Here is a 123227-nt window from a genome sequence, read left to right on the forward strand (position 1 = left end):
GTCCCTGACACAGTCCCTGGCACAGACCCTGGGACAGTCCCTGACACAGTCCCTGGCACACAGTCCCTGGCACACAGTCCCTGGCACAGACCCTGGGACAGTCCCTGGCACACAGTCCCTGGCACAGACCCTGGGACAGTCCCTGACACAGTCCCTGGCACACAGTCCCTGGCACACAGTCCCTGGCACAGACCCTGGGACAGTCCCTGACACAGTCCCTGGCACAGACCCTGGGACAGTCCCTGACACAGTCCCTGGCACACAGTCCCTGGCACACAGTCCCTGGCACAGACCCTGGGACAGTCCCTGGCACACAGTCCCTGGCACAGACCCTGGGACAGTCCCTGGCACACAGTCCCTGGCACAGACCCTGGGACAGTCCCTGACACAGTCCCTGGCACAGACCCTGGGACAGTCCCTGACACAGTCCCTGGCACACAGTCCCTGGCACACAGTCCCTGGCACAGACCCTGGGACAGTCCCTGACACAGTCCTTGGCACAGACCCTGGCACAGACCCTGGTGGAGGAGCGCACTCTGCTCCAGCTGTGGCCACAGGAGAAACTGCGTCTCTTTTTGACAATTGTAGAAGCTGCTTCGCTTTCGTCTCAGGGACTTGTAGTTTTTGGAGCTCACTGCTGTGCCGCTTGGCAGAGGCCTTTGAGAGAGGAAAACTACAGTTCCCTCGCAGCTCCTCAGAGGTATAAGTTGTCAATATGGCTGTTGTCAGACAGACAAAGCAGAGAGGCAAATAATTCGCCTCTGATCAGAAATCCTTGGAAGGGGTCGGACGGGGCACAGAGAGCATTGTTCCGCTGCAGTGGCACCGCGCGCATCGTAGCTCAGACTCTCCTCTTAAATGGTTCTGTGACTGGAAAGAGAGGTAAGTCATGTACTTTTCTCTGTGCAACACGGAAAGTGATGTTATTCATATCAAACGTTTGCTAGCCCCGACGGCTAACGTGAGCTAGTCTCAGCCATGGTCTCAGCGCTGGCACGGCTAGCCTGTTATGCTAATCAGTCTGTAAAGTGTGCTGCCTCGGACTGTGTAAGTTTGTCCCTGTGGACATAATAACTGTCTAAAGTCTAAATGTCACTTTGGACTGCAGCAGCATGAGCAACTTCTCTGTTAACATCACCGCTGCCTTCAAATGCCAAAGTGTAGGCTCCTGCATAAATGTATACATGCGCTAGCAACGTTAGCCTTTGGGCAAAGGGCGTAAAGCTGGCATCATCTGACGAGCACCCATGAGGAGCACCCATAAGGAGCACCCATGAGGCGCACCCATGAGGAGCAGCTCTTAAAGCGATGTGCAACCAAGCAAACCGATGTAACCTCACCAAATGGTCAGTGCAGTTTGTGTCATCCTCAGAAGTTAGTTTCACTGGGGTCATGGATCTAGAGCAGGAGGGTCTTGACCAGGTTCTGTGTTTTGAACATGATGTTTGTTGTCATCCGTGACACACACGTGTCTTTAGAGACAGTCAACTTGCCTGTCCAGTCCGAGTCTGGAGCACATTCTGTTCTTTCAGCTGATCCCCCTGAACTTTGGAGAACGTGTTTCTGACCCAGGTGACCTCTGAGATTTAACTTGTAAGATTTTGTATTTGAATGGATTACAATCTCATAATAATTCACTTATTTGCAATGGGAACTTACTAGTTTGCCAGTTAGTTAATGTTCAGCAGCTTTAAGATGCACAATGTAAAATAAAGGCTTTGAGTGGTGGCCTTAAATGACAAGTATTGATTTGTGTTGTCATGTCTCAGTATGTTTTCTGTCTCTGTGACATATAATACTCAAATATCCTGTCATCAATGTTCTAATTCTTGCATGAAGAGCCGTACGTTAAGTTTTCATTTGTGCATATATTGATTAGATATCTGGTATAAACGAGTTAAACAAAAATGCAATGAAATGCTTGGGGAGGTCCAATCCTCAGTAAAAGCATGTGCTTTTAAGCAGACATGAAAGGGGGAAAAACACACCTTATTTTTGTTTTAAATATCAGTAAAAGCACATATTGTTTATGTTCAAGGAGTGAACAATGAAAGATATTTTAATTTGTTTTTAATAAGACAAAATAAACTAGAATCAAACACATTGTGATCGATCACTATGAGGAGAAAATGGTGATAAATGGTTTTCTCATATTGCCCAGCCCCACTTTAAGCTGTAAATGTTAGAGCTTTCAGTTGTTTGGATGCAGAATGTCAGAACGCTCCTAAATTGCCTTCATGCTGAACAAAAGTATAGATGTCAGAGCTGAGTGTCTCTTGCACAGCCTGATTTCACTTATGTTCCCTCTGTAATCGGAGGGATTTGGACTATCACAGATGTAGAAAAATGCCAGTGACCCCTTTTAAAGCATTTATCATATCTCCATAGGTCGGGCTGGCACACAAGATGGAAAATCTGCCGCAGTCTGATTTCAGTTGCATTGATTGTGAGCACAGTAAATTGCTTATGAAAAACATAGAGCGTGGGTGGTGTGCCGAGACGGGGATGTATTGTAGCTCTTAAAGAACGGCAGTCAGAATGTTAAGATAGCATCAGCTGTCAAGGTGACTCCAGCACTCTGCGTGCGTTGCCTGCTGCTTCCCAAAAATAGCAGATTTTATGCCCTGCCCCTCCCTCCTTTTCTTTCACACTTGTGTCTCTTGCACGTCTTCTTTTCTTATCTGCTGCCTCTTTCTTTTACCCCTCCTGCAGTTTTTCCCGTTTCATTCCTAACTCGCCCCCATTGCTTTTCTCTTTTCTTTTCTATCTGCAACTCTAGCACATGTTCTTTTCCCACTTAATCCTCTCATTCCGCTGCCTCCTCCAGTCTGTAAACTGTCTCATCTCTCCCCCCTCTTCCCCGCTCTTTGCTCTTGATTGCACTTTTTCTGCCTCTCCTTGGGTTTGACTTTCCTCCACTTCTCCCTAACTTCCTCCTGTGTTTCCTGTTTCCTTCCTGCCTCTGACAGCGAGTTGTGTCTTATGCCCTGCAGCAGGATGACTGAGTTGAGTGAGGAGCCACGCTTCACTATTGAACAGATAGATTTGCTGCAGCGCCTGCGTCGCTCGGGGATGACCAAGCAGGAGATCCTTCACGCACTGGACACTCTGGACCGGCTGGACCGGGAGCACGGGGACAAGTTTGGCCGACGCACCTCTTCCTCCTCTTCTTCCTCTTCCTTGTACGGTGTAGTGGGCGGCGCCAACAACTGCACCAACAACTCTGCCTCCAACAACGCCACAGCGTTCAACAACAACACTGCCTCGTCATCTGTGTGCAACGGCAACAGCACCAGTGAAGTCAATGCCACCGACCTCTCCACCTCCGCCAAAATCTCCACCTCTACCCAAACTCAGTACGCCAACAGTGGGGCGCATTCTCCATCGCCCAGCAACAGCTATGACACGTCCCCTCCTCCGGGCCCGCCCCCGCCGTCGGCCATCTTGCCTTCGCCCGTGTCACTGGTGGCGCTGGCACAGAACGGGCGGGACAGTCTGGCAGCCACACCCAACGGTAAGCTGTCCCCGCCTCGTTACCCGGTGAACAGTGCAGCTGCGGCCCGCGCCTTTGGGTTCGAGCCAACGGAAGAGGACCTGGACATCGACGACAAGGTGGAGGAGCTCGTGAGGTCAGTGCTGGGAGGGCTTTTATTAGAATAACAGCCACACTTACTGTTGTTTGTGGTTGGCAGAGTGGTTGGCGTTCCTGCCTCACAGAGTTGTCCAAAGCCATGTGGCCTCTGTCCAACACTACCTTCCTTTCAGCGTGTGACAAGCTGTCTGTCAGTGTCAGTGCACATCTGAGTTGGCCCTTTTTCTAGTGAAGAGGTCTCAAGCCGTTTCAGACCTTGTTGACAATGCTCTCTTGACCTCTGAATCAGAAAATGCCACTGAATAGAGTGTGTCATAATGTGTAGTGCAGGTCTGTTTGTAGAGACATTCACTCCACTAACCCAAAGCTGCAGGCAAAGCATTGTGGTCCTTTGACCCCACCTGCCTTGCCTCCAGTGTTTTTGCACACTGGTGTATGATCTTAATGTAGAGTGATGTGAGGGCCCAGCAGCCATAGTAAATACTTATATTAAATGCTGCTGTGGCATTTTGGTGCAAAGTGCATACAAAGAACATTATCAAAAAACACATTTCACACACTGCAGACTGCAGAGTATAACAATGCACAAATGTATTGCATAGACATTGTTCTTTTGTGAGGCGTTATTGACAGCTGCTTTACTGAGGAGTTTACTATCAGACACTTTCACACGTTAGTCATACACAGTGGTTGAATGTTAAACACAAAGGGATAATGTTTACCTACAGAATGTGCTAGACTTAAGTTTTAGTTAGTGATACAGTTTCTCTTTCTAGTGTTTTCTTTTTACATAGTGGGCCAGTTTTTTTAATTAATTTAATTAATTTATTTCAAACCTGCATTTGACATGGTTTACAACACATATTTCCAGTAATTATACTGCAGAGAAACAGCCTGGTTTGAAAAGGGGGATGCTCCAAGCCCCCCACAAATCCATTTAGATATGATTACTGCAATACCTACAACATACAACAACACACAACAACACACAACGACACAAGAAAAGGACATGCCTGAACACTCACTGTGGTTGCATGGGTTTTGGTTATGATTTGCATATTGTGGGGCACTGGTCTAATGATATTCAGTTGTTTCCTAATCAAAGCAGCGCGTTTAGTCCTGGCATTAGACTTTTTTTGTCCATCATAGACATCTTTAGCTTTGGCTTACTGTTGTTATCTCTTTGAATTGGATTTTAAGCTTCAATTGACCTTGATTATGAATTATACTTGTATATGTAACTGATTTCCCTGGTAACTAATCCTCACAAACGTATGTCATTAAGCTTCATATTCGTCAAGACTGCCATTGAGTGGAACTTTGAAATGCAGACTGTAGAAGAAAGTGAGGCAGACCTAACAATAATGTAATTGTTTGAGAACAAAGTTTATTCCGCTCCTTTAATTAATGCAGCAACTGTGCCTTGTTCATATTTTTTTGTTTTCCTAATGCAGCAAAAAGTGGGCAGACTCCAAAAGATTAAATTATTGTTTCAAAGTTGCCGTAGCCCGCAGCTAACCAAGAAGTGGGGGCTTTGTTTCCATAGTAACATATAGGAGCACCTTCAAACCGGTGTCAGCGACGGCGCGAGGAAATGTAAATGGTAATTTGTGGTTTGCTGATTATATTGTGGAGCCAGCAGCAGCACAGACGAAGAACGAGAGCACGCCACATCCGAGCGTGTCAAAATGGCTCTGCTGCTGTTGAGAGACGTGATGTTAAATATGCCGCAATCGACAACGGGTTTCACCCTTTGTCCGGCGCTCGAAATGGTACACGTCTGCATGTATAGTGCGTTACAGCTCACAAGTATCTCAGTCAGTGTGTGATGTCATCTTGGGATCTTGGCATCATTATTGTAAAGGGGATAAAGGTAGTTGACCCCAGTCGCACATAATGGCACAAGTGAAGTGAAGGGCTCTTGTCGTAGTCGTGGATGATGCACAAAGGTGGAGGCTGTCATTGTGTGCAGCTGTGGTGGGAATGTGATGTGAAAAGGTCAAAGTTCACAGCCTTGTTTACTCATTCAATTCAAGTGTATGTTTACTCTATATACTGTATACTTGTGAGCGAGGTTGTCTTTGAAATGGACTTTGTTACACATTGGCACACTTGTAGCTTAGGCTTTTATGACTGAATCCGTCTCAAATATACCAAACAATAGAAGCGTATGTATGTAAACAAAAAAATGGATTTGAAGGTGCACTAGACAGTCTCTATGGTGATATTATTGCCTTGTCTAGAACGTTCCACAGTATGACCTCAAACCTCTCTGTCTTGCATATTCAATTACAGGTGTTTTATTGCTGAAAATGTGTCTGGAAAACATGCATTTTTACTGTGAGAGGAGTCGCCTCTCCACAGGCCTGACCTGTAACTCGGGCTGGTGGGCGTAACCCACTTGTTGGTTTAATGCCGCACTAGAGGTGTCATGATTATCGGTTAATCGATGATCGTGATTATTCAGGTCAGAATATAATCGTAAGAACTAAAAAATAATAATCGGGACAATTTTAGAAGCCAAAAATATACTTTTTTAAAAATACTTTATTTTAGTTTAATTTTGTAAAGCTGCTAACAAACTTGAGGAAGAGTAACATGTTAGACAATGGGAATGATTTTTTTTTTAAGATTCCTTTGTTGTTTAGTCAGTCTCAATAATCGTTAAAATCGTGATGTTTAAAAAAAAAAAAAAAAAAAATCCTCATAATAATCTAATCTAATTGTAACTAAAACTTGATATCGTGACATCCCTATGTCACACTGGAACAATAACCACTTCAACCAATAAAGTTACATAGTACACAATTTTTTTTTTTATTTCAAATGATCGTTAATAGAAAAAGTTGGTTAACACTATAATTTCAAACTTGATTTTGATATTAAGAAATTGGCCTCAATGATAATAATAAAAAAAAACACTTATTTTATTGTTTGGACAAAATAATAGTACTTTCTTTATGTTATGTGGTCTTATACTAGTTTTGATACATTGTTAATTAAGTTGATTTAAATATGCGATGCATTATTATCAACTGTGTTCCGTTCCAGTTAAACCAGAGTTCACTATAAATAGCTGAAAATGGCACAGAAACTGATTATTTTGGAGCACATGACACTTGTGATGAATGCGTTTCACAGTGAGCGCCATAAGGAGATGTACGTCCTGTGACTTGGCTGCAGAATGACCAACATGAAGGCTCTATTGTTCGTTAACGTTTGGCTAATTACATTTTAAGTGTTCCATCAAAAATGATATAATGACGTATTTGTGGATGAACATGGACAGAAGGCATTTGGTAGAGATCATCCAATATGTTTTTTTACTTTACAAATTAATGTTTTTTTATCATTTGGAATCTTTTTTTTTTAAATCCAAAGCAGCTCTACATATATCAGTATGTAGTTTGGCTGTTAACATTTGAATTAAATGTTACACACATTTCTTTGCATAAATTATAAAAAGGAAAAGTGATATAGCAGTGACTTTTTTCACAGCCATGCATGGGTTTCAGAATGATGGCATAGCTGTTGCCATAGAAATGAACAATTTAAATCAAACAAAATATTTTCTCTTTTAAAATGGGAAAAATCCTCAAAATGCTGCATATTTAACAGGAAGCTAAAACACACGAATAAGAGACAACAAACAGTACAAAGTAAACACTATGTTGGGCAAACAGATTTACGAATGAGTCTAGTTCATAACATAATTAGACAATCTTGAAATCTACTGTTCACTACTTTGTTTTTTGTGATGAAAATTGTTTTATCCATATCTAGCTATAATGTGTCCACCACATCTACTACAGTTAAAAGTACAAATCATCAAAGACCTTATTTTAGAACTTTTTTCTAGATCTACTGGACAAAGTATTTTTTTTTCTGTACTGATCTTTCACTTCTCCTCAGATTTAAAAGATACTGTATTTTCCGCACTATAGGGCGCACTGTCAATGAATGGTCTATTTTCAATCATTTTTCAAGGCGCACCGGACTTTAAGGCGCATTAGGAGAAACAAACCACACAAAATCACCTTGGGGGACAGTAAGCACAACCAGAATTAATCCATATAAGACGCACTTGTTTTTTGAGAAAATGTAAGGCTTTTAAGTGCGCCTTATAGTGCGGAAAATACGGTACTCTAAAATGTGTGGTAAATGGGTCTGAATCTGCTGAATCCCAGTGTCCTTCCAGATTCACGCAGTCTCCTCTCCAATGACATGCTAAGCGAGCGTGTGCGGCTGCAGCGTTTATGTCGAGCCGTACATCCGCAGTGAAGCCGTGTTAGCGACCATGATGTGATTTAGCTAAGAGCCTTTAGCGCTGTGCGAGCTGGCAAAATGACAATCTGTAGCTCTCAGAAAAGGCTAGTATTCTATATGAAGTAACACATTTACTCGGAATGATTTAAAAAAAAACTACACAAAACCGTGAATGAAACGACAGGAAGTATCCGTGAATGGGGGACCGGTCGCTGAATTGGTCTTTTCGTGCTTTGTTCAAGGATTTACAACGACAATATCAGTGACATTAAATTGCAATAGCTGGCAGTGGTTTTTCATAGATTCACAGCTTTTCCCCGCGATAAGTAGGTGGTGTAAACTGCACAAGAAAAGTTACATTGTGCACCTTTTTAATCAAGAAGTATCCCATAATACTTAGTGATATCCAGTGTTTGCCCTGATGCAGTGACCAACAGTGTGAGGTTTTATAGTGAGACGTTTCCTTGGATTTACTACATTCGCTCCACAATAATTTGATTTTTCTTTATCAGCACAAATTCCCTCAGGAGAAATAGCTGTTTAAAAAAAGAATTGATTGATAAAACCTTATTTACAAAGCGGTGTTTAGTGACAGTTCATTCATTCATTCGTGATTGTAGAATAGAAGGTACATTTGGTCTGAGGTTTTGGGGTTCTTAATGGGTGGATTGTTCTTTGTTTGTTTGTTTGTCTGACGAATGATTAAGTCTCGCCAATGTTTTTATTCTATTTTGGAAAAAGCATACAAAAGTACACAATTAGAAATAAGAGAAACGATCTTTAAAAGAGAACGATGAATAATTATGGCACAGGAAACCCCAAAAAACGTTCAATTTAGTCTAAAGTTTGTCAAATGTATCTTTTTTTATTTACATTTTTATAATTTTATTTATTGAAAAAAACACAGACCAATCAAGACTTGTGTGTAAATAAAGATACAGTACAGTAACTTTATCAACAACAGCAACGGCAGGGAGAAGAAAAAGAAAAAATAGAAGAAAGAAAAAGAAAGAAAAAGAGTGCAGAGAGGGCGGTACCAGAAAAAATACTAAATGTATCTATTTTCAATCAAAAACAATATTTCATGGTTTCCCTCTTAGATTTACTTGTAACTTGTGTAGTTTTTAGAATTTACAACACAATTATAACTACACATATTCACATATTACTTTCGTTGTGTTGCCATGTTAGAGACTGTTCAGGAAAGGACTCATTTTATCTTCTTTATGTGATTTAAACACAAAAAACCATTGACCCTTGTTCAAAGTATCTATTTTTGATACTTGTTTCGATTAGTATCTGATTTTGGATACTTTCGACAACCTTACTTGCAACAAATACAATAGATGAATGAACTCATTTTGGTGAATCATTAAGATGCTTGGAATGTATTAGGAAAGTGAGAAATAAGTTTGGACCGCTGTGAATAATTAACTAATAAGAATCAGTGGAACAACTAGATGTAAAGTTCATTATTTGCAAAATATTGACGAATTTAAACTATTTTGCAGTTTAATCGATTAATCAGCCAATGAAGTTTTAGTGGACTAATCCTTTTATCTATAGGGATTTAAATAGAAAAATGAGAAGGTATAGAATGAGTTTGTTTTATTTTTGTGGGTATTTATACGTGAAAAGGCAGATTAAACTCGCGAGTCAAATTATTCGTTATACATACAGTAAATACATAGTTTCCCAGTACTTTTTTCTGCATTAGTAGCTGTTGTTTTGCATGAATCCCGATGCAGTTGTAGTGTTTTGATTGCATTTTGGGCCATATAGACAAAGCCACACCCCCCTTTAGTCACCTGATCGATCGGCTGGACACGCCTTTCACCTCAAAGTGACATTGCACTTCCTGACAAACGTCACATCGAAGCATCATCATCACTTTGTTTCCCGTTGTTGTGTTTGAAGTTCTCTTGATGGCACATTCTCTGATACAGTGCGGCGCTGCTCTTTATAGCACTTGTCCTGGATTTTGATGGAGCACAAAGTTAAGTAGCACTCAGCCGCCCCGCTCGCCTCGCTCGCCCCGCTCGCCTGTCCCCCCCCCCCCCGCTCCTCCCCCTCTGGAGCTGGCGGGGGCGTGACGCGGCGCTCCGGCTCGTCCAACGATCCCACGGGGCCCTTGACACGTCTTGTTCTCAGTGAAAGTGCCTGTTTCCTCGTGGTCTTTGTCGACGGGAGCTTTCTGTGACGGCAGCTCCTCCTTCTTCCTCTCTCTCTCTCACTCCTTTTCTTTCTGCCGCTGCTTTTCCTCCTCCCGCTCTCTCGTTTTGTTCACTCCCTTTCTAATGCGTCCCTCTTTTCTCTCCTCCTTTCCCCTCCCTCCTCTCTAGTCTCTCGCTCCCCCCGCTTTCCTATCTCTTTCCATTCTCTTTATCCTTCCTCCCTCACCCTCTCCCTTTCTCCTCTTCCTCTCATCTCCTTCCTTTTCTCTCCTGCCTCTCTTTTATTCTCTATTCTCCCCTTATCCTCTCTACCTTTACCGTTCTCCCCCTTTCCTCTTGCCTCCTTCATACCTACCTTCTTTCCTCCTCTTTCTACCCTCCCTTTCTCCTCTTTCCTTTTCCCCTCTTTCCCTCCCTCTCTCTCCTGCCTCTCTTTTCTCCTGGTCCCTCCCCCTTTTTCCTCTTTTAACCCCCCTCAACTTCTCCCGCCCTCTTTTTCTCCCACTCTTTCTCCTCCTCACTCCCTAACTCTCCTCCTCTCACCCCTCCTTTGAACCCATCTGTCCTCTCTCCCCTCTCCCCCTCCCCTCAACTCTTTCTCCCATCTCTCTCTCTCTTTCTCTCTCTCTCACGCTCTCATTCTCACTCTCTTCCCCTCTTTGACTTCCACTCTCCCTCTCTTCTCCTCGTCATCTCTCTCTTCCCCCCCACTCTCTTCCCCACTTAGTCTCCCTCTCTCTCTCCCTCTCTCTCTCCCTCTCCCTCTCCCTCTCCCTCTCCCTCTCCCCTCCCTCTCCCCCCTGCTGCCAGTCCTTGTTCTGCTTGTGCTACATTGATTCACCAGTGTCGATACAAGCAGCACTTTTGAGTCTCTAATTTTAGCCGTGCCGCATGAGACCGCTGAGGAGGATATTGATGCTGGATGTCAAAAAACGCTGTGACGCATTTGTTATTTTAGGCATAATGTTGGTACTGATGCTCCACAGTATTATTATATTAACAGCTCGCATAATGTATATGTGCTCACAAAAATCAAGTTTTTTCTTTTGAGGTTGGCCTTATAAAAGTATAAAACCTGTTGAAAAGCAGTAATGTTTAGACCGAGGCCTGCAGCGATTAATCGAAATAGTCGTTTCACAATCACAATTGTTATCTGGATGATACAGACTCTAAAACACATGCAAAAAGACTTTTTATGACAAAGACAAAAGAATAAACAATTCGTACTATTACAAATTTATATGTAAATAAAGTAGGAGCCTTCGTCATCACATTCCATTCTTTATTTGGTTAAATCTGTATATATGTGTAACCATTCCTGACTAGTCGACTACGTAAATAATCGTCAACAGTTTGGTACAATTATTGTCATTTCTTTACTAGTTTCTCGTCATGTTCTTTTCTATACCTTCACCATCATCACAGCGTCTTTGTTTTATCAGTCTTTCTTTTTGCAGAAACGCCCCACAGATACAAATGTCCTTCTTTCTGCTCTGACACAGCGCGACTGTCAGGATTGTATTGTTCACAGTTGTAGAAATGCCGCGTACTTCAGTCCGCACGGTAGAACCAGACTGTAATAAGCGTGTTTGTGTTTGTCCTGCTGGTGTTATTATAGATGTATAGGGGGGGAGCGAGGCGGGCGCGGTGCCAGGAGGCAGGGTGGGTACACTGTGTAACTGTGTGCGTTTTTTCTGCAAGTCTCTGCATGTTCTGGGCTTTTTTTAATTCACCCGCCCAGACAGGAGCGCGCGCCGACGCTACGTTTTACTCCAGGAACATAACAAACGCGTGATTACCACTGATTTGAGAGACCTCGCCTTTTGTGTCGCTCTGATTACGCCACGGCAACAAACAAAAAAAACGAGGCACAAGGCTGGAAAACAGCGAATTTGGAGGCAAAAGACAATGAAGCGTTTATGAAAAGTTTACTACATCTTACAAATATTTTTATATTATCTGAGTATTTTAGGGCTGTAGTCTACTTAAGATTCTTGACATCGCATAGCCCAAAGTCTTAAACCTTATTATAGAAAACTACCGGTAAACGGTCAATAAAAATACAGATTTAGTTATTTTTTATATTAATTTTGTTCATTTAATCTAGCAGCTTTTTTTTAATGTTGAATTGATGAGTTTGCAAAAGGCACGTGAACATTTTTATCCAAACAACGTTGAATTGAAGCCGCTCAGTGGGATATATTCATGTTTTGTGCACATTTCTCGTCATTTGCATTTAATCGCTGCTTTGTCTGAGTCATAAATCTTCTTCTCTCTTTGCACACGGCACGTTCTGGAGCCTGTGTACGGACTTAATAACGATTGTACACATGACAAAATGATTTAAAGATTGCTACCGTCTTTCAACTGTCTTGAAACTAACTCTGTCCGAAGTCAGAAATCGTGTTTAGATAATCATTACAATATTTGTCATAGAAGTGGCGTTCATTCCTCTCTTATCTTCACGCGTCTGCACTGAAGCCCAAACACTGTAAGACCTCGGTTTGTCTGAAACGGTCTTGCCTTCATTCTATTTTTATTAATGATGGTGTGGATTTTAGGGTAAGTGAGTTTGATTAGTAATAATTGCACTAGGGCTGCAGGCCATGGAGTCTTAAGTTGATAAAATCTTTAATAGTCGGCTTATTTTATTGTGTTTTAATTTTAAAAGGAATGATTTGGCTTGAAATGAGTTGGTTTCAGATAAATGCACGATTTACTAGTAGTAGTAATAATAATACATTTTATTTGTAATGCACTTTACATTCCAATGGAACCTCAAAGTGCTAACAGAGGCTAAAAACAACAAGCAAGTTACAGTTAAAACAAGTTAAAACAATAAAGCATACACACACAGATAAACCATGAGAATTTTAAAAGGATTTAAAAAAAAAAAAATGTCTTTAGGCCTTTTTTAAATGCCTACACACTATGTGGGGCCCTCAGGGTCTCTGGAAGGGCGTTCCAGAGCCGTGGGGCGACTGCCTGGAAGGCCCTGTCTCCCATGGTGGAGAGCTTGGCTCTGGGCTGGTGCAGGCGGTGGGTGGACATGGTGGAGCGGAGGGTTCTTGGGGCTGTGTGTGGTGTGAGGAGCTCACTGAGGAGCAGGGGCAGTTCCATGTGTGAGGTGAGGAGACAGAGTTTATATTGGATTCTTTGTTAAATGGACAGCCAATGAAGGGATCTGAGGACTGGAGTTATGTGGTCATATTTAGTAGTTTTCCTCATAAATATTTCTAATTGTGTGAGCGGCTGTGATCTTGGTGTCGGTGCAGTTTAAGTACAAACACTAGGGATGTCACAATATCAAATTTTAGTGTCATGATTATTGTGAGGAAAAAACATCACGATTTAACAATTTTTCACTATTACTGAGGCCAAACAACAGGGAAATCTTTATGACAAATTTTATGAAATTTAACTGAACGACAAAATGAATTTAATGTGACAAAAACAGCCCGATAAAAAGTTTTTTAAACTGCATTTTTTCAATCACAATTATTATTATTTAGTTGTTATGATTATATTATGACGTGAATGTGATTAACCCAGGGGTGTCAAAATCCTTTTCACAGAGGGCCGCGTGTTGAAACTTAAGCAGAGCAGAGGGCCACAAACAACCTGGCATTGTCGAATTTGTAGATTGGGGGAATGAAGGGAATCTTTTGAAATGTTGCATTTGTCATTGCTTTGAAGAGCCTCCACACCTTTAAGAAGACTTGGAACACTAATATTATGTTGGTATAACATCAAAATGCTTGAATTATTCTAAATTGATAGTAAAAAGTATTACTTTTTGTTGTTTGGACCAACTTAGCAGGAAGCCTGAGGGACAACAAAAATTGGTCTTTGGCCCTCGGGCTGTAGTTTGGACGTACCTGGATTAACCAAATCATATTTACAGTTAGTGCTGGATAGTCTGGTCCCGAGGGACGGTAGTGATCTGGTTGCCATGGTAATTTTTAACTTCTGTTGTTTTGCTTTGCTTTTGCGTTTTGCTTAAGTTTTGCATGAACCTAGCGTTGTTCCTTACCTTCCTAACGTTGTTCCTAATCTTCCTAGCGTTGTTCCTAATCTTCCTAGCGTTGTTCCTAATCTTCCTAGCGTTGTTCCTAATCTTCCTAGCGTTGTTCCTAATCTTCCTAGCGTTGTTCCTTACCTTCCTAGCGTTGTTCCTTACCTTCCTAACGTTGTTCCTTACCTCCCTAACCTTCCTAACGTTGTTCCTAATCTTCCTAGCGTTGTTCCTAATCTTCCTAGCGTTGTTCCTAATCTTCCTAGCGTTGTTCCTAATCTTCCTAGCGTTTTTCCTAATCTTCCTAGCGTTGTTCCTAATCTTCCTAGCGTTGTTCCTAATCTTCCTAGCGTTGTTCCTTACCTTCCTAACGTTGTTCCTTACCTCCCTAATCTTCCTAGCGTTGTTCCTTACCTTCCTAACGTTGTTCCTAATCTTCCTAGCGTTGTTCCTAATCTTCCTAGCGTTGTTCCTAATCTTCCTAGCGTTGTTCCTAATCTTCCTAGCGTTGTTCCTATTCTTCCTAGCGTTGTTCCTATTCTTCCTAGCGTTGTTCCTATTCTTCCTAGTGTTGTTCCTAATCTTCCTAGCGTTGTTCCTAATCTTCCTAGCGTTGTTCCTATTCTTCCTAGCGTTGTTCCTAGTATTGTTCCTAATGTTGTTCCTAACGCCTAACCTTCACCCTTAACCCTGACGTTGTTCCTAACTTACACCCTTTACCCTAATGTTCTTCCTAATCGTACTCTTAGTAGCGTGCACTGAACCCAGACAGGCAGAACATGCAAACACCAAATGGTCCAGGAAATGAACTCCCTCTGAGTCAATAGTGCAGCTAACCACTATGTCACTACGTCAAACATGTCCTACACAACTGCAAGATGTGTCACTTTAAAGAGCAGCAACAGTTTTGCACACTTCTGTTATGTGTGAAGTGCGCTCTACATGACGTGTGTATGTCTGTGTGTGTATGTCTGTGTGTGTATGTCTGTGTGTGTGTGTCTGTGTGTATGTCTGTGTGTGTATGTCTGTGTGTGTATGTCTGTGTGTGTGTGTCTGTCTGTGTGTGTCTGTGTGTGTGTGTGTGTGTGCAGGCGGGAGAGCAGTCTGGTGAAGGAGGAGATCAAGGCCTTCCTGGGGAACAGGAGAATCTCTCAGGCCGTGGTAGCACAGGTCACGGGTGAGTCCAACTTCTCACACTGGCTCATGTTCACACACCTAACATCGGATCAGTGTCGGAGTTCTGAAATGTCATTTTTGATTTATTTTTGATTGTTTTGACATGCAAAGGATGCCAAAAAAAGGACAAACTAATGTTGCAAAGACCGAAGAACTTAGAAAATGTTAGATATTTATTTAAAATTCTTTGTACAGATTGTAAAAATCCACTTCATGTTGCCAGGTGTTTTTGATTTTCAGATTTTTCTTGTGCACGTGAACACACACCAAAAATCTGATCTAATTTTTGGGTTACCTGATTATTCTAGTATCAGATTTTTACTGGTCGTGGAAATGTATCTAGTGTTAATCCAGGAAATGGACTAAAAAGGACTAAAATCATGGCAAAAAAACAACAATATCAAAGTGTCACTGTTTTACGAGTATTGTGAAAAGAAGCAATCGATTATTCACAATCACATGCACAAAACAACAGTGTAGTCCTTTGTTTACTTTCATTCACATTGTAGAATAGACCTCTGTTCCTCTAGGGTGTGACCAGCTTTATGAAATGGATAAAGTAAAGTTAATGTGACATAACTTTTTTGGAGGATTTTATAGGACTTGAAATTAAATATTTAACATTTTCACTATTGTATTTTACATTTACATGAAATTACATGATGATACATATATTATAATTGTATATAATCTTGACATCCCTATTTAAAAATAAGAATAAATATACTGCACTTTAACACATACTGCACAGAGCACGGACTAGACATTATTGTTACATGTGTTAATTTCCTGTTGACGCCAGTTGAACAAACCAATCATAAATAATTGTAATTGTAAAATCAGTTAATCCCGTCATCCCTTGTACAACCGTGTCGTTTTTGATGATAACTTCTCCCGAGCCGAGATGCCGAACAATTGCTAATTAATTACACAATCTGTGCTTTTAGAGGCACAAAGACTCACAAAAGAGTGAGCTGTGAGTGAAAGTGTTACGCCATCTTCTCTTTTGTACAGCTTCAATGTGACTTTTAGGTTTAAATGCAGCTTTGTGGATAAAACAGTCAAAATAGTCACAGGATTTGACAATTACCAACAAAATGATAATAAAAGAGCGATTGGTCTTTCTTTATTGACGCGGTGTATACGAAAAAACAACGGCTCATAACCTACATTTGCAAACTGCCCAATTTAAAGACATTCACTGTTGGATTTGACGTTTTGCTTTTGTAAAATTAGATTATGAAAAATACTTGAAGGCAAAATCCAAATGTATAGGTTTTACTGAACAAATACTTACAGAAACGTTGAACCCACTATAGTTTGTCATTTCTTTTACAGATTTATTACATATCTTACCTCAACATATACTTTTTTGTGACGCTCAAATAGGTTTTTTAGGCTAGACATTTATATTTTTGTATTTCTTGGACTAGAAGAGTAAACTAAATGACATTTCCACGATTGAAATTCTAAAGTGTGACCACACAGCATTTTTACGGGTCTTTTTCCTGGGAACATGTTTTCAAATTGTGACAGTGTTGATTCCCTGCGGCGTAGAAGAGTCGTATAACCGTTGAAAATAGACGAGCTTAACTTTATTGGGTGTGTGTTTGCGGCGCAGGCATCAGCCAGAGCCGGATCTCTCATTGGCTGCTGCAGCACGGCTCAGACCTGAGTGAGCAGAAGAAGAGGGCCTTCTATCGCTGGTACATCCTGGAGAAGACCACGCCAGGTACTTCACTCACGACACTGTCTGCTCAGGGCAAGAGAAACATACTTTATTACGAGACATAACAGTCTCTGAATAATCTTAGCATAGCGTAAGTACGTTACTAGCAGGGCTGCAGTGATTAACCGCGACTAACCGTGTCTAACCGTGTCTAACTGTGACTTATCGTGACTTATCGTGACTTATCGTGACCTATCGTGACCTATCGTGACTAAACGTGACGAACCGTGACTAAACGTGACTAAACGTGACTAAACGTGACGAACCGTGACGAATCGTGACGAACCGTGACGAACCGTGACTAACCGTGACTAATCGTGACTAACCGTGACTAACCGTGTCTAACCGTGTCTAACCGTGTCTAACCGTGTCTAACCGTGTCTAACCGTGACTAATCGTGACTAACCGTGACTAATCGTGACTAACCGTAACTAACCGTAACTAACCGTGTCTAACCGTGTCTAACTGTGACTTATCGTGACTTATCGTGACTTATCGTGACCTATCGTGACTAAACGTGACGAACCGTGACTAAACGTGACTAAACGTGACTAAACGTGACTAAACGTGACTAATCGTGACTAATCGTGACTAATCGTGACGAACCGTGACGAACCGTGACGAACCGTGACGAACCGTGACGAACCGTGACGAACCGTGACGAACCGTGACGAACCGTGACGAACCGTGACGAACCGTGACGAACCGTGACGAACCGTGACGAACCGTGACGAACCGTGACGAACCGTGACGAACCGTGACTAACCGCGAATCGACTATAAACAGTAAGCGTTGTCCTGTGATAATCATTCATTTAATCGTTTAATCGTTATCTGGACTGTTGCAGACTAAAACACACAACAGAATTCCTGAACAATATACACGGTGTTTGTAAATATTGTATATAATATAATATCTAGAAGCTTTAAAATGTTTCAATGTACAATAGAGATAATGGTTTGACTTACCGACTACTAAAATCATCATTAGCAGCCCTAGTTATTAGTATAAGTATTTGTGCCATCAAGTGATACAAGTTGGCGTTTACAAAACTCAAGAATCTTTCACAACGACCTGTATGAAATACTTATTTATTTGATTGTACAGGTGGTTCCTGTTGCTGTGAGGCGCTGAACCTGATTTTTACTGTCTTGAAAACATAAAAAACAGAGCTAGTTCATTTTGTTGTTGTCATTCACGGTTTGCAACGGCCCAAACCTATTCCACACTTTATTTACTCATTCATATCATCCTAATCTATTTCCACTGTGAGTTTATAAGTGCGTTACTTTCTGAAGCCAGAGCGCACCAGCGTTATTCCCTGGTTTAAACACAACACACAGCGGTCTCATTTTGACCATCGGAACTGCTTTTACATTATACCATGAAGAAAATGGGGAACAACGCATACATACAAATATTACAAAAAACGTGTAATATAGGGCTGAAAAATGTAATCGATTAATCACAACTAATCAGTTATTGAAAGAATGATCAATGTAATTGTATAATGTTTAACTGATCCACAGACGCCATGTGCAGAGAGAAGACAAAGCAATAGCTCAACTACACCATATTTTTATTTAACCTTTATTTCCACTGAGATTAAAAACATCTTTTCTAAGGGAGTCCTGGCCAAAAGGCAGCAACGTTTAACACGGCTCCAACAAACACATGAACAACATAATAATAACACAGATTATGAGAAACAAGTGCACCTTATTGAGGAAGTCTCTGATGTTTTAAGCCTGGATGTAGAGGCATTTAAGGACAAGACCTTAGTCAATTTCCTGAAAGTATAATCGATCAAGATGTCCTCAAGTGACATCGCTTTAGCTCGGTCTTTAATAAAATAACGTAGTTCACAGGCCTTTTGCAATCTCAATGAATCGATTAATCAAAAGTATAATCGCTAGAATAATATCAAGTAGTCGTTAGTTGTAGTGCAAATATCATAGTTACAGTACAGTTATATATCGTTTTTACACTTAATACACAATCTGGCCTGCAGTGTCGTGAGTTTGTATATCGACTACCGTATTTTCTGGACTATAAGTCGCACTGGAGTATAAGTCGCACCAGTCAAAAAATGCATAATCGAGAAGAAAAAAACATAAGTTGCACTGGAGTATGAAATGCTGTAAGTGTGAAAATAACAAATAATATCACACATAAGTCGCTCCGGTGTATAAGTATAGAAGTATAAATATAAGTATAAGTCGCACCCCGGCCAAAACTATGAAAAAAGGTGCAACTTATAGTCCTGAAAATACGGTATGTTCTACAGAGAGGGAACTGCACATGGCAACACTTGGAGAAATGCATGGCGTTAACTTTGTTCTTTTTCTTGCGTTAATAATAAAAACAAGCCGAAAATGTAATGGAGACATTTTATAAAGTAACAGCTCTTTCAAAACAACCGTGTGAGCGTCTTGTCTTCCATTTCCGCGCTGGCTTTTAGTGGGACGCCTTTAACACACTGTTATCGTGTTAACTTTGACAGCCATACTTTGAAAGCTTTAAGAGCGGCAGCTGCACCTGGATGCAAAAATAGTTGTTTAGATCCCTTTAAAAATAGACTAGCCCCCAGTCGTCTACCTGCCGCCTCTTGACAGACTCTTAATTAGATGTGATAAAAGTCATATACAAGTGTGAGATGTACAACTGTGTAAGCTGGAGTCTGTGTACCAGCTCCAGTGCAGCGCGCCTCTGCCGGAGCACTCACCCGCTAATGACAGGCTTATTAAGCAGCTAATTAGCCCTCAGCTATTTGTCACGGAGGATGTTCGTCTAACGTGCAGGTTCAGTTTCCCTAATCGCGAGTGAGAAGGAATTCAAAAAGACGCAGGCATCAACGGTGACTTGTGTTTGAGCGATATTCACTTGCTGAGTCCAAATGTTTGAAGTTGGAGCTTGGAAAATCATCTTTCTGTGACATTCCTGACGATGATGACGATGGTTTAAAGTTCTGATTCTGTGCTGGTGTTCAGGATTCTGTTCAAAGTTCACTTTTTAATCACGTCCAGGAGCGTTGACACTGGAGAGAAGACGCTGAAAGCTGAACTGATGAACTAATTCAAGAATCCAATGCGCCCAACTAAAACTAAACATCTAAACTATAGCCTTTTCACATAATAAGACGGGATCATTTGTTGTTTCGCAGACATAATTTCCTTTGCAAACAATTGCCGCCCTTGTGATTTTCTAACGGCAATTATTCTAATTGATTGACCAATAAAATCTAAGAATACTGTGTGTCACAACAATAAGTCTGACTGCTGCTGTTAATAATGTAATTTATTACTTTATTATGGCAACTATTATTCATTCATTTTCCCGTTGGGGGTCGCGAGTGACTTTGGGCCTTAGGCGGGGCGCACCCTGGACATTCATTCACTAGGGCCAATTTAAAGCTGCCTATTTTGCCTAATGCATGTTTGTGGGAGGAGCCACGGTGCAACTATTATAACTTAACTATTATTTGGCCACGATTTAAATCACAATTTCAAACTGTTACTTCTATACAGTCAAAATGAACCTATAGAGAAGGTATAAACTTGAAGGCCTTTATTACAGGAAAGGACGGTGTGAAATGGGGATGAGAGAGAAGGGAGGACATACAGTAAATTGTCCGAATCGGGATTCAAACTCACGACAACAAACGTCTACAAAACGTTTCAACTGCTGTCACGTTGCACGGAGGAAGCTGTAGTTCTGCTGGTGCTGCCCTCTTGTGGCCGCAGATGTTTAACCATATCATAATGCTTTGATTTAGAGATTTTCTACACTTTACTCCTGATCGTGATCTTAATTCATCTCCATTTTAATTTCTCAGATAGGAGAATGACCTGATTTGGAAAAAAAACCACATTTATTATTATATTTGTTTTTATCATAGTTTCATGATAACTGTGCATGACATATTTAATTACTTGGTTAATTGGTTTCCTTTGTTTGCTGGCAAAATAAACCTGAAACGTGTCATAATTTGCTGAGTTACACGTCTTGAGAAGCTGTAGTTCCAAACAGCAGCGCTACAATGACAGCAAAAGCATAACATAAATGAAATAGATAAAAATAATAGAAATAGATTAAGATTAAATATCACGAGGACAAAATTGTGAACAAAATCGCACAGTTTATTTCCGATCAATCATGTCAAATTGTCTCGTCCCTATTATTCTCACACACATACTCTCTTATTTTCAAATACGATTAAAAGAGAGTGTATTTTTTGCCACAATAAGACATTAACATCATGTCCATCTTGTGGCTGTGTCTCCTCTGTGGCTGTCACACGCTGTAGATCGTGTTGTTTGTGCGAGTGCGGCGGGAACAAAGAAGCGCCGCGCCCCATTGGTATTCATAATCTAAACCTTTTTGTGAAGATACATTTTCTGGTCTTAAAAACACATTGCCCTTTTATTGTTGCCATGACAACGGATGTAAAATTACTACAAGGCTCAGGCGCCATTAAAACGAGCAGCTTTAATTCTACAGGACGGCAAACACTTCAAAATGGAGAATGCACAGTCCCTTTATCTGTTTGTTTGCATCAAAGATTCAGGCATAATTCATTGATCTTTCGAGAGTTTGTGAACATGTGGTTTGTTTCCTTAATCTTTTATAAACTCTTTTGACTGAGACATACAAAGGAGCTGCTGTGTTGCACTGTTTTCAACATAAACGATGGAGAAAGTGCTGTTTACGTTCTTAATATTGTAATTGTAAATGGAAACACTTTTTTAAATACAGTCATATTGGCAAAGTAAGCTTGTTTATATACTATGGATACAAAAAAAAACATTAAAAGGACAAAATTTGACAACAGTTTTAGAACGATCTTGAGCTTTATCAGAAGAACACATGGAAACATAAAGAAAGTATCATGCTTTTGTTTTGAAATTGTTTATCATCATTGCAGTATTGAAATCAGTATTGAGCATCATCTTCTAAGTATCAAAATTGAGTTTGATATGTCAGTATTGTGACAAAGATGTCCTTTTGATTTGTTATATTTGTCAGAGGCTGAAGAAGACAGATTTACTCAGACATCGATAAACAAAGCACTAGTTTTATCATCTGATTTTCCATACATTTGACATCCCTAATTTCAATTTGTAGTGTACATTTAATTGTTTTTTGTCGTTGAATTGGTTCTCAATCTACCTCGCTGGATAAATTAAGGTTATATACTGTATTTTCCAGAATATAAATCGCAAAGTTTTTCATAGTTTTGGCGGGGTGCGACTTATACTTATATTTATACTTATACTCTGGAGCGACTTGTACGTGATACTATTTATTATTTTCACACTTGCAACAGCATTCCATACTCCAGTGCAACTAATATATGTTTTTATCTTCTCTATTATGCATTTTTTGGCTGGTGCGACTTATAGTCCGGAAAATACGGTAAACAAAAATACATTTCAGAACATGGTCTGAATTTCTAGTTAAACAGATTTCATACACAATAAGACAGAATATTTTGTTGTTAGCGCGGGACAGTATTTTCATCTCAATAGTTACAACCGCAATCTGTAGCAACCCAACAATCATGTTTTTTTCAATTAGATACTTACAAGTCATAAGTTGTGTTTAAATTCAGAGGTACTTTGCTGGCTTAGGCGTACAATACTTTTTCATCATTACATAGCATAAAATAGTGGTAGAACTGAAGCATAATGTATTTCTCATGACATTTTCACATATTGTTTGTGTGACGAGACCACAGACGCAGGTGTAGTTTCTTCTGCTGCGCTCATGATTTAAGAAGAGCAGCCTTGTCAGCAGGAAGTTTATAATCAGGATATATTGTGAGATCTGCAAGAAGTGATACGCATTTCTGGCATAAATTCCTCCTGCGGGGACGAGCTTCTGCACAGTCAGTACGTTTGTTAATTTCATCTTTTTGTGTGTGTTCGGAGTGGGGAAAATGTACACATGGAAAGCCTTTTCAATGAAGCGGCCGTCTGCAGCCGTTTGTGCGTCAGCGACTTCTCTGCGCCACGGCATTTGGGGCGTCGCTCTCTGTTCTTTTAACACCGTTTTACTTTTGTGATTCCTGCACTTTCTGGGTCTGCAGTTTTGCACGTCGTCGCTATTGTCAAAAGAAGCACTTATGTACAACGTATGGGAACGAGCTCCGCACTCCTTAGTGTTGCTGTGTCCTTGGGCGTCCTTTATTTTATTTATTTATTGTAGTAAATCCCATTGCGATCGAAACCTCAAAAGGGGAAATTTGCTGCACATATTTACACATTTAAACAAGAGACATTATCAGAAACTACATTTAAAAGTGCAGACAATTTTGTGGGATTCTCGCTTTTTTGAGGTATATTTGACTAAATGGCTTATTTAGAAAGAAGAAAATACATACATTTGACATGGTTTCGACGGGTAAAATGGGTGTAGTTCATAATAAGTTTGTGCAGGTAGTGGTTTAATGAGCAATACTGTTGTTAAAATGTATTTCTGATTTAAAAAAGTGATTATATTGCAGAATGTCTGTGCAATGTATTGATTATTGCAATCTTATGGTCTCATGTATTGGTGCTTCTAATTAAATTTTAACGACAGCTTATATAACTTCAGTCATGTCCAGGAGCCACACCCTTTTGACCAAAGCATAACTTAAGAAAATGTAAAGTTATGATCTATGTTTGTTCAATACCAAGAACCAGAAAAAAGCACAATATGTATGAATATGAAAATGTAAATCTGCACAGCGTCTTATCTCCACACTGCACCCCCTGCAGGTGCCACTCTGAACATGCGTCCTGCCCCTCTGGCCCTGGAGGACATGGAGTGGAGACAGACCCCGCCCCCTCTCGCCACGGGCCCCGGCACCTTTCGCCTGCGTCGGGGGAGTCGCTTCACCTGGAGGAAGGAGTGCCTGGCCGTCATGGAGAGGTGAGCGACCGGAGGGCTTCACCGCCGGCTGCAAGGGGCAACTCTTATAGTTCAAGAGTTGGGCCAATCTGGGTTTAGTCCCGGTTGTGTTGTGATGTACAGTAGTTTTAGTTCGATTCTGATTCTGTCTGAATTTTTGTCCAGGCTTAATCCAGGTTTAGTGCTGGTTAAGTGCTAGTTTAGTCCAGGTTTAGAGCAGGTTAAGTGCTAGTTTAGTCCAGGTTTAGAGCAGGTTAAGTGCTAGTTTAGTCCAGGTTTAGAGCAGGTTAAGTGCTAGTTTAGTCCAGGTTTAGAGCAGGTTAAGTGCTAGTTTAGTCCAGGTTTAGAGCAGGTTAAGTGCTAGTTTAGTCCAGGTTTAGAGCAGGTTAAGTGCTAGTTTAGTCCAGGTTTAGAGCAGGTTAAGTGCTAGTTTAGTCCAGGTTTAGAGCAGGTTAAGTGCTAGTTTAGTCCAGGTTTAGAGCAGGTTAAGTGCTAGTTTAGTCCAGGTTTAGAGCAGGTTAAGTGCTAGTTTAGTCCAGGTTTAGAGCAGGTTAAGTGCTAGTTTAGTCCAGGTTTAGAGCAGGTTAAGTGCTAGTTTAGTCCAGGTTTAGAGCTGGTTAAGTGCTAGTTTAGTCCAGGTTTAGAGCAGGTTAAGTGCTAGTTTAGTCCAGGTTTAGAGCAGGTTAAGTGCTAGTTTAGTCCAGGTTTAGAGCTGGTTAAGTGCTAGTTTAGTCCAGGTTTAGAGCAGGTTAAGTGCTAGTTTAGTCCAGGTTTAGAGCAGGTTAAGTGCTAGTTTAGTCCAGGTTTAGAGCAGGTTAAGTGCTAGTTTAGTCCAGGTTTAGAGCTGGTTAAGTGCTAGTTTAGTCCAGGTTTAGAGCAGGTTAAGTGCTAGTTTAGTCCAGGTTTAGAGCAGGTTAAGTGCTAGTTTAGTCCAGGTTTAGAGCTGGTTAAGTGCTAGTTTAGTCCAGGTTTAGAGCGGGTTAAGTGCTAGTTTAGTCTAGGTTTAGAGCAGGTTAAGTGCTAGTTTAGTCTAGGTTTAGAGCAGGTTAAGTGCTAGTTTAGTCCAGGTTTAGAGCAGGTTAAGTGCTAGTTTAGGCCAGGTTTAGAGCAGGTTAAGTGCTAGTTTAGGCCAGGTTTAGAGCGGGTTAAGTGCTAGTTTAGTCCAGGTTTAGAACGAGTTAAGTGCTAGTTTAGTCTAGGTTTAGAGCAGGTTAAGTGCTAGTTTAGTCCAGGTTTAGAACAGGTTAAGTGCTAGTTTAGTCCAGGTTTAGAACAGGTTAAGTGCTAGTTATGTGCTAGTTTAGTCCAGGTTTAGAGCAGGTTAAGTGCTAGTTTAGTCCAGGTTTAGAACAGGTTAAGTGCTAGTTTAGTCCAAGTTTAGAACAGGTTAAGTGCTAGTTTAGTCCAGGTTTAGAACAGGTTAAGTGCTAGTTAAGTGCTAGTTTAGTCCAGGTTTAGAGCAGGTTAAGTGCTAGTTTAGTCCAGGTTTAGAACAGGTTAAGTGCTAGTTTAGTCCAGGTTTAGAGCAGGTTAAGTGCTAGTTTAGTCCAGGTTTAGAACAGGTTAAGTGCTAGTTAAGTGCTAGTTTAGTCCAGGTTTAGAGCAGGTTAAGTGCTAGTTTAGTCCAGGTTTAGAACAGGTTAAGTGCTAGTTTAGTCCAGGTTTAGAACAGGTTAAGTGCTAGTTTAGTCTAGGTTTATAGCAGGTTAAGTGCTAGTTTAGTCCAGGTTTAGAACAGGTTAAGTGCTAGTTTAGTCCAGGTTTAGAGCAGGTTAAGTGCTAGTTTAGTCCAGGTTTAGAACAGGTTAAGTGCTAGTTTAGTCCAGGTTTAGAGCAGGTTAAGTGCTAGTTTAGTCCAGGTTTAGAACAGGTTAAGTGCTAGTTTAGTCCAGGTTAAGTGCTAGTTTAGTCCAGGTTTAGAACAGGTTAAGTGCTAGTTTAGTCCAGGTTTAGAACAGGTTAAGTGCTAGTTTAGTCCAGGTTTAGAGCAGGTTAAGTGCTAGTTTAGTCCAGGTTTAGAGCAGGTTAAGTGCTAGTTTAGTCCAGGTTAAGTGCTAGTTTAGTCCAGGTTTAGAACAGGTTAAGTGCTAGTTTAGTCCAGGTTTAGAGCAGGTTAAGTGCTAGTTTAGTCCAGGTTTAGTGCTGGTTAAGTGCTAGTTTAGTCCAGGTTTAGAGCAGGTTAAGTGCTAGTTTAGTCCAGGTTTAGAGCAGGTTAAGTGCTAGTTTAGTCCAGGTTTAGAGCGGGTTAAGTGCTAGTTTAGTCCAGGTTTAGAGCGGGTTAAGTGCTAGTTTAGTCCAGGTTTAGAGCGGATTAAGTGCTAGTTTAGTCCAGGTTTAGAGTGGGTTAAGTGCTAGTTTAGTCTAGGTTTAGAGCAGGTTAAGTGCTAGTTTAGTCCAGGTTTAGAGCAGGTTAAGTGCTAGTATAGTCCAGGTTTAGAGCAGGTTAAGTGCTAGTTTAGGCCAGGTTTAGAGCAGGTTAAGTGCTAGTTTAGTCCAGGTTTAGAGCAGGTTAAGTGCTAGTTTAGTCCAGGTTTAGAGCAGGTTAAGTGCTAGTTTAGTCCAGGTTTAGAGCGGGTTAAGTGCTAGTTTAGTCCAGGTTTAGAGCGGGTTAAGTGCTAGTTTAGTCCAGGTTTAGAACGGGTTAAGTGCTAGTTTAGTCCAGGTTTAGAACGGGTTAAGTGCTAGTTTAGTCTAGGTTTAGAGCAGGTTAAGTGCTAGTTTAGTCTAGGTTTAGAGCAGGTTAAGTGCTAGTTTAGTCCAGGTTTAGAGCAGGTTAAGTGCTAGTTTAGTCCAGGTTTAGAACAGGTTAAGTGCTAGTTAAGTGCTAGTTTAGTCCAGGTTAAGTGCTAGTTAAGTGCTAGTTTAGTCCAGGTTTAGAGCAGGTTAAGTGCTAGTTTATTTCAGGTTTAGAGCAGGTTAAGTGCTAGTTTATTTCAGGTTTAGCGCCGGTTAAGTGCTAGTTTAGTGGAGATTTAGTCTTGGTTTAGTCTTGGTTTAGTCTTGGTTTAGTCTTGGTTTAGTCTTGGTTTGTGGTTGTGTAGATTTGATTTGGACTTGGCTTAGTCCTAATTCAAAACTGGATTTGTCCTGGTTAAATGCTGGTTTAGTCCTGTTTTATGCTCATTTTAGTCCTAGTAAAACCCTGTATTTGTCCTTGTTTATTGCTGGTTAAATCATAATTCAATAAACCAGGGCTGAGTCCTAGATTAGACCTGGTTATGACCTGGTCATAGTTTGTTTTCATATATTTATTTAGACTAATTAAATCCTGGTTATGTCCTGTATTAGTCCTGGTTTACACTTGGTTTATTCCTAGTTAGGATCTCGACAGGTTTCACTTAATCCTTCGAAAAACATATTTGTTCTGAGTTCTGAGATGGAACTTGATGTTTAAGACTTAAAAAGAGGAGAGCAACTTTACGCTCCTCCGGCCGCTCTGTTGAGGACACTGTGGCATTTAATTAAAACCGTTGTTGATATTTATAGCTACTTCAATGACAACCAGTATCCAGACGAGGCCAAGAGGGAGGAGATCGCCAACGCCTGCAACGCCGTCATCCAGAAACCAGGTGGAACTCACAACTGTGTGTTCTTATTAAGACCATCGTGTTATTCTCTGGATTCACAAGACATGTATTTGACTATAAACGATGATATTGAATCAATTCCACTGACAGTTACTCTATGCCAGTAAATCATTTTCTAGAAATGTGCAATATTGTTAAAAACGTGATTGCAATAAATAAGTAGCAGAATAAAACAAATCTATAATGAGTCAGAGATGTGTCAATCTTTCGACTCAACGTCTTAAATCTTATTTCACACAAAATGAAGAAATAAATCAAAATGCAAACGAGATAAATATTGAGCCCTAAAAAATATGATTCCATTGATCATTTATTTATATCTTTATTTAAGTGCAATAATAACAATTTGTTCCCTAAAGATTAATTATGTGCAATACTATTTCCTCTAGTAATTTTAATATATATATTTGTAAAGCCTAAGTTAAGTTAAAATGTAAATTCATTCAGTTTTTTACCTTGGTTTAGCTGCTAAAAGTCTGATTCAGATGAAGCACTTTGAGAAACTCTAGTTCATCCACAGTAACATCTACGCTTTGACTTCAAACTTAGACAAACTTTATGGATCCACAGGGGAACCTCGTGGATATGTTTGAAATGACTCAGACTCAGCTCCATGTAGCGACTTAATGAGGCTCGTCTTTGTTTCAGGGAAGAAACTGTCTGATCTGGAGCGCGTCACTTCCCTAAAGGTTTACAACTGGTTTGCCAACCGCCGCAAAGAGATCAAGAGGCGCGCCAACATTGGTAATGCTACTTTGAGTCAAACCAGTTGAGTCAGAAAGACCTTGATGAACTGGATGTTGGGAGGCTAAATTTGAAGATGAAATATATTATTCATGGATGATTCCTTCTTACTTTTAAGGATTTTGATCTTTTCCTATTCCAAAGATCTAATTTAAAGTTTCCAAACAATGGTAAAAAGTAACATTTCTAACTTTTGTGATTCCTTTTAAAAGCATTTCAGATTTTTGCAGTACTTGAACCTAAAAGACATTTACAGACACATTTTTGCACATTTCCGATGAATAACAATAATACAATCTGTAAGAATTGATACTATTGAGCTATACCTCCCTAAGCCTGATAGAAACCCCCAAAACCTTAAACAGACACTTGCTGTCCTATAATTGTGTCTTTTGGTGTGGGCACTCACAAGATCTAATAATCCATTCTGTTCCTCCAAGAAGCCACAATCCTGGAGAGCCATGGGATCGATGTCCAGAGTCCAGGAGGCCACTCCAACAGCGACGACATCGACGGGAACGACTTCTCCGAACACGTGAGTGCAGCTCTGTGTTTGAGTATTCATAGGGAACTGTCCACATCTGTGTCGCTCTTCATTTGATATATTTCCGCAGTGGGAGCAGAAGTAATGCTGTTAATTGAATGTGTTTAGGCCTGTGACCTGCCATACTTTGACAAGAGACCTCTGAGCCGGCCGTTTGGCATTTACCGCCTGGAGCCCACTTCACCCACACAGGTCCAGCACTCGTCCTTCTGCACGGCTGTTCTGTCCACACGCTACATAATTGTGTCTGTTTTATCCTAACACTTATTTTATACATGCCTTTTATTATTTAGTCGTGTTTTTGTACCAAAGCGAGGTCTTAGTTTGTGAATTTTGCCCTGACAATCTTTTCTAACAATAATTTAAACACGTTACGGTCACATTTAATCGTTGATAGAACCTTTTACGACCTCAGTATTTATTTTGCTACTTCAGTCCTTTAAATATAGTATCAATTGTGGAGGTAAAGCACTTTGAGAAACTCTTAAAGTGCAACTTTACTCGCCTTAAACAAACGTAATTGATCCACATGAATAGTTAATATGACATAAATAAGTTAAAGTATTTGTCTCTGTTTTGTGGCGTAAATAAAGCTGCACAACAATGTAAAAGTTGAAGGGCTCAGCAGATTCAGGCGTCTTCACAGATAAAAAGTATAAATGTCAAGCTTTTACGTTTGACATTTCCTTTTATTGTGAGTGACAAAGCGCCTTGTGAACATCCAACTGCGGCCAACGAGAAAATGTATAAAAATACAGTTTGTGAGACAAACTTTAGGATTAGAGTTAGTTGTGTTTCTAAAAGAATAATAACTAAAGCTCAAAGTCTGTCTGAAACAATCTCTGCTTTTGTTTAGAGGATATAGTATTTGAATAAGACGTGCACAGAAATACATAATGACTGCGAGGTCCGGATACTTCCATTAGAGAAAGTTCCTCTTTGTGCACGTAAAAGTATTGACTTAAAAAAAACATTTTCCTGATCTTTGTACTTTTATTCTACCACAATTAAACAGACTACACACGGGCAGTATATATAAATGTATATAATATCGTGAATGATGTTTTGAAGATATCAAGTGTATCGTTTATTGTACCCTGTGCTCTGTAGTAGCTGTAAAAAGTATTGAAATAGTGAGAGATTACACAAACTTGTCAGAATTATTCTATATTCATTAGATTTGTTCAGCTTTCTCACTTTCACTGTGTTTTTTTCATGGTACTTTTAGTGTTTTGTTACTCCTGTCTATTGTTTGTTTCTGTGGTTGTTTTTGCGTTGGGCTTTTCAGTGTGATTTTTAAACTGCCTCTGACGACTCATTAAAGTAAAATGCAGATAAGATAAATATATTTTGAAATTTGCTAAAAAATATAAAAATGTTTTTCACTTCCTGTTGGTAATTTATGACATCACACTAGTAAATTACCCAGCAAACACTGGGCCAAACTCATCTAATGTAACAATTTGTTTTATTGGACAAATACAAATATATGAGAGCAAATTTATTTTGTTAAATTCATGTTTAGAGAGTCGAAAAAGTTGTTTCTTTGTGTAAATGATGCATAAACTTTCACTGGAATAAGTATCCCTAGTGTGATGTCACTTCCTCTCATTGTATATAAATTACTCTCCACAAATACTCACTGGATTGATATGTACAACAGGTATAAATACACCAAATAAAGTCAACATTAGAAACGCGTAAAAGCCTGTCATACTAAACTAAACATAATCTTAATAATCTTGTAATATTTGACCAGTGATGCATCTGCTTTCCAGGAGGAGAACACAGCGCACACGGAGCACCAGGACCCCATCTCTCTGGCCGTGGAGATGGCGGCGGTGAACCACACCATCCTGGCCCTGTCCCGGACCGGCGGTGTGCCCGGCGACATCAAGACCGAAGCGCTGGAGGACGAATGAGCACCTCAGGGGAACGATGGGGCGTTAAAAAAACAAAAAAGACTTCTCCTCTTAGTAAATAAACACTTATAGCGCGCGCCCCGCCTCCAGCCTCCACGTAAACATCTCCCGTCATGAACTCACCGCACGGGGCAGCAAAACGGGTCTGTCCTAATCAACTCTACTCCTCACCCACTCGATACCTCTGTCTGCACACACGCTCACGGAACGATCCAACGGAAACTCAACTCTGGATCAGTCCAAAGTTACGTCCACGCTAATGCCATTTCAGCACCACACTTTCATTCTAAACCGTTAATAAGGTATAGAAGAGTGTTTCCCATTGATCTTAACCAGACAACGGTGGCTCAATGATTTCATATTAATATACGTATTTTCTTTTTGTTATTTGAGGCGTTTAAGTGTCACTTTATACCAATATCATGCAGTTTATCGTTGACTGTTTCTGTTTAGGGCAGTACAATGAGCAAAATGTGGTTTAGTTACACTATAGTACAGCTTGTTTCTTGACTATGGAGGGCACTAAACGGTAAGACACGTTTGGACTAGTTTGTTTTTGGAGAGGATTTGTACGGCCCCAAAGTCTCCACTGTTGAGCGAGATGATTGGACAAGAGAGAACGCAGATGAAACCAAAATGGCAAAAAGCTCAAAGGCGCAATGGACGATTTTTCGGCGATTTGAGAACTCAGGCGGAAGTGATTTTGTAGATTTCCGTCTTCTTATGAGTCAGCTCGAACAGTCTTTCTCATTCTTCATTTTGTCCCGTACACTGAGGGAACTATATTATGATAGATCAATGCGCTTAGACACGCGGAAACGTGGGGAAAGTGCGGAAAGTGCGTAAAGACACATTAAAAGGCAGAAAAGTGAATTAGATGCAGAAAAAGCCGACTGTAAACCAGAAGCTGTGTCTTGTTCACTCTCGTTTTAGCCACAAACGTTGAATTACTGATCTTTTTTTATGTGAAGATCGGCCGTATGATTTAAAAAAAAAGGAGTGTCTGCAGTGCCGCGGCGCGCGGCCGAAACTGCTCTGTTATGTTTGTGCCGGCCGCGCGCCGCACCTCCTGAAACTGCGCCGCTATTTGACCGCGTTTTAGCGCCGTTTTAGACCGCGCCGGGTTAGGGTTAAGGTTAGGGTTAAGGTTAGGGTTAGCCATGAGGCTATAAGGGAAATGCCGCGGTCCCTGAAACTGCGTGGCTATTAGCCAAGTAATTCAGTCACAATTTAGATTTTATTCATGGCCGATTGCCTCTGGAGCCGTCCAAAAGCGCTCTAAACTGAACCGGTCTAAACGTGGCTCTAGTCTCATCCGTTAGTGAGAAACTGTGGAACATAAGTTACATCCAAACCTGTGATTAAACACATCTGTCATATCGATTACACGGTTGTGCAGTTGTCACCAGTCAGTATTATTTCTTCAACGTGGTTCTGTGGATCAGACCAACTTCTCTAGCGTTTCTTTTTAATCATTTAATATTTTTTTAATCCACCCCTTGTCTTAAGTTTGCCCTGTTTTTCACTTGTTTCTTGGCCAGCCACACTAATCTGGTTAAAAACACGAGACTTATCGGCTGTTGTCTGGAATAACTGACACATTTTGTACAATTTACTCTCAATAATACATGAACATACTTGCCAAACCTTAGAGGATGTGTCTATAAAGCCTTCAGAATCACTTAAGATATCTGAGAGACAATCAACAACCAAAACGTTCAAGGCAAACCTCCCAAAGTCGTAGATATCGCTGTAATAATGAAGTTCCTCGACTAGTTTGAAATGAAATCGCATTAAAGTGGACGTAACTGTAAAAAAAGAAAGAAAGAAAAAAGCCACGGAGCGAAGCATGCTTGTCCTCTCCTGCTCACTGGATACCTCTTCTCCCTCAGCCTGAGCCAATCCTCAGAGAACACCTCAGTAGACCTCAGAAATAGCTGTACTGTAAATATGACCTATAATACAGTTCTCAGTCTCACAACGACCTACCTACTCAAACCCGCTCCGTCACCTCCTCATCGCCGCGGCGCTGACTGCGGCTCGGACACGGACCTGCCCTCCTCATCCCTCCACACTGGAAGAGCTGCTCGGGTTCAGCGGTGAAACTGCAGCTGACTGCCAATCCCAACCACAGAACCACTATGAAAATAAGAGTATTTACTGTAAAGACTCCAGAGAAAACATGGCCGTGGTTTTGCAGCAGCAGCAGAGGCTTTCACTGAAGACGAGTCCACACGGGGAGTGGACGTACAATCATTTTGCCTTGGTATTTAGCTTCCCAGTTATACTATTGTAAAGTACTTTGAAACTCAATTTTAGGGTCAATGTGATATAGTTGTGTAAGGATGGGATTTGTGCTTTGCTTTGCGCTGTTCATGCCAAAGGAAAGACTGTAGCGACAGAGTCTTAAGAGCCGAGCTCCTTTGGTGTGTTGTGCAGCCGGCCTGTGTCGCACACTTAGACGTTTAGCAGCCACAAATATCATACCGAACCCTCTTTAATACTGTTGTGTGACGCTGCCTCTTTATATTCGCCTCAGAGCTTCAGATTTAGACTGGGAACAGAGCTCTGCCTCAAAGGGACCAGTCTGAGGGCCCTAATCAAACTCTGAGGGGCCCCTAGTCCTACAGGGGGGCTTGTGTTAGCGATGAGGCTGTTTTGTTTCACTTGTAAAGTGTGAGCACTTTCAGTCCCAGACTGAGACTAGGTCCGGCCTAAGGTCTATTGTATGTTTTAAATGTGTCTGAAAGACTCCAGGTCTGTAAAGATGAGCTCCAGAGCGTTGGCAGAGCCTGGTATGACAGGTGGCACCAGCTGAGAGCTGTTTGCCCTGCTGTCAGACGCTAAGCTACGTTAGCATTTCCCACTTTTTATTTACACAAGTGGAAAGCTAACAGAGCTGTCAAAATATAGTGCCAAGCTACAGTCTCTGTTTCCTCATCTTTGACATAAATGTAACTTTTCAGGATCTGCAGGATAGTATGTTATAAAGTATGTGAAAGTATCTAAGTATTCCACAAATCCCTGACTTTACCAAACGGGTTACTTGAACCAGCTGCAGCAGCTCACAAGGGGGACCTGTGTCTAAAGGAAAGGGTGAAATGATAAAACATGTGTATTTATACTCATTTTATTGTGATGTACAAAAAGAATGACATGTTTTGAAATTAGCCATGCTTTAATGTTAAATTAATCACTTGTTGTTTTCCTTTTCACATTTTCCAATGATTTTGTATTCTTTTTTACACTTCCCCGTCTGGTATTGGTAAGCTATTTATGAAAAGTGAATGACGATGATGCACCTTATGAGAACTAAAGCTTGAATGAACCCTGAAGCTTTTAAAGTAAAGAAACTGTAATCCAAGTGTTCACGCCGCTCCAAACTCTTTAAAAGCTGACATCCGATTGGCTCCTGACAGGCCAATGAAATGACACCGTTCTACCTGTAACCCATAGCAACCTTAGTCTCCCCACCTAAACCCTATTTATTTATGATCGTAAAGGCTTTAAACAAAAACAGTTCTCCCTAAATGTATGAAAAGGTCATTTTAAAATATTTGATCAGTATTTGTACCAAAGTAATTCATTATTTAACACGTCTTAGCTTTACGATGACCTTTTTATGTGTGCGCTCAAATTCGCTGAATGACAAAACAGAAACATGAACTTTTATGGAGTTTGGCGTGACGAGCGATGATACAGTGAGGGACAAATGGTGTAATTAGCCGTGTGAAAACGTGCATTTAGAGATTACAAAACGAGAGACACTTTAAATTGCCTTCGTTGTCTTGACTATTTAGCAAGTCTACGGTAGAATCCAGCAGTGTTGTACGTAGTGTGAACGGACTCGTGTCGGGGACGTCTTCTCACGGTGTGTTCAGGGTCAACATGTCCACACACACGTCGTGCCCCTCTGCATCCCGCCCGCCCACCGACCGCAGACGACTGGACGCAGACTGTCGTAGCTCGATCTCTTTAAGTTCTCGATTTACTGTAATTGCCCATTTCAGAATTTAGTGCCTTTTTTGGACAGTAGACTGTTCTGTAATTAAGATGTAGTATATATACATTATTTGTACAGTTTCTTTGTTCATTTTAACTTGTGTTTATTTTAGTATATTATGAAATGTACAAGAGAATAAAGCTATATCAACGAGACGTGAGGCGCCTGGTGTGGATTTGTATTCTCAAAGTCACTTCCTTGAATGAGAAGACAAGCTTTTGCAAAACTCTTAACTACATTTTTAATTGCATTTTATCATCCAAGAAAACAACACATACAGGAGAATGAAGAGAAAACTGGACTAACCTTTAAGAGAAATTGTACTTTTTGTAGTAGTTTTGGACTGCATACTCTTAGAGTAGAAGTAAATATTAGTCAAGTAGGAGTACTGTTCAAAATGTTTACTCTTCCCACTGCAATGTGACAAAAGTGGTATGTTGATTACATTAAATGATTTAAACATGTTTCTTGCGCTGCCTTTTCAAATAAGATTCAGTTTTCACTCATTTGTCCATTTTCAAAATGCCGGAGTTTGTGAATTATCTAAAGTTCTGTCCTTAAATGACATGAACTTGAACTTACAAAATAAGATATTACATTCCGACAGTTACTATTAGTGGTTTCCCCAAATACTTTGAGTAATTTCTTGGGATCTCTACTTTTTACTTTGAGTAATATTATTTTGAAGTAGTGTTACATCTTTAGCTGCTCTACCCTTTTGACACACCTTTCTTTTCACTTACACTTAACTGAACTTCCCAGTGGCTTTGAAAAGTGGGTCAAATGCAGACAGTAACCTCCTTTTAACAACATCCACCACAAACCTTCAATAATGACTCATCATTTGGTCCCCCAGACGAGCCATCGATTCATCGTTTTATTAGGAACAATTTCATCAAATAAATAAAACAACTCTACATTCAAAAAGACCAACGTATTATAAAATATTTTCCATACAAACATAATATTAAATGCATCATTTTAACCTCGACTCTCTCCCCAAAAAACGCAGGCAACTTTCCCCCAAACTATAAAAAACAGTCGACTTGTATCACAGGTCGATCTGAGTGAAAGTGCTGAGTTTAAAAAGTAGATTGGCACATTCAAACGCAACAGTAAAGCCCTTAGACATTAGGAAGTTAAAGGTGCACGGTGTAACTTTTCTGTTGAAGCGCACGCCACCCGCTCGTCATTTATTCACTTACAGGTGTTTCCATTGATTTTAAACAACTCAATTTGACCCGCGAGTTGACGTGGCTGCGTAACCCGCTTTTCTCTAGATACAGAACGTTTAATGCTGTACTGTGGAACATTCCAGGCACAGCAAAAACATCATAAAAGAGACGAGCAACAAAAAAGCTACAACATTTGCCTTTAACACAATAACTCCTCACATACTTTATACTTTACTTTATCACTTAAAAAGGCACAGAACGTCAAAAACAAAAAAAATACCTTTGCCATTTTGCCATTCTTTGACAAACTAAAACAAAAAAGAAAAATCACATGAAGTGCAGTGTTTGAATTTAGATGTGAATCGACGATACTACGATCTGTTCAGAGTTTTGCGCTTTTAAAAAATGTGTTCAAACTGTGGCAGACGGATCAAATCGTTCACAGCGTCGTTAAAAACAGGGTTAGTCTCGTTTTAAATGTGCCGAACAGTTGCGCTGCTTTCAAGTGCATTTCTCTGGTGAAACTAGATGCGATCACCAGAAAATACGAGCAGTTTCCTTAAGTAGTGATATGTTTGGGTTTTGTGAGTTAATTAGGGCCACAAATTGTTCCATATATTTGTCAATTTTAACCAAAAATCTGCAAACTTTACTGTGGATTTTCTCATTTGATCCGACAAACCGTGTGCGTCTACGTGTCCCACGACTTGCGGTTCTCTGCGCCTTTCCCTCCTCGCCCCGTGGCCCCGCCCCCTGGCCCCTCCCCTTTGGCCAGGGCGGTGAGGGCGGCCAGGTTGGGGCTGGAGCCGGAGAGGTTGGCACTGTGGCGCTTCTGCTGTCGCCGCCGCTTGCTGCTGGTCCCGGAGGCGCGGCTCACTCTGCCGGGGCGCACCAGGACCCCGTATCCAGGGTTACAGTGGAAGTAGTGCCTCCCTCCCACGGAGCCGTCGTTCTTACCTGAGACCACAAACGCAATCGCACAAAAACCACTGTCAGCAAGCCGGGAAAATGCAGTTCCCGCTACTTTAATCACAGAGAAAACGTACGGCTTTGTTAACAAGGTCGATGTTGTGACCTTGGGCTGTAGTGCAAACAAAAAAACAGCTTTTCTGGTCTGTTCTTTTGTATCCGGGGAGTGTCGTGGCAATATTATCAGTAGATTTAGATTTGAGTCATCAATTTGTTTCGTCTTAAGTTAAAAATGTGGAAAAAAGCAACAATAGAAATGCTGCAACATATTTACCAAATGCTAAGATTAAACCAGTAAAAAGAAGTAAAATGTAACAAAGTTTTACTACTACAGTGGTTTGGCTTCTATACATAATACAGTTCTGGACAAGCTCCTGAATAGCCTTTGTTGCACTGGTTGCCCATTGTTTTAGGATTGATTTGAAATTGTTGCTCGTTTTTAAATCTATTGATGAACCGATGCCAATTTATTCATCACAAATTATCTTTGTCTGGCCAGTGTCTGTTTAACGGTCAGAGGAAACAGAGCGTTTTCCAAAATAAATCCCAAACAGTGGAATTCTCTCCCTCTTAATTAATCTCCATATGGCTTTGACTCAGCATGAGCTAAACATTTTTTATGATTATGCCCATTGAATGATTGTTGTGCCATAACTTGTAATTGTGTTTTATAAATGAACTTGATCCATGACATATTGCCTTCTCACCTGCCGGCACCTCCAGCTCCACGCCGACCCAGGTCCCTTGAGCGAAGTCCGTAGGGCCCACGTAGCGCACCGTCCCGTACTTATTGGTCCCAACGGTCACAAACTCTCCCTCCTTTAGCCATTCGGGCAGGACGGCGTTGGGGTCTCCTTCCTCCGAGTCTGAAATGATCTCCGGCGCCTCCACCGGGACAGACAGGTGCGTGCCGAGACCACCTGACCCCTCTGCCACCGCCGCCGCCACCGCTTCATCGTCGCCCAAGATTGGCTGGAAGGACTTGAGGTCTGAGGACTTGACTTTTTTGGTTATCTTGAAGGGACTCGCGGCTAGAGGTTTGGACGAGGCAACGCTTGAAGGAGGTGGAAGCGGATCCGTAGACTTTCCGGTGACGATTTCAATTGTTTGACTTGACTTTAAACTGGAAGACTGTCCATCGCCTTCTGCTGAATGGACTTTCTCTGAACTACTCGACAGATCATCGGTTGATCTGGCTTCACCTAAAGACGGAGGATTTTCAAGTGTCAGTGTTTCTCCTTCCGCTATCGTTTCATCTACATTTGATTCTATAGCGTCTTCTTGCACCAATGGTTGCAGTTGCTCCACAGACTCTTTAACATTTGCAGACTGGACTTTCTCCTCTGTATCGTCTTTGTTCGACTTCTTTGACTCATCATTTTGGGTTGAAACGAGAGCTGAAGGTTCAGATTCTTCAGGTAACGAGCAAGAAGACTGTCCGTTGACTAAAGTGGTTTCAGCTTGACCCGACAGTTCTTTAGCTGCTGTTGAAATGTGGTCATTTGCACTTTGGATTTCAGAGTCTTTGTCCTCTGATATTTCAAGTGTTGATGGTGGAAGTGGCTGATCAGCTTTTTGTTCATTTATACTTTCTTGAACTGTCGATTCTCCATTTTGTACCAGATTTGTGGCTTCCTCCTTGTTTGTAGTGTCCATGTCAGAAGCTTGGTGTGGATGTGTCTCATCTTCCACAATCAAATCTATTGGCTTCGCATCGTCTTCACAATCAGAGGCGAGAATATCTCGGTTTTGCTCATTTTTGCTCAGAGTATCGCATTGTTTTAGCGCCTTTTCCAATACAGCGCAGTCCATTTGTTCTTGAGCAGCTTGACGTTTACGCAAATCCTTTTCCAATTCCTCTGTCAGCGATTTGTCATCCAGGAGATATTCACGATCGTTTTGAGCATCCTCTTCCTCCTCCAGATCCGCCTCTTCCTCCTCCAGATCCTCCAGATCCGCCTCTTCCTCCTCCAGAACCTCCAGATCCGCCTCTTCCTCCTCCAGATCCGCCTCTTCCTCCTCCAGATCCGCCTCTTCCTCCTCCAGATCCACCTCCTCCAGAGCAGACTCTTCCTCGGTCCTGCAGCTGGACAGGGGCGGCAGGTCCCAGCTCAGGGTGTAGACGTCGTTCAGCGTTGCCGTGGAGATGCTGGTGGACATGTAGCCGCTGGACGATTCACTGACGGGACTCAGGATGGCGTCCTCTGTCTCCATGACAACGGGAGGCGGAGCGGGGACCGGTCCAGGGCTCTCCGGTGAGATATCAGTGGGAATGATTTTCTCAATGGGAACCTTCAAAAAACAAACAATGATGAAGCATTATTTGTGTTGTACCTATTGAGTAACTTTACTTTGTTCTAAAACACGAGGTGCCAAAGAGAAACAACAACAAGACATCTGTCCCTCTGCTGATTCCCCCTGGACTTACTGAGATTTGGCACCATCTACGGGCTGCACAGGGAATTAAAACAGGCTCATATAAAACAACTGGAAAGTTCTCATGGAAATGCAAGGAAGCACACAGTTGTACAGATCATGATTAGACGGGAGAAATTCACAGAATGAGTCTGGAGATAATTTATGGACAGCAGAGAAGATTCTCTCATCGCAGATTGAGAATGTCATCGTTATCGAGGAGATTCAGATCAGCGGTAAGAGGACTTTCTAACCAGGATTCATCAAACTAGGGTGAATGAAGCTAAATGCTACTCCAGGTATATTTTGATGAGTGAACAATGTTAGAAGCTCTCAGGTTGTAAGCTTAAACAGTTAACTTTGCATAATATGTGTTACTAACGTAGTAACATAACAAGTAGATCATCGTTTTACGTTTAGTTCATTGTAAACCACAATACTGAGCTAAAACTGCTTGTTACTAGAATTGGGTTAGTTTACTTTCTGTTCAAAACTGCAGAACTGATAAGCAGCAGATCATCATATGTGTTTGTATTTTTGAAAAGTGTCCACGGGACATTTTAGAACTCTACAGACTCTAAGTATGGGGATACAGGCGGGGATAGGAGGTAGGTGAAAAAAGGAATTACTCCAACATGCATAAATTTATGAGGATTGAAAATCACTGAGTGAACTAAATATTTTATCATATTTTAGTGTAATTCATAAAATAAGATTGCAAAACTAGTAAATGCAAGACGAGTGATGATAGAGGAGGTGTTAGCATCAGTGAATATCAAAATGTATTTGAATATTTGGAAGCATCATAATGCAAAAAATACTCTTGTTTAAAACTAACCATTTTACCTTGAATAGATCTTTTGTTTGAAAAAAAAAACACATTTGTATCATTTTTTTAAAATCTTGAATAGACTGGTCTTACTGGTTGCTGAAGTCGACTCATGCCTTCTTCGATGCTGGCCGACTGCACCATGATCCGAGGAAGACTGGGCTGAAGAAAACATCACAATTTTGTCATAATTTATCTGCTTGCATTATATTTACACACACTTACACACACACAATGCATTTAATCATAGATTATCCAATTAAATGAAACTAAACAAAGACTCCAGAGCTTCTCAATTACGCCTCAAATACACTAAATACACGCCTCAGTGCTCTCAGGTCAGTGTCACGGCACGCTTTGATTTGAACCACTTTTTAATTCTTGCAGAGGAAGTCTCTACTCAGAAGTATTTCTAAAAACAGTGACTAGATGACTACAACTGAATCTTTTTCTACTATATTTTTCATACATTTTATAACGACAGTAGCTCTGACTCTGCTCGGTTACGTTGCTTTCACGAGTGTCATCAGAAACAAGGATTTCTTACCTTTCAAATAGTTTAATTTGGACAAAATACTACTTTTAATAGCTGTTATAATTTTAATTTAATATTACAGTTTAGGGAGAACTAAGTAACATTTTGCCTTATTAAATATATTTGAAGGTCCCCGTGATGGCTAAATATGTTTTTTTTCGGGTGTGTCTGTCTCCCTTTTTGCAGACATCAACCTGAAGACAACTCTCCTGAGAAACCCTGGCCTGTTTTCTGACAGTGTATTTTCACACGAGAGCTGCAGGGGGAGCTCTATCCTCAAAGTCACTTAGTTCTGCTTTAAAAGACACCAGGTGAGTATGGGTGAAAATAGGTGGTGAAGCTATACTCTTGTAGCAACAGCTGTCCTGGGACAGACTGACCAGTACTTGGCTGCCTTGGTCCACCTGTGATCTCCTGCCACCTTCACTCCAAATATTAGTTCATAGATCCAGATTAAACACCACATAATTATCCCCCAGAATCAGCGCTTCATGGTTCATTGGTCATGATGACTGTGTGAGAACTGTGGAGCAGACGTGTGATTGGGGGTCACAGCTCGACTGACACTAACCACAGGGTCAGAGTTCAGGAGGTCAAACACAACGATTCTGTTCATCTCTGCATCCTACACTTCACAAAAACTCACTATTCAGCATAAAAGAAACCAAAAAACAAGTATTATTTTAACTTTGCATGTCCAGTTCAGTTCATATTGTTTCAAATAAAATATTCTAATATTTTCCCCTTGTTTTCCCCTTTTTGTCGCCTTAAAATTATTTTCTCTGTGATTTGAAGGCTCTACCAACTCCCATGATGAAAATTAAACTAACCATTTCTCATGCATTACATTAGTATCATTTACTATTTTTTTTTAAATATTCATTAGTATTTATTATTTAAAAGCAGCTCCAAGTGGATTTTAAATTGACAAGTGTCCAAAAATATGGATTGACTTAAAAAATAATAGCATTTGTAAAGTTTTGAACTTGTCGAAATTGCTTTAATTTAAAGTATAATTCATTTTCATTAAAGTACAGCTTGATCATTTCCCCCGCCTTCCCTCACACTCACATTTCGCTCACTTCACGGCGGCGCTATTATCCGCGCACGTAATCTTTGTTTTGTGTTGACCTACAGCAGGAGCTCACGGCGAGAAGACAAGTGCTCATTAGGGCCTGAATCTAAAACAATTCCACAACAGGAGCTGTAGGTCTCCACTTCACGCTGACAAACGCGCTCTGATTGTGTGAACTGCTAATCAGAAGAAACGCCGCTGTAATCTAGTCTTTCTCGGTGCGTTTGAGGTCTTCAATTCTGACGTGATTGAAGACAAAATAATTCAGCTCTTCCTCATTCACTCACATGTCATCCAAATAAAATCCAAGACATTTACTCCACACAGCAAGAGGAGGACAATAAATCAAAATGTAGATATTGTGCATGTTATTTTGAATAAATAAATAAATCTGAGTATTGAGTACGGTATATAGAGAAAAAGAAATGCTGTAAACTTTCAAATCAGAATCAGAAAAACATTTATAGCCATCGTCAGTGAACAAAATTCACAAACTAGGTACTAGGTCCAACATACATGATGAATAATAATAACACAATACATACAATAAGGCATGCATGAAATTATACTTTAGTTGGTCAGGAAATAGTGCAAATATTAGCAGTGCAATGGACAGATGTTGATTTTATGATGATCAAAGTGGCAGGTGTTATAAAGTGACAATTAAGAAGAGAGATGAGCCGCACAACTCCATTAGCTCCAAAGAGATATTTATTTAATTCTCATTTGGTGAAGATGATTGTGCAGGATCACAAAGGCGTAGTCACAATTAAGGACAACTATGTGTGTCTCTCCTCTCTAGTGTTCATCAGTCCAACACACACATTTATCTGATAATTAAACCGCAACTAACTAATTACAAATCATGTTTTAACACAATTCTGTTGGATTGACATACTATCGTTATCAAGAGACTTTTTTGTCAGTATCACCCAGCCCTCTCAACATATCTGTACATCTAGAGCACCATGAACACAGCAGGGATCATGTGTATTGTAGAAATGTCCATCTTGTGCATACAGGACACCTCCATTCCTGTATTTGTATGTGTGTATTTGTATGTGTGTATTTGTATGTGTGTATTATTTGTATCGGTCTATGAGGGGCGTCATCCCACTGTTACAGAATGTGTCCTTGGTCAGCTCGTCTCACAGAAGTGGTTTGTGCTCCTCATTGTATCTCAGCCTGGCTTTCTTAACTACTATTTAAACCTGTGCGAGTGGAATCAGAGTCAGGCTTGAATAACTAATACGAGCTCAATGTGTTGAGTATTCAAGTCGCCGGGTCCTGCACTGATGGTCACTGAAGAAGCAACAAAAATACTTCACGTTAAATAATCTATACCTATATCTAGACGTACTCAAGTCAAATGTATGTTGAGAAAGGATTGTGTTGTTTTTCTGTCAACAGAGGCGACTGAATCAATAGCTTATCTTCAATGGGTGTTTTTATTATTTATATATTTTTATTTGCAGCACTTGAATTCAAAACCTTCAGGCAAAATGTCATCATAAATGTTCTTAAGAACATACGAAAGGTATTTTAACTGGACTGAAAAGTATAGAGATTGTAGTGAAAGAACAGGTAGCTGCTCTCAAATGTAGTGAAGTAAATCACAAAGTATCCAATGCTAAAACTACTTAAGTACATATACCTATACTTTTTACTTAAGTACAGTACTTTTACATTTGTAATGAGTTACTTTCCACCACTGACAATATACACAGGTCAGCAGTCGATCCTCTGCCTTCAAACTGAACACACAAAACAATAACTAATAATACATTTGTATTTCCTCTCATTAGTGGAATCCAGTCTCTGCCCTGTCACGAGCCGTTGTATTAGTTACATGCAACATCCCGATGAAACAAGCGCTCACATTTTCTCCCTTTATCCTTCCATTGTTTGCTTTCTGCCTCTGTTCCCATGGCAACGGGAGATAGAAAAGATGGCAAAAGTGTGAATGTTTCTGCTGTGAATTGTGCGAGAGGCATGCAAATGTGTAGGAGCGGGTGGAGCGGGTGGAGCGTACCTGAGGCGGAGGAGAGAGGGCCGGGTCCGGTTTCTCCTCTTTGGCTCCGGGAAGCAGAGACATGAGCATCCGCGGCATGGCCTTCACTGAGGGCAGAAGAGACGCAGCGAAACGTGGATGAGCTTTAAAACAAACGGACCAACAGAGGAAGAAGAGAAAGGAAGGAACAATTTCAGAAGAAACAAATGAGTCTAGTTTAAATGAAAATTATTGTGCATAATTTGTATTGTTAGTGGCCTTTAAATGTACTCTTGAGCAACTTTACTTTAGCACCTCATGTTTTAGAACTAGGAACTAGGAACTGACCTTTGGGCTCCATCTACTGGCAGCAGAGGGAATTACATAGAGATAAACCAATGCTAGCTTTCCTCTGACATGCTAATGCAGCCACACAGTTGTGATGATTGTAGTTTGAGGCAGAAATGCTCAGAACGAGTCTAGCGATGATTTATGAACTTAAAAACAGCACTAAAGATCTCTGAGCCACGTCACGGAGGAAATTCAGAATGTTTTTGACTCTGAGGAAGAGGACTTAAAATTCACCAAACTAGCGTGAATGAAGCTAAATGTAACTCCAAGTATGTTAGTGATGAGGGAACAATATTAGAATAAACTAAAAAATAATAAGCTCAAAAACTTAACTATCTTTAAGGTGAATAAGAAAATGAAGAATTTCATAGAGATCGGTGTTACAAATCATAAAATAAAAGCTAAGGACAAAATCAGCAATGTTTAAGTCAAGCAGGAAAAACACAGAACAAATAAAATACTTAAATACAGAAAAAGATGTGGATAATGCTGCAGAAAATTTCATGTAACTATAGCTTTAATGAATAAAATTATCCTGTAAAGAGAAATCAGAGCAAATTGTCACGTTAGAGAGTCACACAGTGTTGCCATGTATCACATAATCAGAATGTCCAGGTTGTCTCACACTTGTGGACCTTAGGCTGCACTGCATGGGACAAATGTTTAGACTGATTGGAAACTGATTGCCTCTTGGAAACTGAAATGACATACTTACTGACCAAATAATATTACTTAAAAAGAAGAAACAGAAATGTTTAATGTTGAAATTGTCATTGTAATGCCACATTATTAGTTCAGAAGTTATTCAGACGTAACTTAAACAGAACTGATTACAGGACGTTATTTCTGAGTTACATAAACCAGGTAAACGTAGTAGACGATTGGATTGTTCATTTGTACAATCTAAAATAAATCTTACCCGTGTCTGTGTGGAGGCTCCGGGTCAGCGAGGCAGAGCTGGAGCTGAAGCTGAAGCTGGAGCGAGCAGGAGGAGCAGCAGGAGGAGCAGGAGCAGGTTTGGCTGGAGAAGGCGTCAGCGACAGATCCTGGTGACTCTCCCAACCCTACAGTGTTCCAGAACAACAGTGAGACAATATTATGCCAGTCCAACAGAAATGTGTTAAATCATGACTTTAAATATATTAATTAACTAGTTTATCGGTTCATATTTCTGTCTCTTAAAGGTCCCATATCATACTAAATCAACTTTTCAGAGCTTTTAACCTTCTTACAGTGCTATTGGTACCTCATATATTTGATTGATTCCATAGTCTTTAGCTAGAGAACAGTCTCTATCCTTCTCCTCGGATCAGCAGACAAATGGGGGCTACCCTCACCCCCGGGTGAGTTGCGCAGCACGAAGCTCGCTTCTCTGTTTCAGCCCATCCTCCAGTAAGCACTCTGTACCTGTAACACGCCCCCCGCGCTCGAGAGGAACCACGGCTATTTAGGCACAGTTAGCTTCAAACGCTACTTCTTTTGTTCCAGCGCTGCTGCCGCTGACATGTGCCGCTGTGTCATGCTCTGCGTGGCGGCGCACGCCTCTGTTTACACCGCGGATCTATTATATTATCGGTTTACACCCCCAGCGGGTCCAAGATATGGGTGATATTTCATAACTATTACACTTCACACACATCAAATATACCCTTAGGGTAGACTACGAAACGGGAAAAATAGCATGATATGGGATCTTTAAATGTTTATGTTCCTGGATTTGTTTACCGTGTTCACTCTGAACAGAATCCTACTTTTCAAACATTCATTCAACTCTTCATCTCTCGTTAAGTGCAGTGTTTTTTTTTACATCGTGGAGCAAAATTATGGAATGAATATGGTGACTATAAAGTAGAAAATTAAATTAAATCAGAATATTAATCAAAATACTAATATGTACATATACTTCTGATCTGATCAGCAATAGACTTTGGAAAAAATGAATTAAATATGTAAAACATTTTTCTCTTTACTGTAAAAACAGTGCTTTTCTGTCAATTTGAGCTTGATAAATAAATGATTAATTGCAGGTGTTTCTGTCCCGCTGCATCACATTAGTTTATATAAACTTTTGCTTTTATTAAATACAAATGCACTGATGGAAAAGGTTAAGGCCTTCTACTGCTTTCAGAGAGTTAGTCTCACCTTGAGGCCGTTAAGTTTGTGAGTGGATGAGTACAGGTCCAAGGAACTGGAGGAAAGCTGCACAGCCAAAGGTTAGTGAGGTAAAACTGGTTAGTAAATCGTTAGTAGTGTCGTTAATAGGCATTAGGTTGCATTCAAGTCATGTATTATTACTTGCTGAAAATGAGATTGAGAGCAGGAACATAGACACAAGCTGAAGCAAAATGTAAACTTGTTTAAATTTAGATATGAGTTTATGACCGATTCACAGTTATTTTTCATCCCATTGGTATAATTGTTGGGATTAGATGGCACAACAGAAAATCCATCTTAAATATGCTTTCAAAACTAACATTTATCAGTCTCTAAATTCAGGTAATTCTAATTATTCATTTAGACAGACTCCTGCCCTCCATATTTAAAAAAATATATGTATGCAACCTACTCCCAGAATAGACGACACGCGTTAAAGAGCTTAGGTTCGGTATTAGTTGCCACACACATATTTAAACACTCTTAAATAAATCTAAAGATGTCTGACCTGGTTGACACTTGGGGAGCTCAGGCTGTGTCTCTGCACTTTTCCTCTGACGGCCAGCTGCTCCCTCACAGCAACTTCCTGCGCACAAAACAAATGTTTAAAGCTAAAGACAACCAGGAGAGCAGGAGAGTATAGCCCACACACATCATCACAAAATATGTCCTTTATTCACCTCACACCCACTAAATATGGTAATCATATTTTGTTTTAAAGAAACGTCCCAACATAAATCTGTGTCAACATCCTCTTAACCATTATCACTGATCAGCAGAAAACATTCAAAGGCTTACTCTTTGTCAAGCAGTGTTTTTCAAAATTAAAATGCCTTTTAGTACAGTAAAAGTATAATTCTATCCATATAAATCAAAAAGATTTAGGCACAAAAGAAAGAGACAAAAGTCATAAATCTAATCAAGATTGATTTACTTAAATCTAGAAAAAAAACATCTGAATAATCTTTTTTAAAGACATTTCTACTAAGTAAATGCTAAAATAAGTGAGATAGTTTAACTTGTTTTAGGCAAAAATGTCCTTGAAATAAGTGTATTTTTCTAGTTTTAAGAAGGTGCAATGTTTGCTATTGGTTGTTTGTGAATTTGCTGTTTGGATGAATCTTTCTAAAATAGTGTCACATATCAGACTGTAGATCCGCGTCCTCTTTTCCCCCTGAGAGTCTCGGACCTGTCGGAGCCGGTCCAGAGTGAGGATGTTCTCCACGGCCAGGACACTGCGCAGATACTTCTCTATGGCCGCCTCGCTGTCCGCCGCGTCGTCCTCCTCGGCACTGGCGGCGAGTCGGGCCAGCATCTCCCTGTCCTCCGGCCCGTGGATGTCCTGAACACGACAAGAGGAACGTTAGAGACGCAGTCGACTCGATGCCGGGATGTGAGAATTAAAGCAAGAGGAAACGTTAATTGTTGTTGTGATATGCAGAAAAATTGGAATGCTGTTCAGTCAAATCTATCAAAATGTATGAACAGAGCAGATTAAAAACAGACAAAGCTTAACAAAGTTCAGAACTGCATTTAAATTAAAAAAAAAAAAAAAGACAAAACAATGTCTGTCCAGAGTTACCAATTTCAAACACGTCCAGGAGCATTAACATTGGAGAAAAGAGTAGAATATGAACTGCTAAACTAATTCAAGAATTCTATGCATTTTAGAATAATTTATAGGTCTAAAATCTAAAAGCTTGAACATTTTCTTACATTTTTGGGGGGGATATTTTGTCATTTACAGAAGACATTCAAAATAAGTGCAGCTTTTGTGACTTGATAATTGCACTCCTCAAATACTGCAGCTCTAGAGAGAATAAACTTATTTCTGAAACGGAAATCACAATTACAAATGTTAAATGTAATGTGTAATAAATACAATTAAAGGCACAATGGATGATTTTTCGGCAATTTGAGAACGCAGGTGGAAGTGCACATGCCACTCCCCCGTGCGGACTGATACAACACACACGAGCGTTTTATTATTAGAGTAACGGAGAGCATCGCATCTCTCGTCTCCCGTAGATTTCTGTCCACTTCTGAGTCAGCTCGAACAGTCTTTCTCCGTCTTCATTTTGCCCCGTTCACTGAGGGAACTATATTATGATAGATCAATGCGCTTAGACACGCGGAAATGTGGGACGAGCCACACGCGGCTGCAGGTGAGCGGTAGGTGCGTTTTATGATTGATACGTGGCAGGACTAATCGGCCGTCAACACCAAGAGGAAATAAGACTCAGATTTATGCAAAAAAATCGTCCATTCAACCTTTAAGTTTCTGTCTATTCTTTAGTCCAGAATCCACTCTTAATCATCTCTTCAAAGAACAAATATTACGCATTATTTGTATTGTTATTATACTTTAAATTAACTCTTTAGCACATCTGCTTTGGCATCTCATGTTTTAGAACCTAAAATAATGCATTTAATATGAAGTAATGAGGGCTAATAGTAGTCAGGCTTTTTCCATGTCAGTTATTGAGTTAGCACAATCTACTGGCTGCAGAGGGAATTACAAAGAGGATTTAAACAAATGCTAGCTTTCCGCCAACAAATTTCACTAGCCTCAGAAAACACCAAAAACACAAGAGTGTTTTCTGAGGCTCAGAAAAGGGAGAGGATGAAACAAGATTCATCAAACAAACCTGAATGAAGCTAAATACAACGCCATTTGTAATTGATTGATTGAACAATGTTCAAAAACGCTCAAAAACGTGAACTTGTGCTTCATTTTGTGGTGTAAATTGTGAAAATGTAAAAAATGTAATTGTGTTTGAGCCGAGTGCTTCTCACCCCGGGGATGTTGGAGACGATCTCAAATGTGACTCCACAGCCGGGGATGGTGCTGCGCTGGGACATCCTCTTCAGGAGGCTCTGAGCAAAACCCTGTCACACACACACAAGCAAAACAGTGCTATGAATATTATTTACATATTTAAAAAAGCTCGCTGCTCATTTAGAGAAAGGAATTCACTTTTACATTTCATACAATTATTGTGTAATGTTTGAGGAAGGAAGATGTATTGTACGTATGATTGAATGATTGTAATTGTATGTATGATTATTGCATCAAATCACAAGAAACCTTGTGATTCTTTTTCTTTTTTTAAATCAATACCATGGCACCATCTGATATTAAAAACTGATATTAAAATTAGTATAAAAATAGATACTATTGGTCATTTAAAAAAAATGTATACAATAAATGGATGAATAAACTACAATTATTTTATATTACTTTAGTGGCAGGAGAAAAGATACAAACCTCACCAACAATCAAGAACTGAACCGACAGTAACAGACAAATGGAAAAACTATAACCGGATTTAATTTGAAAATGGAAACATTTTCAAGTGAGACTCTTATTTTCATTTAGATGCCGTGACTCTGTTTCTTTTAGTTTTGCTTGTGTTCTTTTTATTTAGGTTTTTGCGCTCTGGTTGCATTCTATATCGTTCTGTGTTTTATATCCTCTGTCGTCTCTACAGTCAAATACAGGCGTGCGTCTCGTCTCTGACCTGTCGCCCGGCGACGCTGACACAGATGCGTTTGCGCAGCACCAGCCTCATGTGGGCCGGGTGAGACAGCTGCACCACGGCCCTCACGGTCAGAAACACGCGCAGGTCTGGAGAACCCGCTCGGCTCAGCTCAGGGCAATCGTGAACCGTGGAGTCCCAGGACGCCTCCACCTTCACCTGCAACGCACAACACCACACGCACTTTTAAGTAACACATACGCTCTCTTATGATTATACTATCCACTTGTTCACAGTTAAACGCGTCCAGGAGAATTGACAAAAACACTGAAGTATAAATGGACAAACTAATGCATGAATCACACATATTTAACATGTTTGTACAGATGTAAAGCACAGGGTTTAAAGAATGTATGTGGAAAAAAATCTGCATATTCCATTGTTTGTGGAGGAAATTACAGTATTTCAAAAAGTGCAGCCTTTGAGGTTTGCTAATTGCATCCATTATAATTGCATTTTCTATTCAACTGCGATGAATCTTGCAGCCCTGACAGAGAGCACATGGAAATATAGAAAAGGTCCATAGCTGGGGTCATGATCCAATAGTGTCTTTAAGATTATACATAACACAGCACAAGACATATTGGATTAAACTTTAGAGAACTAGAATGACATGAGACAAACTAACTTGCACCGTTTATTTGACTGATATTACAGCGACAGTGACACTACCTGGTATCAGAAGGTTACCGCTACGGGATCTACTGGTGTTAAGTTATAAGAAAGACTCAATAAAACTTTGCACAGTTACCTGATTACACTTGAGAGTTGGCTAGAGAGAGGAAACATTAAAAACATTAAGGGCGTTGCTGTGCATTGACAATAATTTCCGGTGAGGTTATGTTGAAATTTGGCGTTTTGGTTCTCGAGATGAACTGAACGGTCACCAAAGCCTTCATCGTGACACAAAGCAGGTCAGTTGTGATTGTAGTACTTTTTTAAAACCGTAACAAGGCAGGCCATATTCAGCTCCTTTAAAGCTAGTTCTAAAAGTCAAGCTAGATGGATAATTCGACCCATCGACCCAGTTTTGCCCGGACAAAGATCAATTACTGGCAAGTGTACTGTCGAGGTTAATTGTGCTGCTTTATGAGGACAGCTCATTACCTTTGGTTCATAATGTTTGACGATGTGCAGGTCAAAGAACTCATCCTCGTCTTCTTCACTGAGCAAAGCGTCCAGACCCCCAGAGAGAGTAGCAGAGAGTCTGGACTGGAAATCATCCGCTGGCAGGAAACACAAAAACATACATGTAACGAGAGGATTCCACTATAATATGTGCCATTCACTTTGTGTTTGTAGCAGTCTGTACAGCAGTGTTTAGTCAGCGTGGGCTGATTTTTTTTTTTCCACCCACACCTTCAAATATTAGTATCAGTATCAGAAAAAAGTATTATTTTTTCTAAATTTGAATGAAATAGAAGAGCAATGAAGCTGAAGAAGATGCTCTATGTTCACAGAATCATCAAAAACGTACAAATATTTTTACTACAGCTGAAGTGAAACTGTAGTTAAGTTCACAAATGAATTAAAAAAAAATAAAAAAAACCTATGGAAGGTCCACAAATCAATTTGTGGACCTTCCATAGGTTTAAAAATCTTGACCTCACCTGAAAAAAATCTGCTTAAATAATAATCAAATCAACAGAATCCATATCGTACCATGTGTTTACAGTAGAAATTACATAACTTACCACTGAGATCCAGGAAGAGCACCGGGACGTGTGTTTCCATTCCCGGGACTGGAACCCTGAGGGAGACACTTTGTCAGACAGCAACTTTACGCCTTTAACACATCATTAACACGACACTCCAGCTGCTCGCGCACGGGGACAGGACTGAGCATCTCTCACTAAACAGCTCTGAACAGGCCAAACCTACAGATTATCACAGGTTTAATGTGGAAAATGTCACTTCTGTCTAAGGAATAAAGTCTGGCGGTAATGCAACACTCGGATGTCAACCGCCATAAAACAACAACAACAACAACAACTTCTGTCTGATGTACGTGTCATAAAACCAAACAATATAAAGCCTTGACCAGGGCCGGCCCAAGCCTTCAGGGGGCCCTAAGCGAAAACATTTTTGGGGGCCCCTCACCACGTCATCAGAATCAGTTTTATTGCCATTGTCAGTGAACAATTCACATATGGGAACTTTCTTCAACGCAAACAAAGCGCACCAAAACTCCAGGGCATCTGTTTGCCAGTTAGTTTATTCTCAGCACCTCACAAGCTCAAATATTGATAACTTAAATCCCACAATGCAACTTGGTATTCCCAGATATGTTTTTGGGCGTATTTGTGGGCGTTAAAGGTCGACAGCCACATTAGCACATTAGTTTAAATTAATGAACAGGGGGGGTCTGGGGGCCCTCCCCCAGAAATTTTCAGACCTTTTTGGGTCTTCTGCTGCATTTTAATGTGGTCCAGCCGGCTAAAGTAAGAGTAAAATGTTGAGGTTGTAATGCTATAAAATGATGATGTGATGAAACTGTGCCAGGAGAAAATGACTAAAGCCAGTTATTAATACATTAGTGTACTTAATTACTCAATACAATATTGGCTATGAAAAATAATTATGGTCAAATTGATTAATTTTAACTGAAAATGTAAAAGTTATCCTTACTAATTTATCTTTTACTGCTCCCAACCTTTTTGCCAAAGTGACAAAACAAGTCATATTAAATTAAACAAATGGCATAAGCATTGCTTGATAACACTCATAAAGCTACACAGTGCAAAAATGTTAATTCCCAGAGAATGAACAGAACGAGAAGTGAAGATCCAAACCTAGCTATAGTGAAGAGACTGCGTTTCTGCAACTTTAGTATTATTCTATAACAGATGTAATTTTAATATGTCTGGTTATTTTTCACTATCAATTTATTATAATTTATAACAAATAGTCTAATGATGCTTTTTAAATAAATTGAAATGTTTTATTGCTCTATTAAAAGTTAATTACAATATAAATGTTTGTTTTGATCTGAACATCACACACTGGACTCCTGCATGAAACAATGCTGCGATGTGATTGGCTGATGGACCTTACGTGCATAAACCTTTACGTTCCTCTCATTCCACTTTAAGAAGTCAAAGTAAAACAGACATCACGAGTCACGATTGATCTCACACATGGTGATGTGAGAGAGAGGGGACGCAAACTTAAACCCGCTCATCTCTGACTGAGGCTGCACAGGGGCCCGGGACAGGGGCCGCACACTGTTCACTCCAAAGTCTCACGTCAGAGGTTCTGGACGAGACGGCGCTCGTCTGGACCGGATCTCCGCCTCTTAGTGACCCGGGGCATAGACGCCACCTCACCGGCCTCACCTGCAGCTCACACCACCGGGCTGGTGTAAATGTGAAGCTTATTATCTTTCATTCAGACAGATTATTATGCGCGGGGCAGAGCTCTCGTCGCCTCCAGCCTGAGCGAACTAACGTGACAGAATCGTGTTGTTTCAAACAGCAGCATTAACCGTCTCTTTGTAAGAGAAGTTCACTACCTGGAGAGTGTTGTTGAGTTTGCAGTTTCTTTACATCGTCAAGAAGTTTCTTCTTTCGTTTTTCGGCATCGGGGGGATATATTCCTCTGAACATGAGGACCACGCAGGGACCACGTTCTGTTGTGTTTATGTTTTGCTCTCGAGCTCCTCGCGCACAATGAAGTTGACCAATCAGCGCAGGTTTGGTGTCTTGGTTGCCAGATTGTCATTACAAATAAATGCGGTTTGTGCGTTATGTTACCGCTGTGTGCGCTGCCGCGCCAGCAGCGCTACTACACTAGTGGCGCACGCTGCGCTTGCACTTCGCATAAAACGGGTTGCCAGATTGGGGGCCCTATTAACGCCTCGGGGCTGCTTAGTTCGCTTATAGGCTGGGCCGGCCCTGGCCTTGACAACAACAGGGGTGGGTGATCTTGACAAATAAATAAAAATAAATAAAAATAAATAAAAATAAATAAAATAAATAAAATAAATAAAATAAATAAAATAAATAAAATAAATAAAATAAATAAAATAAATAAAATAAATAAAATAAATAAAATAAATAAAATAAAATAAAAGTCAGCATGTTCCTCCAAAGTCTGAAGTCCAGACGCACTACCATAGATAGAACTCTGCAAGTCTTTTTCTTTTTTACCATTTTGTGTCCAATTATCAAACACTAGATTTGTCAAACTTTGCATACTTTCAAAAACAACAATTAACAAAAGTGACACTTAAGGACATATTTGTCCTTCCAGTTATCACTAACTAACTGCTATACTAAACAAGGATTAACACAAAAAGGACAAACATTTAGCAGCTATTGGAGCTACAGACAGAGGACTGCTTTCAGAGATAGTGCCACTTTAAGTACATGGGTTGTTTTCTCTTAAAACAGGATGAACCGTGTCACTGACCTCTCGACTGGGGCTCCCGGGATGCCGCTCCCCGCAGACGGGACCAGCACGGCGTTCCTCTCCTCAGTGAGGGTCAGACGACACTCCAGCAGCTGAGACTCTCTCTCCACATCGTCCTCTGATTTATCTGAACACAGCAGATCACACCATCACTTCCTCTGTAGCAGGAAAAAGACTGGCGAGGTTTTCATGTGGAAACAAAAATAGTTTAAATCTGCTCCTAAAGATGTTTTATTATGTCATAGATTTCTCTCTACATTTTGACTGAACATACTGAAGGATTTGTTGATCTCTTATTCTAAGTTTTAAATCTAAAAAATGAGGCGAAATAAGAATTTTTAGGCCAATTTTCAGTCAAATCTATTCTACTCAAAAACAACAGTAAATAAGATATCAAAATCCCCTCAGTGCATTCTTTTGTAACTAATATATAAACAATATGAAACAAGAAATTTAAATCTGACTGTCCATTTTTCAGATTTATATGTGCCAAATATAAATATGAAATATCAAAGATAACATTGCATGATTAAATTAAATTGTTTCTTACAATTTAGGAGAAATTTCAAATGACATCTTTAAATATTTTTTCCCCCCTATTCACCTGCAGTGTCTGGCCTTAAAACAAGTGTCTGTAATCTTTCTCAAAGGGGACTAAAGTCTAGGGCCCTGACAGTCCTGAGTTTACCTGGTTTGGAGACGATCTTCTGCAGCTGCTGGTCCAGGTATTCTTGTCTTTGAGTCAAAATGAAGAGCCACTGCTGCCTCATGCGCTCCAGATCCACCTCCTGAACAACAGCGAGAGAATCACCAATCAAATCTGTGAGCGATTCACCCGTACGGCTCTGTCCATGGCCGACACTGATACTGAGTGTTTGAAATCCAGAGAAACCATTGGCTGATCAGCTGCAGGGCAAATGTTATCATTCTTTACAAATGTCATTAAAATAGAGTACAAACACAGCTCTGTTTTATCACACACCTTTAAGAGAGAAGTGTCGTCACCCTTGATTCTTACTAGAATGTAAAAACATTTATTTGTATTCTTTAGTAAACAAGTCGTCCAAAGCAAATTATCCACCTCTGCAAACATGGATTGAAACCAGACATTACATTATTTTTTGTTTCCCTTTAATGCATGTTTTATGATGCACTAATACACGTTTTATTAGGCACACTATTTCATACTGCCTTTGTTTGGAATGTTTATATACTGGTGAGTCACAGATGTATTTCTACCTTTGATTAGCTCTATATTGTGATAGAATGAGGAAACACCATTTTTAGGTTCATCCATAATCATTACTCACGTAAAACTAAAAAACTAACTAAAAAAATATTATTGAGACCATTTTAGAAGCTAAATTTGGTCTTCTTTTAGTATTTAACATCTAGTCCTAGTTGTTGTAACAATATAAAAAAAAGATTGTCATTCAGAAAGTTTGATTTCATAAAGTTGATCAAAAACTTGAGGAACAGTGATGTGAAAATGAAAGATTTCACTGTTGCTTGGTCTCAGTAATCATGAAACAAAAATCATAACAATACATTTGATCTTGTGACATCCTTATTTCAACATGGTAGTAAGTCACAAAATATAGCTTCATCTATTCATGTTCCAGGAGTTAGATGATACTTACTTGGTAGCTGTCCATATCTTCATTTTCACCCTGAAATAAACCAGTATCTTCGATTAGCATCACTTCAAATCGCCCTGCTCGTCGTTATATTCCCTCAAAGTGAATGTTCCGGAGATCTTACCCAGTGGGCCTCTGCAGCTCTGGACGGAGGAGCCTGACGGACTTTGACGTCGCCGATGGAAACGCAGACGACGGAGGCGGTGATCAGAGGCATGGTCCCAGAGTCCGGGACGGAGCGCACCTCCACCTGCACGCGACGGGACTGGCCCTGCAGTTTACACAACAGAGAAAACAAGGATGAACCACACGGATTTCAAAACAGGATTTCAGCGCAAGAAATAGGACTTTAAATCAGGAGAAAGTACTTTAAGTGGGACTACACAACAGGAAAAGACTAAAAAAGGAAGGAACAACTGCAAAAATCTTAAAATAAATGTTGAAGCAAGACTAAGTTAAGTAAATGTGATCCTGAATAAGAGCAAATATGTTGGACAAATATGTAGAGGGTACATTAATATACAGTGTGTAATATGTGTACTTAAAACTGCTGGTTTGCTGGGTGCAGTGCCTTTATCACGCTTCTTATTTGTCTTGCATATTCTTATTTTTACTACAACCGTTTCAACACATTTCCCCCGCTGTGGCACAAAACACGTTTAAAAAAAGGAGAGATTATGTGTGAAATGAACTTTTAAAAGGCTGGTAATGGTCAATAACACGCTCATAATTGTGTTTGAGTGATTCATATACGTCTGGTGAATCATTATTGTCCTGCAGTATGATACACAACACCACAGCTTTGTTTTATTTATTCTTTTATATTTTCAAAAAAATGTGATACATGTAGGGTTCAGCAGTAGACATTTAAGTTATCTTTGTTGTGATAACTTTTACCGTTTTGAACAGGAAGTCAATGAATGCGCCTTAACGATTAAGTGGTTTGTGTTTTAAAACGAACTACGTACTGCTAGGTCTGGTTACCAAGTCGTACCTGTCTGAGCTGGAACACGCCCCCGGTGCGCACGTCTTTAGCTGGCGTGACCTCGACGGGCGTGAAGTCTCCGACGTCGTTCAGCTCCATCAGATGCACCCACAGCTCCAGTCGACGCGTCACCTCGCTCCACCTGGAGGGAAACGCACCGCTGTGAGGCCGAGTGTGACGTTTACAGGCAAGCTCAGGTAACGGACTGTGTTTCAGTTGGCTAGTTTTATGCCGGGTCGGTCGGGTTACGGCAAACAGACCTATTATTTTGCTCAGCCTTATTATTATATCTTTTATATTCAAATAGCTATGAGTAGCCAATCATTTGTGTCAGCCTTATTCAGAAACATGACCTGAGAGTACGTGGGCCTAATCGCCACATAAATAGAGTCAACATAAATAACTGTTCTCTTTGGATGTTCTTCATAAGTGCACACAGAAACAAATACGCCTGTCTGAACATTAACATAACCTCTTTGTTGGGCTGATCGCTCTGGCAGTGCTCTGTGTGTGTTCTCGTACCTCTCCCTCAGCGATCGAGTCTTGGCCTGAATGACGCCCAGGTCCCACAGAGCCAGGTTCCTGCGGTGATTTGCCTGTTTGTGTCCGTACACTTCAATGGCCACAGCGCCTTCAGACAGATACTCCACAAAGTCCTCCGACGCAGAGACGGCCAGCTCCTTCAAGCACAGACAAGAGAACATCAATGTCAAGGCAGCAAACGTCATGTCAAGGCAAACGTCATGCTAGCAACAAAAGCAGGACTGACTGACTCGCTTTGTTTTTGCAGAATGCTTGCTTTACAATCGCTGAGGCTAATGAATATCAAAATTATATATATATATATATATATATATATATATATATATATATATATATATATATATATATATATATATATATATATATATATATATATATATATATATATATATATATATATATATATATATATATATATATATATATATATATATATATACATACATACATACACACACACACACACACACACCATGGAAAGGCAGGTTAAAAACAACAAATTTTGTATAATTATGTTTAAAAAGTATCAATCTTATGTAAATTAACAGACTAAACTTTATGGATGTAAATGATGGAGAAAATTGTGACATAAAAAGTAAAATAACTTACGGTTGATGTATTATATAAAATGCATGATACAATTGTATTAGCAGACTAATTTCAGAGCTAAGCTGGACTAAAATTTTAAAGAATATCAGGAATTTGGTGTTTGCACTCATCTACTGGCAGCAGAGGAAATTCCCATGGAAAATAAAGAAAAGCTAGCTTGCCTTGTCATGCTAATGTAAGAACGCAGTTGTAATGAATGTTATTTGACGGCAGAAATGCTCGGGCAAGGATTTTTGGACTTTTGGGAAAATTTAAACTTGTGAGGCTCAAGACGGTGCAAAGAAGATTAAGAAAGTGGATTAATTAAACGAGCGTGAATGAAGATTAATAAACCTCCAGCTGTGTTTCTGATGAAGGAACATCCTTTAAGAATCACGCTAAACCGGAGCTAATCCAACTTTCTTGTTAAACGCATCTCAGTCCGACCTTGGCGCTGTCGAAGACCACGGTGCACTGGGGGTCTCGGGAGGCGGAGTGCGAGCCGGGGGAGGCCATCTCAGGGGCCACAAACACGGGCTCCTCTTGGCCCCAGAAGTGGTACTGGCAGAACACAAAGTTGGACAGATGTCGAGGGAGTCCCGTGGCCTGCAGGAGCTTCACCTGGAACAAGACACAAAGAAATACATGGATTGGGGACAAAAAGGTAGATACAGCGTACAGTATCCAAGCACACACTGTCAGGTTTAACTCACAAATTATATGTTGCGTTAATGTTCCATCTTATTTTTATTCAAGCTGCAACACGTTTCTCAGATTATTTGTGCCGACAGGAAAGTGTGTCAGTTTTTGCCTCATGCCGAAGGACCCAGTAATTCAATTTACATGAACAACTAACAATTCCTAAATGTCTTTACATCAAAGGTTCTGCCATTTACTGTAAGTCTGCCTATTATCTCAGGGTGCGTTCACATTTACACCACATGAATAATGTGACTTAATGGAAAGTAAAGCCAGGACTAAACCCTATGACATGATGCGGGGGCACGATAACCCGACAAAGATCAGTTTTCTTACCACACAGTAGAGTCTGCGCTCCGGTGTTTCTCCTTCTGCGCTGCTCAGAGAGTCGTTCTGAGCCGAGCTGTCCTCTGAACTCTCTGTGCCTCTCCACATCTCCACATGCAGGCGACCGGACACCTGGAAAACAACCACGGATCACAACCACGGATCACAGCGGTTAATGTGACAAACAAGGGCTTTATTCTGCACCATAATATAAGTAAGAAACAATGACCCTGCGTTTCCCAATTGACCCAGATTTGAATCCAATACAATTTATGTAATATAAATGTCACTTAGTGCCTCTGCGGGTCAAAAAGCTTCGGATTACTGATTAAATTAGTGACTTTGATACGTTTATGACAATACAAAAGCATTAAGTATAATTTGTTTTTGTCCAGCTTGTTTTTAAACGGTAGGGACAAAAATAGTCAATAGACTCAACACGGCAATTACCAAATCTTTTTCATTTTAAACATTATACAATCCAGTACTTGCTAATGCTTTATATTTTAGACTATATATTATGTCTGTGGAGAGTAGCTTTCAAGCTCTTTATTCAATACATTTTCTATTTGGTTATTGCTTCCATTTATTTCTCAAGCATCAATCCAATTTGGTACAGTTTTTCTATAATTGGGAAAAAATATATCAGCAAAATCTCCTGTTATTCCAATTTACTGTCCAGTTTGTTTTTAGAAAGTCCAGCATATTTTATGTCATATAAAACAGGGCAATCAAAAAGCCAGTTTCTCATGATGGGGTTTTTTACAGTGGGTGCATGTTGGTTTACCTCCCCCTTCTGGTTGATGATGGGCACTGCATACTGTAGCTTTACGTCGTAGAAGAGACAGGCTAGAAACACGTTGGCGACTCCGATCAGACTGTGGTTCTCCTGCTCGTCGAAGAACGGGTCGGCGCGTTTGAAATACGAGCGCATCATCTGAGGATAAGGACGAGATATTAAAAGGTTCTGTGTCGGTTTTTGAACCGTGAGAGAAGAACGAGTTTCAGATTGAACCGTTCAGTCCATTTTCCTCGCTCTGATGATCTGGGGACAGACACTGGTAGTAAGTCAATTAGTCTAATCTACATTTTTCCTCCAAGTTTTATTTGCGTGAGACTAAACTAGAGCACATTCTAGTATTTATTATCACTTTCATAGATTTTAAAAAGGGGCACAATGTGGCTTTTCTGGTAGGTGATTAGCCGTCTCAAGACGGAGATAGAGATGTTGCAATTCCAGAAATGTTTCGTCAGTAAGTCTTTATAATAACTTCACGTTTAAAGCATGACAAAGACTTAATTCATGATGAACATGATGATAATGTCCCAACGCCTAACACCTTAATTATGTATTTAATTTGAACCCTCACTGAACTGTTTGTTCAATAATGTATTAAAGTCAAACTATATTTGTATGAAGAGTTGTACTGACTGGATTGTCTTCGTCAAAGTCCTTCCACTCCTGGTACAGCTCCCTCATGTCCACCAGCCTGTTCTCCATCTTCTCCAGGGCCCAGATCTGCTTCCCTTTGCCCTTACGACGCACCTGGATCGCCGGCTCGCTCAGGACCGCGTCACGCTACAAGATTGAACAGAATAAAAATGAATCCCACACATCGATCTACCAAACAACGCACTCAGCTCATTTCCATCTATGTTCATTTGCAAGACTTTTCTCTAGTCTAGTATAGTTTTGTTAGTATTATACTTGTAAATGCGTACGTTGTGTGCTCGTCTGTGTCTTTTATTTATTTTTGACATTAGATAAAGTGGATTAGAAATGGTCGTGAGTTCAAATCCCAAGTCTGACAATATAGTGCATGTCCTCCTTCTCTCTCACCCCCATTTCACACTGTCCTTTCCCGTCTAATCAAGCTTTTGGGCCGAAAAAATCTTAAAATTACAAAATAAGATACCTTTTTTTTTTTTTTTTAAAGATAGTATTAAAGTGATGTGGCTTTATGGAAAATGACATAGTGATTTGTAACATCAGTTGTTGGTGTGAGGTTTGCGCTTCCAGATAGTTCCTGTACCTTTCTGTTGGCGTCCAGATTGGCAGCGGGGATCTGCAGAGTGACCAGGTACTCCGTCCTCTTGTTCAGTTCTTCGGCGATGAATCCAGCCTCTTGAGCCAGAAGGTTTGCCCTCACGATCTGCTCTTTGAGGCGGCGCAGGCTCCGGGTCATCATCGCCTCTCTGAAAACAAAACATACAGAATCATGCTCAGTGCTCCCAACAGTGTGTGCACCTGAAGTGGTTCCACACATTTCCTGGCTGGTATTTTGATTGTATTAAGAAGGTATTCATAGGTTTTGACGCCGGGTTACAGAAGATTGAAAAAAAATTTAAAATTAGAATATTTGATTACGGAGCAGGTAAATTAATATTGTTCCTATGCAGATTGTTGTAAAAAAGCAAAGAAAAAAGGGCCCAAGCTAGAATGCTGTCGCCCTCAGAGGCAATCATTGTTGTGATTTTGGGCGTTACAAAAATAAATTTAATTGAACAATTCAATACATGTATCAAGACATGTATTGGAGTAGTAACATGTGCGTAGTTCCTCACCGGTCCTCACTCCAGCGCCGTGTGCGTCTCTCCGGGTTGCTGGTTGTCGAAGTGGCTGCAGTATTGGTGGGACTTCCCGGGTCGAGCAGATGTGAGGGTTTCTCTGGGTTGAGCCTCTTCCTGAGCTGCTGTAGCTCCTGCTCGTACATCACCCTCTGTCTCTCCAGAGCGCAGCGCTTCTCCTCCTCGTGCTGCCGCTCCAGCGTCTGCAACACCGACTGCAACGGGTCTGACCAATGCACAGAGTTTAATGTTTAAGTTTAATGTCCATGTTTTAGTTTCAATAGATGAAAGATAATATTTATTTATGTCCTATGAAAGAGGTGAACTGAGGGAAGTTTAGAGATTAAAAAGATGAAACTTTGATTAAAATGTTAAATATTTGGACTAAATGTCATTACAAAGGGATTTTCTATTTATATAAAGAAAACGTGGTGCAAGAGAACTAAATATAATTTGCGTTCAGCATACAGAATTTTTTTTTTTTAAGAGGAAGTATATAAAACTAATAGGTCTTTGTCTATGAAAAAGGAACCTTAAGAAACATTGATTTCCGAAATGAACTGATCGTTATTCAAATCAAAATATAAGAAACTAGGGCTGGAGAACTCTAGTATTGTATTTGAGATTAGATTTGCAATATAAGTTTAAAAAATAGCATTCTGTAAAGATTGCAAATTGTAAACAACTTCAAGATCAGGAGCTTTAATCTTTGAGAGAAAATTTAAATAATATGATAAAATGATAAAACGATCCCATACATTTCTGAAAATTCTGAAATTGTCAAAGATTTAGCTATAAATGCAAATTGAAATCTTTTTTACATTTTGATTAGTTAATTGCACCAACTTTATTGTGCAGCCCTATATTAAACCTCTTTCACAAATGCATCTTTGAATTTTGGAAATAAGACAAAAAAAAACAATCTATTCTTGCTATGACAGTCATGTTTAAATAAAATGGTACAATAATGATGACAAAGAGGCTGACCGTTGCTGCCCATGGCCTTCATCATGACCTCGGCCTGAGCAGACTCGTAGCTGAAGCTGCGTTCACTGGAGACGTCACTGAAGGTATCGTGGTCCACCTCCAGACGCTCCGCGCTCAGACCGGGTTTAGGGAGCGAGCTTTCCTCTCCCTCGGCCGCGCTGAGGGCTCTGTGTTTGGGGAGGTTGATCCTGTGTGGTCATTGTCAGAGAGAGGAAGTGTGTGTGAGAAACCGGAAGAAAACTGAAGTAGAACTGCACAAGTGGGAAAACATCTGATACAGGTAAAATACAGCGAAATAATACACTGCCTGTCACAAAAAATAAAAAAGGTTGCCAAAGATAAAAATGAGGTCACATGCTCTGATATTTCGCAGGACCGCCTTTAGCTCTGATTACAGCACACATTCACTGTGGCAATGTTTCAGTAAACTTCTGCTATATTAAAATATTTATTTCCATCTGGTGTTGCTTTCTTTTTCACCAGTTGATCTTGTATTGATGATGTGAGAGAGTGACCACTGCACAAAGCCTTCTCCAGCTCAAACACTCTCACTGGGGTTCAGATCTGGAGCAGATTAGGTTCTGCTTCTCCTTAGATGTTTTCTCTGCTTGATGCCACCGACGTCGTTTCCATGACCACGGGATTTGTCTTTCCACATCGTTTTTCCAGAAATGAGAAGCCACTCACTGCATCAGTTGGGTGTAAATAACGTGTTGCAGCTGAAAGATCATCACCCAAGCACAAGTTTTCCAGGAGGAGCCTCGCTTGATGTATTTGCTTAGTTGAATCCAAGAGGCAACTTTTTCTTGGACTGGCAGTGAACTGTCAGTGTCATTTTGTCACAATATCACATTTTAGTCTTACAGTTGTGAGCAAAAACATCAGGATTGGACGATTATTATCAATTACTGAGACCATTCCAAACAACAGCGAAACAATCAACAATTGTGAGCAGCTTAACAAAATTAAACTTTCTGAATGACAAAATAAAGGTAAAGTGACAGAAACAGCCTCTTTTTAGATTATACATTGATTTAAATAAGATTTTTGTTAAAGTTTTTGGGCCTTACAGTTGCATTGTAACCTGAATAATCACATGTATCAATTAACCCACTAATTTTGACATCCCTAATTGTGATGTGACATTATAGATTCAACTTATAAATAAGAAAATACCAATCTCTTTATGTTTTGAATAAATTAATCTGTTATAAACAAATTTTAATTTAAGGCTGAGATGACAACAAGATACCTGCCTGGTGTGTACAATTACATCGATCAAACACATTTCTTACTGCATAATATATGGGAAAGAAGGTGTGATTTACAATGGGATGTTCTTACTAAGAGACAGGTGAAAAAGACTGCAGACGGAAACTGGCCAGCTAGCTATAATTTGGTGCGGAACATCTATTTTTTTTACTATTTTAATGTCTTTGTAGATTTTCCCTTCAAGTAAAGACTAAAAACTGTCAGTAGAAACAGCAGAAGTAAAGATACAAACCTAAAGAAGTGGTTGTGTCCCCACAGGATCCGGTTTCCATGATGCAGCTGCACTGGACTGGTCACTACAGAGCCATTCACGCAGGTTCTACACAGACAAAATAGAGTTTGAGATGTCTACAAGATAGTTTAAGGGCAGATAGTTTTATTTATAGAGAAATATGCTATAAACTGCAGTATTACAGCAATGCAAGAGTTGTAAAATAAACGTATTCTCACACTATCAAACTATCAACAATAGATCATTTAAACTTGAAAATGTTTTAAAATAAATCACACCCATCAGGACAAATTAGATCTTTTCTGAATTGTTAGAGAACGCTGATCTAGTAAAGCTGAACAAGTATGAAACGACATTGTAAAATAAAGAAGCTGCAATCATTTTGTGTTGAAAATGTTGATATTGCGACCACACTAATAAAAAACATGAGCTGCTAAACATACAAAGCAGAATTAAACACTTCAGTGCTTAGTTAGCATCTGTAATGGGACACAGACGTAACTTATTCAACCCTCTACAGCTCAAATATTATCGCAGTACAAAAAAAACTCAAAAGCGCAAAGAAAAATGCACACACGATGAATATTGCTCCATTAAAATATTGTTCCAGCTGTCATAGACTGAAGGATAAGTGGATAGCGGGACTGTTGTGACATTAGCAAACATGTGCCTTTAGCAGACATGGGTCCATACCGGGCGTTGCGGTGAGGCGTCAGTACCACTGTGTTGTCGTTGTTGATGTCAATAACGCAGTGTTTAGCCTGAATGGCCATTCCACACAGCTGGATGTCCTGAGAATTAGCCGAGCCCACCCGAGTGTGATCCTGGGAGAACGGGAAATGTCAGAGAAAGAATTACAGGAACTGGATATGATCGTTTAATGCAACTCAAAACAATCTATGTGCTGAAACAAATGCAGTACTTCCAGAGGTCCGTTCTATGAAGCTGGATTAAAGAGTTAGCCAGTGAACGTTGGGGTTAAGTCTGGTTTAACGGGACTATATCTTTATGGTGAACTCGTAACCTGAAGAAGAGCACAAGATTCCTGCACGTATTATTTGACATCACGGCTCAGATTTTATAAAGAGGACTAACACGAGTACACGTTTAGCTTGTGCAGGTTATTTCAAGATAGAATAGGGTCATTGTTTAATCATATAAGTACACACCATTAAAATATGTCAAATGTAAATGAACAGCTCCTGAAAACAGAAAAACAGCTCCTCGTGCCCAGTGTTTAGTGCAGAGTCAGATGAGCCTGAACTCTACTCAGACACTGGGTTTGTATGATTAAAGGTGCTGTGAAGTGAAGTTATTTTACGTTTATAGCGCATTGTTGGTAAAATAATGGTAATATATTTTGGATTTTATAAGGCTGTTGTGTGCATTTTATTCCTTGTGTTGGTCTCTAGTACACAGATCTTTTCTATTGTTTTAGCTGGTGCTGATCCTTTGTTTTGAGTATGGAAAGCGTCTTGAAACAGACCAAATATGTTGGATTATCGACCTGCACACATCTTCTAAAAAACCTGGAGTTCTGTTTTGCGTCATTCGTAAAACATTAATACATGGTTAAATGCTCAAAAAGGAAATGCAGCGTAGTATAAATCCCTTTAACAAAGACTGTGTGCTGTACCTTGAGGTAGTAGACCAGCAGCTCATTGAGGGCGGGGTCGGCGTTGAGATTGACCAGGAAGCACTTGTCGTCGACGACCCTGATGCCCGAGGACTGCAGAGAGATGCCCAGGCTCTCCAGCTGCTTCTGACGCTCCTGCACCAGGCGCCGCAGATGGAAGCATTATTAGTATTACAGTGAACAGCGGCATCGCACAATCCGTACGAAACGCGTGCGACCACCACCTGAGCAATGGCCTCGGTTTTGTAGAGCTTCTCCTCCCAGGTCACCGTCATCTCCTGGATCAGTTTCTCAGACTCCTCCAGACGCTCCTTCAGCTCTGGAGCCTTCATGGACTGAAAAGGAAAAGAAAACATACATAAATAATTACAAAAAGTGTTTACAATAAAACATTTACCTATGGGGATTTGTTTGCAAAAAAAAGTCGCTTTCTGGACAATACAGACTTTAAAACACGTACAAAAAGACGTTTTATAACAAAGACAGTGACATTGTTACATAAAAATGTCAAAACAGAATAAACTATTTCTCATTTCCATCAATAATACACTTAATTCAGAAACTCCAAAAGTCCCCATAGTTTGACCTTTACTATACATTCATTGTGTGTATGATTCCTTATTGCACGTCTAAGTGTGTGTTCATGCATTTGTTTTCATTTCATTGACATTTTAGCTATAAATTCTACATGTTTTGTATTTGACAGTGTACTCATGAAAGTTTTATGAGTTTGTGAGTTTTCTCCCCTGTATAAATACATTTAAATGAATTAAAAATATATAAAACAACTCAACAGAAATAATTGTTTGTCGACGATTAAACTAAGAGTTTGTGACAGCCCTAATAAAAATACGATTTGACAAAGCACGGTTCATATATTTTATTTGATCATTATTTCTCAACTTGTTCTCCCTTTATTGAGTTTTTTGACCTTCTTTGTGTTGTTGAATAGTGCTCAAAAGAATCACTGATCAAACAGACTGGTTGATCTTATGTTATAATGACTCCACATTGGTACCTCGGCCTCAGTGAGCTGTTCCCGGAGCTTGTCCACCTCCTCCCTCAGCTCTCGGATGATCCTGGCGTTGGGGTCTTCGTTGACGACGGCGTGGTTCACGATGCTTTTGGCTCGGTCGGCGTACCTCAGCGTGGACAGAGTCTCGTCGTAGTTATCGGCCGCTGGGCTCACGGTGGCCACCATCGCAGTGCGGCTGTTCCCTCCCAGACTGTCCTGTAGGGGGCACACAAACATACAAACATGTTTATCTAGTATGGATTTATACATGTTTTTTAATACAAAGCCTAAAAGGTGGGTGAGATTGACAAAAATGAATATCTCAACATATTTTTAGAGCATCACGATAACAATATTCAGACGATATTATGTCCATCCAAAAGAAATGTGTTAAAACATGTCTTTAAACGTATTAGTTGAGGTTTAATCATCAGACAAATGTGAAATGTCTGTAAAATGAATCACAAAAGTGCAGAAATATCACCTTGCATATCTTCAAAAACAACTTTCACAATGTAATCTTCATTTTGATATATTTCCCGACTCAAAAAAGCTTTTCTTACAAACAGTTTTGTTTAATGATTTCACAATGAGAGAAACCTTAACAAGATTTCATATGTGCATCATAAACATTCATCAGTAGCAAAAAAGTTTAAAGCCAAATTGTTGAAATTGAGACCTGTTCCTTTATTGTCCTGATTAACCAATAACAAGTTTAACCAACACAAATTCCTGGTTTTATTCCAGGTTTTATGTCTTAATTAGACCTGATTCAGCCTGGGCTTGGTTCCAGTCCCAAGAAGTGGCTTTACATGACGCACATTAAGTTCATATTACGTAGCCAAACGCTGTCTGAAACGTCGCTGTGAATGACGCTCGGTAACTAAAGAATGCTGTATTTTTGTCAAATGCGTCATCGGGGATAACACGTTCTCGAGGTCATGCCGCGTACCTTGAGGAGCCAGGTGAGCACAGAGTCTCTGTAGGGAACAAACTTGTTTTTTCCAGCTCCTTGATCAGCCAAGGCCGAGATCACCAAACCCAAAGTACTGAGGGATCTGCGTCATCCGAACGGAGAGAGGGAGAAGAACATCGCGTTACAAGATACAAGATACAGTGCAGAGTGATAGTTTGTGTTTATCTCATGCAGTTTTAATCTAATGGGCCTAAACTGTAGCTTTCAACAGACAAGGATAAGATTTCTATGAGAGGTTTGAAGGAGATTTGAAGGAGATTTGCTGGCATAAATAAAGGTTTAATATCTGGGATAGCACAGAATGTACTGGTAGGAAACAAAAACTGGCACAGATTTAAATGTCTTCTGTCATATTATTCAATTAAACAGGCGATTGTCGTCAGTGAGAGATTGCTAAGTTAAAATCAAGACTTCACCAAATGAAATTGGATGTTTCTGTTACCAAAACGTTAACTCTGCCTAAATTTATTATTTAAAAAAAACAAAAGCACTCACTCTGACATCCTTGTTGGGAAATGGGAGGTTTTGTCTATTGGAGTTTTTGTTTATAAGAGTTCTTCTATTGAGAGTGTTTTTCAAACTTCCTATAAGTTATCTGTTCTTTTCCTCTGTATCTACCTGCGTTGCAACAATGAAATTTCCCCATGTGTGGACAATAAAGGATTATCTTATCTTATCTTATTTTTAATTTAAAAAGGGCTGATCAATATGTCAAAAATGCATCACAATTTATCCCCACGATGTTGACGATATTTCCCTTTTCAAAAACATAAAAACAGCTTTCAGTATTGATTTAATGAACATGCACAAGACTGACTTTTCATCAGGGCCATTAAACACAAAATGAGCCCAATTTCCTCCTCCAAAGTCCAAACTCTGCTCCAAACCACATGCTTTTACTGACAGAAGATTGGCTCTGGACCTCTCAATGAAAACCCCCCAAAGTTGATCATTGACGATTAGATAAGACAGAATCTCGATCTCAAAAGTGCTTAATTTCCCTGTCCTACATTTGACATTTGAGCGTGTTTCTAATGCCGTGGTTTCACTTACTTGTTTATGTTACTGCCTTCTTTCAGTCTTTCTCCAGCTGCTCCGGTTTTTGCAGCTCGTTCGCTTCCGGCCAGATCCACCAGACTCAACTTGCTCACTTTCTCTCCGCTCGTCTGCGCCAATCAAACCAACCAAAATCAAAAATATTATGGACTTTGAAGCGTTATAGTAAAATAGAGCTACGGCTGCACAACGAGTCGCAATTGAATCAGAGTCACAGTTGTAATTGTCACAACACAAAGGCTGCATTTACTAAAGGTGTAGAATGTCCACTGTAAACCAGAAAATATCCTGTTTTTGGAAAGAACATATCTTAGCTTTTCATTTTTAGACCTCTGAAAATATATGTTCTGAAATGCAAAAAATTCTTGAATTACCGTAGTTTAGCAGTTTATTTTCTCAATGTCAATTCTCCTGTTTGAAATGATCACTCTGAACAGACATAATTTTGTTTTTATTGTATTCTTTTTTTATTCTGGATTTTGTTTTCATATAAATGCTTTATTTATTGTTCTGCTTGATGTTGGTCATGTTTGATAAGCTTTGGATGTACATTTTATACATTTTAATTGAATGATCGAAAAGAATCTCAATAATTGCAATAAAAAATATTCCAAAAGGCTTATATTGCAGTTCTCCATTAAGAAAAAACAAAATCCATGAAATCAATTATGCTAACAATTATTCTCTCCATTAATCGAATTGTTGTTGAGAACACGTGATGAAAATATTTTTTACAGAATGACGCTGTTTGAGGATCCTGGGGGAGCACATTTATGGACAAAAGATACACTAAATCTGGTGTAATTTTTGGGAAATCGCGGCTCAATTTGAGTCATAAACTTCTGGAACCTGTGTATTGACCAGTTAATGATTATGCAATTACTAAAGGAGTTGACAATTACTCAAATAATTGATTAGTTGTATCTAATCGTTTAACTTGCCCTGTGTCCTATTGTTCCGGTGTTTTTTAATATTATTTGAAACATGATCGCTCTTTGTCTATTCCATGTTTTGTATGCAGCACTTCATTTGGCCGTAAAATCTTGTAAATATCTTTTATAAATAACTGGTATAGTATGTTGTGTGATTCATGTTTTAAAAGACATTGCAAAGCGCGCATCATTCATAAACTAAATTTAAGCTATTTTGTAACCGATTCATATTCTGCTTCATACACAGCTCTACATTCCCGTGTGTTGTACCCCAGACTTCAGGTCGCGCAGTGTGTGTGTGAGGATGATGTTGAACACTGCGTGGGATCGGCTGCTCTCCTCGTTCATGTTCGTCGCGGCCACAGTCCGAGATTTATTCCCCTCCGACATCAGCGACTCGATGTCCTGAGCAAAACATCGTGACAAGTAGTCTGAGTGTAATAGTATGGATCCCCAGGAAATGCTTCACAATAAGAATAGCTTCAGTACCTTGTAGCAGGAAACGGCCAGACGTGAAAGTCCGTCCACATAAGGGCCAAACACCTTGTGCTCCCTCACTCTCAGCGCCTGTCGACTTCTAGAAGAGAAACACTGAACTGTAACACGTCTCATACACACAACTGTTTCCATACTCACTCAAGTCCATGTTTTCTCATTGGTTTAATGTGCAGAACTTAACTAAAAGAAGTATTTCTGCTACAATTCCCAAGTAGAACTCTAATGGGCTTTGGAGACTTTGTTTGGGTTTGTGTCAGATTGTTGACCCAGTCCGAGTTACATGGGACTAGTCAGAGTCAAGTCCAAGTCAAGTCCTTGTGTCTCACAGTGAAAGTCCAAGTCATTAAGTAAAAGTTCCAGTCAGAGTCCATGTCGAGGCATTATCATCTACAACAGCGTTCAAGTCCGAGTCACAAGAGTCCAGCACAATTAAATAAGGGTTTTCGCATTGTTGTAGTCACTATACTCACTCAGTAGCTCATAATGTGAATTCTAATAGATTTAAAGTAAGTAGTCATTTTAGGGACTCGAAAGCTGAATATTTAGGTCAGAGTCGAATTCGTCATCATATGTTATGTTGGAGAGTCAGAAAGTAAATCACAAGTCTGAGCCCGAGACAAATCTCTGATACTTAGGCAAATAAGTAACATATTCAATCCTCTAGAGCTCAAATTTAATCAAACTACAAAAGAAATCCTCATTAGTGCAACGAAAATGCACACATAAATATTCAGCCCGTTGATAAGTAATCACTATGACAGGCTTTTAAGTCGCCTCTTGCGTCTTTAGAAGACTAAATGAAAGAAACGTCATGTGACACAGTTTTGAGCCTGGCCCGTACCCTTTAGGGTCCAGCAGGTCCCGCACTTTCTCGTTGTAGATCTCCATGTAGGAAACCTCCACCGTGAAGCTCTCGGCCTCCCTCAGCTCCAGGTCGATGCGGCTGAACAGAGCGCTGCAGAGACGTGGGATCAGACCGGGCTGCTCCGCCGAGCCCATCATCGTGAACGACTTCCCCGAGCCTGGACACGGGGCGAGAAATGAGAGTCAGAGCCTGAGAGTCAGAGCCTGAGCGTCAGAGCCTGAGCGTCAGAGCCTGAGCGTCAGAGCCTGAGCGTCAGAGCCTGAGCGTCTGAGCGTCAGAGCCTGAGCGTCAGAGCGTCAGAGCCTGAGCGTCAGAGCGTCAGAGCCTGAGCGTCAGAGCGTCAGAGCCTGAGCGTCAGAGCGTCAGAGCCTGAGCGTCAGAGCGTCAGAGCGTCAGAGCGTCAGAGCGTCAGAGCGTCAGAGCGTCTGAGCCTGAGCGTCAGAGCGTCAGAGCGTCAGAGCCTGAGCGTCAGAGCGTCAGAGCGTCAGAGCGTCAGAGCCTGAGCGTCAGAGCGTCAGAGCGTCAGAGCCTGAGCGTCAGAGCGTCAGAGCGTCAGAGCGTCAGAGCCTGAGCGTCAGAGCGTCAGAGCGTCAGAGCGTCAGAGCCTGAGCGTCAGAGCGTCAGAGCCTGAGCGTCAGAGCGTCAGAGCCTGAGCGTCAGAGCGTCAGAGCCTGAGCGTCAGAGCGTCAGAGCCTGAGCGTCAGAGCGTCAGAGCCTGAGCGTCAGAGCGTCAGAGCCTGAGCGTCAGAGCCTGAGCGTCAGAGCCTGAGCGTCAGAGCCTGAGCGTCAGAGCCTGAGAGTCAGAGCCTGAGCGTCAGAGCCTGAGCGTCAGAGCCTGAGCGTCAGAGCCTGAGCTGTTTTGGGCAACTTTGGCCGAGACGAAATCTAGTTTAGTTTAAAAAATCCCAGTAAACTGTCAGAAATGAAATCCAAAAGCTGCATTTAATATTTGACCGCAACACTTTCAGTTAGAAGGAGTCGATTTCAAAAAACAACTGTGAAAGGCTTACAATTTACTTGTTAAGCAGTGTTTTCACAAGCAAATCCGTTCAACTGTTCCGTTGAATAACAATTATTATTATATTATTAATAATTAATAATGTGTGTAGAAGAAGTTCAAAAGGAAAACAACTTTGACTAATTTTCAGGTCGGAGCTATCTGTTTCTGCAAAATAACTATTCTAAATGTAGTTTGAATTTGTCATGAATAAACATTAAACAAAGTACAAGCGGTGAGTAACTTTGATGCCAAATTCACTCTTAACCAGACTCTTCTAACCAATTCTACTACAAATATGAACCTGAATTTGTCATTATTTTGTTTGTCGTTTTATCTTTTCATTGCAACTTAAGACATACATTTCAAAAAGTTAAACCAACAAAAGTATTGAAAAAAATCTTGAAAAATACAGCCTTTTTTGTTGTTGTATGCGACTTGATGTTGTGGTGGTCTTGTGGTGGTCCGACTGTTAGTGAGGTGTTTTATGTTGTTCTGACAGCGCTTTAGTGAAAATGCCACAGTAAAAGGTCAGCACACACTGCCGAGGCACAGACCAGTTCATCACACCGGTCTAATTAACAAAAGGTGATCTTTCTCACTCACTAAATTACTCGAGTCTCTGCGAGGAGAAACACAGAGCACAGTGAGAGCAGGTCATGTCAACTGTACCATTAAATGATCCATCGAAAACAAAATAATTGCCTCTGACATGTTGGACGACTCATTGAAGTAAAATGCATTCAGATAAATATAATTTGAATTTTGCAACAAAAAAAATAAACGTTTATCACAGAATAGCAAGTTTTTCAGGTTTATAATTTCACTTCCTGTTTGTAATTGATGACATCACAGTAGGAAATTACTCAGCAAAAACTCATCTAATGTCACAATTGTTTTTATGTGATAAATAAAAATGTACAAGAGCACCTTCATTTTGTTGAATTAATGTTTAGAGAGTCAAAAAAGTAGTTCCTTTGAGAAAAGTATTTATTAACTTTGACTGGAACGAGTGTTCCTAGTGTGACGTCACTTCCTGTCATTTTCTACTGATTTTAGGTTTTCTCCACAAATATGGTACTCACTGGATTGGTGTAAAACTATAATTTAAATCTACAACAGGTATAAATACACCAAAAAAAAGTCAAAATTGGAAAATCATAAAAACCTGTCATGTACACTTTATGTTTTATATTTTAGTATTACATGTATTCTTCTATGACACAGACCATGCCAGCTTGCTCCTGTTTTTAAGACCCTACTCAGACCAAATAAAGACCTTGCTAATACTTTGTTCCTTATTCAGCCCTGGTTTAGTCCTTGTTTAGACCAGATTTAACTCACCTTTATGTCCATTTTTGCCCCTTGGAAAGCGTAAAAATGTTTGTCAAACAATCCCATGCTTTGTGAGTGAAAAAGTAAGAGCTATGTACTTTTAGTCAGAAGTGTTTTTTATGACGCACGTGCTCATGCAATGTTCCCACGAGTCCTGGTATCTAAAAGCGGTCGAGAAGAGTCTATTTTTGTTGAATGCAACTTCACAACTGACTCACCGCTTCCTCAGAGCCGTACCTGTTTGTCCGTAAGCGAAGATGCACGCGTTGTATCCCATGAAGGCGTTGTTGAGCAGACTCTGGCCGAGGCACTCGAAAACTACGTCTTGACCTGGAGTAAAAAACACCACACAAAAAACACAGAAACTTTAATGGATCATACTTTATAAACAGGAGGAAAACAGGGTTGTTGTTTATCACAGTATAAAACATGTTTACTTCCTCTTATGAGACATTTAGGTTGAGAAGAAAACAGAAAAGAAAAGTACTTGGATCCTGTTTATTTCAGTAAATTCATTAGTAAATTCATTTTATCCCGGCAAGAAATATGTACTGTGGTTGATAAGAACTTGTCATGTAAAATGTAAATGTTTTTTGAGAATGTCTGATAAGAGTTATATGTAACACATTGATCAGATAAAATGTTATCTTCGCTGCTTTCTTTATACATTTTTTTGAGTTTGTTTTTCTCTTCACCCAAAATTGGTACAACTTTTCAGTCTACAGTTCAGACGCAGTTCCCACCATATGCAGTCAGTTCCTAAACAAATAGTTTCCAATGTCCAGCGAGAAGATACGTTTGATAAATGACTCGGAGCTCTAAAATGGGAACAAACTAAAATAGAAACAAAACAAAACAAAGCGCTTGTAGCAAAAACACCTGCAAACTTGTCTTTCTCCGCCTCGTCTATGGACCAGAAGCAGTGGTCGTAGGCGAAAACCTGCAAGTGAAAGGACAAGGTTTTTAATGACACATTTAAAAACATGTTGGCATTGTGTAATTACAGTACTTACTTTGGGCTGGTTTCTGAAAGAAAAAGGCAAAAAGATGCATTATTAAAATGCAATTCCTTTTAAATGATCGTATCGTTTGGACTTCAAATATGTAACATAATATACATTGATTCAACTATTATAAATGTATCTCATCTCATTCTTCTTTTTTAGCCCAATGCCGAATTGTATTAGCACTTGAATATTTATTGTAACACTTTAACAAAATTAACAATCAGCAATGATGTGGCTCTGCAGTTACTGTCACCAGTTGTTTAATGATTGCAACGCTGACAAATTCAGGAGGTTCTTAATCCTCTTTCTTTGGCTCAAGGTGAGTTGAGAGAATTTGACCTTCAGTCGCTGTAAGAAACAGAGCCTCCGAGCGGCATCAGAAGCACTCCACATAACGCACTTAAATACAGTAAAATGTTGTTTAAGACGTAAAACAACATAAGACTAACTCAAGTCTCTCATAATACTATTGGAGACCATTAAAGTGTAATCAAAATGTGATCTCGCTTTGCCAAGAAGTATCGTTTTGAGACTAAATGGTGATTATTTTCTGTTTTAGAACACGTGGACCCCTGGAGGAAGTTAGTGTTGCTTTAATAACTAATGGGGACCTAGAATAAAATAAAAGGCAGCATAAGTTTGAGTAAAAAGAGAAAATCTAGTTGTAATTTGATATCATGTTTAAAAAGCAGTGTTCAAACTACAGGTACGACAGGATTTTTCTATAAAAGTAAAGGATATTTTGACAATAATCCTGAAAAAATGTCCAGCCTTTACAATTTTATAATTGCGCTACAAACATTTAAATTGCAATATATTGTGCAGCCCACTTTTTAAAGCTTAAATACCCAAATATAAACTAACGCTAAAGGCTTTTCAGGGCGATTTGGCAACTGTATGTTATGAACTTCTGCTCATTTCTTTCTATGCCAAAGAGTGGAAGAGCTAAAAAAGTAAATAACCTACTGCATTAAAACTTAAACTTTCCGTGTTTCATTGTATAGAAGTGCATTTATTGAGCCAGCAGACTAGAAACATACAACAATAGTCTACACAAAACAAAGACTTTTTCGTTTTCACACGACGCAAGCCAACTATAGAGTCATTATTCATATGGAAACTGCTAATAACTCCCGCTTTCTCCAAATCTATTTGCACTCCCAGGCTTTTTTAATTACACTTTTGGGGGGGCCATTCACACTGCAGCTACTCGGCATGAGAAAACACACAGCCTCCGTTCGAGCAGAAAAAGTAATTTGGGGAGTGAAAAAAAAAAAAGTAAGTTTGGCCGCACTTGGGGGCTGTAATAAAACAAGGGCTCCCAGTGTGCGCGCTGGCCCTCCATGAAAGAGCAACTTTAACTCCTGCCCTGTCCCGGACGCGGAGGACATTCCTGAGATAACTGGACAGATCTGAGGAGTCACTAAAGCTAATGTTTATCAGGCTTTGAACACACTGAAATCTTATCAGCTCTAGCAAAGAACATGCTTTAGAAAGTCAGAACGGCCGCGACGGAAAGTCAAACAACGGCTGCCGCACAACCGCTATTTCTGGTCAAAAATGCAAAAGATAAGTTGCCCAGGAAAATTATGAAAATATGCACACATGGTGACAAGGATCAAAACATAATAGCACAGTAATGAAATCAGACTGTGGTAGTTTGTGTCGTCCAATGTAACAACCGCAGAAAGCTTTTTTTTTTAACCATCTGTAAATAATAATGGTGTAAGAAGAAAGAAAATTAATGTTCAAACGGGTGTAATTCAACTAAACTACAATACTAAAGCCTTATTAACTTGAGGAACCTGGAGTGACTGACAGACTCCAGCGGCGCCAAATATAACCACCACCAAGAGGCAGAGAGGAGAGGAAATATGTATCAAATAATGCATCAAATATTGTATAATTTATGTAAAATCCCAGTACATAGATCCAGATCCTAGAACCAGAAGAATCCCGATAAAACATTTAATAAAAACATGAGCTTCAATGTAATATAACAGACAATATAAGATAATGTAACAGTGATATTTGTGGAAACACCAAAAGGGCTGCGACAATAGATCGTCTTGCAATATTCTGTCACAAGGTTTTGTTGCATCATATAGAAAACCAAAGTATCAACACTTTAATGACATCATGTATATAATAAAGCAGCAGGAGGACAGTTACTAACTACATAATCTGACAAAAACACAGTGACAAATATTGTAAAATGGACTTTGATGTAGTTTTATGCAACCTGTACAGCGTTTGTGTACAGAAGCGTTTGTGTCCAAGTTACAGACAGAGACGTATTGTTCACGCCGTAGACTGATTTACACTTTTTAGTTTCCAACTTTTGGAAGCTTGACACTGATTTCTCTTTGAATAATCCAATTCCATTATACAGTTGATATACTGTAGTAATTATCGTGACAGACCCGTTTGTCACGTTGAAGTTGTTAGCTCTTTACACACAAATAAAGTAATCGAAAAAATAACAGAGTGAACTTGGGGCTGAAATAAGGCCATAATTAATTGCTGTGTACAAGATTGCGAGGGCTGTAGTCCTTTTATTTAGTCGATTAATCGGTCTAAGTCGATCTAAATGTATATTAGTCAACCAAATATTTTACTGGGATTGTAAAATATGTATAGCACAAAAAATGAGAAGGCTTGGAATGAGTTAGATGGATATTTGAGAACTTTTATATACAAATACACAGTTAGCAGTTAATAGTAGTATATTTGTCTCGTCTCGCGTTTTAGTGATTGTTGTCAATAATAAAAGCGTTTAGTGACGTTCATATCCACCTATATATCATTTTATGTACTGAGTGGGCGAATGGTTGGTATTCGAGTTTTGAGAGCTTTTGCTAATGCCACGCCTCATTTGAGCCGACCGATCGATCAGTTCGAGATCGTCCGAGCTCCTCCGCCCGTTTCGTTTGAACAACCGACTTCCTCGACTTCCCAAACGAGGCCGTGACGGATTGATCCTGTCGAACCTGTTCCGATGGAGGCCCAAGGGGAAACATACCACAGTGAAGCGTGTCGAGGCAGAGGGACCAGTGTTGTGCGGAAAAAAAACAAAAGAACAATCAAACGCTACCAAACAAAGACGCCGTTTTATTCGCTCCCGTGGCGAAGGGAGTCGGGCCCACGCAGAAACCCGAGAAGGGCAGAACGCTTCCAGCCGGCATCTTTGTACCTGGCGCACCAGAAAGCCTAAAACGTCACAACGGCGGAGTGAACAGCGCAAGAAATGTAACAATCTGAAGGGTTGAAAACTTGGACCTCAACAGCAACTAGAAAGCAATGATCAGCTCCTGCAAAAGCCATGAAAAGTGGCCCACGAGAACACATTTTTAAGTACAATATATGTAGTTTTGTGCCGTTGTCATGCCCATACTGTTCATTTTTGTATTTATATTCATTTTTATGTAACACTTTATTTATAGCAGGCCTTTCCTTTATCATAGTTTATGTTTTTACTATTATTATTCATCGTTTCATGTGGCACCAAATCGCCAAATTCTGATTGTTTCATGAAATGTAGCGATTAAAAAAATAACAATTCAACTCCAGAAAGCGTAACAATCACAGGCCAACTATTCAACCTTCGGCAGCTCAAATGTCATTGTACGTTAAAAAACAGGAAGAAAGAGGTAACTGCTAATCCAATAAAAAGTCCAGACAATAAAGAGTGACGTAAAAAAAAAAGTCGATATAATAGTTATTACGGCTGTCGGCCTTTTGAAGTTTAATCGATTAAACAGTCGATGGTGTTTAGGTCAGACAAAACTTTGTGTTAGTCGACTTTATTTGATTTATATGGGGCCACAACAGAAAGAAGGAGGTACAGAGTGAGCCAGCTGAAGATTTGGAAATGAATTGTGAATCTGCCTTTTACATCAAGACACAGTTTCCTAGTTAGTATAAATAGTGCTGATGTAGCCCTGTGAGTGCAGTGTGGGTCAGATCCATGGGCACGTCATAAAGAGACTGAAAAGTGTTGAGAGTTTTTTCCAGTTTCACGACCACTGTCCCCTTTAGTCGACTGATCCCTTGATCAGACACACTCTTGAGGTATTGCCAGGTGTGCCTTGAATTACTATCCGAGTTAGAGTTTTGCAATGTTCCAAGTAAGCCCAAAAAAGAAAGCAAGAACCAGGTAGTGACATGGACAATATTCGTCACATTATTTTGATTTTTTGGGTCATGTTTCAGTAGGTGGTAGGGATGTCAAGATTATTTGGTTCATCGAAAATTGTGATTATCCAGGTCACAATATAATCGTAACATCCAAAAAACAATAATCAAGATGATTTTAGAAGCAAAATGGAGTATTTTTACTTCAACAACGAAAAAACAACGAGAATGAAAGAAATGACAGAAATGAAAAGTCAATAATCGTGAATAATCGTTAAATTGAGATGTTTTATCTTTTAATCATTGTAACACTAATATCTTATATTGTGACATCCCTAGTAGGTGGTGTGCCATGACTCAAAAGAAGTTGAAAACACTGGACTAATCTATCAGCAGCTCATGTCTTTAGTGGAACATGGATTTCTTGACTCCAGCCTTGGTACTTATCACTTAAATACCACTGGAACTTTGGACAAGACCAAGTGTAGCCATATACACTCCCTGCCACTATGAGGCGCTGTAGTTCAGTGTGGGTGGAACACTTCTACTATTTAAACGAGCTAATTAGAAGCACCTGGTGTCACAGTGTGGCGGTACTATATTTTGATTATTATTATATAATTATGGTAAATAAAGCAAACGGTCATTCATAATACTAATTCACCTTTGAACGTCTTTGAAAGTCCTTGATATAGTTTAATTTTATTTTTAAATTAAATTTTAATTTTAGTTTAAATTTCCCCATGTGGGACAATAAAGGATTATCTTATCTTATCTTAATATGTATTTTTGGGGTGTTTGAAGTGCCTGTCATTTCCCTCTGAGTGGAAAACCAGCCTTTCAACTTTTGCCAACATCAACCTAAAGACAACTCTGCGGAGAAACCCTGGCTCTTTAATATTCAGCCATGTGAAATGTTTTTGTATGCGATTATACTTATTATGATGAATAAATTATTTCACAGGGGAGCTGCATCTATCACCCATGTTACTCAGTTCTCCTTTCTTTAAAAGTACAGAAACAGGAGCAAAGAAAATTACTCAAGTAAAAGTGAGACACGAAAAAAATCGACTTAATTAAAAAGTATTCAAGTACCCTTTTTAAAAATGTACTACTAAAAAAAATGTACTTACTTACTAATTACAAGTATTTAACATTTCGCGAACTAATAAAGCACCAAATGTAGTGATCTGGCTAAAAAATATTTCTAAATGTTTATAGCCGTTTTTTTTAATGTTTATATTTTTGTCTACGTTACATAACAAACTGCAATATTAAGGTTCTAAAAAATAATTCCTCAGCCATTTCAGGTATTCTAAAGCAGTAAAGAAAAGTACTTTTTAGTCCAGTTAAATGTAGTCGAGCAGAAAGTACAAAATATCAACGGTAAAAATTACTTTCCGCCACTGGGCAAGACACTTCCTCGACTTTGGCTTTATCACTGCCAAAGAAGAGCGACTGAGTTATTTCTTATGCCTCTTTGTAAACAGCCTGAACAGTAGTGATTCCTTCCTGGGTTGAATACCTGAGCAGGTCTCACGTGGAACAGACACTCCCTTTGTAAAGAGAGGAATGGAGCGGAGTGGGGGAGGAAGGGCGGGGCCGCGCTGAAAGACTCTGTACAAACGTTGCAGCCACTTCAGTGTCTCTGAAGCGGGATTAGTGCAGACTGTGCAATTTCACCATCGTTTTCTACTAACTAGGGCTGCAACTGACTGATTTATAAGTGTTATTTTAGTAGTAGACTAGTCAAGCAATTATTTCTGTTCTACATTTTTAAATACATTATAAACCAAATGGTGTTTGAAGGCATCTAGATAAAGAATATTTACAAATGATGTGTATAAATGATGAAAATCTGACTTTTTCATTTTTTTTTTTATGTTTTGATTCAATAATGCACCGTCTTTGTTACAAAGTCTTTTCACATGCGTTTGAGTTGTACAGTCCAGATTACGACTATTTTCTATTGTCAATTATGCAATTCATCGTTTATACAATTTAACGTTTAATCATGATTATTAGTGAGACAGCGTGAAATCTGATCCAACATATTACTATTTCTCAGATTTGTGACACACTTTATGAAACTGAACTGTCTGAATGACAAAAGTAAATATGACAGATAAAAAGTACTTATATATATATAAATGCTTTTTTTGTAAAAAAAAAAAAGTTTACCTCAGAATAAATTAAAAACACTTAATTTACCTTAATAATACCATAATTATTACTTTTAGTTCTTGCAATTAAACTGACCTAAATAATCACGATCATCAATAAACCAAACAACCTTGGTGCCAACGATTCGATTACCATATTTTCCGGACTATAAGTCGGACCTTTTTTCATAGTTTTGGTCGAGTGCGACTTATACTTATATTTTTATACTTATACTCCGCAGCGACTTATATATGATATTGTTATTTTCACACTTGCAACCGCATTTCATACTCCAGTGCAACTTATGTTTTTTTCTTCTTTATTATGCATTTTTTGGCAGGTGAGACTTATAGTCCAGAAAATACAGTACAATAATGTAAAACCGCACACACGTTACTACAATACTGAAACCACATTCGACACACAGAGCCATGTTTACTTAGTGCTTTACTATTGAACTGTATGTAAACACAACGAATTACCAAAGAACTGACTGCACAAGGTCACGTGCCTCAAGGCAAATCCAGAACAGGGCGTGAAACGGTCCGTATCTATGTCGACTGCGCATCAGACACGTTCACATAGGAAACTCGAGCGACAAACGCAGATGTGAGTGAACTGCATCAAATTATACTCACCGAGGATCGCCTTTGTTTGCGTTGTTAATGGCCGGATGCAAAACAGTCTGATTCCCCTCCATTTCCACCACGCATTTTGTGTTCAGATCTTTTTCTGTCAAAAGAGGAACAGATTTAATTAGCGAACACAAACGCATGGTTTAGGAGCGCCGTGATACAAATAGAGATGCAGGAATAAAAGCCACCATCGTAGGGAAGTGTGGAAGATGTTGTATTTGCACTCATCGCTTTAGTGTCTTTGTCCGTTTTATGATTTTAATGCATTTTCTCCTGTTGTGTGAAGCACTTTGAATTGTGCTTCACAAATAAACTTGCCTTTCCAACATGATTATGTATGTCACTAATGATTATTGTAGTCATAGAACATTCAAACAATCATTTCTATTGTACATTTATTTTGCATTTTAAACAAATACAAATGTAATAAATATGGTGACTGACGGCTTCTACGTGGAGAATATTTATGAATTAAGTTTATTATTGATGAAAATCAGAAATAGTTTATTCTTCTTTGATATTTTTACTTAATAATGCTGATGTCTTTTTTATAAAAAGGTATTTTTGTTTAGAGTTTGAGTCTGTACAATTACCATAATCAAAATACAAATATCTTATAGTCGACTAATCACGATTAATTGTTGCCGCTCTACCATACAGCAGTGTTCAAATTTGATTTTGATACTAATATACTCGATTCTTGATACCATTCTCAATAATAAAAAATAATGTAGTCCAAATAATTAATAAATGCTCCTTTTTAGAATCAGGGTAAAGGGTTTAGACACAAAATAATACAGTACATTCTTTGTTATGTAATCTTATACTAATTCTGATAAAACTCAAGATCATATTAAACAGTTCAGGAAATTTTTCAACTCCGGTTTATGCAATTTAGTTTTTTAGTTTAGATACTTCCTCAAAAGGAGTATCAAGTTTCGGTACTAGTTACAATATTAGTATCAATTACTATCTGATTTATTTTTCATTTTTTTACAACAATACCAGTAATAGCAAATAAAAATCAAACTGTTTGGTTTTCATGTTCATTTTAGTTGTGAATAGGTAGGAAAATGGTATGACTGAATGACAATAAAGTTTCGATCATGTTTACTGTAAAGTTTCGCAGTCTAGTTTGGCGTGAAGAGCACCAGCCACAATAACTTTCCATGCGCTCGTAAAATAAACCACGTGCACTAAAGCCTCGGACATGTAGAGTCAGGAAGGTGTGTTATCACTGATGATTCAGCTGCACCGGCCTGTACAAACACCACATCCTTCACACTGCGGCAAAACACATGCACTCTGTTTCTATCTCCTTCTGTCTTCCTGTAAGTGAAGGACAAACGTTTAACCTGGTCACATTCTCTCATTAAAGTGGTTCCGGTGTCAGCAGAACGCATTACACGTCAATCAGCAGTTATTGTGACTCCGTACAGAACACACAGTAATGGTGGACAAATTAGACTTTTAAACGTGTCATGTTTTAAAACGTGTGTGCTGTTACGTCTTTACTTTTCCCCAGGTCACCCTTGATAAAGACCTCTTCATCTCAATGGGTTTTTACCTAATTAAAACAAAAAGGTAAATACAGTAAATAATAATAATAATAATAATAGATACATAAGAGTAGTAGTGTTTGCATTTGAGTAATACTATTTACTGATGAACAATTTTTTTTTTTAATGTTTAAAAAGTGAATTAACTGGGAAACCTGTTTTTCCTCGCTGTCTAATCCTGTCAATATCAAAACAGAAAACAGGCCCGACTACAATCTAGGGCTGCAACAATTCATCGGAATAATCGTGTTGTGTCAACCGTAATCGGTCATCGTTCTGTGGACAACGAAGAGTCAAAAACACACATGCACAGAAGTCATTTTACATGCACAGAAGTCATTTTACAGTCATTTTACAAGCACGGACACAGGTTCAATCAAAACAAACTGAGTGCCACGAGAACCTGTCACGTGTCACTCTAATTTAAAGTGCATTTGATGACATTTTGGGCTCTTTATTTGCAGTCACAGGAGCAGTTCCGAGTACTGTGACACGGCGTGGTCCTGTCATAGACCTGGCGGTGCTCTGGGAAAGCCAAACCTCATCTTTGGAGGTGTGAGAAGAGTTCAGTCACATTCCTGGTTGTAATGATTAAGCCCTTGTCCTGTGGCTGTCACACACTGTCACACACTCACCTCTCCTGTTCATCGGCCGCACACGTACAGCCACCTTCACGTTGGAGTCGCTCAGGCCGTTTTCCTCCATGTTTGCGCCCGATCTCTGCGAAATAAACAACAACAAACCACAATAAACAACAGTAAACAACAATACACCACACTGCACACACTCTTCACACGCGACCACGACGTCAGCGCGCGACAATGCGACTATAAATAAGCGCACTGGGTCACGCAGTCACTCGTGCTACAACCAATTAGGGACTATTTCTTCACGCAGAACTATTGATTTGTTATTGAAAAGAAAAGCGTCTTGAACAAACCGTCGTAAGTTGTTATAGTGCAAAAGTGTGTACGTCCTTGTCCCGCACAGAAGCTAGCATGACGTTAGCGCTGTAGACAAAAGCAACAAAATCACACACGAACATGTCAGAAAGAGCGTCGCGCGGGTTGTTTAGTGTGTTATATTTAAGTTTTTGTGGTTACTTTATGTCCAGAAGCACTCACCGGACAGTCCACGGGTCACTCGCGCGGCTCTTCCACCTGTTGCATTTCCTGGACGCGGCGCAGAATCAAGGCGCTGAAGCCATCGTCGTTACCACATATCAAGACGCGGCTAAAGGGATTTGCCCGAGATTTAGCCAAGTGCTTCTTCCAATTTGCCTCCGTTCCGCCGCACACACCGGGAGCGGCAGCAGCGGTGTCCCGGAGTGTGGCGCCCCGCTGCGGAGGACTGACGGGAGTTACAACGGACTGCAAAAGGCAAAAGCAAAATAGATATGAGTTGATTTTCACTCCACTAGCTGAGTTCAGAGGCCACATTTTGGTTTGAAATGTATTTTCCGACTAAATATAACGCAATGACTTTCAAATGTGTCTTTGACTTCAAAAGCCAAATCTATTTTAGTGCACGGGGAATATAACTCGATCCTTCCTTGAGAAATCCCCTCAAATATACTGTTATTATTAATATGCGTTGAAGATAATATGCAAAATAATTTTAAAAAAAAACTAAAAAGCTGTAACAAAAAACAAGCCGTTTTTGCTGTATAAATTTGACCTATATTATATTTGTAACAGTCTCATGCTCCGGGTTTCACTGTCACGGAAATTTTACTTTGATTAGGAAATGTATTTAATTTTCCCATACTCACGTCTTTTTACGACACCTCTAACCTTGGTACGGCAAAGCCGTGTTTAGACGATGCAACGTGGGGTTGTTTACTTCTGCTGATAGCACTTTTGGGTTATTACTCTAATGCAGACGCCTCCGACTGAAGCTGCTTGTGTTTGACATCTGTTTCATTGTCAGCGTGAAGACATGGGGAAGCCAAAGAAGAAGAGTAAGTCTTTGACAGAACGTTTAAATCTCCTCAATGCCAACACTGGGTTAGGTTAGCTGCATGCTAAAGCTAACTTGTATAATTGCGGAACTGAATAATAGAATACTTATTTTTATTTCGAATGATTTTACAGATTTATAAATACTACCGTTTTGTGTAGATCAAAGAGAAAGCAAGAACATGGCCCTATATAATCATACAAGTCCATGTAAATGGGCTGCATGGTCTTATCCAACACAAACTGTAACTATGAACACACAGAATACTTTAAAGTAAGTAAGATGTCCCGGAAAACTATCCAAAGAAATGGAAGAATAGAAGTTTTTTTTTGCTTCATTAGTCCCATTACAATGTGCACTTCTGTCTTTGTTTAATGCAAAATCTCCAATTAACAAATTACTTGCTAATGGTGGAATAGATATGCACATAAAAACGTTTGGATCAATTTTAACTTTTAGTTTGACTTATGTATTATAGAATATATGCTGCAGTTTAACAAACTTCTATTTTAGGCTCCTGCCTAAAGTTTAGAAATCAGACTTAATAGTCTTTTAATTATATTTTATGGCTCCCTCTTATTTTATGCAGTTTTTGATCTATATCCAGGCAAGGCAGGTTTATTTGCACAATTTGTGCTCAAGGTAATTCAAAGTGCTTCACAGGGAAAATGCATTAAAATCACAAAGATGTGACAGAAATCACAAAACAGTTGAAGACATTAAAAAGATGCACAGCTAAACAAAACAGTTTTTAGCTTTAGGGTTAGGGTTTGAACATTGCCAGAGTAGAAGCCTGTCTCACATCTTCAGGAAGACTGTTCCAGATTTTAGCTACATAAAACTTAAATGCAGATTTCCCATGTTTAGTCTTGACTCTGGCACCAGCAGGAGGCCGGTCCATGTTTAGTCTTGACTCTGGCACCAGCAGGAGGCCGGTCCATGTTAAGTCCTGACTCTGGGCACCAGCAGGAGGCCGGTCCATGTTTAGTCCTGACTCTGGCACCAGCAGGAAGCCGGTCCATGTTTAGTCCTGACTCTGGCACCAGCAGGAGGCCGGTCCATGTCTAGTCCTGACTGTGGGCACCAGCGTTGCAAGAGTTGATGTAAAGATCCCTAATGGTCAGTGCTTGAGGCTTTTTAATGAAGAGCCTCTCGGTAAAATCTAAAGTATGTTGTTTGGACTTTGGAATACGACTGGAATTTGGACTATTTTTTTTATCAAATGGCACTGATTAAAAGTCTTTCTTGTACATGCTCAGGAATCCAGACATTAATATCAAAATCTCTATAATGGCCTTTAATTTGATAAAATTATATAAAAATTGTGATTGTTAAAAATAAAGGGGAAAGAAGTATAATTGCAGACATGTTGCACAGTGAGTGTGTAATTTACAAGAGCATATAATTAAGTGTATATTTATATTTTATTATACTATATCCAAAATAATTCTTAATCATTTACAGCAGTGAGCATTAATAATTTAAAAGTACTTGAGATAGGTCCAGCGCTATACTTGCCAGCACAAAGTGGACTGAAATGTGTTCCTTTTGTCTCATTATGTCTTAATGTGTTTCCAGACGATGCGAGTCGAGCGGAGCTGATGATGATGACCATCACAGACGTCATCAAGCAGCTGGTGGAGGCTCACGAGGAGGGGAGAGACATCAACCTGAACAAGTGGGTCTGCTCGTTAGAACTACTATTAACTCCATGACCCAGTTTACAGGTGGTTATGTTCCTGTTCAAGAATGTAGAAATATGTGTAATTATATCATTTAATTTTAATTTATTTTTGTTTCTACAATTAAAACTTCCGCTACTATAATTATGTGTAGCCGTTGGGTCTTAGAAGCATTCAAATATATTACATTTTTACACTAGCAACTTTATGGCCTTAAATGCATTGCATTCTACAGCAGTAGAGTATTATGGTCTTGCATTTTCTCGATCCTTGTTATAGATGTGGTAATTTTTGTAGATATATTTAATGTTTTTTAATAAAATTTTCCCACATGCAATGGCTAGGCATTGATAAAAAATATTGTAAGATTCTGGTAAAACATCCCATAATAATATTATAATGGGTATTAACTCTTTATCAATGCATTTTTATCAGTATTAAAGTTTATTTTTTAAATGTACATATTTGTTCTGTAATAAAAAGAAAAGCCAATATCCAACAGTTTTCTTTCTCCAGGCATTAAATAGCACTAAAAGACTTGAAATGGTCTTTCATTTCACTGGACCAAACTTGGAACTACCCTGATATTGGGACTTAATGAACAATTAATCCCAGTGACCACAATTTTAGACTCTAATTTCCTACACTACAAGGAGAAAACGTTTTTGCCGGTCCATTTTTAATCATAAACGGCATATTTTCACTCATTTTGCCCCATCTCCCGCTTGAATCCACTTTGTAATTTGCTTCTTGTTACCAGGGTGAAGACGAAGACATCGGCTAAATATGGTCTAGAGAGTCAGCCTCGTCTGGTGGACATAATAGCTGCTGTTCCGCCTCAGTACCGTCGAGCTCTGGTGCCCAAACTGAAGGCTAAACCCATCCGCACTGCTAGTGGGGTACGGACCACTTAAAGGAACACTTTGTACTGCCTTATTACACAGATTTTATTTTTGTTTGAATTGAAATGTACAATTTGTTTGCCTCAGATTGCGGTTGTTGCTGTGATGTGTAAGCCGCACAGATGTCCTCACATCAACTTCACCGGCAACATCTGTGTGTAAGTATCTTTATGTTGTTAGGGATTTTTTTTTTTTAAGATCTAAAAGCCTAAATGATTTTTTTTCATTATGATTTAATTGTTTATTGTCTTTGCAGTTACTGTCCTGGGGGTCCAGACTCCGACTTTGAGTACTCCACACAGTCTTACACTGGCTACGAGGTAATGTGACTTTACATACCGGTAATTAAACATGTCAAAGGTATTTCCAGTACAAATTGAATCCCAAATATGGTGGTAAAGGTGTTTCAATAACGTAAAGTGCAAGGAACACAACATTCAGTTAACTCTTCTTGTGTTTTACTCAAGCCGACGTCCATGCGAGCCATCAGAGCCCGATATGACCCCTACCTCCAGACCAGACATCGAGCGGAACAGGTATCAATCACAATTGTTCATTTCCAAGCTATTGAACGATGGATCTTTTTTACATAATTCTGTCTAATTGACGCAGCTCATTTTCTGAACGTCAATATTGTGAATGTCCAAACATACAGGTGATTGCAGTAAAACCAGCTGTAAAACTGTTCAATGTTGCATTAATTCCAAAGTCCGTCGTTGAACCATAAGCTCTAATAGACTAAATCGCGAAATCATGAACATCAATAATATATTTAGCACCCGACAGTAATGGCTGACCAGGCCTGACCCCAATTATACCACTATTCAAATTTATGCCCACATTAGTCGAATGCAGCTGAGCAAACCGTATCGTTAACTCAGGGGCACTTATTCTGCAAGGATGGAAGATTCTTCATCTCATCAGTATACATACTTTATTTGCTTTGTCAGTCTTATCTATTTTTGCGTTGTTGTTTTTTTAAATAACAAAAATACAGTTGACTTGCAATAAAGCAATAGTTGTCAAATAAAATTCCCACAAAGTCACTTCTGAATCAGGTCTAAACAAATGCTTGTTCTAGACCTGGTACAAAACCCACTTTAACGAAATAAAAAATTGCTTAACTAACTAAGAAGTCCTTTCATTGCTTGAACAAAGATGATAAATAACTAATTGTTGTTTGTTTTTGGCAGTTGAAACAGTTGGGACACAGTGTGGACAAAGTGGAGTTCATAGTTATGGGTGGGACGTTCATGGCTCTTGCGGAGGAGTACAGAGACTACTTCATTAGGAACCTACATGACGCTCTCTCCGGACACACCTCCAACAACGTGGCAGAGGCCGTCAGGTCAGCAAAATGTAGCTTGTGACGTCAATTTATCATGAAAAGTTATAGTTTCATCACAACATGAAAGACTATACAAGAGGAGGAAAAAACAACAATGCTTTGATTAAACATTCTCATTTTTAGCTTTTTGTCCACCAGAGGGAGCTCATGTACCAGTCTTAATGAAGATTGAAAATCCTGTGGAGAGCATATAGTCATCAGCAATGTTCAATAAGATTTTATTAAGTTTTACATTCAGAATATTGTCCGTTGCACCTCAGTTTTCACACCAGGACCAATGCCAGGACTAATCTGGGTAAACACATGACTTTACAAATGCAATAGCCAGAACTGTACACAAACGGGGATAAAAAATAAATCAAAACCATTCAGAAGAATTTAAGTGCCAATAAGTATGATCTGGTTGAGGTCTGTGTATCACAAGTGCAACTTGAACCGTTAACAATAAAAAAGAATACCGTAATGTCTTTGATGGCACTTTTCCAGGGGTTTTACAATTCTGTTTATTCATTCTATTCTCCCTGGTGCAACTACTCCCAAGGCTGCCAATCACACACCACATTCACACTAGGCAAGATGGGTGTATGTTTGCTTAAGGACACAACAACAGTTCTCAGTAGAGGTGCCTCACTTAACCAGCTCCATTCTCATGATGTGTTATGGCCATGATTTAAAGGACACATAATGCAAAATTTATTTTGAGCTTTTAACCATGAACAACATCGTTCCATCATCAAAAACATACCTGGAGCTGTATTTATCTTCATTCATGCTGGTTTAATGAATCCTGCTTTGTAAGTGCTCTTCCTCCAAGTGTCAAAAACGCATCATTCTAATTTTCTCTGATTTTCTGTGCTGTTATTAAGTTAATAAATTATCGCTAGACTCATTCTGAGCATTTCTGCTTCAAATCACGATCATTACAACTGCATGGCTGCATTAGCATGTCAGAGGAAAGCTAACATTAGTATACCTCTCCTGTGTAATTCCCTCTGTAGCAAGTAGATGGAGCACAAAATACATTTCTGTCATGGGAACTGTCAGGCTGACATTAAGTTTTTGTTGTTGTTGTAAACATTATTTATTTTTTTCTTCGTTCTAAAACATGAGATGACATTGTAAAGGTACTCAAGAGCTTATTTAAAGGCCAATAACGATACAAATAATGCATAATATTTGTTGTTTAAGATTTTAATGCATGTAGACTGCCCTATATATTGAGGTTTTCCCTGCTTATCTTTCAAAGGAAGCCAAGCTTGAGTCGCCATCTTCACAGATAAAGTGTTGAAATTGGGCTATTAAGAATCTCAGAGAAAAATGGGCAGAGGTCGTTCCAAAAAATCTGCCTCAATTATTACTGCCATTGATTTCTTTCTCAGCCGCTCTAGCTACTTCAAAACGAAAATGGACACGGATTTTACTATCAGACCAACTTTCCAGATAGATTAAAAGTCAAAGAAGTTGTTGACTGCTTCTTACAGGTGATTGAACCAAATAATGGCTTTCTCTGTGGAGCCTAAGTTGTTTATCAGAGGATGTCTGATAAAAATGCTACTTTGTGAATTACTCAAGAGATTCTGTAGCTTTGCCCTCTGCTCCTGTCAGCACAGACCATGTACTATACAGGGCTGGAGGTGGATTTGTATTCATTACCATGCCAAAAAGATGTCATGAAAACAAACTATATAACAACAACCATAACCATAATCTAGTCTAAAATACAGAACAACAAAATGTTTTTTTAAATACATATTCTTTTCCATCTTAATTAAGTAAATAAGCAGATAAATAAAATACCCTAATTGTCTTTGAATTTATACAAGACAAACACATGGACCAGATCAGAGAACAAGATCGCGGATACAAGCGGTCGAAATGAGTTTCCCCCGCCGGGTGGCTGGGCGCTCGGAGGGGGAGCTCGGAATAGAGCTGTTGGTCCTCCATGTCGAGAGGAGCCAGCTGAGGTGGCTCAGGCATCTGTTCCGGATGCCTCCTGGGCGCCTCCCTGGGGAGGTGTTTCGGGCATGTCCCACCGGGAAGAGGCCCCGGGGAAGACCCAGGACACGCTGGAGAGACTGTCTCTCGGCTGGCCTGTGAAAGCCTTGGGATCCCCCCAGAGGAAGTGTCTGGGGTGCGGGAAGTCTGGGAGTCCCTACTTGGACCGGTGACCCGGCCCTGGATAAACTGAAGAAAATGTTTGGATTATATTAGTAGATTATGAAGATTTTGAGCCATTTAATGTATCAAAAAAAAACATTTTGCTACCACCAGGTAGCATCTTCTTCGCTTCAAGGCTGGTTACTGTGACTCCCATGTGTGGTTGGTGACATTTTAGGCTCTGCGGGTGTGAGAGAGCTGGAAGCGCAATCCTCCGTAACTGTTTAAGGCCAGCCCAGCCTTAAAGATCTTTCATACACAACTCCTTCATCTCTCTTTCAAACCAGTTTCCTGCAGCTTCACATCAGAGCCACGTCTGCGTTTAAATTTAGGGCTGCAACTAACAATTATTTAAAAAAATAAATAATATAATATATATATATATATGTATTATTTTGATTAACCAATTAGTTTTTTCAGAGTGCAAAAAGCCCGTAAATATCAGATGTTTACAAAATTTGACCAAGATGAAGCCAAGATGACCCTGGTTGAGGACATCCTAGAGGAGTATTTACAGACAACATAGGTTTTTAATCAATAACACTAAATACATGTTTCCTATGTCTTTTCAAAGTAATTTCTGTTTAGTTTCAGCATTTTGAAGTCCATTTATAACCCAGTAAACAATTGTTCGATTACTAAATTTGTTGACTATTATCTCAATAATCTATCAGTTACAATTTACTAACTTGTTTCAGCCTTATCTAAATCAAGTAAGCCCAGCTGTCCATTGTAGTCGCAAATGTAAGATAGAAATGCAACCTAATACAGCCGAGAAATATTTTGAAAAATATGATTCTCACGTCTGCTCAAACCCCACTAGCAATCTGATCCCCCCCAGCAAGACGCCCCCGGATAATCACTCCCATATAATAGACTTTTTATTGATTCATTTCATACAATCTGAGCATCCTCCATGAAGCATAAACCAGTGTAATTGGTATAAATCAGCCAGCAGACTGTAAAAAGATGGACATTTATTGCCGGCAGAAGAGGCAGAGGGAACACGGAGGAGCTAATGGTCAAAGACCGCAACCGGAGTGGATAAAATGACAAGTGTATGATGTGCCCTCTCGATGGGCTCTCGGGTTTTCGATCACAAATGCGTTTGAAGGGGCACCTGTTCTGCGTCTCACGGCTACTGAACGCACCGTCTATCTCTGTACTTGGTTAATTTTTAGCTCCATTGCGGGGCTAAGGTAAACGAGTGGATAATGCATTTCGTATTCTGCCGCTGAACGCTTAGTGAGCTTCGTTTACGTTTTTCATCCATCATCAAGTCCTTAGAATGTCACAAAGAAGGAAGTAATAACACTTTTCCGGTCGGTCTGCTTGTCATTGTCATTTGGCTACACAAGATAGTTACACATTTAAAAGATAGCTATGGTGGAAGTAAAAGATTGGACTGTCTCTGTTTGTTATATGTCCTGACACTGTAGGCTCAGGGCTGACTGATTTTGACTTAATGTGTAGTGTTGTTGTTATTAATTGTAGAAAAAGCTTCAGTTGTAGTCATCTGGACTCGGTTAGAAAAAAAAAATTGACGTTTCGACTCTCATCCAAGAGTCATTGTCAATAAGAGAATTTAGTTGTTATTAATGTACACTTTGCTCTTTGCATTTATTTCTATCTTGTTTCCCCCGATAAAGCACTTAATGAGCTGCGTCTGTGGAAAGTGCTAAACAAATAAACTTAATTAACTTATTTACCCACATGTTTATGCATAAAAAATGGTTTGCACTTCATAACATTTTAAAGAGACCATGGTTCAGCATTAAGTATAAGTCGCACCAGCACAAAAAATGCATTATAGAGAAGAAAAAACATGTATAAGTTGCACTGGAGTATGAAATGCGGTGTGAAAGTGTGAAAATAACAGATAATATCACATATAATTCGCTCCGGAGTATAAGTATAAGTCTAAGTATATAAGTATAAATATAAGTATAAGTCGCACCCCGGCCAAAACTATGAAAAAAGGTGCGACTTATAGTCCGGAAAATACGGTAATCAGTCACACAAACTTGAGAGGCACACTATGCCTAACTGGTGGAGACACCTGCTCGTCTCCATGGAGATGGTATAGCTTTTCCTGTTCCACAGTAAGGTATTAAAGTTGATTTTGCATAATTGTCCCTTTTTGAATGAGCTTTTCATCATGTTACAGTGTTTCCTCATCATTAGTTTACTCAATGTTGTATTGATTTTCTACATGTTTGAGTTAATCCTGTATTCTCCTGCAACTGAGGCTCGAGTGCTCAGAAAATTATCTTTTTTTTTACAGCTTTACTGTTCAGATAATTCTTCACTGTCATTCACATATGGCCCTTGACCCTTGACATCAGGTCCTTGGACACAACCAGGCGACACAAACTGCTGTCCATGTTTGATGGACGTTACTATTATTTTACACAAATCCCATACCGCTTTGTCTCACAGTTTTTAAGATGATTTTAGACTTCACTGTGTCACTTCAGATTCCCATTAACATACCATTATACATGATCAACATTGTTTTTCTGCTTTACATTGCATTAGTGTATCCTAATGGGAGGTTATTGTTTGCATAATGAGCTGCACAGCTTCTAAATGGAGATTGTTAAATGATCTGTCTCGCTCATATCGGGCCTTCCAGCCAAATCCAAAACATGATATCATGTAAAATAGACTCTTTTAGATGAAACAGAGGTGGGTAGTAATGAGGTACATTTACTTGAGTACTAACATTTTAATCGCTTACTACTTCTACTTAAGTGAATTCCATGTATTTAAAATTGTTTATTATTATTGAAATGGAAAATCCAATGCCTTAAATACATTTCAATACTAAGTATACTTTGTTCTTTATTCTAACCTCCTTTCACATGTATATTATAATAATCAGTGGTTCCTACAGATTAATGAGACTATGGTAGCAATTCTTATTTGAATAATTAAATCAAATACATTTTTTTTTGCATAAATATGTCACTTATTGCCTCGACTAATCAACAAACTAATAATTACAGTTACTTGTATTTAAGATAGTAAAACAAGGAAGCCTTAAAGGTTGAATGGACGATTTTTTTGACCAAAATCTGAGTCTTATTTCCTCGTGGCGTGGACTGCCGATTAGTCCTGCCAAGTATCAATCATAAAACGCACCTACCGCTCACCTGCAGCCGCATGTGGCTCGTCCCCCGAGAGCACCACTGTCCCGCGTGTCTAAGCGCATTGATCTATCATAATATAGTTCCCTCAGTGTACGGGACAAAATGAAGACGGAGATAGACTGTTCGAGTTGACTCATAAAAGACTGAAATCTACGGGAGATGAGAGATGCGATGCGATCCGTTGCGCTAATAAACAAACAAACGCACGTATGTGTTGTATCAGTCCGCACGGGGGAGTGCGCATGCGCACTTCCACCTGCGTTCTCAAATCGCCGAAAAATCGTCCATTGCGCCTTTAAGGGCAGAAACATCTTGTCATGATTTGATCTGTATTATATTGGGATGTGCCAAAATATCGATATACTGTGATTCTAAATTTGGTGATACAATATCGATATCGTGGGCTGCTGTATCGATATATCGCCATGAGTAATTCTTGCTATAATTTCCCAAATTCCCGAATTATTTGATATTTTGACTGTTTTGATGATTTTGAGATTGTGCAGGCTGTAGTTTAACAAAGACAAATGTTGTTGAAATGTATTGGGTTCTTTAAAAATGAATGATCTATCATAGCATATCATGCGCAATATATTGATTATCGCATGTATCGTGATATTATTGTATCATGAGCCGTGTATTGTATGGAATTGTGAGGAACCCTGTCATTCTCAGCCCTAGTTTTATAAGCCATGTGGTAAGACTATAAAGAAGCTGAATTAGTTTTTCAGTGAACAAAATTCACAAGCTTTGGTGATGTAGTAAAACATACAAAACAATGATTTATAAAAGTAAGAATATAAAGTATGATCAAATAAATACATGCAAAAATAAGTGTCAGTGTAAAATAGTTTTCACATTCACTGGTTAAGTTTTTTTAATTGGTTGACGTCGTTGTTTATTTTCCAGGTATTCTGAGCGCAGTAATACTAAATGTGTGGGGATCACCATAGAGACACGGCCGGACTACTGTCTGAAGCGGCACTTGAGCGACATGCTGGGCTACGGCTGCACGCGGCTCGAGATCGGAGTGCAGAGCGTGTACGAGGACGTGGCCCGCGACACCAACAGGTCAGTGACTGCAGTAACCAGTGAACAGGCATCGTTATTTTATTTACATTTTGTTCTTTGTGAATCGCAAGATTGATCTAAAACGACTCAATAATAGAAACTGCAGAACTGAAAAGCCATGCCTCCTCATGGCAGCATTTCAGCAAAGCAAGCACCGGATTGTCACATCTTTTTATTGTCGGAAAATGATACCCTCCCAAAGTTCTGCTAAGTCCCAGATCATGGCTCCAAACCCAAGGAGATTCTTGCATGAAGAACTCTGAGACAAATAAATTGCGCTGCACATGTTTTATTATTCATGAATTATAGCAGAGCTTCTCTTCTGTAGGTTTCTTAGTTTTAAGAGTGCACCCACTAAACAGTATTTTAACTAAATAACTTTGGCGATAGAGCTCCCCCTGCAGCTCTCTCGTGAAAATACATTGTCAGAGAACATCAAAATAAGTGTAAGTATAATCACATACAAAAACATTGAACTTTGCCAGATATAAAATAAATAGAGCCTGGGCTTCTCCGCATTTGTCGGTTGTAGCTTTAACAAACCTAAAGCACAAACATACTTGTACTTCTTATGTACATTGTGCCTGATAAATAAATGCTACGTTCTCCCGATGTTCTGGCCCCTTTGTGGTCGCCATTTCTGATGTTAATACAGCATTATAACATATTAAATCCTAATTTGCCCAACACCGGTCTTTGACAATCTTGAGATTTCATTCTGTTTAATTTCCTTTTAGAGAGAACTAATCTTCTCATCTTTCAATTATTACAAATTAAACAACTGTAACTGCTGGTTGCAATTAAAGCTCCCAAATGATTGTGTGAGTTACTGTTTCAAAATAGGTATTTATGTATTTAATTATAGAACCATTGTGGCTGAGACTCTGCATTCAGATGTGTCATAATTTACTCCTGGTTTGAGCCCAGTTTAGACTTGATGTAGACTTGGTTTTGTCCTGTTCGAGCTAAACCTGGACTAGATCAGGACTAAACCACAACTAGGAGTTACGTTTCAGTTCAGTCGAGGTTTTGATGTGGTCTGTCTGCAGGCGTGAGCTCACCCAGAATCATAAAACCTGGTCAAGACCTGGCAAAATGTTCCACTCTGAAATCTGTTGTAATTTCCTGTTTGTGTGCCCACTCACTCACAAGCAGCTGTTCTGAACTTCATGTCAACAGCACGACCTCTCCAAGAACAGTTCAGTTATTGTCTCTGGACTTTTTACATTCCTGTTTCCATATAGTGCACATGCAGCCCAGGGTTTCTCAGCAGAGTTGTTTTCAGGTTGATGCCTGCAAATATGTTCCGCCCAGAAACAGCAGGGGGCAACGACGGACATTTCAAACATCCAGAAAATACATATTTAACCATCACAGAGACTTACAAAGACGTTTGATAAGGTTAAAATTGTTTACTTAGTTCTCCTTTTAAGACGGAATAATTACTTTAGACACTCCATAGTTAATGCCATCTGACGACAACAACATGACATTTTTCTCTAATTCAACAAATATTTTTTTTTGTATTTCCTCCATCGAGCCCGCACCTTGTGTCTTATGTTGCCATATTCCCATGCAGTCATTGAGTGTGCAAAGAGACTAATTGTTTATTAAACCTTATAATTCTTGAATGCAATATAGCTAAGGGTTTTAATATATTTGCTTATAGGTCAATATAATAAAAAATATATGATCTAAAGTAAAGAAACGTGACTAAAACATAATAACCATACAGGCCTCTGCTTTATCCAAGGTTTTGGCATAAACCATAATGCAAAATAATCCTTAATGTTGCACTCTTAAGTCATGGTACAATGCTTCATACATTTGTGCAGTTTCTGGCAATGCTTCATCACCTGGTTTATGGAGCCTAATAATAAAGACAAACTTATGGGCTTAGCCATTTTTGCGGATTGGCCCCAGGATTAAAGGAGGATGAGCAGCAGACACAGCAGATGAAGGGTTGTTTCTGTGTTTCCTCAGAGGTCACACTGTGAAAGCCGTGTGCGAGTCCTTCCACTTGTCCAAAGACGCCGGATTCAAGGTCGTGGCTCACATGATGCCGGACCTGCCCAACGTGGGAATGGAACGAGACATCGAGCAGTTTATCGTAAGTTATACATATTTTACTTGATTTGTAGGATCTCAGATTTATTTTGATGTGCAACATTTGTTAGAAAGCAAAATCTAATGGCCAGAAAGTTATTTAATTTAAAGCTAGCAACATCCTAAAAATGTTGTAATAAGTGACTAAAGTTGTCTGATTTTCTTCTGAGCAAAAAAGTTTGATGATTGAGTGTGAAAGTTTGTGAATAGATGCTTACAATCTTCTGGCCACCAGCAATCACACTGAAATTGAACTATTAAATAACAATATGAGCAGAAAACTATCACAAAACGCCACAATTCCTATGCAAACGAGGCTTGTGCTTTGTTGCTTTGCAAAATAAAAACATTTGCAAGTGAAGCGGGTTTCTAAAACCTGAATTCAAATGTAAAAACTTTATTGTGTCCAGAGAAATAGAAATTCAGTTTTACCTCAAAAAGAGACCAGCACGACATTGAGCATCTCTTGATTTCACGTTTTACCTTCGAACGCAAGTTTTTCCACGCAAAAAAGTTACTCCATGAGCTCCGGAAACTTCTCTATTTATGTGAAACTTTGTGAAACTGTGTGTGCACCTCATTCATCATAAGTGCAGGCTCGCTCGGTCCGTCAGTGACGCAGCCTCGATGTCGGAGAGGCGGCTTTCTTCTGTGCAGCGGCTCGAACATGTGTCACAGCCGTTTCCTGACAGACGTCCCGCCGGTCGGACACTTTGACAGATGAGGAAAGAAATCTGGCAAAAGTGGAAATTGAAATTGGGATTGCTTTGCCTGTAACGTTGTGTTGAATTTTGCCACATACTGTTCGGCGGTCGCGGAGTCTTTCCAAGTGTTTCCCATTGCGTTTTGGAAATTAGAAGTGTAGCACAGGTTTGTGTTTATTTATCTCAAAGCAAGTGGAGGAGACACGTTTTGAGAGCGGACAGTAATTCATGACTTTCAGATATAAAATGACAAATATTAGCCGTTTTCAATGAGCATTTTTGAGTTTCACATCTGTGAAATGCAAAAACTATACGATACTGCGCTACAAAGAAAAGATTTGTTTACTTGATGTCTTGATGACTAATTGCGAGTAGTCGACAATAAAAAATAATAGTACTTGTATTTTTTAAATGTATAGTAGTAATTGTCATCTGGACTTTACAGACTCTAAAAACATACAAAATACCTTTTTTATAACCAAATCTGTGCCATTATTAAATCAAATTATTTTAAAAATGTATATATATCTGAATTTCATCAATGATATGCATTATTTTGACATTTTCTTCATCTAGAAGCCTTCAGTCACCATATTTCAACCTTTAATTGGTTGATAATGTATTTAAAAACAAATTAAACAACTGTAACTGCTGGTTGCAATTAAAGTTCCCAAATAATTGTGTTAGTTACTGTTACAAAATCAAAATAGGTCTGTATGTATTTAATTTTAGAACCATTGTGGCTGAGACTCTGTGCGTTCAGATTTGTCATCATTTACTCCTGGTTTAAGCCCAGTTTAGACTTGATGTAGACTTGGTTCTGTCCTGTGGTCTATGTGCAGGCGTGAGCTCACACAGAATCATCATTTCCTGTTTGTGTGACCGCCCCGCACTCACTAGCTACTGTTCTGAACTTCATGTCAACAGCGCAACCTCTCCATGAACAGTTCAGTTATTGTCTTGGGACTTTTTACTTTCCTGTTTCTATATAGTGCACATGCAGCCCCACTATTTGTCAGCCGCCTTCAGCTTGTACAGTTCTCCAACCAAAACACCCGGACGTCAGCACATCACCACAGTTCTTTTTGCTCTCCGTTGTTTCTTTAGAATTGATTTTGAATTGGTAATTTTTGTTTTTAAAGCTCTAAATGGCCTTGCACCTTGACATCCATGACAGACTTTACCCTTTAAAAGTCTAGGCGCAAAACATATTTATTCAGACTGTCTCAGTAACGTAGTGAAATACAGTTTGTTTTTACATAGTTTAATGCTTTTGTGTTGCCTTGATTTTTATTGTGAAACACTTTGTTGCCTAGAGCGTTGTAAAGGTTGAGTGAGTTGAGTGAGGTGAGTGAGCCACATATTTATGTATGAATCGGAGAACCACACTTTGGAACATGTATGTTATAAGTGGATAGAATCATTCCGAAAGGTGGATTTACATCAGGTCTGTCCCAGATGGAAAATATTACTGAGGATATAATGGTAAACGATTGTTAATTTAGGAATAAAAGTAATTTCAGTCCTATATCTATATACTCAAACATCAACCATTAAAGCTAGGAATAAAGTACTTTTTAATCTTGCTGTTTATGTGACAATATCATTACTTTATCGTTGAGAAAGTCGTGAGTTTATAAAATTAGAGCAGATGAAGGATTGGGCCACGTTTGATTTAAGTGCCAGCAATCGTGGATAATCGTGAAATCGTGATGTTTCTTCTCACAATAATCGTAACATAAGCATTTGATACCGCGACAGCCCACGATGTTAGGGGGAGCCTTTTGACCATACGATCTCACAACGGTTCGGTTATTGTTTCACTCCTACTCAACACGTATTCTCTCTCGTTTCTGTGTTCTTCTTTCTTTGTTCCTCCATCTACTTGTTTTTAACGCACACAAACTGAACAGGCACATTCCCATCTGTCCAGTTTGTCGCCAACTTTGAGCAGACACCATTTGGATTCCAGCTGGTGTTTTTACTTCCCCCCCAAGAACTAATTTTTCAGCTGCTTTACTTTAACTTTAACTTTATTCCTCTGGGTTTTCCGCATATTGTTTTCAAAAGAATAAATGAAAACCTTATGTTGCGCATGCATTTTAACTCGCCTCTCTAGAAACCTGACTCGCTTGCGTGTTTGTATTATTCATCGCTTGAAGCCTCGTGAGACGCAGCAGTCGTGCATAAATCTGTGCCTGCTTTTCTTAATTTTCCAGTCATTTTGCAGGTAGATGGTATTGTTCGCCGCTACCACCACGCGATAATTGTTTACTCCAAATTGCTCGAGCAGGAGTAAAATTGTTGTGGTAAAACCCGCGGTACAACGTATGACAAAAGTGTAAATGTATCTGTAGCTTTACGCACGATCTCGCCATTCGTGACTGCTTCCCATTTCACAGCGGTGTAGCAACAAGTGGGGCTCCGTGAATTCCACAGAGGCGTCTGAAAATAGCAATAGACGAAGCTAGTCCAAGCTGTGATGCACGTCTTTACAAAAGATTCTGCCGGATGCTTCTTAACAGCGGGCTATGATTGAAAATGCGACTTTGATAACCGTGCAGAATCACACCGAAGACGCAAACACGACCGTAGGATGTAAATGAGCGCTCTGTGTGAAGCTGCGTGCGGTTTTCCAGTAGTTTTAGCCTGTTTTTCTGCTGATGAACCCAATCAAAAGAATTAAAATTGTAGTAATTAGGAGACGGTGTGGAGAAAAGGGCCTTTGTTTGAAGAAATGACAGCGGGTGTTTCGTAGTGAAGAGCGATTGTCGTGACGGAGGAGTAAGAAAAACTTAACTTTAATGAGGAAAATAATAAATATATATTGGAAAAAAGAATGGCATATTTAGAAGAAGAAGAAAAAAGATTGTTAGGCGTCAACAAAGCAGAATTACAAGTGCAAATGTTTGCTTTTGGTAACCAGATCACTGCGTCTAGTTTTAGTATTTACTTACTACATTGTGCAATAAAGTATTTTTGGACAAATATCATCTTCCCTTTCAGATTAATTTTCGATAGTACTGATTATTCAACCAATATACAATCCAAAGACCTTTTGTTTTAGTCCTAGTTGAGTCCTAATCTTGTTTGGACATGGTGCGATGTGATGGTATGATGCGTTTGGACCAACCGCGAATTGGGCGTCAAACGTGTCGGCTAGTTTAGTCCTGGTTTAGTCCTGGTTTAGTCCTTGATATTCCTGGTTATTCTTGGTTTAGTTTTGGTTTAGTCCTGGTTATTCCTGGTTTAGTCCTGGTTTAGTCCTGGTTTAGTCCTGGTTTAGTCTTGGTTTAGTCCTGGTTTAGTCTTGGTTTAGTCCTGGTTATTCCTGGTTTAGTTCTGGTTTAGTCCTAGTTTATTCCAGCTTGGTTGCGTTCACACTTGTCCTAAATTGAGTTCATTTTAGACCTAATGTGGACTTGTTTAGTCTTTAATACATTTCTGTCTATTTAGTTTGCTGGTTTTATGAGCGTTTGTGAGTCACTTAAACAGAATTGGTCACTTTAAAACCACTTTCAAAATAAAGTTCTTCTGGGAGATCCTTGACCCTGAGGCAGCTTCGCTCTGACCACCGCATCATTCAGGCATAAAATAAGAACATTCATGAATGGAAATGTCAATCAATAAACAATTAAATACTTTTAATGTGTTTGTCCAGGCTTTGCTCCACTTGCCAAATTACGCAGCTATCAGCAGTTTAGCCTCAGTCAAATGATTTGCACTGCGGCCCGTTTGTGATGGGATTAGAGTGGTTTAATCTTACTTATTTTATCTTCTTAAGTAAGAATATTCAAGGCAAAAAATAAAGAACTTAATTTCCTCCCCATCTTTCATTTCAAATATACAAGTTTATTTATATAGCTCATTATTTAAAAAAAAAAATGCTAACAAAGTTCTTAACAGATCCTTTTCAAGCTTTAACCTGAGTCATTATTTTGTATACTTGAGCCATATTCGTATAGTTGTACTCTTACACATTTCACTGTCTTTATCCGTACTTGTTTACTTATGGCTCCAGATTAAACATAAATACAGTGGATTGGATGTTAACTCAGTTGTATCTTTTTTGTACTTGATCTACCGTAAATGTCGTGTCCCGTCAGCACTCTGTTCCTCTTTACTGTCACACTCAGGATTTAAGTTTGTTGAAGATGTCTGAGATCAGTTTAATTAACTCGATCTGAACGCCTCTGCACAATAACGTCCAGGGTGGTGTTGATTCTGGACATTTTGTTTTGAGATTTGTATTTTTAACCGCAATGTCATCGCTAAGGCCAGTTTATTTGTTGAGCACAATTCGTACACAAGGCAATTTAAAGTGCTTCACACAACAGAAAAAGTTCATTAAAATCACAAAGACGTGACAGAAATCACAAAACGGTTTAAGACATAAAAGAGAAGAGTGCAAAGAAAATCCTTTCAGTCATAATGCACAGCTAAACTAAACTGTTTAGCTTAGATTTGAACATTGCCAGAGTAGAACCTGTCTCACATCTTCAGGAAGACTGTTCTAGATTTAAGCTGCATAAAACTGAAATGCAAATTCCCCATGTTTAGTCCTGACTCTGGCACCAGCAGGAGGTCGGTTCATGTTTAGTCCTGACTCTGGGCACCAGCAGGAGGCCGGTCCATGTTTAGTCCTGACTGGCACCAGCAGGAGGCCCGTCCATGTTTAGTCCTGACTCTGGCACCAGCAGGAGGCCGGTCCATGTTTAGTCCTGAGTCTGGGCACCAGCAGGAGGCCAGTCCATGTTTAGTCCTGACTCTGGGCACCAGCAGGAGGTCGGTCCATGTTTAGTCCTGACTCTGGGCACCAGCAGGAGGCCAGTCCATGTTTAGTCCTGACTGGCACCAACAAGAGGCCGGTCCCTGAGGTCCGAGATGGTTCATATGGCACTAACATGTCCGATATGTATTCTGGTGCTAGGCCATGGAGAGACTTGTACACAAGCAGAGCTGCTTTAAAGTATCTTTTCTGAGCCACAGGAGCCAGTGCAGAGACCTGAGAACAGGACTAATGTGATGGTACTTCCTGGTTCTAGTCAGGACCCGAGCAGCAGCGTTCTGGATGTACTGCAGCTGGTGTGTGTGTGTGTGTGTGTGTGTGCTACATACATACACACACATACATACACACACATATACATACATATATATACATACACATACATATACATACATATTGGTATCAGTAAAATATCCATGGTCTGATATTTTGTCTACAGTCTTTTCTAGGCCTATTTCTTTATGAAAATCTGAGAAAATTAAGCTAGAGAAGTGTCTGTTTTCACATTATCACCTTCAAAAGCCAAACAATATATTACAGCCAAGAAAACTATAGAAAAAGTTTATTTGTGAACTCGGCTACAACTTCACACTTGAATTTGTGGAACTTTCCATCATCTACATTCGGTTATTGACCACAACAGCAGCATCTGTTTCTTCGGGGGGAAATCCATATCACACGTCTCTATTTTCTATTGTTTTGATTATTATATTTCTGCACAAGCACGGCAAATGTAAGAGAAGTTACATTTCATTCTTTGTGAAACCCAATAAATAGGAGTGTGGATGATGTTTTTTATCGTATTTATTGAACTAAATTGGAAATTGCAGTGCGTGTAATCCAGAACTCGTATTCAATTACATGTTAAACGTATAGAAATGACTCTTTATAACCGAATCCAGTCGAGCACCATTTACAAAAGGACCAAAGTGCTGTACAACAAAGACAAAAGCGCAATACAGTGAAACAGTAACAATTAAAAACACCTCCAACTAGTTTAAAGCCTCAAAGACTCATTTCTCTCATCAACGGCTCTTCTCTTTTGTCACTTGTGGATTTCACTGAAGTTGTGGTTGTTATTCAGTCCTCGGTAGGAAAAAACATTCTGCCTGGAAACAACTGGCAAGGTTAAATTCCTCTTGTCATACGCGTCTCCTGCTTTGGGGAGTCGAAACATGTCCACACAATTTGGTTTGTTTATACCCTTGGCTTTGTCCCCATCCGTTTTTGTCTCCGTTCCACTTTCCTCTTATCTACAGTGTTTTGTGTTTTGTTCTCCGTTTTATTCAGACAATTTTCTATCCAGTGTAATCCTTTTCAGTGTGATGTCCTGCCCTTTGCTGCCTTGCCCTGTGACAGGTTCCTCTCGTGTCAAAAGACTTGCTGTGATTTTTTTTCTTCTCATGAGTTCAATTTGCCAACAACGATGTACACTTTTCATGGAGCATCTTATTGAGTAGTTTGCATCTTACAATCTTAACTACAGTTATATGACTAATGCACAGGGGACAGAACAATGCATCATTTGCTTAAATTCAATAAGCTGATGATGACGCCTGTGGTTATGACGCGGTCTTGCATCCACCCCCCTTCAGTTTGGAGATTCGCGGAAAGGAGATAGTCTGTAGTATAGCTAAACACTGCGGGAATCAATCAAAAAAACACTCTGGGTACATATATAAAGCACAAATAGCAATGTAAGAAGGTTAAAAGCTCTGAAAAGTCGATTTTGCATGTTATGGGACCTTTAATGTCAATAAATCTTGTCAAATATAGCTTTCAGGCCAGAAAAACTATACTTGCTATAAAACTATAATAATGATATTAATGTAACATAAAATGACAACCATTTATTTCTAATTTCTTTGGTGTATATATGAAATTCACTTTTAATCATTTTACTATTGTCACTATATAATGAATCGACTAATCTTGACTCTCAGTATTTAAGTATGACCCAAATCCTGTGTTTTGAGAAGTGTAATAGTTTTCTGGACTATACACATAACACATACAGCCATTTGATCTTTTTTTAACAAAGACAGTTGCATTATTAAATCAATAAATATTCTTAACACCCCTTGTTCCCCCCTTTTAGAATATATATATACCGGTGTGTGTGTGTGTGTGTGTGTGTGTGTGTGTGTGTATATATATTATATATTATATATTATATATATATATATATATTATATATTATATATTATATATTATATATATATATATATATATATATATATATATATATATATATATATATATATATATATATATATATATATATATATATATATATATATATATATATATATATATATATATATATATATATATATATATATATATATATATATATATATATATATATATATATATTTGTGTCTACTACTTTGTGTTATTTGGATATAAACTGGGCTAGTAAAATTTGGTAATGGTAGATTTCTTTTTTCACTTCTCATTTACGTATTCTCAATCATATTATTATTTGTATTATGATCTGTTCTGTGCCATACTTTTCCCCTCTTTGCGCCCCTCACAGTCGTCGCTTCATCTGTCCCCCCTCTGCTGTGGTTTCCAATCACAGAGCCTTCCCCCGATGCCTCCCTCTCTCTCACTCTTATCGCTCTGACACTTCCTCTAGATACTAGCGGCCCTTTGCTCCTCCTCATCATATCTAATCTTCCATGACAGACCTCTTTCTAGCGAGGGAGGGCAGAAAATTTGCACACCGGGAACTAAACTAAGCCTTCTAAGACTTTTTCACATCCGCAGAAGGTTAAAGAGGATGCAAAGTGTGTGAAAGGGCCATATCGAAGCATTTCATCTAAGAAGTTTATTCAATACCTATATTAAAGGTCCCATAACATGCAAAATCGACTTTTCAGAGCTTTTAACCTTCTTACATTGCTATTTGTGCTTCATATGTAGATACAGAGATAGATACAGAAGAAAAGAACAAATAACTTATAGGAAGTTTGAAAAACACTCTCAGTAGAAGATCTCTTATAAAAATCTTAGGATGTCCGCCGGGATAACGTGACGATCTCCGGGTAAGACGACTGTTCTCCGCAGTTTCATGAGTTCCTCCTTTGTGTAAACGCGGTACGGCGCCGGCCGGGGGGGGGCACATCGCGATGACACGAAAACACTCAATCCAGCCGAACAAAGTGTTCTTTTCTTCTGTATCTATCTCTGTATCTACCTGCGTTGCATCAATGGAATTTCCCCATGTGGGACAATAAAGGAATATCTTATCTTATCTTATCTTATCTTATATATGTACCCAGACGGTTTTTTCGATTGTAATATAGCTAAACACTGCGGGAATCAGACTCTCCTTTCCTCGAATCTCCAAACTGACGGGGGGTGGATGCAAGACCGCATCATAACCACTGGCACGCGTCATCATCCCCCCTCACCCTCACCTTAGAATAAACACCAGATTTATTTAGTCTCAAAGTAGTGTTGATCTAAAGTTCTATCGTTTCTCACTCAGTCGCGCGGAGCGGCGCAGCGCGGAACTAACAGCTGTGGGGCACACACTACGTCACAGGTTGGGCGGGGGAGCCAGATCGCTCTTTGCAAGGGTGGGGGTAAATATCAAACCAAGCCGTTTGCATTTCCGGGTTGGTGAGGGGGTCCAAGGTCTGGGTGATATTTCTTAACTATTATGTTAAGGGTGTTGCACAACCCTTATTATTATCAATTATACACTTAGGATAGACTACGAAACGTGAAAAAAAGCATGTTATGGCACCTTTAATCTATAATATTATACCATGCTTGCTATTTGCCCTTATTTTTTTCCCCTTCACACTTTAAGTGCCAGGAGAGCTTGATTCTTATCAGTCAAAACAAAACAGAAATTGCAATATCAGTTATCAAGAAAAATATTGATTGTCTGAAGATGCGTAAGGTTTATTGTGTTTGGTTGTTGCGTTATCACATTTGTAAAGCTCAATTTGTTCTAGCACAACTATTCTGTATGATTGAAAATTGGCAAAATGGAATTAAAAAGTATTAGAAAATGTCAAATAAAATTATGTAAAAGATATTGTGGGTTGCTCAGCGAGGCACGTATCCAATTATATTTCTTCCACACATTCTATTGCAAATGTACATTATTCAAAGAAAGCTATATTTAGTGTGTTAACTATTGGTTTGTGTGAAGCCCAATGAGGAAAATCCTCACCAATAAATCTATTAAATTGAAAAACATTTGAAGAACATGTTATTTTACCAGAGTTCCATGTTTGCCGAACATTTTAGCATAAATCCACCTTTAAGCCCGGTGTGTCTTGGACGCCTTTTGCTCAACCACTGCTCATTAGGCGCCTAATGTTCAGGGGTTGTGTCCTCACAGCAGGCAGAGGGCAGCAAAGGGACCTTTTTGAATGCTCTCCACGTCCAACACCGTCCGGCTTGATAATGAAATTCGATTACAACTTCCTCCTCATTCCCAGATCCTGTCTCACTTATCTACAAGGGACAGGCACATTATATCCCGAGGGTGGCCCTTTTTTAACTGGGTTCCTCTTCAGCGACTATTGGGAGCGATATTACACAGTCCAAGATGGCAGCAGGTGCACAATCTCCCAATGCTGTCATCCTTCTGTATCAAAGAATATAGAGATACCAGTGTGTCTCCTTTGGTTTGGTCCAGGCGGGATTTGTGATGCATGACGAAAAGAAGGGATTATGAGTTACAAATAATGTGGCCTATTTTGGAGAGCGAGCCGCCGTCCCAAATCATCATGGTTTTCATTGAGAGGCAGCAGGGGAGGAACTGAAACCATACGAGCGTCGTTCAATACTCCACACCAAAGACGTGCAACCAGGGCATTGAAAGGTTTGCCCCTTGTTTAGTCCCCGTTCATTCCTCGTTTTGTTTTGTTCAACTGGTGAAAAAGTAATACAACACTGGATGGAAATGGATCTTTTAATATTGCAGAAGCTCATTGAATGTGTGCTTTAGTCAAACATAAAGGCGGTCCTACGAAATATTAGAGCGTGTGCCCATTTTTTTGTCTTTTTGAACAGGCAGTGTAATTCTCCTCAATACTCACTGGCTTTGCTCTGATATGGACTTTTTCTTGGTAATTTCATATGTGAAGACGGGGAGACCAAAATGCGGTTTCTGCCCCTCACATCAAGAAGATCGTGGGCTCGTGGGTTTCCCCCTTTAACCCAAAACATAGATAGAATCCTCCTAAGGTCCTGACCAAGCCGAGTTCCAGATCTGGAGCTGGATTAGTCCATCAATCCAAATGTATTCATCCTCCATTCTAAATTGCTGAATATTCTGATGACTCTCAGCATTTTAAAGGGTCTGTAGACTTTGGCTTTGGTCGATGTTGCCTTCATCAAATATTGTGTTGTCTGTTCAAACGCAGTAACTCCACTGCAACCATGACGTATATTTACAGTGACTTATCGGTCCCTTTCTCCAGGAGTTTTTTGAGAACCCGGCGTTCAGACCGGACGGCTTGAAGCTGTACCCGACACTGGTGATCCGCGGGACGGGTCTGTACGAGCTGTGGAAGACGGGACGATACAAGAGCTACTCCCCCAGCGCCCTGGTCGACCTGGTTGCCCGAATCCTGGCCCTGGTGCCCCCCTGGACCAGAGTCTACCGGGTGCAGAGGTGAGACGCCAACTACGCAACTGTCCTTTCCTCCCAACGTCAGCAAACGTATAATAATTCAAGCGTAAAAGGATGGATAATATTGATAAAATCTCTTGGCAAAGCTCAGAGGAAAGAAAGAATGAACTGCAGTTGTGAAGTTGTTGGGCAGAAGTTTGAATATTGTTACTTTTTCTTACTTAAAAGTAAGGACTAAATCAAGGCTAAATCAGTGCTGAATCAGGTCCAAAACTACACCTTGAATTAATAGACTCTTTCTACTGATCGCACTGACGTAAAGGCAATCATAAATCTCACCAGAGCAACAAATGACTCTCTTTACACTCATCTAAATTTGAATTTAAGAATATGTTCAAACCATGCTGGGCAGCGTCGCTGTGACTGCATGAATCGACAGCCGTAATGTGACGCACTCTGCTCCTAATGCTGCGCGAGTCTTCCAAACCAATTTTCTGACTCGTTTGCCTGCGATGAGCAAAAAGATCTAATGGTTATGAGTCAGTTTGTGTTGCAACTAGGGATGCGTACCGCTACGAAGGACCGGATCCGGACTTGTAAAAACGTTTCAGTTCAGGTCCAAAAAAAACGAAACCCCGGTGATTCGGTTCTGGACTCATTAAAAATCTACCACTCATATTCTATATCCTTTTACGTTCTAGAATCGAAACCATCTTAAACCTTCCATAGATCGCGAAATTCGCACTAGAAAAGACGTAAACACTGACATCGCTGTCAATGGCGCGCCCGGAGCATCGGAGACGCACGCGTCTTCCGCGCGGCAGAAGTTGAAGCCGGCACAATGAGTTTAAAGACGCGAGAGACCGAACATTCGGGAAGATGGCTGGCTTATTTGATGCGTTTTAAGCCGCCGCGTGCGTCGCCGCTTGTGCCGCTCTGTGAGTTAGTTTAAGACGTTAAAGGAGCGGGTTGTGCTTTGGTTTGGGTGTAAATATTGTAACTTCTCGCTCAGGTCAGTAATGCTGGTTTAGTGCTCACAAGTTGTCACTTTATTTCTTGAACAGAGTTGGTTACTGTTGGCCGTAACCATGGTGATGGAACAGGAACATCAAAAACCACCTCGTCTCCTGAGCCCGCTCTTAGCTCCGCCCCAGAGACCGCGCACGCGCACTAGAGACTAGGGTCGCTACAATATGTATAAAATAACTGTTATGTTGTGGTGTAGCATTTATTTAGGTGGGTTAATGTGTAATATACATATTTATACATCTAAGTAAATACTAAGTCAAAGTAATTTTTTTTATTGCTGGATTCATTAATTGGAGCTTATATTTTGTAATAGCATTAAACACAAGACCATATTTAACAACTGTAGAATATAAATACTGTTAATATGATGTATTGTGTGTAGTGTAAAATATTTTCATATTCTATTTTTGATACTGATAAGTTTTTGAAGGTTTTTACCTGACTTTGATGCCAATGGATCTGCAAAATTAAAGAGTGGAAATGTATCTAAAGCATTAAACTTCAAGTGTGGGGAACAGCCCAGTCAAACCAGTAACACACTTGACAAACATAGTATCAGCAGAAACAGCTGCCCCAATACCAATACTCAACTTGCTCTTGTTCGGACGTTGTTCCTCTAGTAAAAGAGTAAAACACATGAATGTGTGTTAGCTCGTAGCTTGTGATTTGTAAGGTGTAACTTCTGTTAATAAACAGTGAATAAACTAGATAAATTGAGTTAATTTCACTCTGCAGTTAAGCCTTGTGTTTGATAGTCGTCCTTGTTCATGTGTCTTCAACTTAATTGAGCCAAGTAGCTTGTGTTATGCTGTTATAACATTATGCAAAAATGGCATGAGTTCAGCCGGACTCATTAGGTCCGGACCTGAACCTAAACCTCTGGATTCGAATCCGGACTTGAACCTGAACGTGGGTTTAGGTATGCATCCCTAGTTGCAACCTTTTAATTAACCGGTCATTGTTCACAGAGTACTTCCACATTCGTTTAAAGTAATAAGCGAACGCAAGACTAAAGATTTAGTGAAACTGAAATGATGAATAATGAATGGAAACATGAATGGTCTATATGGGTGTTTTTAGTCCTTCTTAAATCCTGTTTGAACTTAGATTTGGACACCATTTTGTACATTTGTAAATTGTAATGATGAAATTGAACAATAAAAAGTAGTATCAATTCAAAATATTTAAATTATTTGATGAATTTTGCCCTTTCTTTTGCTTCAGTCTCCATTATCAGTGTGTACACTTTAAAATGCAGACTCCTTAAATGTAGCTGACGTTTGTTGTGTACTGCGTTGGTGGAAAGTTCACTATTACTGCGTTTATACTCTGGGGCTTTGTAAGTAATCAACCCCAGTCTGGATGCAGCCATCAGGGCCTAATTTGCTTCCTCTGCTGCGGGAAACACTCGGACCATTTCATGCTAGTCTCAAACGGCCTCGCATTCAGATAATTACAAGTGCTAGAGGTTTGCAGAAGTTCAAATTTTACATAGTTTTGGTCACATATTAAATACATTTGATAAGTAAATAATTTTGATATCCAGACCAGTTTAATGCAAGTTTAGTCCTTCTTTTTGCCTTGTTAAGTGTTCCTTTTAATATTATTTTAATCCAGTTCGGTCCTAGTTTATTCAATAATAACTCATGTTCTTAATAAATTGTCGTACTCCACTGTAACAAAAGTTTATAAAAGTAGTCTGTAATAAACAAATTGACATCATTTTACTGTATTAATTTAGTTCCCAGGCCAGTATTTTCTTCAGATTGGAGCTTTTTGGACTTGAAATTTAGTCCAGATGATTACTTTTTCAAAGGCGTTGTGTCATGAAGAAGGTGTGAAAAGTTCAATAATGTGTCTCCGTGGTACCTTTCTGCTCTCATTCCCTCGTCTCCGGCCTCACAGGGACATCCCCATGCCGTTGGTGAGCTCCGGGGTGGAACATGGTAATCTGAGGGAGCTGGCATTGGCCCGGATGAAGGACCTGGGCACTGAGGTGAGACCCACGAGCAGCCGGAGCATTTCAACCCGGGACGAGATCCACACGGGGCCAGGGAACCTCCTGCCAGATAATGAATGTGCTGGTAGTCTGCATGTGCTCGTACAGGAAGGACAAACGAGATGTTAAAAACCAGTGGAGCAGAGGATGGGAAAGGCCCCGCTTTAGTCCAGATCTTACTTTTGTTCAGGTTTTGACTTGTACTGATCTAGTTGTAGTTAAAACTTTGAGTACTCTGTTGGATTCTGGATTAGGTCTGGTTATGACATTGGTTACTCCTGGTTTAGTCCTGGATTAGGTCTGGTCATGACATTGGTTACTCCTGGTTTAGTCCTGGATTAGGTCTGGTTATGACATTGGTTACTCTTGGTTTAGTCCTGGATTAGGTCTGGTTATGACAGTCCTGGATTAGGTCTGGTTATGACGTTGGTTACGCCTGGTTTAGTCCTGGATTAGGTCTGGTTATGACATTGGTTACTCTTGGTTTAGTCCTGGATTAGGTCTGGTTATGACATTGGTTACTCCTGGTTTAGTCCTGGATTAGGTCTGGTTATGACATTGGTTACTCTTGGTTTAGTCCTGGATTAGGTCTGGTTATGACGTTGGTTACTCCTGGTTTAGTTCTGGATTAGGTCTGGTTATGACGTTGGTTACTCCTGGTTTAGTCCTGGATTAGGTCTGGTTATGACATTGGTTACTCCTGGTTTAGTTCTGGATTAGGTCTGGTTATGACGTTGGTTACTCCTGGTTTAGTCCTGGATTAGGTCTGGTTATGACGTTGGTTACTCCTGGTTTAGTTCTGGATTAGGTCTGGTTATGACGTTGGTTACTCCTGGTTTAGTCCTGGATTAGGTCTGGTTATGACATTGGTTACTCCTGGTTTAGTCCTGGATTAGGTCTGGTTATGACATTGGTTACTCCTGGTTTAGTCCTGGATTAGGTCTGGTTATGACATTGGTTACTCCTGGTTTAGTCCTGGATTAGGTCTGGTTATGACGTTGGTTACTCCTGGTTTAGTCCTGGATTAGGTCTGGTTATGACATTGGTTACTCCTGGTTTAGTCCTGGATTAGGTCTGGTTATGACGTTGGTTACTCCTGGTTTAGTCCTGGATTAGGTCTGGTTATGACATTGGTTACTCCTGGTTTAGTCCTGGATTAGGTCTGGTTATGACATTGGTTACTCCTGGTTTAGTCCTGGATTAGGTCTGGTTAAGACGTTAGTTACTCCTAGTTTAGTCCTGGATTAGGTCTGGTTAAGACGTTAGTTACTCCTAGTTTAGTCCTGGATTAGGTCTGGTTAAGATATGGGTTAGTCCTGGCCTTGTACTGGTGTAGATTTGGTTCAAACCTTGGCTGGTCAGTTTCATCGCACTTCAAATGGGCACAAAATCCTTTGGTGTTCCAGGAATTTCCCGTTGGTCTTTCCTCCTACAGCAGAAGGGCAGGTGCAGTGCTTTGAGTCACTGGAGCAGAGAATAGTCAGTCACACTATGCACATGTTTATTAGATATGGATTTATTAGATGTAGAGGCCGATCATTCCCCTCATAAAAGGCTCTGGGAATTCCTTAATAGAAAACGGCATACGTAAAGTCGCTGTGTGTCATTCATTTGTGTGCGTCAAGGCAACAGCCGGCTAGAACTATAAGTATAAGTATTTGCTTTAGTACGGCTTGTGCAAATGCACCGTATATTTTCCCTTAAACTAGGTCTGGGTCATATTGCAAACCATGACGGTCGTTTCCTTGTTTTGTTCAATCATGTGTTTGAACTCTATTTAATTTTTCTTATAGTTTTCAATCTTGGCGTTGAAGTTGATATATCTGTGTATCTGTGCTGTGTGACTTTTCTTTCCACCATGAATGATGTCGTTTCAGATTTAGTTTAAATTAAGTGTTAAACTTCAGCCTAAACATTGTCTCTCTGTATGGCTTTCCAAAGTATGGCTATGCATTGTTTCTGTCTTTCCTTTTAACAAATGACCAAAGAAATAAACAAAATAATCTTAAAAGATCATTCAACACAAAAAAAAGTAAAATTTACATACATACATAATTAAACATATTTTATCCCAGAATACCGGTAGCTAGCTTTAATTTTTCTTCCCGTTTTTAATTGATGACGTCACACTAGGAAATTACCCAGCAACCACGGGGCCTAAACTCATAATGTCACAATGTTTTTCTTCGACAAATAAAAATATATGAGAGTGACTTTATTTTGTTGAATTATTGTTTAGAGAGTCAAATAAGTTGTTTCTTTTGTGTAAATTCTGCCTAAACTTTGAATGGAGTGTCCCTGGTGTGATGTCATTTCCTGTCATTTTCTCCCGATTTTTCAACTTTTCACCACAAACAGCTCCTCGATTGGTGTAAAACTGTCATTTATATTTTCAACAGGTTCAAAAACATCAAATAAAGTCAAAATGAGAAAATCATATGCACTTGAACCTGTTTGAGTTGTGTTTTTTTGCCTCTTTCCCAGTGTCGAGACGTCCGAACCAGAGAAGTGGGCATTCAGGAGATTCACCACAAAGTCAGGCCTTACCAGGTAACCACAGTCCTCATTATCATATTTGGTGTTTGTTAGAGGGACGGTTTGGTTTGGTGTACATTTTGAGGAGCTTGGTGCGTGGAGGCTATTGATGTCACGATATCAAATTTGAGTGTTACAATTATTGTTATATCGCGCTATAACGATTATTCGCGATTATTGAGACCAAACAACAGTGAAATCATTCCTGTGGTCTAACATGTTTCTGTTTTTACAAAACTGAACTTTCTGAAAGACAAAATAAAGTTAAATGGGACAAAAACAGAAACAAAAAAAAGTTATTTACATTTGGGTCTATTGTTTGGGCTATAAATCCAACAAAAGATACTTAATTTTGTCTCTAAAACCGTCACGATTATTATTTTTGGTTTCCTTCATTTATATTATGAACTGAATAATCACGATTATTGATTAACCTAATAATCTTGACATCCCTAATGGAGACATTCCTACACCAAGAGTAAACCGTTTGAAACATGCAGAATTCGGTGTGGAGAAGTGGAGAATTTCATAAAATACAGTGTGTATATTTCTCTTGGGGATAAAGATATATATTTTTTTCAAATATAATTGCTTGGATCAATAAAAAGGTAAAGAACACCTACATCATAACTGTAATTGTTCACTCGTGGCCCATTCCGCAGCTGTCGTTCGCTCTAAAGTTCACCCTGTCCCACAATAATCCTCACTGTCGTGTCAGGTGGAGCTGGTGAGGAGGGACTACGTGGCCAACGATGGCTGGGAGACCTTCCTGTCCTACGAGGATCCGGAGCAGGACATTTTGATCGGGCTGCTGCGTCTGCGTCGCTGTTCTCCTCAAGCGTTCAGGCCCGAGCTCAAAGGGGGCGTGTCCATCGTCCGGGAGCTGCACGTGTACGGCAGCGTGGTCCCGGTCAGCAGCCGCGACCCCAGCAAGTTCCAGCATCAGGTGTGGTCAGGGATATGTTCGCATCATGTCGTTATTATTAGACGATCACGATTATCTGAGTACCGTATCTTCCAGACTATAAGTCGAACATTTTTTCATAGTTTTGGCCGGGGTGCGACTTATACTTATATTTATACTTGTATACTTGGATTTATACTCCAGAGTGACTTATATGTGGTATTATTAGATATTTTCACACTTGCACCCGTATTTCATACTCCAGAGTGACTTATACAGTACAGACCTAAAGTTTGGACACACCTTCTCATTCAAAGAGTTTTCTTTATTTTCATGACTGTGAAAATTGTAAATTCACACTGAAGGCATCAAAACTATGAATTAACACATTTGGATTTATATACTTAAAGTGTGAAACAACTAAAATATGTCTTATATTCTAGGTTCTTCAAAGTAGCCACCTTTAGCTTTGATTACTGCTTCGCACACTTGGCGTTCTCTTAATGAGCTTCAAGAGGTCGTCACCTGAAATGGTCTCCATCAGTCTTGAAGGAGTTCCAGAGATGCTCAGCACTTGTTGGCCCTTTTGCCTTCACTCTGCAGTGTGTCCAAACTTTTAGTCTGTACTGTATGTGTTTTTTTCTTCTCTATTATGCATTTTTTGGCTGGTGCAACTTATACTCCTGTGCAACTTATAGTTCGGAAAATACGGTAATGGTTTGGTGAGAAGAGGGGGAATTAAATTAGTGATCGTTCCTACTCACTTCTCCTCACAATGATGTCATCCTTGGACATTTTTACCTATAATCGATAGTCATATGGTTGTTTATTATTATGGATTTTCCTTTTGGATATTTGTTTTAAAAGCCCAGTTAACTGACAGTGACTTTTGTTCCCATCTAACTGCGTGGCATTATATTCATTTTAGTCATTGTAACCCTGCAGTCCTCATTGTAGAGCCTTGTATCTTTGTCATTTAGGGTTTTGGGATGATGCTGATGGAGGAGGCGGAGAGGGTCGCCCGAGATGAACATGGCTCCAACAAACTGGCCGTCATTTCAGGTAAAGGAAATGTATTTATTAGCGTTCAAACACGGTGTTTGTCCCATTATGAGAGCGTGAGCGGGTGAAAGTGACCGATAATAGCAGCCAGTTCGGCCCTGATTGTTTTCTGTAAAGACACGACTTCACCTCGCGCCGATCAATACTCTGCAATAACGATTCTCAAACAGTGGGACCGGTGTCACTGGTGGTACGCAGACGTCGGGGATTCCGTTTATTGTGTCATTTGCCAACAGTCGTATCACGTAAATGACAGTCTGCTGCTTGTTACAGTGAAATGTGACTATGAAGAGGCGGAGCAGTTTGGAACAGGAAGTGAAATGGAGCAGTTTCGGCTCAATATTGTGGTCTAAAATGAATAAAATATTTTTAAAAAATAGGATCTACGTAGGGTACAGTTCAATACCAACAAGAATCTGTGAAAAGCACCTCCTTTAAAGATGGCACATTAAAAGCTAAATGTTTTATGAGAAAAATGAATAATCGCAGCAACGTTTTAACATTTTGTCCTCTCAACGTTCCTCCTTCAGGTGTCGGCACCAGGAACTACTACAGAAAGATGGGCTACGAGCTGCAAGGCCCTTACATGGTCAAGGATCTCGACGGAGCAGAGACGGAGTGAAGGAATAACGCACAAATCATTGTATTTATCTGGACCGGGCTCGCGGCGGGACGGTGTTCACGCTGCGTTTGATGGTGGCCATAAACGAGGCGGTTGGTCCGGCTCTATGGGACATGACCAGAACGCTGTGTGGTTTTATTTTAGGAAGCGCGTCAGCTTTTATGTGGGACACTGCGAACAAAGACGTGTAGAGACGTGTACGTGTTGTTAAATGTCGACTAAACAGCGGCTTACGTCACCGATAAAAGGTTTTAGTTAATGGAAAAAATGTGCTTCAGTGCCTTGGTTTTTTGTGAATGAATCTCATAATGGGATTGAAAGTTTCCAACGCACTTGTAAAGTAATGTAGGAAAGGCAAAGTTAAAAAAAACCCATCTATTTTTGCTACAGATCAGTGCGGTGTGTAACTTTTCTTATTGCATCGTCTGTAAGGTATGGCATTAAAGGACACATATTATGCAAAACAGGCATTGTTCCCTCATTACAAACATACCTGGAGTTGTGTTTAGCTTCATTCGCGCTTGTTAGATGTATCCTGTGTTAGAAAGTCACCTCCAAGCATCAAAAACACTCCCCGTTACCAACATTATGATGTCATAGGTCGAGCTCAGACCTATTTTGCGCTGTTAAGTCCGTAAATCTCTGAGCATCTGTGCCGACAAATCACGATCATTACAACTGCGTGGCTGCAGTCGCGTGTCGGAGGAAAGTTAGCATTTGTCCATCTCACTTGTGTAATTCCCTCTGCCGCCTGTAGATGGAGTCCTAACACAACTCCTGCGACATGAAATAGTTTGGTTTCCTGTAAACAATTTTTTGTTCTGTTTTAGAACATGAGATGAAGGAGCTCAAGAGCGTGTTTAAAGGTCAATAACAGTACAAAATAATGCATAATATTTGTCCTTTAAACTTCTCTTTTATGCATGCTTTCTTATTCTGCAATGAAAACACATACATTTTTTATTGCTGAATAAAATACATGCTTTCGTACTGTGAGCGCCGTCGCCTCAGATCTGACCTGTAACCTGGCCTGCTGCTTATCTCCATGGCTACAGTGGATCAGTTTAATGTTACGGAACAATTGCTCCACCAGAAAAGTTACATAGTGCTCACTGTCATTCTTCAGAGGTGGGTGATATTGGCAAAAATGAACATATCTTCTTTTGTTTGTCATTTTTGCATTATCTTTGTCACAATATTTACATGATACTTTCACAAAGCCTCAGGAATGTGCTCAAATGTGTCAGTAAATGTGGCACAAACGTATGGATCACATGTATGTTCTCTTGACTTTTCAGACCTCTAAAGGGTTGTGTTGTGTGCGTTGTGTCGCCATGGTAACTGGAGAACTTTCCTCCAGAGACATAAATGGACTTCCCCCAGCGTGACGTCCCTGAAAAGTATTAGTATTCTTGAACGGTCCTGTATTCGTAACATGCTCATATCTGACGACGCTTGAACACGTTAATGAAACTTTAAAGTGCGGATGACAGGTTTTTATGTTTTTCAAATGTTTGCTTTATTCATTGGGATATTACCTTTTTAAATATAAATTATAGTTTTACACCAATCAAGTAGCAGTTTGAGAAGAAACATATGGTGAAAATGAGCCTGGGGGACTCGATTCATCCAAAAGTTTGGCACAATTTTCATGTAAGAGTTTCATTTAATCTTAAACTAAACAAAAATAAAAGTTCTTGTCTATTTTTAATTTCTTAGGTGATCATTTGTGTGTACTCTAGAGCAGAAGTTCCCCGACTTTTCTGTCCGGGACCCCCCAAAAAATCATGAAACAGACTCTGGACCCCCACAGGAAAATGAAATAAACTGGGATAAATGTTTTTCATAGGCACTTGACATATCTTCTTGAGATTTAGTGAATCCATGCTTCTGAACACTTCCATCACCATCGGGCGCATGTGAAACACAAACTCAAAGTCTCGCTGGATGTTTGTCTGTGTGAGTGACGAGTGTCCTCGATGGGCAGGCGTTGTGTAATCCTTTTATAAGCCTGGAAATTAAATATTACATAAATTGCTTTTCAAGGCCGATCCAGTTAATCCTGTTTATTTTCTGTTGTCTGTTCTGGCATTTTTCTTTTAAATAAAGTACCGAGGAGTATTTTTGTCTCAAATTATGTCCATATGTGAGTGCTATACTGTTCATTCAAAACAAATTGTATGTTGATTACCGTATTTTCCAGATTATAAGTCGCACCTTTTTTCATAGTTTTGGCCGGGGTGCGACTTATACTTGTATTTATACTTACATACTTATACTCCGGAGCAACTTATATGTGATATTATTTGTTATTTTCACACTTGTAACAGCATTTCATTCTCCAGTGCAACTTATATATGTTTTTTTTCTTCTCTATAATGCATTTTTGGCTGGTGCGGCTTATACTCCGGAAAATACGGTAGTCAAAAGTCCTCAAAATGTATATCAAAATTTAGATAAGCTTGTGAATGTTGTTTCGATGAGAGGCAAAATTTGAATATTGAGTTTATAGTAAAAATGCTACAAAAAGAGCTGATGTTGTAATGTGACATGTCTGCACTTAATTGCGAGTCATTTGACAGACATTAGTATTTGTCTGATACTCAAAAAGACACGTTTTAATACATTTCACTTAATATTGTCTGACTACTGTGATCAAGATACTCCAAAAAACATCGAGAAATTCCTTTTGTCAATATTTCCCAGCTCTAAGTGACAGACACTCGTGAATATAATATAACTACCCACAGAAAACAAGGACAGAATGGTACAAGACGCGTGGTTCAGTCGTGCAAAAGGATTGAAGATTCCCCCAATACGTATAGCTAATTATTAACTAATTATTAAAGTAGATCTGGAGGGCTTGGGCTGGCAGAGAAAGGTCAAAGCGGTGCAAAGCCTCGGCCAATGCTTCTGTCCTTTTGTTCCGCTGTCGGGGTGAACTTACCGAAAGAATAGGAGCTCATAAAGGTTCATCCGTTCAATCAATTTTACCGCCCTACTTTCTCACTGTGCAGAGGACCCACTGACTTTTACTTTACATTTATTCCTTTATGTCCATCATCAGATAAAAGGAACTATCAAGCTCAATGTAGAAAGAACCTGATTAATTATCAATCAAATGAACAATTCTGGGATGAATCCGGATCAGTTTGGACACAAAACTATTGCACAAATAGAACAAATAATAAAACTATAAGCAATCCACCAGTAGTAAAAAAAAATAATTGTCAAAACTCATCCAATAAAAAAAAAATTTAAGAATTTGACTTCAGAGGCCAAAACCACAAAGTCTCAGCGTCACAAAGAGTCCAGTTTGTTCATGCTTCAGTTTGAAGTCATTTCAGTTTTTACCACTTCATTTTGGCCTTATTTGACATTATAATGGTCACAATCAACAGAAGCAAACAATATACTTCATTTTTTGTTAAATTTTTAATCAAAATGGATTGAGAATGTAGATTGAAGCGATGGAAAATTGAACTTTCACCTTGAACTTGAAAGTGTTTACTTCATATTCTTTGTCTTTTCGCTCTCTTTGTTGTTCTGTTTATTTTCTGTTCATATAAATACACTGTAAAAAAGGAAATACGTTCTCTAGACCCAGACTCAGATGAGAGAGTGACATTTTCTTTGCCCGCGTGCTAGAAGTTCAAGACATTTCAAGATTTTCCGACACAAAAACATCAAATCTTCTTAAATGTATCTAATTTATTCATTTGCTTCTCGTATTTACTGCATCGTGCCGTTCAGGACACACTTACTGAGCAGAGCGAACACAAAAGCGCCCTCGTTTTTTCTGTTCTACCCTTTCCCTGACGTTCCCAGCGCTCGCACCGACTCAAACCCACACGCAGACGCCGTTCACCTGCTTCTGTCTCACGTCCCTCTTGCGTTAAGGTTCTCCCATGACGGGGCCATCGTGAATGTGAAACCCCTCATCACCGTCCCCGTGACGACGCCTCATTTGCCTCCCACACTCTTGGCATTTCCCCCTCCATCTCGCGTCGCCGGGACCTCGCTGCTCGTCAAAGGTCTTGGGCGTTGAACCTCCTGCAGGTCGCGCCGCAGCCGATCGTTTCCCGGACACGGCCCACAAGTCGTGACTTGTGGGTTTGGCCCGTTGCGGTTCCTGACGCAGTGTGGACCATCTCTCTCTCTTCTGTCTCCAGCTGTGAAATCTGAACAGACCGTCTCTCTCTCTCTCTCTCTCTCTCTGATGTTTTTTTCACAGTTTCTGCCCAGGTTTTGGAGTCACTTTGTGTTTCCACGTGCACCAAAATCGTATCGTTGGTCGATTTCTGCACAGCAAACCGCCAAAATCTGACATGTGAGTGATCAGAGGGACCGCGACCAGAAAGAAATCGGACTATTTTGCGGTTCACGTGTCATTTCGATGATCTTATAACAAAGTCAATCTGTTAACGGTCAGATTTTGAGCGTGCTGAAGACAAACCGTGTTGTTGCTAGACAGTTTGAGCCTCCAAATGTTTAGTTATGTCGGTCCAGTCCTTAAGCGACGGAATAGATAAGAGGTCCATTTATTGTGTCCATGGCAGGAGTTTTGAGGCCCAGTTTTGTGCAACAGGAGGTCCCAGAAGTGCACATGATCATGGTTTACCTCAGGGCTGCCACAGTTTCTCCAACATTCAGCTTTTCCCTGTGAATAATGAGCACTTTGACATGGTTTATGAAGAAACGGGACTCATATTCTTCCAACAGATTCTTTCCTTCATTGTAAAGTACATATATTTACCATTCTTCCATCAGTCAAAACAAAATCAGCCTCTTTTTTCCCCATTTAATTGTAATATATTTAGTAGATTGGCTGTCCAGATTGTTTTATGCATCTATGTATTTTGATATTATTCAGATTTATATGCCGTAATAAAAGATTTCAGTTAGGGGGTTATGAGATAAGATAAGATAAGATATTCCTTTATTGTCCCACATGGGGAAATTTCATTGGTGCAACGCAGGAAGATACAGAGATAGATACAGAAGAACAGATCACTTATAGGAAGTCTGAAAAACACTTTCAGTAGAAGATCTCCTATAAATAAATAAAAACCATTGCATGTGATCCCGACAGTAATTGCACATGAATATGTGTCACGACAGCACATAGATTGCACATGAATTTCACAGTAATTGCACATAAGACAGAATTGCACATCAGTATTAGGTTAGGTCAGTATTGCGAGTGTTCAGTACTAACAGTTTTTGTTATAAAGTCTGACAGCAGCAGGAAGGAAAGACCTACGGAACCTTTCCTTCACACATCGAGGGTGGATCAGTCTCTCACTGAAGCTGCTCTCCAGAGCGGAGAGAGTGTCCTGCAGGGGGCGACACTCATGGTCCAGCATAGATGTGAATCTAGCCAGGACCCTCCTGTCCCCCACCTCCTGCACCGAGTCCAGAGCACAGCCCAGGACGGAGCTGGACTTCTTGATGACTCGGTCCAGCCTCTTCCTCTCTGTGATGCTGCTGCTCCAGCAGGCCACACCGTACAGGAGCTGATGCCACCACAGAGTCATAGAAGGTCTTTAGGAGTGGCCCTGTCACTCCAAAAGACCAGAGTCTCCTCAGGAGGTAGAGCCCACTCTGGCTCTTCCTGTACAGTGCGTCTGTGTTGAGTCCAGTCCAGTTTGTGGTTCAGATGAACACCCAGGTACTTGTATGAGTCACTCTCTCAATGTCCCGTCCCTGGATGTTCACTGGTGAGGGGGCAGTGGGGTGGCGTCTGCGGAAATCCACCACCATCTCCTTGGTCTTCCCCGCGTTGATGAGGAGGTGGTTCCGCTGACACCAGTCCACAAAGTCCTGCGCCAGTCCTCTGTATATTATAATGTTGTTGCCTGGTTTTATTCATTGATTATAATAACTCCTCATTTGTAAGTCCCATTTCTCAAAGCCAAGTGATTTCTTCAACATTCTACAAACTTTCAGAACACAAAAACCTGTTGGTAAGTGTAGACGACGGGAGACCAGGATGCCCCGTCCCCTCTGGGCTCGGTCGTGTCCAGTCCTGACGCCCACCGGCTCCGTCATGTTTCACCTCAGCTCTTTTTGGGGAACTTTTCTGGTGCAATGTGTGAGTGATGTCCAGCGGAGCGCTCTGTAACTGAAATCTGAGGCAATCTGAGTGCAACGGCTCCACAGGCTCCACAGGCTCCCGTCAGCAGCACAGGACGATCCGGGCTCCAAACTCGACTAAATGGATCGATTTAACAACAAACTATTATTTTTTTAAGACTTTATTGGCTTTATTAGACAGGAAAGGACAGAGTGAAATGGGGGATGAGAGAGGAGGGAGGACATGCAGCAAACTGTCGGAGCCGGGATTTAAACTCACTTTTTTGGACAAATGTGAGCAATAATTACCATATTGTCCGGACTATAAGTCGCACCTTTTTTCATAGTTTTGGCCGGGGTGCGACTTATATTTATACTTATACTCCGGAGCAACTTATGTGATATTTGTTATTTTCACACTTGCAACCGCATTTCATACTCCAGTGTGACTTATATGCGTTTTTCTTCTCTATTATGCATTTTTTGGCTGGTGCGACTTGTACTCCGGAAAATAAGAATGTGTTGCGATTATATTTTTGTTTTGAGAAAAAATATTGTAGATAAAATTGAAGACAGTGTTATTTTAATAAAAAAAAATTGAATCTTTACATTTAAAATAAAAACTTGATCAGCAGAGGGAGTAGAGAGTAAATGCAACAACGGCACAAATAGAATCATAGCACATTAAAGACACAAGGAATATTTCAAGTAGAACAAAACCTCAATTCTGTGTGTTTAGAAACAATACAAAGTTTCCCCATGAAAACAAAGGACACAGACTGCACATTAGCACTT

At 39.7% G+C, this 123227-nt stretch overlaps 3 protein-coding genes across 8 annotated transcripts; 2 read left to right on the forward strand and 1 right to left on the reverse strand.

Moving 5' to 3' along the window:
- Positions 1-589: 589 nt before the first annotated feature.
- LOC140358903 (homeobox-containing protein 1-like) lies at positions 590-30936 on the forward strand. 3 transcript variants are annotated; one of them, XM_072443892.1, is made up of 10 exons: positions 590-882; positions 2994-3629; positions 15139-15224; positions 16845-16955; positions 23714-23867; positions 27333-27415; positions 28082-28177; positions 28618-28712; positions 28830-28913; positions 30500-30936. In XM_072443892.1, the coding sequence occupies exons 2-10, from the start codon at positions 2998-3000 to the stop codon at positions 30641-30643; spliced, it is 1485 nt and encodes a 494-aa protein (XP_072299993.1). In that variant the 5' UTR covers positions 590-882; positions 2994-2997; the 3' UTR covers positions 30644-30936. The 3 variants fall into 3 exon arrangements, with proteins under 3 accessions (XP_072299993.1, XP_072299995.1, XP_072299992.1); XM_072443894.1 differs by having other exon boundaries at positions 591-882; positions 28621-28712; XM_072443891.1 differs by lacking the exon at positions 590-882 and having other exon boundaries at positions 2983-3629.
- Positions 30937-35512: 4576 nt separating this feature from the next.
- Positions 35513-84006, reverse strand: LOC140359066 (kinesin-like protein KIF13B). 4 transcript variants are annotated; one of them, XM_072443963.1, is made up of 42 exons: positions 83859-84006; positions 83370-83454; positions 81179-81272; positions 74250-74262; positions 74116-74176; positions 73474-73566; positions 70881-71061; positions 70031-70118; positions 69812-69946; positions 68607-68719; positions 67530-67635; positions 66581-66793; positions 65787-65897; positions 65563-65697; positions 64620-64750; positions 63927-64013; positions 62423-62610; positions 61433-61661; positions 60901-61063; positions 60300-60446; positions 59655-59804; positions 58877-58999; positions 58289-58462; positions 57233-57390; positions 56720-56852; positions 55850-55996; positions 55729-55758; positions 54777-54876; positions 54089-54215; positions 51373-51428; positions 50786-50904; positions 49661-49837; positions 48936-49028; positions 47329-47481; positions 46648-46725; positions 46128-46184; positions 44905-45049; positions 43677-43762; positions 40128-40196; positions 38843-39082; positions 37498-38704; positions 35513-36778 (listed from the first exon to the last, which is right to left on the reverse strand). In XM_072443963.1, exons 2-42 carry the CDS (start codon positions 83437-83439, stop codon positions 36513-36515), a joined length of 6246 nt encoding a protein of 2081 aa, XP_072300064.1. In that variant the 5' UTR covers positions 83440-83454; positions 83859-84006; the 3' UTR covers positions 35513-36512. The 4 variants fall into 4 exon arrangements, with proteins under 4 accessions (XP_072300064.1, XP_072300052.1, XP_072300045.1 ...); XM_072443951.1 differs by adding an exon at positions 83675-83744 and having other exon boundaries at positions 37498-39082; XM_072443944.1 differs by having other exon boundaries at positions 37498-39082.
- A 518-nt stretch (positions 84007-84524) lies between these two features.
- elp3 (elongator acetyltransferase complex subunit 3) lies at positions 84525-116853 on the forward strand. The gene is made up of 15 exons (XM_072443895.1): positions 84525-84694; positions 86272-86371; positions 87136-87274; positions 87365-87435; positions 87534-87597; positions 87745-87813; positions 88471-88625; positions 94844-95005; positions 96989-97115; positions 108055-108248; positions 111141-111231; positions 113719-113784; positions 114488-114715; positions 115654-115735; positions 116266-116853. The coding sequence occupies exons 1-15, from the start codon at positions 84673-84675 to the stop codon at positions 116355-116357; spliced, it is 1662 nt and encodes a 553-aa protein (XP_072299996.1). The 5' UTR covers positions 84525-84672; the 3' UTR covers positions 116358-116853.
- Positions 116854-123227: the final 6374 nt, after the last annotated feature.

This window comes from Eucyclogobius newberryi, unplaced genomic scaffold (assembly GCF_026437365.1).
Source record: "Eucyclogobius newberryi isolate DKJ021-1_F unplaced genomic scaffold, fEucNew1.0.hap1 SCAF_1, whole genome shotgun sequence".
In the NCBI taxonomy this organism is placed as follows: Eukaryota; Metazoa; Chordata; class Actinopteri; order Gobiiformes; family Gobiidae; genus Eucyclogobius; species Eucyclogobius newberryi.

Coding starts and splice junctions, on each gene's coding strand:
- LOC140358903 (XM_072443891.1), top strand. CDS start 2,983: ATGCCCTGCAGCAGGATGACTGAGTTGAGTGAGGAGCCACGCTTCACT. Junction 23,868..27,332: donor TGCCTGGCCGTCATGGAGAG/GTGAGCGACCGG, acceptor TGATATTTATAG/CTACTTCAATGACAACCAGT. Junction 28,914..30,499: donor AGCCCACTTCACCCACACAG/GTCCAGCACTCG, acceptor TCTGCTTTCCAG/GAGGAGAACACAGCGCACAC.
- LOC140359066 (XM_072443944.1), bottom strand. CDS start 83,439: ATGGAGGAAAACGGCCTGAGCGACTCCAACGTGAAGGTGGCTGTACGT. Junction 61,662..62,422: donor GAAGGCCATGGGCAGCAACG/GTCAGCCTCTTT, acceptor TGCATTGGTCAG/ACCCGTTGCAGTCGGTGTTG. Junction 39,083..40,127: donor TGAGTCGACTTCAGCAACCA/GTAAGACCAGTC, acceptor TGTTTTTTGAAG/GTTCCCATTGAGAAAATCAT.
- elp3 (XM_072443895.1), top strand. CDS start 84,673: ATGGGGAAGCCAAAGAAGAAGA. Junction 88,626..94,843: donor AACGTGGCAGAGGCCGTCAG/GTCAGCAAAATG, acceptor TTTATTTTCCAG/GTATTCTGAGCGCAGTAATA. Junction 108,249..111,140: donor AGAGTCTACCGGGTGCAGAG/GTGAGACGCCAA, acceptor CCGGCCTCACAG/GGACATCCCCATGCCGTTGG.